Source organism: Eulemur rufifrons, chromosome 19 (genome assembly GCF_041146395.1).
Source record: "Eulemur rufifrons isolate Redbay chromosome 19, OSU_ERuf_1, whole genome shotgun sequence".
NCBI classification, from domain to species: Eukaryota; Metazoa; Chordata; class Mammalia; order Primates; family Lemuridae; genus Eulemur; species Eulemur rufifrons.
In genome coordinates, this window is record NC_091001.1 from 86655387 (window position 1) to 86799565 (window position 144179).

At 40.2% G+C, this 144179-nt stretch overlaps 1 protein-coding gene and 2 pseudogenes across 4 annotated transcripts; 1 reads left to right on the forward strand and 2 right to left on the reverse strand.

The window, feature by feature from the left end:
- The first annotated feature begins 34626 nt into the window (after positions 1 to 34626).
- Positions 34627 to 91863, forward strand: ATL2 (atlastin GTPase 2). 4 transcript variants are annotated; one of them, XM_069494096.1, is made up of 14 exons: positions 34627 to 34762; positions 60679 to 60929; positions 75671 to 75805; positions 76056 to 76160; positions 79327 to 79377; positions 79683 to 79739; positions 81150 to 81242; positions 83635 to 83773; positions 84536 to 84663; positions 85878 to 85934; positions 86915 to 86986; positions 87657 to 88088; positions 89522 to 89536; positions 89634 to 90102. In XM_069494096.1, the coding sequence occupies exons 1-14, from the start codon at positions 34657 to 34659 to the stop codon at positions 89739 to 89741; spliced, it is 1749 nt and encodes a 582-aa protein (XP_069350197.1). In that variant the 5' UTR covers positions 34627 to 34656; the 3' UTR covers positions 89742 to 90102. The 4 variants fall into 4 exon arrangements, with proteins under 4 accessions (XP_069350197.1, XP_069350195.1, XP_069350196.1 ...); XM_069494094.1 differs by lacking the exons at positions 89522 to 89536; positions 89634 to 90102 and adding an exon at positions 90120 to 91863; XM_069494095.1 differs by lacking the exon at positions 89522 to 89536.
- Positions 42230 to 42985, reverse strand: LOC138400072 (proteasome subunit beta type-6 pseudogene; annotated as a pseudogene).
- LOC138399936 (ubiquitin-ribosomal protein eS31 fusion protein-like) lies at positions 57729 to 58246 on the reverse strand (annotated as a pseudogene).
- Positions 91864 to 144179: the final 52316 nt, after the last annotated feature.

The window sequence follows — 144179 nt, forward strand, 5'->3', positions numbered from 1 at the left end:
CTTTTGCTTTCCAGGTCAGTAACCAGCTGGCTCCAGCAAAGCCACCGGGAGCCATCTAGTCGGAGGCCCACATGCTCCCACCATACAGACAGTGTGACTTTGGGTCCCAAATCATATTGCCCACTTGATGACCTGTTTTATTTACCAGACTTGACCTAAATGGTTAATGACATTCCTTGATAGTCAAGACAATAGAAGTAAGTAGGGGCTCCCCACTAAACAAAGCAAAGTGTGAATCCCTGTTCCAGATGCTGAGATATTCATCTCTGGTGCTACAAGAATGGTGAATTCTAGAGATTGGTAGATTGAGATGACTGCAGGAGAAAATTCTTATCTGCTTGCTAACCAGCAGACAAACTAGCATTAAAAACAGGAATGTCCTCAGTCTTCCTCTACCCCCAGGTCTTCTTGCACAGGCTCTTGGAGGAAGAAAAATATGCAGACCCTCTTCATGCCAAATTGGCTCTCTTCCTAAGTAGACCATCTCCCATCTCTGTTCTCATCTCTCTCGTGGCTTCCAGAGTGTTCAGTCCAAGCCTCTGAAACTACTTCTCACCAGCTGCCACTAGATTCCCAATCAGCGTCATTTGGCTTTGGGTGTCCCAGATTATTCCTCTATTCTCCAAGAACAATGCTTTGGAGTCAAGGGGCACTCCACCCTCATTCGGCCACTCGCAGTCCACTCCTACCTGGTGCAGCAGGGAAATAATCACGGCGCCACATATCTGCGAACTATTAGATGAATAACAAAAACAACTGCACTCTGTTTGGCTTACTATCTTTTTTTTTTTTTTGAGACAGTCTCACTCTGTTGCTGGGGCATTAGCCTAGCTCACAGCACCTCAAACTCCTAGGCTCAGGTGATCCTCCTGCCTCAGCCTCCTGAGTAGCTGGGACTACAGGCATGCACCAGCACGCCCAGCTAATTTTTTGTTTCTATTTTTAGTTGCCCAGCTAATTTTTTCTATTTTTAGTAGAGATGGGGTCTTGCTTTTGTTCAGGCTGGACTTGAACTCCTGAGCTCAATTGATCGTCCCACCTAGGCCTCCCAGAATGCTAGGATTACAGGTGTGAGCCACTGCACCCTGCCTGTTTGGCTTACTATCTTAATATTTGCTTTGTGCCTACTTGAGGATGACCCAGTGTATTAGTCAGGTTCTCCAGAGAACAGAACCAGTAGTGTGTATGTGTGTGTGTGTATAAAGAGATGTATTACAAGAAATTGGCTCACACAATTATGGAGGCTGGCAAATCCCAAGATCTGCAGGTGATTTAGCAAGGGGCCTAGAGACCCAGGAGAGCTGATGGTGTAGGTCCAGTTCAAGTCCAAAGGCCTGAGACCCAAGAAGAACTGATGTTTCAGTTTGAGTTTGAAGGCAGGAAAAGCTGATGCCCCATTTAAAGGCAGTCAGGCAGGAAGGATTCTCTCTTACTCCAGGGAGGGTCAAGGGTCAGCCTTTTGTTCTCTTTAGTCCTCCAACTGATTACCCACCTGCATCAGGTAGGAGAATCTGCTTTACTTAGCCTATGAATTCAAATGTTAATCTTATCCAAAAACACTTTCACAGAAACATCCAGAACAATGTTTGATCCAATATCTGGGCACCCTGTGGCCCAGTCAGGCTGACACATAAAATTAGCTGTCACACCCAGTATATCAACATTGTTTATATACTACAAAATTATCAATAATTTGTGCAGTATATACAAGATACATTTATTTCACAGGTACTCAGGGTTTTACAAACTTTATCATTTTTATGAGCTAAGATTTTTAAACAGGAAGTTTTTTTTCCAGAGGCAGCACACTGATTTATAATTTATAAATACATATGCAAATACAATTTTTATCTACCTTTTACTCCCTTCACTACTATTTTAATTATCTTTGATTTTTCCTTTGAAGGATAAAAATTTTAAAAGTACATGTTTCATATTTCCTTTGAGCCTTTTATCTTGTGGCTTTCTTATCTTTGCTGATATTTTTAAAACTGTCATTATCAGTACTAGGGGTTCCTAATAGGGAGGAGGGAGCTAGTTGCAACCAATGTTGAATTGGAGGTGGGAGGGAGATAGCTGGGGGGAATGGCTGCAGACCCCCTTCTCTCTAGGAGGGGGACCCGTGGCCCAAACCACTAAGCTAGGGCAGAGCTTAGTTTGATCCAAGTTGGTCTGGTCTGAGGGGCTTCTATTGGGCTGAGCAGGCAGAGCACAGAATGGGATGTCTAAAGGAGAGTTTGGGTGTCCTATTTGTATCCAATATGTTTATTAAAGGTCCATGTGTCCTGGGGAAGACACTAGAACAAACAGGGCCCCAGCCAATGGTACCAGGGTTCTTGGATGGTTCTAACAGAGAGCTGGAAAACTTATAGGAACCAGAAGTCATGGTAGAGGGCAGTAAGACAGGTGGGCCACATGTGGTGGCTTGTGATAGGGAGACTATAGCTCCAGGCTCCTATAGACACAGATTCATTCTTGCCAGGAACACCTGACAGTGGGTGTGGGACCCTCCCCAGCTCCCCCTCAATGGCAGGGAAGACTCCACATGCACTGCAGGCCCAACCTCGCATTGGCTCCAGGACCAGGCAGAATGAGCCTACAGATCTCGGAGTTCCTTTCTTCCTATTCTGGGTAGCTTTCCTCTCCACCCCCTTATCTTTCCACAGATACGACAGTCTTACATTTACATTTGTTACTTTACAGTTTACATAAGAGCAGTTTCATACTCATCGCCTCAGTCTGAATCTGACGCCAGCCTTGAATGACGAGTAAAGGAGGAATGGGGACATGGAGATCAAGCAACTTGACCAAGGCCACATACAGTTATTTTGCTCCCTTCTCAAGTTCAGGGCTTCCCGCATTCTGAGATAAGTTCCAAGCTGCTGAATCAGAAAATCAATGGTACTGGATGAAGAGACATCTGTGGCTCTGCTAAGGTCCACGTGGGGCATGGGGAGCCTTGCCTGGTGAGTTTCATGGGCCCCGGCTTCTTTGGCACCCCCATCTCTGAACCAGGCTCTTCCAACCTCCTGTAGCCTGGTTCTGGACGTGCCTGCCTCAGCTCATCAAGCCCACCTGCTCCTCCCTCCCTTGAATGACACCCCTGGATTGGACCTAGAGCCTCACAATTTGCAGACAAAGCCCACACCTGTCCCTTTTATGGAAGGAGATCGTGGACTAGTTACCTCCCTCTGTAAGCATCTGGGGGAGTAAAACTTGGGTAATGAAGATTCCTTTCTGCCTCACTTTTTATTCCCTTTCATGAAGAATTTCTTGTGTGTCTCTTTTGATGATTACAAATTACGTCTCTCTTAGGGATGGTGGGCTTGCCATCATGATGGTCCTTTTCGGAGCCTTTGCTCGTTGTGATTGTGGAAGTAGATTTCCACGCCACACAGGAGAGTGCTAAAAGGAAATGATTAATTCATTTACAGTCACAAACAAGTGAGAGGTGAGACAGAAACAGAGTCTAAATCTCTTTACTCCTAAACTCTGTCTCTCTCTGAAATGACAGGTGACATTGGAGAGCCTGGACCTCTCTTCTATTCAGCCAGGACAAAGAACTAGTTACAAATCTCCTATAGGTAGAAGGTGCCAAGAGAACCATCAAAAGACACAACGTGACTGTTTCTTCCTTTCTCACCTTTTGATGTTCTTCCCAACATCCAAAGTGAAAGACTCTGAGAAGACACTAGGGTGATTGGTCACAGTGTGGGGTTTTATGTAGCAATGGTCAGCATTCCCACTTTCGCCCTCCCAAAGGCACTTAGAATTTTTCATCTGAGGACTTTGTTTGGGGCCCAGGGTGGGTCTCAGACCAAGGTGATGGTCATGGGAGGAATAAGTATGCGCATCTCCACAGTAGCCTGCACATTGGCTACAGTGAGTCTTGGAGGCTCATGGCTTTTTGACTGTGCTTAAAAGTGACCCAGGCAGGCTTTGACGTGGGAAATAAATGGCACTCTTCTTATCACTCTGTGTCTTAGGGCGGGTGCCCTAGAAGCTGAGCCTCAGGTGAGGATTCAGGTGCATGGCCTGGTGGGGCAGTGCTGCAGGAGAAAAGGGGTGAGTGAAGTGGGATGAGAGGGGAGGGAGCTGAGCAAGAATGAGACCCCAGCTGGAGTCTAGCTTTGGTCTGATCCCTAAGGAGCATGAATTGCACCACAGAGCTGGTCCCACCTTCAGGCAGGGTGCAGCCTTTTGGACAAGGGCCTACTCCCCATTAATCAAGCATTGGGTGGCTGTCCTGGGTGGGGGAGGGGGTGTAAACTCCAGGATAAGGGGCTCCTGTGCAGCCGAGGGCAACTCTCCAGAGAAGGAGCCATGTTGTGAGCCCTTCGCAGCCGTCAAGGAGAGAGTCCACCTCCTGCTCGGGGATGCATAGTGATCAACACGGGCCACTGGGCAGAGCTGAGGTCATAGAGATGCCTGTCGCATTCTGGCTTCTGGAACTGAGTTGAGCAGGTATTATTAGGAAACTGATCTAGGTTTTGTGGGTCCCGAAGTTATAATTTGGGGGGCCCATTTTAAGGAAAAGGACATAAAACTGAATTCAAAGTTAGGTGTAGAGCCTGTGCAAGCAGCAAGCCTTGGAGCTGAAGCTTTGTCAGCTTCATCTCTCTCTGGGCGCTTTAGCTCCTTCCGGTAGAAGAGAAAATTGAGGTTCAGAGTTTAGATGAAATTGCCCAAGGACGTGAATTACAGAAGTGGCTGGAGATAGAGCCCTTTTACCTGGCTTATAGTCCAATACCTGCTCTGTGATAGCACCAGCCATGTCCACCGCAGAGGAGTGCTGGAAGGGTGAGGAGATAACAAATGAGAACAAGCCTTGTGAGCTCTCCCTGAAGTGCCACGTGGCTATAAGGCATTAGGATTAAACAGGCAATTGATCTGTGAGGTGGGGTGTTGCCAACTTGAATAATTTGCTCAAAGAGGATATATATTTTTTCCCCCTGAGTTTTCCACACTGGTTTGCTAGGTTTGCACAATGCTTTTGTTTCCCCCCACATTCCTGGTTAGATTCAAAGTTGCAAGCTTCCAAAATTGGCATGAGTAATAAATTAATAAATCTCCCAGGCTGGCAGCTACTTGCCTGAGCCTGAAAGCAGAAAAGGAAGCTTATCGTAGAAAACAAGAGCACTCCTCCTTATCACTCTACGGGATTGGTCGTTGATGAAAACGCAACCGCAACCGTTCTTAAGACACAAGGCTGAGGAGATAAGAGATGAAAGGGTGGTCTCCTGAATTTATGGTGCAAAGCAATGATAGAGTGGGTTCCTAAAAACATCTCTCTGTCCCCAAACTGTTGCCAGTTGGCACAGCTAACTCTAAGTCCTGGATGCTATAGTTTATACCCAATGAGTTTTCCCTCAGCCAAGTTTTTGTCAGCAATGGGTGGGGGGTGGGGTGCGTTTCCACTCATCTGCTAAAGGCAAGTGGATGTCATTTAGGTGGGATTATGTTGACCCCCTGTCTTTCCTGCAGACTGAACAGCTCTATTGAACTGTGACCAGTCGCACCCTGGAAGAATTGAATAACTTTGTTGAAAAAAACACTTCTTTCACAGAACTTTCATTCACTCTGTTGAAAAAGAGGTCCAAGATTCCAAAACTTCAGAATGTGAGCTGGCAGAGAGTGTTTAAGCAAACCTCCTGTCCTCGGCGGGGATCTCCTGTGGGATGTCTCTGGCAGTCGTCAGTCAGCCTCCAGTGGAACCCTCCCAAGAAGTGACAGGGACTCACTTCTTCAGGATGCCTGTCTCATTGCTGCGAGCTTAGGATAGCTTTTCTTCCACTGCCCTGAAATCTGCCTCCTTTTCACTTCTACCCATTGATATTTCTACCCGTTAAGACTCATTCTGTGTTACGCAGCCTCAGGGAACAAGACCCATGACTCCTTCTCTTTTATACCTCGCAGGTCATCGCATTGCGATGCTTTATTTTTGATCTGTCTTTCCTGCTGTGCTGTGCAGCCACATCTGACTGATTTCTTGCTGCTCTCCAACACCTCGCTCAGCGTCTGGCCCACGGTTGGTGTGTGAGAAATGTCTGTTGGATGAATGAATGAAATCCATTTCTTCTTCTATATTTCGGCTTTTCAGATATTGAAAGACAGTTATTGGGTTGTTTCTCCTATTCTCCATCTTGCCTTTTTTTTTTTTTTTTTAAACAGGCTGATTACTCTTCAAGAATTCCTTGCATTTTCAGACCCACTTGGCCTTGTCAGCTTCCCTTGCCTGTATTCCTATTAAATTGTGGTTTTTACAAGTGGCCACAACACCACAGAAAAGGTCTCATTAGTGTGAAGTAGGGTGGGATCATCTTGTAGACACCATGAGCCTTTTACTGAGAGAAGGCTCCATGAGTTCCTTCCAGTATTTTCATGGAGAAAGTGAGATACAAGAAGTTTCCATCCCCTGACTGATCCTACTCAGGCAAAGGCGTATGTCATATCATTGGATTTGGAGTCAGACACATCTGTTTGCATTTGGGTTCTACCACTTGCAACTGTACTCTTGGGTAAGTTACTTATCCTTTCTACATTTCATATTTGACAGCTATAAACTGAAGTTAATTCTATAAAGTTGTTGTGAAGATGAAATTAAATTATGTAGGTAAGTACTTTTCTGGGGAGCACGTTTATATTAAAAAAAAAAAGGAATTATGCATATAAAGTCCCTGACACCTTTCCTGACCTGTATAGTAGACACTAAATACATGGGAGCTATAATTATTTTTCATGATCACTGACTGGGGCTAATAACAAGGGAGTTAGTTAGATTAAAACCAGATTCACAATTATATACTTAAAGACACTTAAAGTATTCTAATAAATAGAAACTCTCAGAGCTTTGAATATGAAAAACATCAATACTTATTCTGCATTCAAAAAGCAATGTCAGTAGCAACTAGAAGATCACTTAAGTCAACATGATAATACTCTTTGAGATTTCCCAGAAGTTTTTATAATATAATCTACCTAGGTCAGGTAAACCTGGGTTTATCTACAGGAGATATAGGCAGGACAATATGCAAGGTGATACATACCTGGTATGTATGTATGTAGGTATTGCTGCTCCTGTGGGCTACAGATTAGGTTCTAGAACCATCTAATATAATTCCTAGTAGACTGGAAGTGCAGGATACGGCACAATGCTCACACCAACTTCAGAGCCACTGAAGAGCAGAAACGCTGTAAAATTGAAGAATACAGAGGCCTGTTTCCTGGGACTGGTTTTCTCTTCTTCCTTCACACTTGAACACTTGGGCTCAGAGAGCTCTGCAGGTGCTTGCAGAGGGTACCTAGAATTGTCTACGTGACCTTGGCCTTCCAGTACATTGGAGAATGAATTGCTCCAAGCTTCAGATTACCCCAAGAAAATGGATGTTTTTAGCTCCCAGGTCCTCTGCTCCAGGGTATCTGTGCTCAGCCCACTGAGAGAGGCCATCTCCTGGTTGGGCCTGTTTGATAACAGAGGACACATTATGCTCAGCTCATTTGTACTATCAGGTCTATGGAGAATAAAAGGATAAGGGATTGGGTATCACTCTTCTTCTATTTGTGTCACTGGTCTGACCATCTTGAATGAGTAGAAATTATAATTGGCATGCTATTTCTTCATTATCTCTGAGCCCATCTTGGTTTTCACAGAGTAAAGACCATTTCTTTGAAGGATCTCTCAACTCCTGGGGGGATGGGAGTGGGCTGGATCATGTAGGTATTTTTTCTCCCACTTTGTTTATGGAACTACTCTGTGTGGCCTTGAAGAAGATTCTTCAAGGTCAGGAGGGCGAGGATGGTGGGGAAATGGGTGTGGGCGTGGGCTAATGGTATGATGAAGCATACGAGTGAAGAGGCTGTGTTTTCAAAATCCTGAAATTTTAAGATGTTGCTGATTTATAATGGCTTTCATTGCCCATATTGTACATTTAAGATCAACCCCTTGAAACAAGTGGGCCATTCGCTGAAGCTGAAATGTGAACCCAAGGGGAATCGCATCTTTGGAACTTTCCCAACTTTCTTTTGTCCTTCCTTCTTTTTTTGTACGTCCCATAATTCTAGGTCCGTCATTTAGATGTTATACTTAATGAGGCTTCTGACCAGGGACTGTGGAGAATAACCCCAAAGCCAGTCGCAAGGAACTCCAAGATCAGAATGCGTGTTGTCTAGATCTTTGTCCATAGCAAGTGATACTGCTTGCTACTGCCAAAAAGGAACAAAGAAAAATATAGATTTCCTCCTTCCTTCAAAATAAATAATAGAAGAACATGGGATGTGAGTTACAAGGCCTGGAGTTTCTATCTGTGCTGACTCTGTGACACCGGCCAAGACAAACACCACATTCCTCAGTAAAATCACAGGACAAATGAGACTGACCTAACCTAATTAGGTAGTGCATGTGAGGATTGTGATGAGAAATTATTGAGAAGGAAGAGAAAAAAATAAAAGCAGCTTAGGTAATGTTTCTACTGGAAATGTTAGGACTTGGGGTGACATCTGTGGGCACGGCCTCTACAATAACTGAAGGCAACCCTCCTCCTCCCACACTCCAGTTTCTAACACTGATCAGATCCAAATAGGTCATGTGGTCAAAATGCCCATACCAAGAGCCCCTATCTCCTTGGATAAAAATAGTGAGAGCCAGTGTTTATTGAGCACATACTAGGAGCAGGCACTGTGTTAAGAGCTTTATCCATATTATCTCACTTATTTCTCACTATAACCTCTGTGGTACCGTCATTTTTTAGCTAAGGAAACTGAGACTCAGAGGTTGTCATTTGCCCAAGATCACACAGCTAACAGAACTATAATTCTTTCACTTTCTCTAAATGTCCTTCTTAATCACTCTGACTGACATTTGTATTGTTTTGGTCATTTTGGTCTTCTGGTCTTTTTCTGAAGTGTCCGCTTTAGCTGTTTGCTAATTTCATTAGCATATCTACAAATCCAAGTGCATCCAGCAGGGTAAATCCCACTAGATTGCAAACTCTGTGAAAATAAGAATATTTGCCTGTCATGTTCATGGCTACATCCCCTGACACAAAATAGGTACTTTGTATGTGTTTGTCGTATGAAAGATTTATTGTTGAATGAATGATATGTCCATGGAAATAGAGGTCCAGAGATTTGCTACTGGGCTGGGATCAGGCCTCACGGAGCTCTAGGGTCTGTGTGGGCTGTCCATGGGGGGTGCCCTCTGGGATTTGGGGGTCAAGACAGGAGTTACCTCAGGGCAGTCCCCTGATAGAACCACAGATGCAGGATTCATCCAGAATATGTAGCTGAAAACTGCTTGCAAGAATGCATAAAATCCCCCAAAGTAGCGTAATTGTTCAAGCAAAGTATGTCTAACCTTGGTATCAGGACCGGAATGAAATTCTCCTGAGGCTTCTCATAAAGATGGTCTTGCATAACGGATACACCATGTCTTCAACAACATCTGTAAGGAAACACTGTGGAGGTATTCTACAGTGCTTTCCCTTGGCTACACTCAATAAACGTGGATGGTGGTTTCCGGAAGCATAATCAGAAGTCACCAGGCTCAAGCCTTGGACGTCACTGAAGAGGAGGCTCCCTCTCTGTTTTAATCATCCCTTCTCCCTCATCTGTGTGTGGGTTTGCATTCTAAGAGCAGCTGGGCACCCTGGGGAGACTTCATTCTTGAATTGTTCTAAAAGCAACACTAGAAATTTAAACACATGCTCACACACACTCTGTGTTTTCTCTCTGGCCCATTACTTACCCCAAAAGATGCTAGATCTAAAAAAACCATTCCACTTGGAGGGAGCCCAAAGGAATGAAAAAGGTCTTCTTGTTTTCTAAATAAGATGATGGAAAAATGCACAACAACCCAGCAACAGCCACCCAGTTGGATGCTGGTGCTCTTTATTTCAATGCAAATTTAAGACAGTCATGGCCCAATAAAGAGAAATGGGGCTGAGCAGGACCTGGTCCCACAGAAATGCAAGCTTTCATTTTTTCTGGCATGCTTTGCCAGTGTGGCAGAGTTTTGGAAAAGCCAGTTATTCAAAATTAACACTTCTAAAATTCTCGAACCCGTGGAGAGTCTTACAATTTTCTCTGGATCTGCAAAAGAAATTTTAGACCTATCATTTTGTCACTTAAAGTCCCCAAATCTAGAGCCAGAATGATTAGGGATGCTGGCAGAGTTGCAGGGGAAAAAACCCTTTCTCGCACGTCTTTGTTCTGGTCCGGCGAGCCTGCCAGTTCTGCCTGTATGTCCAGCAAGAGATTGTGTAATCCCAACACTCCTGGGAGTTTACTAGTCCTGAAAGAACCTGCCTCCTACTTCAACCCGGCCCAGCAAGTCCCCCAAACAAAGAACCACTTCATTGTCTGTGGAACCAGCTTGGAACACATTCCGCTGGATTTAAAGCTATAATCCACCCATCTACCTGACACAGGTGGCTGAGAAGTAGCACTTTCCTCATCTTTATGTCAGAATTTCTGAGCTGTGTTTGGGTTTTATCTTTTTCTTCCCCTTCAAAAGAGAGGAAACAGAGGGTATGGCAAGTGTTGCACATCCCCAAGGAGGGTAGCACCAGAGGGTGTGACCTCAGACTACAGCATGGCAAACGTTGGTTACATTAAAGAATTCCCCTCCAGGACAGCTGACAGGCACCAGGAATGGGTTCTGCTACCTGATGGCAGGGGAGGGGACTGGGGCAGCTCTGATTTCCCCTTTGAGCTTCATGAAATTGACTGGACTGCCCCAAAGTTATGATCTAAAGGGGATCAGACAGGTCCTGTCTCCAAGTATTTACCTTTTAAGTATGCCTACTGTTAGGACTTTGTTTCTTATTGAAAGTCGTGGGTCTTAAAGAATACCCTACCAAAATGCAGTTACCTTGTAGAGGATTTTGCCTGAAACATGATCGGTTTTCCAGTAGTAACAATTACTAGCAGAGAGGAAGCAGCTCTGGGAGAAGGACCACCTGGTGGGTCAAGGTTGAGGTTGGAAGCCAGGAAGAAGAGGGAGTTGAAAGAGGAGGAAACATTTCATTTCCAGATTTCACTGCCTCTCAGATAAAGCAAGAAAAAACAATGCCTAGGGGTCTCTCTGTGCCACCAGGGGGTTGAGGACATAGAGGCAGGTTGGGGAAGGGAAACCGGGAGAAAGAAGAGAAGAGGCAAAGAAAAAGCAAAGAAAGAAACAGGAAGGCTTCGGGTAATGGGGGCTGGGTCTAGCCTCAGCGAGTCTGTTGCAGGGGCCATGCGCAGTTGGCCCCATGTTATGGGCTGCTGGCTGCTGGTCCGTGATGTGCCCGCAGGTGCAGGCAGAGTGGTGAGGTGGAAGTGACCTTCGCCCGGACCTTGGGGTTCTGTAGTATTGGCTGAATGACCTCTGGGGTTTCTTATCCATACAGGAGCTAAGGGGGTTGGCCCCATAGTCTCAAAGGTTGTTTCCAACTGGAACAGTTCTTGTATTGTGAAATGGTGAGGATTTGGAAAGCCTGGGTGACTTCACCACCAGCAGGAAGCCACGCCTCACCCAGAGGGTGTCCTGGTTAACCCAAAGTAATGATCAGCTCTGGAGGCCTCTGCTAGTTCCCAGCTGTGGAGTCTCCTTGTTGGTAGAAAGTTGAGAGGAAAAGTGCCTGGAAAGGGCTTCTGGTCTTAATTCCTTCTTTTAACCTTGAGATAAGAATGCCTTTGTTTGAGTCTCAAGCATGTCTCAAGTTATGTAACTCACTTGTATTGAAACTCTCCCTGTTTTATATTCAGCTTTCCAGCTGCCCTGGTTTACAGGGCTTTGATTGAATAGGTGGCCTTGTATTCATGCTAATTTTTTGGTCCTTTCTCTTTCAGATCTTGTCGGGGATAATCACACTGGCTTGTTTAGTAAACACTGAGACCGGGTCTACTATCCAGGGGCCTTTGACCAATGGCTTTGGGACTGACCCAGGAAAGCTTTGCTCCTGGTTAGGCCTTCGGGAAGGGTTGTTTTCCAAGGGAACTAGTCCCAACCAACCCAGATCTGCCTCCTGTCCAAACCCATAGCCCTTCGAGAGCAACCCCTGGGACAAGACTCATTCACCATTGACGACTCAGAGTAGTCCCTGAGGCCCCACCCCAAGTAACTCCCTTCCCTTTCCTTCGTTCTTTAAAAATTGTCTCCATGACACTTACTACTATTTGAAATTATCTTATTTAGTAATTTTTGTTTGTAATAACTGCCATGCCCCATCTCACACCGGTACGTGAGGTCCCTTCAAGAGCAGAGGAGCTGCCTGGCAGCGCCCACAGCCATGCCTCACATGGGGTCGGTACCCGATCGAGTAGTCAACAACCTTCTTTTGAGCACCCAATATGTGCTAGACGTTGGGCTTGCTGGGATGGATGCATCTGTAAAAAAATAAAATAAATGCATTACATGTTTGGAGTTATGTTGGCAAAATGAGAAGATTCTTCTAACCCTCCTGTTCTCTCCTGCTAAGTATTTGGGAGGTCACGGTCCGTTGTTTCACTACTTGACATTTTGCTGGGATAGAGGCAAGTGAACGCAGGTGATAAACAAGGCATGTTTTCAAGGAATTCCCGGTCTAGTGTGTGGCAGGCCACAAGGGGAGGACAGACATGTAAATGAAGAACTCTGAAATAAAGAGATTAGCGCCTTCACAGAGTGGTGCACACAGTGTTGTGGCAGCAGCAATCAGAGGGGGAGGAGAGACTTCAGCTTGATGGTGTGTGAGGATGCAGGGAGAGTTTGAGAGAAGAGGGGGAAGAGCATTCAAGGCATAAGGAACAGCATGTGCACAAATAGGGAGCCATGAGAGGATCCGTGTGTTGCCAGAATGGGGACAAGTTGGTGGAGCTGTGCACAGGTGCAGCGAAGAACGTGGAGGTGGAGGAGGGAGAAGGTGGGGAATGAGGGTGGGCAGCTTAGCTGGGGCCAGATTTGGGTTGTGGAAAGCCTAGCCCGGGGCCAATAGGGAAAAGAGAAGTGAGCAGGGCAGCCCATAGGAATGTCAACGTCAGGCTTCCTGGGCTGGATGGAAGGACTCTGAGCTTGCCAAAGGGAGGCAGGTTTGCAAAGTTCCAGGTCCTGACTTGTTGCAGAAGCTCTGATACCAGAAATTTGCAATGATATTTTGGATACATTCAAGGGTAGGGGCAGATTTGAGGGAAGTTCTTTTAAACAAAAAATGTAAAATTTCATTACAAGATTGCTGGGGTGCCTCCCAGGGCCTTGTCAGGGACTTGTACAAGTGAGGCCTTCTGCAGCTAATGCATCACTAGCTTAGCAGTGAAGCCACCTCTGAAACCACTGTGTGGCATTTGTCCAATATATTGCAAGTCTGAAGTAGAGCCTGGTTATATGATGGCACAGCTGTTTCTCTGGGAGAAAAGTCTTTTGCTGCCAGTTCTTCCTCTACTATAGACAGGTTTTAGTCCTCTGCCCTCTTTCCCATCTACACCCTCTCCCAGGGTGACCCAGCTCCCATGCATGGGCCGCTGTGTCCTGGGTGGTCTAGCCCCTGCCTGCCTTTCTCATCCCCTCTGGCCTCTCCCTGCTCCAGCTGAGAGGGTTTTCTGTCTGGTCCAACAGCCGAGCTCCCTCCCCTCCCAGCACCTTTACATCTGCTGCTCCTTTTGCCTGGAGCTCTCTTTCCTCAGAATTTCATTCTCATATCCAGGACCCAGCTCCAATGCCACCTTCTTAGATGTTCTCAGAGAGACCCTTCCTGGTCACCCAACCTAAAGAAACCTGCTCATTGCTCTCTGCTGCATGGCTTTGCGTTCTTTTCTTCACAGCCCTTTTTACTAACCAAAGTCGTCTTATTTTTTGTTTGCCTTTTTACTATCTGTCTTATACTATACAAGCTGCTTGAAAACAGGGACGTCCTTTTTTTACATATGTGTTTTTTCTTTTTAATTATGATAGTACATAATAGTAGTATATCTTTATAGGGTACATACAATGTGAATTAATCAAATCAGGGTAACTGGGGTATCCATCACTTCAGGCATTTAACATTTCTTTGTGTTAGGAACATTCCAATTCTACTCTCTTAGTTATTTTAAAGTATACACTAACTTATTGTTGATTGTAGTCACTTTGTTGTGCTATCAAATATTGTTCATTCTATCTAAATATATTTTTGTACCCTTTAACCATCCCCACTTTATCCCCCCACTACCCTTCCCAGCCTCTAGTAACTGTCATTCTACTCTCTGTCTCCATGAGTTCAGTTGTTTTTAATATTTAGCTCCCACATGCGAGTGAGAACAGGTGAGATTTGTCTTGCTGTGCTTGGCTTATTTCACTTAACATAATGGAGATAGGGACTTCCTGTTTGTCTTGTTCACTGTGCTATATCCTCAGCACCTGCAATGGTTCATATGGACACTCATTTTTTAAGGAACCCAACAGAATTCACTGATGGCATTATTACATAATTATAATATTTTGCATCTGGACTTTTCACTGTCTAGTTTTCAAAAAACTTTTACATATATTATCTCACTTCCACCACAGAACAACCCAACGAGGTAAGTAGGAGAGGGGTTGTTATGTCCCCATTTTTAAAGATGAGTAAATTGAGATTTGGAGAGGTGAGATGACTTGTCTAAAATTTTCCAGCTAACAAGTGCCGGCACCAGGTCTTCTTCCATCAAGACCGACTCTTTTCCCATTCTGTCTCATATTCCTAAGTCTTGTTATTTCTCCTGACTCGTCAGAACAAAAGAATCCACCCATGTAAGAAATGAGAAAGCACCGCTCTCCATTCCTCTGAGAGGGAAGGAAAAGAGCACTTGGCTTCCCCGTGGAGGTTTATAACAGAGAACCCAAACTTTGCTTGTGGGTTCACCAGAGAATCAGAGTAGTTATCATATAATGATGATGGTTAAGTTTGGACAGTCGTAACACATTCCTTCAGTGCAGTGGAATTTTGTTACCTATCATAAAAATGGTGAGGGACTGAAATCTTCATTTTGATTTAATGTCAAAAACATTCACTGCTGTACAATTTCACGTATTTTACCTTAAAAGCAAATCCATTTGATGGTGAATGAAGAATGAGAGCCAACCTGGCTATTTTTAAAAACAGAAGTAATAGAAATAGTGTTTTTCTAAAATTGCCAAGAGAATCAGTGGCAGAAGAGGGAGTTAAGATACCTGTATTCCTGGTCCTAGTCAAAGACTATTGGAAGTCAATTTCTACAACTCTTCTGGGCTTCAAGTCCCCATTAATAAAAAACTTTGGAAATGTTGATGCATTTGTAATACTTGAATGTGACCTTTCTATGGATTGTTTTAAATTGATAAGTAACGTACATAAAAAAATGTGGAAATCATACAAAGGTCAGTGAATTTTCACAAAGTGTACTCACTCATGTAATGAGCTCCCAGATCAAGAAATCAGTCATTACCAGCAGCCTAGAGTTCTCCTTTCGCCTCATCCCAATAATTACCATCCCCAAATAAAAGTAACCACTATACTACCTTCTGCCACATGGATTAGTTTTGCCTGCTTTTGAGCTTTACATAGATGGAATCATATAGTATGTAGTCATCTTTTTTGGTCTGGTTTCTTTTACTCCATTATGTCGGTAAGACTTATCCATATTGTTGCTTAGAGCTGTAGTTTTGTTTATTCTCACTACTCTCTAGGATCTTATTGCCTGAATATACTATATGTCCATTCTACTATTGATGGTCATTTGGGTTGTTTCCAGTTTGGGGCTATTATGAATAGTGCTGCTATGACCATTCTTGTGCATGTCTTTGGTGCAAAGATCTATGGATTTCAGTTGAATATAAATCGAGGGGTAGAGTTGCTGGATCACGGGATATACATATATTTGCAGATACTGCCAAACAGTTTTCCAAAGTGGTTTCACCAATTTGTTCTCCCATCACTGATGTATGAGAGGTCCAGTTGCTCCACATCCTTGTCAACAGTTGGCGTTATGTGTCTTCTCACTTTAGCTATGCTTGAATGTGACTCATGATGGATTTTCATATATTTAAATTATAACTAATTTAAATTTTGTTATAATTTAGTAAATATATTTGTGGAATGATATAGAAGGAAACTGAGATTAGATAGAGTTTAGACCAATTGTGATGCCTACTTATATCCTTGTGTTGTTCAACCCACTCAACAAGATGGGCTTCTCGAGGTCAAGGGCTTTATTGTAGGCTTCTTTCACAGTTGAGATAGTCCTTAGCACAGTGCCGGACACAGATTAGGTGCCCAGGAAATTCTGATTGGATTGGGCTGAACTAAATGACAGAGGCAAGCCCATCAAGGTCTCTGGAATATTTCTCTGTTCCCAGTTCTTGGCTTAATCACTCCATTTTCAGTTACTCCTTAGAGAGTGATGAAAAGATCAGGAGAGAAGAATTCTGGAAAATGTTCAATTTCTTTGTGTTCCTTCAGAGCCTACAATCCAAGTACTGAAAATCTTTAGGTAGAATGAGCCCTCCTCTTTTCAACGGGATTTCCTGAGGCGTGTACCTTAGGCTACCAGAAAATGGAACAGACAGAAGACTGCCTTACCCTGGGTTGTCAGGAGAGAGCATTGTTTGTGTCTTTCCATGCTTGAAGGGGTGCTTTGGACTCAAAATGTCTGATCTTATTACACTAGCCTGATTTCCCTATGGCCGAATCCAGTTGGATAGAAAGTTCTCCAAAGGCTACAATGATCTCTAGGATACTTAGTTTCCCTTTTTGCTGGTTTTAAAAAAATCTGTCCTAATTTTTAAGAACTATTCCTATCATCTCATAAGCAAAAGGATCTGTACTCAATTGCCCATTTCAACATGCTGCATTGTGTCATGCTGTGCTCATTTTTGTTCATATTGAATATTGGCTATTTCTGGATTGAAATCCTGAGATGTTAAACTAGGACAGTTTATAGATCTGATTTAATTTGGAATTAAGCATTTCCTGAAAATAATTGGTGGAAATATTCCTCCTGGCCTTTCTTTCAGTTTTGGGCCCTGACATGCATGCAGTAAGAAAGATGGGTTTTAATGGTTGTAATCATTAAACGTGGCTTTAAAAAAGAAGAAAATGGAGATGTTGAGAAACATGTATAGAGAGCTGATAAAACAGAGTCTACCTGAGGCAGTTTCCAAACTCCATGGGTTACCTGCCATCAGGCATATAGAACGTGTGTGTCTGTGTGTAGGAGATAGAAGAAATAAATTCCTGGAAAGAATATTATGGTAAGATCCTGAAAGCATATCAGATAGTAATTGTGTACTGTTACTAATAGGAACAGTCTTGTTCTGCAAGCTGAAATCATGATCAGTAGGTAATCAAATCTAGGGCTCTGGGGCTTTCCATGATCCAATGATTGTTGTAGACTAGACCAAGGCACAATGGGATGTTTTATTCTCTCTTCTTTCTCTCCTATCAGGCTTGGCCAGTTTCCCAAGATTTGTGGGGAGAGGGAGGAGGGCTGTGAGTTTTAGATGCTTTTCCTTTGGGAATTGGCCTCATGTCTCAGATCACCTGATAGTTCTCTCCTTTCATCAAGGTATTTGCTTTTCAGTCTGAGATTGAACTGGCTATGACTCTTGAGTTTGTTCAATTCAGGTCCCTTAGGCAACTGTATAGGTATTTTTGATTAGGTAGCCAGGGACCATGAGGTCAAACGCTTGGGGTGGGCCAGGCAGGTAGCATGCGTGTGAAATGGGGTCTGTGGCAAGCTGGTGAACCTATTTCTGACCAAAGGGAAATCTAACGAGTCAGCTTCAGACAATGGCCACTGTGTAGGTAGACCGGCTTAGGTGGTCAGGTCTTCTGATTTTTTCCAAAAAAGCCAGAAATCCAGATTTTTAAAAGCATGTATAATTTTCTGATTTTTAAATATTTGTAATTCATTTAAAATTTTAAACAACCACTTTGTAAGCCAACTATGCAAGTACCAAACAATACAAATCTGTGGGTCTCTCAACCCTTAGCCTCCTAGCTAAATGAATTTTCTGGAGGGAAAAGCTCAACACTTATTCAAGTCACTTCAAGTTATGAGAGACTATATTATAAGGATACATGTGACAATAAGATAAACAGGATTTTACTTAGTGATAATTGGAAGGTCCTTTATCTCTGTCAGTGGTGTAACTTATTCTTTTCAATTGGTGGCGTGTTCAACATAAGCCACCCATATAACTCACATTAATATCTCTGGTAATTGTAGAATTCTTGACTGGGTCTCAGGGCTTCTTGTTGTTAGAAAGACCTTTTTTACTTCAGTTATGCCCAAATGAAGGGGGCATTTTCCCTGTGACAAGTGGATTATAGGAGAAAAGGAGGAGATGGTAGGCCAGGGTGTGTTTGGAAATCATGCCCGGTGTTCTTTTTTTTTTTTTAGACAGAGTCTCACTCTCTTGCCTGAGCTAGAGTGCTGTAGCATCAGCCTAGCTCACAGCAACCTCAAACTCTTGGGCTCAAGGGAGCCTCCTGCCTCAGCCTTCCGGGTAGCTGGGACTACAGGCAGGCACTGCCATACCCGGGTAATTTTTTTTTTTTTTTTTCCTATTTTTAGTTGTTTGGCTAATTTCTTTCTATTTATAGTAGAGACGGGGTCTCGCTCTTGCTCAGGCTGGTCTTGAACTCCTGAGCTCAAGCAATCCTCCTGCCTATGCCTCCCAGAGTGCTAGGATTACAGGTGTGAGCCACCACGCCCGGCCCTGCCCATTGTTCTTATTGATGATAGACATTATGGGATCCCTCTCTATCAGCCATTCCTTCGTTCTTCATGCTAGCAATACCCCAATTTTGTCCAAGGCAACTTACATGCTCCAGGGAAAACTGGTTCCAGCCCACAGCAGAGTGGATCTTGATCACATCAAACCAATCATAATGAGTCCCTTTTCCTTGCCAGAAATTAGTTCAGGAATGGGCATGTACAGTAATTCTGTGTACATAATGAGACTGAGGGAAAGTCTAAGGGGACTTCTGGGAAATTTTCCTTCTGATGAGAAGAGATTCAAGGAAGGAAATAGACCCTGTTTTGTTCACAGTGTTGCATATTTACAGCACACTTAAAACTTTGGCAGCCAGTTCGCAACTATGCAGGATAAATATACAGACAAAAGTCAACCTACAGAAGAAGAAAAGAGCAGAAAATTGGAAAAAAAAAAAACCCAGGCGCCTGAATGATGTCATTGAGCAGTGAGTTACCGAACCCTAAAACCATCCTCCCTTTGAACCTACTGTTGTAGGAGATATTACATTCTCCTTGTTGATGACGTTTCTGGTTGGGGTTTCTGTTACTTTCATCCTAAAGCATCCTAACTGAAACATGTATTATCAATGATTATTCCACTTAGAATATTGAAAGAACCTAGCTTTCCCCTCGAGATTAGAAAGTGTCCACAAAGAGCAGCAGACTATGAGTTTTAATTTTGCTCTTTACGTTTAAATAAGCCTCCAAAGATTACAGCTGCCTGTTTGTAGAGGAACCTACTGAAGGCTTGAGTGTGAACGGAGGTCTCCCTGGCAGGACAGGAGAGCCCGGGGCATCCGTGGTAGATTGGGAGCTTGGGACCAACTCCCCATCCTCAGGTATACTGTGCGGGAATCGAGTGCAGTCTTTGATCTAAAGCACCCATGCTCATTGAAGTGCAAATGATCCGGACTCTCAAAGGACCTGTAACCCTACAAAGTTACCTTTTGGCTGTGATCGCTATTTGCAAGCCCCCTCCCTCAGTATGCCAGATCCCCTGCCCACCGTAGGAGCTGCACTCACCTCTGCCTTCACCCTGTGGCACCTCCTAAGTCTTTCCTCTATTAAAATGTTTGTTGCTATTGTCCTTTACATTTTCCTCCTGCCTTTGTTTTCTACATCCTTCTTCACTCCCTGCCCCTTAAGAGGGAATAAATAGCTGGCCAAATGGCTGCTTTCAGGAATTGCTTTAATGGATGTTGGAGAGGATAGATCAGAAACCAGGATCTTATTCTCCATTTCCTTGCTTGTGGGGCTTGGGGACATCATTATTTAGTGAGTGGATTCTGATTCCCCAGAATCATATTGGACTCGAATATGTCTCATTTCTTCTCCTTTTTTGGATCCTGAATTTTTGCTGCCTCATTTCTCTTTCCTCCCTCGTGAGCACAAGGGACATGTCTTTGCTTCAGTGAGACCTTCACAAATCTAATTTGCTCTCAGTCCCTCTTTCCCATCCTCGACTGCTCACAACCGGCTCCTTTATCCCATAGTATCCCTGTTCTTGTCTTTTCACTAGACGCCTGTTGATTTTCTCTTCTATCCTTCCCAGAGCATGTGTGTGTGCACCTGGAACACCTGGAACTGCAGGGGTTTGCTGGAGCTCTCCTGACTTAATTCTAGGAAACAGTCATGTACCAGTCTCCACACACAGTGCTTAATCTCCCCCGATTTCAGCTTCCCACAGAATGGCTACCAGCTCCCAGTTCTCATATGATCCTCATGAAAGGCATTAAAACCACTCAAGAATAGTTTTTTTCTGTCAAAGAATTAGACTGAAAGATTCTATGTTCTTTTATACAATTACAACTTTTTTTTTTTTTTGAGACAATGTCTTACTCTGTCACCTGGGCTAGAGTATAGTGATGTGATCATAGCTCACTGCAACCTCAAACTACTGTCCTCAAGAAATCCTCCTGCTTCGGCCTTCTGAGTAGCTGGGACTATAGGCATGCACCACCACACTGGGCTAATTTTTCTATTTTTTGTAGAGATGGGATCTTCCTGTGTTGCTCAGGCTGGTCTCCAACTTATGGCCCCAATCAATCCTCCTGTCTGAGCCTCCCAAAGTGTGGGGATTACAGGTGTGAGCCACTGCACCCAGCCACAATGGCAACTTTTATGAAGAGAAATAACCTGCCTATCTCGTAAAGAACAAGTACCCAACCTACAGACATGTGAACTTCCACTAGCTTTTCTTCATTGGTCTGAATGTGATAAATCCTCAGTCACTATCAATTAAGGAGGAAGGAAAAGAAAACATGAATGTATATGAGGAGAGAGCTCTGGCATACATGGGAGTGTTGGTCTTGACCTTCACTTTTAAATATACCTGTGAACTAAAATCTTAAAATGCTGGTTTTCAATATGGATCTGCACATTTTTGGTTCTACATACTTAAAGTAAGAAGAGGAGGAAAGTATTTAATCCATGCTGAAATGACTAAGTATGATTATTTTAACCATCTATCATAGGGCAATTTTGACCTACTGAGCTAGGGCCAAAATATAGCTAGTGAGGACGATATTTCTTTTTCAGTCCCTTTAGCTCCCTGCCTCCCTCCTCTTGTATCGATTTGCACCCATTGTCACTATACCTTGTTTTGTGCTGGGTTGGTCAAACATCCAATGCGAGCTAGGGGGCAGGACAGCTAGGATTGGTTGAGAGCAAGGCCTGAGAGGTGAATGGTGGAGGAAAGGCAGTATCTGGTTCCCTTCCTGCCCTCTTGGAAGGTGTTGGAGACCCCTGGTTAGAAATAGAGGAATTGGCTTCATGAGACTTTGAGGCATTCCCAGCAAGAGGTGAGATTAAGAAACTGCAAAACTATTCATGAGAGACTATGGGAATCCTTAGGCACAAGCAGAACTGCTTAGGAACAAAGTATGGCTCTGCACAGAATTCTTCTCAGCTGTGGTACCCAGTGGACCAGAGACTCTAGGAGCAGCAGCAGTCTGCGCACTTGGCACAGACCCTAGCTTTCTCCGTGGGCACTGTTAGCAACAGCAAGGATATCGCTCTGTCCCCGAGAGCGCAGAAGGAAGCAGATGCTGAAGGGAGCGGGTGTTGGAGGGGATGGCAAGGCTGGGCGCAGAAGTACATGAACGTCAACACTTGCTCAAGAAAAAACCAGCCAGCCAGCCTATGAATGATAGTGGTATGTTGCATCCCCTTCCAGTTTGGTGAAAATGACCTACATAAAGGTTAAATACATCTTTTGAGGGTTTTTACCACAAATTCAGAATTGGGATCTGGAGCCCTTTCTGCTCTAGTTTCTGGGTTATCTGTAGCAAGTGTGGTTATTTCTAAGGATGGTTTTTCATGGATTAAAATATGTAACACATGGTTGTGCTGGGAGTGAGCATGCCCTTGAGATGCTGCAGAGGTTTCTAGAATGGAGCAGAGAATGGGTACAAGTTGGAGGGCATGGGTTGCTGCTGCCAGCTCAGCCCCGGTATCGTATCCACAGGGCAGTGACGGCAGATGTGCAATGCTTCTACAGCAACAGGTGTCCCTCCTTGTAGCACTTCCAGCTCTGGATTTGAGAAGCAGACTACCCTGAATACACTGGAGCAGCACTCACTGTGTCTTCTGAGATCTGCCGTTAATGTCACATGGTGGTGGCAAAAAGCCCAGTGGAAATACTATAGGTATTCAACCATGACCTTTGACTTAACCATGGAGAGAGGACGACCCTTAACCCTTGGGTGGTTTGTTCATCCTGCAGGGTCCTAAACCCTAACTCAAGGAAGGGACTTGTGGTGGGAGATGGTCAGCCCAGCCCCAAGGTGCTATTGGTATCATACACCTGGAGTTCTTCAAGCTGCTACAGGCAATAGAGCTTAGCAGTTCAAGTGTGAACTCCAGAGTTCTGTCTGTGGGGTCAAAGCTCAGCTCTGCTATTTCGTAAGCTGGGTAATCTTGGGCAAATTATTTAATTTCTCTTGGTTTCAGTGTGAAGTGTAAAATATAGTAGTACCTCTGTTTTAGAGTTATTGAGAGGATTAATTGGAAAAAAAAGGTAATATATTATTATGGTAATATGAATTCCTGGCACATACAAGCACATACAATGTTAGATCTATTACAAGTATTAGTAGAGGACTGAGTCCAGGGAGTTTCCTCTGTGACTTGAGAACTTGACTCTGATATTGCAGGCTCTGTTGTTTCTACTCCCTCGTAGAACAATGGCTAAAGGACGGGGCTGCAGACTGAGTGGAAAACTTCCTTGTGTGACCACCTGGCAAGGAAGGGAGGCCTGGGCTGTGTGCCTGGATTCCAGTGCTCTTGTGTGGGGCCTTGGGGGGCTCTGCGGTGAGGTGGCTTGGCTTGTCCGATCCCTGGGCACCTGCACTCATGTCTGTGGAGCTGGAGCTGACCCACCTGTGCTTATTCTTTGGCTTGTCCAGGACCTGGTGCTCCTTTTTGCTGATTCAGGTCCCCTTGGTGGGACTTACCTGTCTGAATCTTACCTAAAACTGCCATCAGATTCCTGTACTGCCATGATGACCTCTGGTTCTTAAGTCACCTGCCTCCCTAGTCCTCCATGGTGCATGTGGTGACCCCTGGGCCCCAGCTGAGGGAAGCTCAGAGGGGATAACTGAGGTCCATGTCCACCTAAACACCATGCACCATCATTTTTTATCTGCAGAACTGTTTTGTAATGGAGTAAGGCCACCCTGTGGAGCAGTTTCTTCCATGAGCTCCACATGGGGGAGAGGGGCACAAACCCCCTCTGCTTTCTGTTTTCTCCTCTATTTAACATCAACTTTGGGGATGTAAGCCCTAAAGGGGCAAAGCAGAAAAATCCATATCCTTTGTATCTCTATCCCTGTGTTCTTGGACTCCAAGGTGATAGGAACAAGTGTAAGGTCAGAGGTTAAAAGTGTCCTACAACACCTAGCACTGGCAGAATGTATGCAGGGAGTGGAGGGAAAATAATATTTGAAATGTATGGAACCAGAAACTAGACTATGGAGAATTTGTGAAAAGAGGATTTTGTCCTAATTGATGATGATTAAAAATGGAATTTCTCTTCTGTCAAGAATATACTACAAAATAAAGCACATACCATTATAAGCGTCCCATGCATTTTCAATCGAAAGAGTAGTTGAGATGGTCACTGAAAACTTGATATGCCCTGAAATCTGAAGCTCCCACATGAAAGAGACCTGATAGAGGTTTTCTCAACTTTCACAATAATCCTAACCATTTTTATGGCATTAACAATAAAATGTTATGAAGCTAAAAGAGACTTTTCTAAGTAAGTGATAAACAAAAACTTTATTGACTATGGTGCTATAGGAAAAAACTAAATTGCCTTTCTATTCTCTCTTCAGAAAATGATATCCCCAAATTGGCATAATATAAAGAGCTAACCAAAGACTCTATAGTCAAAAAGTCTGGAAAAAAATGTTTTAGGAAGGTATGCCATGAAGTTAATCAATAAAACAATTATTATTTTTCTGTATGTTTGTGAAGCTTGTGGTATGGGTTAGCTTTATAAAATTTGTGATTTTGAGGGTATCTCTCTTCTCATTCTAAATACACATTTACTTTCATAGTTAGTTTTTTTAAACAAATTTCCCAAATTTGTAGATGCTTTAGGCCCCTGAAATACTAAATCTGTCCCTGATGGGAGCTACACAGTCTGTAGTCTAAATTACAATGGCCAGGGATGGATGGCCCACAGACACACCCACAGGAACATGTTCTACAGGTGAGTGCCATTTATCATTTACATTACTGTCAAACAAAACAAAACAAAAAAAAAATTAAGAACCACTGCTTTAGACAGCAGAAGCAAACAAGTAACTTTACCAAAGAGAGATTTTGGTGTTTATTATTGCTATATATTTGCTTATGTATATGTTTACTACACATATATGTTTATACATTGGTATTACACCATGTGCATGTGTTCTGGTTATCTATTGCTGTGTAACAAATTACCTCAATACATAATGTCTTCTGTAATCCTAGCACTCTGGGAGGTCAAAGAGGGAGGATTGCTTGAGCTCAGGAGTTTGAGACCAGCCTGAGCAAGAGCGAGACCGAGTCTCTACTAAAAATAGAAAAATTAGCTGAGCATGGTGGCACACACCTGTAGTCTCAGCTACTTGGGAGGCTGAGGCAGGAGAATCGCTTGAGCCCAGGAGTTTGAAGTTGCTGTGAGCTAGGCTAACATCATGGCACTCTAGCCGGGTGACAGAGTAAGACTTTGTCTCAAAAAAAAAAAAAAAAAAAAGAAAAGAAAAAATAATGTTTTAAAACAACCATCATTTCATTATGTCTTACTATATCTCACCTTCTTGGAAGGTGATCAGGATAAGCTTGAAAGATAAATATTTGCCAGGCAGACCAAGTGACAGTGGCATTATGTGCACTATTTCAGTTTGAGCCAAAAACTCTTGGGGAAATGGAAGGAAGGAACTCATATTCTCAGCATTTATACTTGAAGGCAGACACCAAGAGTACTGGAGGAGGAGAGAAATGGCATGAGACTGGGGGAAGTGTTAAGTGTTTGGGGTGAGGTGCAGATTTCACCGTCAAAGTATAACGATGAAACTACTTTAGTGGCAGTGAATCCAAGGATTAAGTAGGTTACAGTAAAAACAATGCATTCTAAGGACATTGTCAAGGTGGAGTGTTTCTGCCTCCCAAGCAGCCAGCTAGATTTTAGGAGTTTGGAATTAAGCTTGGGTGTGAGATGAAAAGAAGGATTTGGCTGCTTTCCAGTTATAAATAAAGTATGTCGATTGTAATAAGGCCAATGTAGACATTGTCTTAATCTTAAAAGACGCCAAGATATGCAGTTCCTTCTGTGAAGTCTGGGTTTCCCACTGACTTCAAAGACATTCCTGTGGGCAGACAAGTTATGGGGAACGCATTAGGCTGTCTGGGTGGATACCATTCACTGCCCTGTTCTCAGAGGAGACTACAGCACATGGCAGCGTTTGCTTCAGGCTGGAAGCACATTTTCTGTATCATGGTGGTTACGTTCATTCCCTCATTATTATTTTTGAAAAAGTGCTATAGGATATCCTGGAGAGTTCCAGCCAGTGTTATTTTGTATGATGATCCTCACTTAGATAGATTTCTCTATATACTTTTCAAAAATCCCCAAGCAAGTCCAGTTCTTGCTTTTGGATTTTTGTCATGCCCATTACTAAGTCATTTTAGCAACTACAAGAGACCTGTGCACTCTATAGAGTCAGTCGTTCAAGCAGATGCTCCCATTTCGTCCTAGAGAGGCTCATTGTGGTTCTCAAAGATGCCCTTATCCTGGGCCTTGTCCACTCCAGGTATTCAAAACAGTCTCCTGGACATCCAGAAGCTATGCTTCTAGCGACTTAGTGGTCTACATAAATGATTAGAGAGTTTTCAGTGCCTCGCCACAAGGCCGTTGTGTTGGGCTCTCAAGGCAGACAACTGGGTTGAAACCTCAGCTCCTTAATTTACTAGTCATGTGGCCTTGAACAAATTGTAGAACCTTTTTAAGCCTGAGTTTCTTCATCTGTATAGGGCAGAATCCAATAATCCTTGCCTCACAAAGATATTTTGCAGATTAAATGAAACTATGAATAGGTATTATTAATTATGTTCCTGCTCATCAATCCCATCTTAGACTACAAAGAGCTGCTTTATTGGAGCAATAATCATGATGGCTATCATGTACTGTCATGTGCCAGCCACTGGGCTAAGTACTTTATCTACATTATCTGTAACCATAATGCAAAATTCTAGGAAGAGACCTTTACAGCAGAGGAAACTGAGGGTCAGAGAGGCTAATTCTCTTTCTCAGGGTCATAAAACCAAGTGGCAGAGCTGGGGTATAAACTGCAAAGCTGGGATTCTCTTCTCTAAGCCATCCTGACGCTCATGTGTCCCAGTTCAAGTCACTGCCCCTGTGGGTGAATATGAGTGGGAAGGGTTATCATTTCCCTCTTGCGTTCATAAGGAACAGCTGTCCTTTGCTTTAGAGAAAATGGACACCTAATATTAAGCAATAAGCCCAGGTGGAAACCCATCCACCTACAGTGTCCACAGAGAGCAACTGCCTTTCAACATGCCCACAATTCTCAACATGACTGGCTGTGCCAGAGAGGCAGGCACTTATGTCCAGGCTCCTACAACAAGTATTAGCCCCAAGGAACCCTTGATGTTCTTGCTTGATTTGATCTCCCTTAGAAGGTGTAACCCAAAGACCCTGACTCACTAGCTTTGGATATAAATAAAATCTTCCTGTCAATCAGTAGCCCCAAATCCCTATTCTTGTCCATATATACTCCAGCAGGAACTCTGATTTCCCTCTGTCCCTGCAAAAAATTTCCTCTCTGGCCCTTCCCCCAAAACATTCAATCCCAAAGGAAGCCTGGCATGTGGTAAATCAGTTGATTAGCCATAGTCACTGTGCAGCTTCTGGGATTAATCAGTGGCCACTGATCAATAAAAGGAGCCTGCCGAGTCCATCACAAGAATGCCAGTGATCGCTGGGTCAAGCTCATTGTTTTTTTAGTGCCTTATGATGCTGCCGGCTCCCAAGGCCAATTCCCTAACCCTGTCCTGCTTTTTGTATTCCGGGCCCTGAAGCAATTCTGCCTGTGTCCAGAACTCCACATAGACTCAGGGAAACAGCTCATCTTCTGTCAGCCATTCTTGCACAAGAAAGCACACATCTTCAGGAGCAACAATTTGCAAGCAAGCTGTAGCTTAAACAGTAATTCCAGAGAATACATCACTGAAAAGATAACAAGGTCTACAAAGATGCAGTTTGCCCCAACATAGATAGCATTTTTCATTTTCAGAAAGAGCAATTTATCTTATTTCAGCCACAGTAATATTCAACATCTTTTCCATTGGGGTCACTGCTTTGTATTTGTCTAACCCTGACCTGTCCATCTGTTGTCTCCCAAATCGAGGGAATGGTTTTCACTAATAGATATCCAAGCTCTATGTCTTATAAGGAGGAACGTTCCTTCTCTCTTACACCACCTCCATGAAGATTAAAATGATTGTAGGGTGAGTTCTACTCAGTTCTCATGCTCTTGGTACCCTGTGTTTTTCTTCTCCCATAAAACACTCTTAAGAAAGAATGTCTCCCTGAATTGTATCAGTGGAAGATTTTCTTTAGGAATCACTGCCTTTTTTCTGGAAAGCCAACATTTTCTTTTCTTTTTTTTTTTCCTCCTCTTTTTTTAAAATAAGGGTTTGACTTATCTTGATCCAGGTGTAGTAACCACAGACAAGGAAGGGAAAGGGCTTGGGGGCCAAGATGGCAGAACACCAAAAAGAGAAAAGCATAGCAAAAGTGAAGAACAGAAAAGAAAAAAGAAAAACACAAAAACATATGGGGTGGTAGACTAGATTAATAGGTAGAGTTGGATTCCTTAAAATTGAAGGCACAGTGAGGGAAACCATAAGGTCTCTTATTACATGCAAGATGTTCTGCATCTTTCAAAAGAACGCCTGCGCTAAATAGCACAGGGTGATTTGACTTAGGTGAATGCTACAGGTCGGTAAGGATTTAGGTAGCTTTCTCTTTTGTTGACTGTATCAGCTTTAATTTAGCAAAAAACCTGTGCTGTCCTGTTTGTAAACAGTTTCTTTTTTGAATATGTCTCAGCAAATATTTTGAGTGAGTAAATGAGAGTGACTATATCTTTGTAGAATTACCCTTTAAAAGATTTTTTTCTTTTGTCTTCTTCTTCTTCTTTTTTTTAAAAAATACTATGTTCTTTCGGTCAACAATAAAACAGAAAACGTCCTGATAAGGGTGAGCTCACCAATTTGTGTGTTACAGACATAAGATAATTGTGGCTCTTTTAAAAAAATGTATTTTTAAAAATCTATTTTAAAATCTTGATAATTGTATATCAAGACAACTCATTATCATTTAACAAGTTGATAAGAGCCTGCCATTAGTATGAAGGAAGAGGTAAGGGTAGTTATTCTTTGGATTGTACTGGTGGTTCAGGTTCCAGAACTAGCAACTTAGTTACCCAAAGATCGTTGTCAAGGACGTGGACATGGTTATTCTCTTAGATGTGACAACTGGAATAAACTCCTGATTCTGTTGAAATATATTTGGATACAGTCTGTGTCTTTGGCTTTTCTATAAACCAACTTAATTCTTCCTTTCCGAATTTTCAGGGAAATCATGCAATTTCCAGAGCTCCTGGGAGGAGAAAGGAAAAGAGAGTGAGTAGTTATTAATATTAGGAAGAGTAAGGGACACAGGGAGGCGGGTTCTCCAATTCTCCTATATTAGATAGACATAAAGTACAGTGATGACATTTTCACAGCCAAACCTCTGAGGGCATGACTTAATATGCAATGGGAGAGTATGTCTGAAATCAGAATCATCTGGAAAATCTGGACTGCATGGCTGGAGAATATGTGAGGAGTTTCGATTCTAGAGATATAGAATAGGCTGTGAAGAATGTCCCAAGGTATTTTTAACTGTATTGTATGCAGAAGGAACAAATTTGTATATCAGAAATGGACTTTGCGGAACTCTGGATCATTAGTTGCCCTGTTTAAAAATTTTCCAGAGGGGTATCCCAACTGGTATTGCTTACTTGTGCAAATGTTTTCTAAGATTTTTTCTAGGTAAGAAGTCGTTTCTAATGTTTAACTTAGGTCCTTCCTCCTGAAATTGAGGCCTCTCATCACAGAAATTTTTTAAAAGTCCAAATATGCCACTTGTAAAGTAATTTAAGAAAATAGGCAATATGGCAGCACTAGAGAAAGTTTATAAAATAGAGAATAAGCATAACCCCATCTCATCCTGCCATTTTCCTTCATCTTTAACATATCTCTTTCCAGTTTTTTTCCATGGCCACACATGGTTTTATATGACTCAATGTACTGTTTTCCTACTTGATGTTATAAAACCTTTCCTCTATTGCTAAATGGTTAATGACAGTCATTTTTAACAATCGCACAATAATACATGGAGTGTAGGTTTTGAATGATCTTTGAACCAATCAAAGAGATATGATGTTCTGCCTTTTTAAAACAGTAGGTTTTTTTAAAATATGTTTTTAACATTTTAAAAAAAGAGCCCTCTTTTTTGAAAAAAGCTTCAAAATTACAAAAAAGTTTCCAGAATAAGACATAGAACACCTATATACTCTTTATCCAGATTCACATATTGTGAACATTTTGCCCCATTTGCATTATCATTTGCTTTCTCTCTCTTACCCTTTTTTCTTTGTTCCTCTCTCTCTACATAGTATTTTTATAAACTATTTAAAAGGAAGTTGCATACATCATAGTCCTTTATTCCAAATTGTCCCAAATTTGGCCATTGGGAACCCCTTCAAGTTGATTTCTGTGTCTTTGTGACATGCCCCATTAAATGTTTGAGTTCCTCCTTAAATTCTGCCACAGAAATGATACTCATGGCTCACCTTGTACCAAACCTGCCCCAGTGCTGGAATCAGCCATTTCTCCAAGGATTCCTGCTTCCGTTTGGTAGGGAATGGTATTAAACATCAAGACTGAGCACTAGGTGTGACCACTACTACGTGGGTGTCTTTGCTTATAGGCTCTTTTTGTGAGCAAGATTGGGAAATACACATACACACACGCAAATATACATTTATATGTATGCATATTCATATACATGAATATTTATACTTGCATGAACACACGTACACATGTACATATTTTAGAAATCTTGAGAAATCTTAAACCTCCAATTTAATCCATTCCATAGGGTTCATCTTGCCTTCCCTCTTTCATTACTTGTATATTCCTTCTTCCCCATTGAGAACTCTGGCTCTGAACAACATCACAGTCACTCATTTGCTCGATCTCTTAATACACCTAAAATAAGTGCAGAATTGCTTTCCCCGTACCTCTGCAAAAACAGGTCTACTAAAAGAGTTCTGGATTGGTTTGCTGTTCCACCCTAACCCCAACCAAGACTGAGAAATACTTATTGTCCAATACTATCTTTGTAAATTACTTGGATTAGCTGGCTGTCCTTTTTTTCTTTTTCAGGGTGGTTATGCTATTATTATAATTTCCGATACAGTTAAGATCATTTATTTAATTTGCTTTCAGTTTTTATTCCCCCTTCCCATTCTCTTGATTTAATTTTATTTTTCTGATCACATAGAACATGTTTTCAAAAGTCAACACTGTACAAAAAGTTACACTCAGAGAAGTGTTAACTCCATCCTGTATTCCTTCTGCCTCTGGAGGGAACTCACTTCATTGTTTTCTGTGTAATCTTTCTGGGTTTCTTTTTGGTCAGATAAGCAGATTTACATATATTTTTTTATTTCCTCCTTCTTACACAAAAGGCAGCATACTAAATATACGTTTTTGCATTTGTTCTTTTCACTTAAGAATGTCTCTTGGAAATTATCAGTTTGCAGTGATTTCTCTCTGTCTCTTTCTCTTTAATAGTTGCAATCATATCAGTTTGCAGTGATTTCTCTCTGTCTCTTTCTCTTTAATAGTTGCAAAACGCTCCATCATAAGTATTTATCACAGCTTATTTAATCAATCATCTATCCTTGAACAGTTAGATAGTTTCCAATATTTTGCAACTGCAAATAATGCTGCAGTGAAAAATCCTTGTGCAAATGTATTCTTTTGTATTGTTGGAGTTGTATCTTCAGGGTAAATGCCCACAGTGAGATTGGTAGGTCAAATATAAAAGCAAATGAGGTTTGTTGGATATTGCCATATTCCTTTCCATAGGGGTTATACCATTTTGCATTCTCACCAGCTATGTATGATATATATGTTTCCCTCAAATTCTTGCTGACAGATGCAATCATAAACTTTTGAATTTTTGCCACCCTAATGGGTGAGAAATTTTGTCTCAATGTGGTTTTAATCTGCACTTTTCTTATTATATGTGAAACTGAACATTTTTTCATATGTTTAAGGTCCATTTTTAGACCTTTCCTTTTTTGTGAATTATCTGTGGATGTCTTTTATCCATTTTTTCCCAATAGGATTAAAAAATTTTTAAGTTGTTATTTTTCTGATCACATAGAACATGTTTTCAAAAGTCAACACTGTACAAAAAGTTACATTCAGAGAAGTGTTAACTCCATCCTGTATTCCTTCTGCCTCTGGAGAAGTCACAACAGAGTCAAGTCACAATGGAGTCAAGATTCATTTGTTAAATGGAAGAAAGAAGGAATGAATGAGTAGTCAAAATGAGGCTCAATACATTGGCAGAGCCTAAATTATAAAAGGCCTTGTCAAGAATTTGGATTCATCCTGAGCAGAAAAATTGTGCCTTTGCTACAATTTCCATTAACTGAAGACAGAACACTAGAGTACCTGCTGTGGGAAAGCTATAGATTCTACCCTCCAGAAACTCATAGTCTATGAGCTGAACACTGTCACAGTGGGGATGAGCATAAACTCTGCTTTCAAATGCCAATTTTGCCACTTAGGCAGGTTATTTTACCTCTCAGTGCCTCTGTTTCTCCATCTCTAAGATGATAATGGAAATAGCACTTACCTCTTAGGATTGTGGTAAGTATTAAATGACTTGGCATATGTAAAGTGCTTTGAACAGTGCCTGGCACAGTAAACATTCCACAAATGGTAGCTATTTACAGTCAAGAAAATGCTCTCAATACATTTGATTTGATCCCATAAGAATCCTGTTACATTGTTATAAAAAAAATGAGGAATTGGAGGTTTGGAAACATTCAGTGAGTAGTGGTAGAATCAGAATTATAAGCCATCCATCCAACCATCCATTCATTCACTTGCTCATTTCTCAGGTATTTACTGAGGCTCTGCTATATACCGGGCCCTGGACTAGGTGCTGGAGATATACTCTGGGCAAGACAGATCTTTGAGCTCTTGGAGCCCACTTTCTTGTGGTGGACAAGTCTGTGTGGGGTGTAGAAAGAGACAAAACACAGGGAAACCCATTTTGTCTTGTTCATTACTTGTCTCTTCACAAGTCACAACAGAGTCAAGATTCATTTGTTAAATGGAAGATAGAAGGAATGAATAAGTAGTCAAAATGAGGCTCAATACATTGGCAGAGCCTAAATTATAAAAGGCCTTGTCAAGAATTTGTATTCATCCTGAGCAGAAAAATCAACAGGATCAGATTTGCATGTGAGAAAACTTAAGCCAGTGTCTGTGAGGAGGACCTACAGGAGAAGGGGGAACAGCAGGGAGGTTGTTACAATAGGTCTAGTGGGAGATGAGGAGGGCCTGAATGGAGGAGGCAGAGGGGATGAAGAGAGGTGAGCCGGAGAGAGATTTAGAAGTCAGAATTGACTTCACATGGGATTTTCTGGGTGTAGAGAAGAAGGAAGAGAAGTCTGAAGTAACAGCGAGGTTTCACTGTGATAAGAGATTGAAGAGGATTGCTAACTGGGGAAAATGGAGGAAGGCTTTTTAAACATATGGATTTGAGGTGACTGTGGGACCAATGTTCATTCTCTTGACTGTGCTTGCATTTGGTTTCTCTACAGTCCTGAGGTGAAGAGCTGTGTGCACCTGTTCAGGGCACTGTAGTAGGAGCATATGAGATAAACAGTGTCTAACAGTAGAAAGGACACCAGTTAGGAGGCCAGTTGGCTAGTGGTGCAACCATGGGAATCGCCTTAACTCTGGGGGGGGGGTGTCCCTGATGGGGGATGGTCAGTGCTAAGTTAACTGCTAATTCTAAATAGAAGTTTAGTCTTTGAGGGCAAAAATAACCATCTTTGCATGTTCTCTCATGCCCAAGATGATACTTTGCATAAAGCAGACTGTGGACAGTATTAAATAGATGTCACATAGGGAGATATGAAAGGAAATCCATTATCAAGCAAGTAGTTTGTTAGACTGCCCCAGGGACACTGAACCAAGATTCAGGGAGTTAGAAAGACCAGAAGGAGCTCCAAAGACAGAAAACAGGTGAGTAAGCAACCCCCAAATAGCCCAACAAAACCCCCTCTAAAATGATACTCAGTGAGCTTCAATGACACCAGTGCTTTTTGTAGAGATCATGCAGGATGAAAGGCTGTGAATTTTAGACTTGTAAGAAGACCTGGACAAAACAGCCATCTGGACACCTGGATATCCGTCTTTACTGGGGAAAAGGAATTTCTAATGCAGCGGATGACGTGATGAAAATCCAAGAGAATAGAGACCATGTTTCACAGACGCCTTCACAGCCTGACATGTTAAAAAGTGATCTGAACTTTCCTATAGGATGTCACTGGATACCCACAAGAAGGTCCATCACGGTTAGGAAAGGACCGAAGTCATTTTCTGATTAGACTGCTTTTTGGCTTGCTCCTGCAAGCTGCTAGGAGCAGGAGGACAAGGGCAAGCACCGTTAAGAACATAGGGGGAGGGTCTCGTAAGTAGGTGGGGAGCTGATGCAAACACACGGTGGCTGGGAAAGCAACAGTAGGGACTTGAGCGAGGGAAGAAAAGATCAAGAGGAAAAGCAGGGCACACGCAACAGCTTAGAGGGTGGGTTGGGAGAGAGGCGGGGAATAGCTGTGCAGGAGGCGGTGGGGATAAAAAGGAGGGAGGGGAAGGGGTGCGAAAGCAACCTCACGTGCAGGGCGCACGAATCAACAATCAGAGATGTAAAGAGAACTGGGTAGCTGAATTGGGAAGGAGGGACTTAGTCCTCTGGAGATCCCTTCTGCGTTTACACAGTCCAGCCCCGCGCTAAGGGGGTGTGGTAGTGAGAGCTGAGAGGTGGGGGTGTGAGACGGCAGCGGCGAGGGCGTCCCCCTCTCCCCCAGCTCCTCCCAGAAGTGTAGGGCCGGGGACACCGAGCGCCGGCAGGCAGGGCGGAGGCGGGGCGAGGGAGCCGATGGGCGGGGCCGGGCACGGAGGTGCAGCTTAAGGGCGGCGCTAGGACCCGCCGGCCGCCCCGCCGGCTCCCGGGAGGTTGATAAAGCGGCGGCGGCGTTTGACGTCAGTGGGGAGTTAATTTTAAATCGGTACAAGATGGCGGAGGGGGACGAGGCAGCGCGAAGGCAGCGGCTGCGGCGCCGGCGGCGGACCAGCGACCCAAGCGTCGGGGTTAACCACGTCTCGTCCACGACTTCCCTAGGTACTGGCCGGCGGGGCAGAGGCCGCAGGGTTCTGGTGGCGAGAGGGCGCTGGCTGCTCGGGCTCGCGGGCACTGGCCGCAGGCTGCAGGGTCGGAGTCCTCGGCTGGCTCAGGTCTCCTCCCGCCGCCGCGTCTGCCCGCCGGGCCTAGCCTCAGCCGCGCCCCGTGCTCGCGCCGCCGCCGGCGGCCTGAAAGGGCGGCCCGCGGGCTGCAGCTGTTGGGTGAACGGGCGGCGCGTGCGTCTGCGCCCTGCCCGGCCCCCTGCTCGCTTGCCCGCCGCGTGGCTGCCGCGGTGTCCGCCCCGACCTGAGGGGGCAGCCTTGAGCCGGGGCCGCAGGCCGGGGGCGCGGGGAGGTCGGCGAAGGCGCAGCTGGGGCTCCGCGAGCTCCTGACGCGGCTGGGCGACCCTTCTTCTGGCGGGCACTAGCTGCGCTCTGTCACTTGCGCGGTCAGGGAGGAAGGGGCGGCAGGGGCGTGATGGGCCTCGCGAAGGAGGAGGACGCGGAGGGAGCGGACACCTCGCTGCCAGGTTGGAAAGCTCTTCAGACACCCTTGCTGGAGGGAACCGCAGTCGGCAGGCCAGCGCGGGGCTCCGGGGCTCGTGTTCCGGGGCTCCTCGGCCCCCGATTCGCGAAGGTTGCGCGTGGCCAGGGTTGCAAGTCCCCAGATTTAGGTGTCAAACTGGGATTATGTGTCGCTTACTAGTCACTCGGACGGTAGTAAGGCCCGATCAGACTGAAAGTGTCCGTGAAGTCACCTGATCCTTCGCTCCTCGGTTTTGCTGAATGTGAGCTCCTACTGTACGTGTACAAGGAGCGCCCCTGCCCCCTCGAAGACACAGTTGTGTTGGCAGCACAGTGTTGTGTATCTCTCTCACTCATAACACCCCTATTTATAGGAGTTTAGCATTTGATCTTTCACCGTGGTGCGAATTGAACACATGAAATCCTGATTGAGAATTTTGATGATACTTAAAAAGGCATAAAGTTTTTTCAAAGGCTTATAAATAGTAAAAGCCTACGGTTAGGTAAGTACAGCCAAGATAAGTGTTTATTAAGTACATTAAATATGAGCTTGTGTTTTCAGATTTCTCTTTTCACAATCTGATAAGAGTTTTGCTGGATGAAATTTTAAACATATGATAAAATATTAACCACAAGGACTCACTTTTAATAGAGAAGTTTATTTGAAATCTACTTCATCAATTATGGTAGTCCTTGGCATATGTCAGAGGTGATGACAAACTAGAGTTTTGCTAAGGGAGAAAGGAAAGGAAATAAAGCTTACTTTATTGTCTGCCAATCAAAGCAATTGACAGAACTGTTTGCAGTGGTAGCACCTATAAAATGAAATACTACCAGAGAAGAGACGCTTTGCCTTAGGTCTCTGTTGGTTGGATTTCTCAGTAATTGGTTGTTTTGGAATGCGGATGGAATTTAGCTCTTTTGGACCCTAGGGGAGGAGGTGTGTGCTTTTTCTAAGTCAACGTTTAAGATGTAGTTTCAAGGTGTTTTATGTACTTGCCTTATTAGGAGAAGCATAAATTTGGAAGTCATTCATGGTTATGAAGATAGTTTTTATGCTGTGGAACATTGAGAAGAGATGAGGCTCTTGAGACTGTTGATAAATAGAGCCCACCATTAGTTAAATGCTCTTGTCTGCTACTCATAGGTTTTTGTCCTCTTTTGGGGGGTGGGGGGAGAAGACCTTCACTTGATATCCAATCCTAGCAAATGGCTGCTTAAAACAGGCCCTATACGTGCTAATTTGCTCTGAGTCACCTAATACTGTATTAAAAACCAAATAAACTTGGTAGGATTTGTGTTTAAAGTAAGAACAAACAGGCTGTGAATGAATAGGGACTCATCTATTTTTGACTGTGTAGAAACTCTTTGTCTCCCTCTGCTTTCTGGAGAAGTAAACTAGTAAAGCTGAGTTAGGGTGAGTCAGGTGTCACTCTACTAGTTTAGTTTGAGGAAGATTCTTTGTGTTTCTTTTAGGAGAAATATGTATTCTTTTTAAAAATGTAGGATCTTTATAAAATAGATAAGCACTCATTAACTTTGTAGGTTGATAGGCTTCTGTAGATGTGATTAAATCTATTCAGTAAAGTGTTTTGAAATTCTTTGTTTAGGGAGAAGGAGCTGCCTTACAGTAAAGAGATATTATAGGGAAAATAAACCGTGAGTGAAAATTAGATTCTGGACTTAAGTCTCATGCACATAGGTGTATTTTGGGATTCTTTTTTTTGCGACTGCATTGTAACTTTAGGGTAAAGTTTTAGAGTATTCATAAGTTAACTTTCTTGAAGTTGTTAGACCTTTTCCAAAATTGTGGTTTTCCCACAGATATTAGGCAGCTGCTAAGAGTACCTGGAAGGCTGATTGTCAACTAGTTTAATGATGCTGGAGTTCAAGATTTATTTTTAAAATTGTGGGACTTAGTAGCAAGATGCATTTTAAAAAATTGTTTATCTCAAGTAGAAGACCTGTTTGACATATACAATTGTAAGCAAAGCTGTTTGGCAGGGTCTTAAAGTTATGAGCCAGAAATGTAAGGGATAGGAGTGGAAGTTAAAAGTTTTCTTTGGGCCGGGCGCGGTGGCTCACGCCTGTAATCCTAGCACTCTGGGAGGCCGAGGTGGGCGGATCCTTTGAGCTCAGGAGTTCGAGACCAGCCTGAGCAAGAGCGAGACCCCATCTCTACTAAAAATAGAAAGAAATTATATGGACAGCTAAAAATATATATAGAAAAAATTAGCCGGGCATGGTGGTGCATGCCTGTAGTCCCAACTACTCGGGAGGCTGAGACAGGAGGATCCCTTGAGCTCAGGAGTTTGAGGTTGCTGTGAGCTGATGCCACGGCACTCACTCTAGCCTGGGCAACAAAGTGAGACTCTGTCTCAAAAAAAAAAAGTTTTCTTTGGTAATGGTGGTTTACAGCTTTATAGCACAAGGGTTTTCTCCAGGGTGGATTCAGGGAAACGGCTTTCTTCTTTTTCTTTTCTTTCTTTTTAAAAAAGTGTAATGGTGTTCTTATGTTGTAACCATTTTGAGTTTTCAAAGTCCAGGTGTATTATTTACTTTCCAGAAAATTGGGCATAATTTACCTTAAGGATGATAGATGTGAACATAGAATAACTGAATTTGATCCCACTATGAATTCATTACTCATGTTAGTTTCTTCCTATGCTTTACTCTTCTTCACCATCCATGGTACGGAAGAACAACTGAGGGTTTTCTCTATAGCTTTAAAAAAGGATTGCCGGAAGAAAACACCAACCTGAAAATATGATGACAATAAGATAATATTTGGTACTCAATAAAGAACTTTAAACATCTTGTTTTGATTTTATTTCCTAAAACCTTCCTGTGAGGGAATTAAGTTATTCCCGCTGGAGGGAGTGTCTTCTGTCCACAGTCACAGCAACTTCTGAGGCATTTTTACTGTTTCTCACCAGACTTGGAGGAGGGTAGGGGCCTGTCTTCATTGGAAATTATCACATTATTAGAGATGAATGGGTGAAACTTTGTTGACTAAATGAAGTTTGAAATCATATTGATGAGGGAAGGAGAAGATGGGGCAGTTGTAAAGATAAGGCAGGTCACTAAATGGAGTGGGAAATTTTCAAGTAGGAAAGGAATAGGTAGCTATTATAGAAAGAATAGGAACAGTTAGTGAAGGAAGTAAAACAATTCTGTTTGTTTTGGACATTGAGAAGCATGAAGTGTTTAGAAGTGGCAAACCAAAATAACTATTTTACAAATGATTTTTCAGGTTTTTGGTAAACATATCTCTATGTGCTTGGGTATCTGTACATATTGTTAAACTTGAATAATTGTGTCTATTTAAGTAGCCACCTTCATTACCTACTCTGGGACAAATGACTGTTGGTTTTGTGGTTAGATGATAGCTGCTAGAAACAACTTTTAAGGTCATGAAAGACAAATTTAACATCCTTTATTTTCCCAAGAAGATAATTTGCACTTTTGACTGACTTTGGATTTGGTCTTCTGGTCCAGTACAAGCAGAATCTAGGGGAGTCCCTTGCTAACTTACCAGTTTAATAAAAATTGTTATTAATAATACAGCTTGTATTTCTATGATTGGCACCAAAATAACCAGTTAGTGGCTAGCTGGTTATCCTGCTAGCCAGTAGCTCTAATAACTTGTTGGAGAAATATGTAACTGATGAAAGATGCTTAACTAGGATCTTTAGTACATTTCATCTTTTGTTGCAAAGTTCTCTGTTTATGTCGGCAATATTTCTTGAATCATAGAGAAGCAAGGCAGTGTAGTGGAAAAAGGAGAAATCAAAAGTTGAGTGACTTCACTTTAAGCTCTCTGAGCCTTGAGCTCTTATATACAGTAGTGATTATAATCCTAGAACAAGTCTGTTGTGGGACAACAAATGGGTGATAGGGTACAAGTGTTATGTAACATTTTAGAGTTTGTAAAGCTGTGTGTAAGACAGTAACAAATAGGTAAGAATGTGCCAATTTGATTACTTATGCTATTATATATAGTGTGTTTATTTGCGATCAAAAGTTATGATTTTTTTCCTACATTATGTATGGACAGAGATTTAGTTTGGGCAAGGATGGTGAGCAAATTTTGAACTTTATCTTTAAAATGCTGATAATATGTTCATGATAGGATTATTGTGAGTATAAAATGTGCTTTACTCAGTGCCAAATGTTCTATTGGAGGTAGTTATTACTATAATGCATGGTTATTTAAGATGAGACTTTGAACTAAAAATTAATTTTTTTTTTTTTTTTTGAGACAGAGTCTCACTCTGTTGCCCAGGCTAGAGTGAGTGCTGTGGCGTCAGCCTAGCTCACAGCAACCTCAAACTCCTGAGCTCGAGCGATCCTCCTGTCAGCCTCCCGAGTAGCTGGGACTACAGGCATGCACCACCATGCCCGGCTAATTTTTTCTCTATATATTTTTAGCTGTCCATATAATTTCTTTCTATTTTTAGTAGAGATGGGGTCTCGCTCTTGCTCAGGCTGGTCTCGAACTCCTGAGCTCAAAGGATCCGCCCACCTCGGCCTCCCAGAGTGCTAGGATTACAGGCGTGAGCCACCGCGCCTGGCCTAAAAATTAATTTTTAAAGCAGATGACTTGAAAGGCCTTTGTTCAGTTTTTAAAATAACATATAAATAAATATTCTTCTGAGCTTCATTTCAATAAATGTGCATTTTAGAGAATCATGTGGTGAAGTAGTTTTCTGGAATTATTTCAATTACAGGATTCAGTATGAATTAATTTCTTAGTTTAAGGTTATGGCAATTTCCAAGTACAGTTGTCCATCAGCTTCAATGGGAGATTGGTTTTAGGACCTCCCTCGGACACCAAAATCTGAGAATGCTCAAGTCCCTGATATAAAGTGTTGTAGTATTTGCATACATACAACCTTCTGTATACTTTAAATCATTTCTAGATTACTTATAATACCTAACACAATGTAAATGTTATGTAAGTAGTTGTTATACTGTATTGTTTAGGGAATAATGACAAGAAAAAAGTCTGTACATGTTCAGTACAGATGCAGTTTTCTTCTCTGAATATTTTGTGTCCTAGGTTGATTGAATCCGTGGGTGCGGAACCCATAGGTAGGGAGGACTGACCGCATTGGCTTTTCAAACAGTAAATCTGCAAAATCTAACTTGGGCGTGTTATGCATAGGAATGCCTAAAATGATTGACTGAAATCACACTAATAGTAAATCCTATAAAAAAGTTTTTTCCCCCTTCATTTAATCCTTTTTAGTAGAGTCATGAATAGTGATTAGAACTATATCCTTAAAATTTTAACTAAAGACTTTTTTTTTGAGACAGGGTCTTGCTGTGTTTCCTGGGATAGAATGTGCAGTGATATCAAGATAGCTCACTGCAACCTCACACTCCTGGGTTCAAGCAATCCTCCTGCCTCAGCCTCCGGAGTAGCTGGGACTACCGGTGCATGCCACACACCTGGCTAATTTTTCTATTTTTTGTAGTCATGGGGTCTCACTCTTGCTCAGGCTGGAACTAAAGACTATTGAGTTCTGTAAACTTCCTTCAGACCTTAGGAATAGATTTAAATGGGGACTTGGATTTTAGTACTAGGTCTGCAATGTTTATCTGTAACAGTTTTTTCCTTCTTGTTGGTTAATATCTACCCTAGCAAACTTACAGGTCTTTAAAAAAAATACTATTAAAGAGATAATATCTAAGGAGGCACTTTAGAAACTCTAAAGCCTTCTATAAAAGAACTCTTTAAAAGGGAGAATTGGCACACTAAATGAGCTGCTATTTGTTTGTTTGAATGAATGAATTTATGGGATGTCAAAAGTTGGATTCACTTTTATCAGAATTGGGGTGGGGAGGTTGACTTTTGAATGACAAATCCAAGAGGAGTTTTGACAGGAAAATCACCCTTCTTAGATTTTTTTTTTTGAAGACAGTTGTTGATTAAATCTTCTGAAATTGCTGTTTTCATCAGCAGTTCAGTTTTTAAATAAATATGATAATATGAACTGGCTGTGTGGAGTTTTTGTTTAGAGATTTTTTATTGCAGGAAAATGGCAGTGCACTCGGATGTTACAATAACTAAGTTCTGATGTAGCATAGTTCTTGGAAAGGTTGAGTGATGTAGCTGATGTCAAATGTCTTGTTACAACTGGATGTTAAGATAGAAATTTGCTGTCTTTAAATTACAGCTAAACTTTTTATCGAACAGGGTTATTGATCACAGCTCTAAAGCTAATATGTATACTATGGTAGTTAATACTTTGTTTTAAAAGTGTTTAATTATCTTTAGTTCAAAAGCTATAAATCTTGGTAGATACTTTGGAAAATACAAATAAAAAAGAAAATAAAAATACCAACTAGTGGTAACCACTGCTAACATTTTAGTGTATATCTTTTAGTCTATATCCTTTTTTAAATGCAAAATTTAATTTTTCCTAAATTGGGATCTTGTAATTTTTGTAATCTGCATTTTCATCTCATATTGTATTTTCCCATGTGATTAATCTCTACAATATGATTTTTTAAATGGTGTAGTACTTAACTAATCCCCCTTTGGATATGGGGTTATTTCCATAAATAATGTTGGCTAAACATCTTCGTAGATAAATCTTTATGATATGTTCTTAAAAGTAGCTTACTGGGTCAAATGGCATGTACATTTAAAGTTTGAAGCCACACTTGACCAGATCCATTCACAGAGGTTGTACCCATTTATTTTCTCTTTGTTAGATTTAGGTTTGTGCTTGTTTACAAATACCTTTCTTGACAGTGTGTGTTAATTAAGGATAAATGCCAACACATACGTAAAAATGAGCATTGTACTTTCTTAATTTGCATTTCTTTGATTATAGTTGATGTTGAAATGTTAATATGTAATTGAGAAATGTGAATTCTTTTTATTGCCTTTTTGCATTCTTTGACCATCTCTTAGTGTTTCTCTTATTGTATTTTAAAAGCCACCCCCCCTTTTGTTTTCTTTTTGACAAACTATTAAATCTTGTGTTGGTATGGGGTATCTCTTACTGCATTCTGCAATCCCAGGATTCAAGGGGGGTGGTATAGTGGCAATGGTGAATTTGAATATCTGGTCTCCCAAAAGTACCTGCCACTCTACCTCTGACTCTTCAATGGCTGCCAGGCGGATCAGCCCTCCATTGGAGCCATCCTGCTCTATGGCCAAAGCGAGAGCATTGACAGTGAATTGCAGACACTCTTCCTTGGTCATGCCTTCCCGGTAGGTAGCATCGACATAGCCATAGATATAGGAGCTGCTGGGGCCTCCAATGGCAAAGGACTGCCTTACCATCATACCCGCCATGGCCACTCAATACACCTGCCCTCCTTCTTGCCTGTCCCAGCCAGCAACAATAATTCCTGCCATCAGGTCTTCCCGGTATGGGTAACACATCTCTTTGAAGAGGCTGGCTGCAGTGTGCACCAGTGGAGGCTCATTCAGTTCAGTGCTGTGGAAACCAAACTTGTAAGTTACTGTGTCAGCTACTGTTTGGGTATCAGCTGCTGAGCCTGAGTGGCAGCAGAAAATTCGATCATGAATAGGAGTCAGCTTGTCAGTCACTCGATTGGTGATGTAAGACCCAGTGGTTGTTCTGGAGTCTGCCCCCAATACCACGCCCCCGTCAAATTGGAAGGCCATGATAGTGGTCCCTGTGGAGACTTAACGGTTTTCCCAGTCTGGAGTGATGGCCTCCGGCCTGGTGCCAGCCCCGCTCCCCAAGCAGCTACCAAGGTGGCTGCCATCTTCCTGTAAAAGCCTTTTTGCATGCAAGAAGTTATATTTCATATTTGCTTTTTAACTTTTTGGGGGGTGAGAATTATGTGTTTTTTAAATATTTAAGAGTGGTTTCTATCATATGAGTGTTTTCCTTAAATAAATTGGCAACTTTTGAACTTAGTAACTTAGTGCCAGTCTCTTCTTAGTCTTTAGGTGTGCTATTGAAGTACTTTTTTTCTTTTGTTTTAAATTCATCACAGTGTATCGATTGTTTATTCCTGTTTCTTTTTATTGCCAGAAATGTGAGCATCTGCTTCAGTGCCTAGTAGTGTGGAAGAAGAAAAAGCAAGCTTGGGAGTTGGGTTCAGATCTCTATAACTACCAGGCTTCAGTTTCCTTAACTGAAAAAATCTGCCTTAGTAGTTTAAGATTAAAAGATAATGTCTTTAAAACATTTGGCATGTACCGAATGTACAAAAAAGTTACCCATTCTCTTGAGGGTAAGGGAGAACATGAAGGGGCCAAGATTAGTTTTCTTTTGGGAGTAAAGAGGGCTAGTAGAGCAGGCAAATAGAGGACTATACTTAGACAAAGAACAGGCTTTTCCCCCTTGATATTATTAGTTGACGTACTGTGTACCTACCTTATAAAAGGGCTTTTCAGTTGCTTATAGTGAATACCCATGTAGAATTGTGCAGAGAGATCCCTGTTCTAAGCTTTCATGTAGATGGTAGATAAGAGAGACCTTATGCATATTTGTGAATTAAGTTTATCATTAAGCTTATAAGTTCAGAAATAAGAATTACTACGTGCTATTGTTGAAGAAAACTTCATGGAGGATGATGGGCTTTCTTAGGCTTTGAAGAATGGATGGGTCTTAGAAAGCAAACTGTACAATATACCCCCTGTTTGAAGATAAAAAGATAGACAGTAGGTGGGAGGATTGCTTTAGGTCAGGAGTTCAAGACCAGCCTGAGCAAAAGCGAGACCCCCATCTGTACCAAAAATAGGAAAAATTAGCCATGCTCACGTACCTGTAGTCCCAGCTACTTGGGGAACTGAGACAGGAGGATTGCTTGAGCCCAGGAGTTTGAGGTTGCAGTGAGCTATGATAATGCCACTGCACTCTACCCAGGGAGATGGAGGGAGACTCTCTCTCTCTCTCAAAAAAAAAAAAAAAGACTAATTTTGGTAACGATTTTACAAAATAAGCACTTGTCCCTGATTTCTAAGAATTTTCCATCTAAAAGAGGTACTTAAAAAGTATTTAAATACAATTAGAGGCAATTAAAAGATCAAATGGTGTTGGAGTATGTTTAATTTAAAAAAAAAAAGGAATATGGGCTGTTTTCCCATAGCCAAATAGAGTAAAGAATTGATTTAAATTACTAAATAATTTCTGTAAAAACTGAGTAGCCCAAAATGCAACTTGAAAACTGGAGATGTATTCTCCCTGTCCCCTGTTTTTGAGCATATGTATTTATTTACCACAAGGAATCCTGACATGTACTCCAAAATTGCCAAACTAGAGAAGAGATAAAAGGAGACTATAGTAAGAAGCTCAGACATTCTTATCCCTTTGTTTTTTTTTTTTTTCAAATTAGTCACATTTTATCTAGTTGAAAGGTTGTTTATTTGTCTGTTTTTGGCACTAATCCCTTTTCGCAGCTGCTTTCCATAGTGGGAATTTTGCTTGTATTGAGCCAAATCTGGAATTTGAGGGAATACTTCTCTTTATTTTTTTAAACTGCTGCTGTAACTGTCATCTGACGTAGAGAGATATGGCAAAATGGAACTTAGCGTCTAATTACCAGAGTCTCGGCACATAACTTTTTGAGATTTGTCAAGATAACCCTATTCTAAATTTTTAAGGTTGAGGGTATGTGTGTATGTGTGTACGACTCCCTTGCTAACTGGTTATCCCAAATTTCATAGGTCTTTTATAGGTTTGATATATTAAAACTTCAACAAAGTTAATTTGGGGGCCAAAAAGGGAATGATTAAACTGTTTGCCTGAGTCAAGGAAACCTCCTCTGGTTTTGATGGATTCCTGATCCCTGTGTTACAAAACCTTGGAGTCATTGTACCAAAAATACTTTTGGAAATGGGAATGTAGTACATTGTTGCCTTATAAGAAAAGAGAATGTCCCTTGTAAAAAATATGGAATAATTTAGTGTTATCTGTTGACCAGGCCGAAGAAGGATATTTAAGAAATTAGCTCTTGCATGTATCTCTTTCCATTTTTACTGTCACCTCTTGACTTTGGGCTTCTCACTTAACATCCAGGCTCTTGCAATGACCTTATATCTGATTTCTCTGTTTTTAGACTCTCATTATACTTCTTACGCACTCATCACTTTCAGTTTGTCTCTGTAACACAGCTTTCATCCTGTCACTCCTCTGCTCCAGAATTTCAGTGGCTCTCCTCAGCGGTAATGCCCAGCATGCCCAGCCTGCACTGTTAAGGTTAGCCTTAATCTGACCTTCAGGGCCCAGAGAGATGTAGCCATCTCCAGGATGTCTTCATTGATAACCTAGCTAAAATAATCCAGTGTAGCACTTCTTTTATTTTACTCAAATAGCATTTCCTTTATATTACAGTATCCTTTTATACTTGTTTATGTTAGAACCTTAAGAGTAAGGACTGTTATTATCGAATTGTGCTTCTCCATCTAGCATGGTGCCTTGCTCTGTAATTATTAGCTTGAAGTAGGTAGGGCAGGTGGCCTTCCTCGGTTATTCACGACACATTGGACAGGTGTACTGAGCACTTGGAGTCAATGAGTATGAAACAACGTGCTGCACATTTATATAGAAATGTAAATGCGTATCTTTCTGAAGATGGGCAAATATACTTTCATTGGGTCTTACATTTTTAAGGTCTGCAATTTAAAACTTGCCGTTCTAGAAAGCTTATGAAGAAAAAAGTGTTCTTTAAATATTGGGGGACTGTAAATAAATTTTGGCAAGGAAATTCTTAGAAAAATGGCTGTATGCCAAGCTTTGTTATCAAGGTGAAATAATCTTCTCCCTTTTGAAAATAAATATTTTTAGTAACTTGTTTCAGATTTCTAGAAATCATGACCATAAAAGAATTCAGATCTGAGTTTATTCAACAAATATGCTCATTTGATAATAAAGATGCTGTTTGGCATAGTTGGAACATGAAGGATCACAAAGACATGGCTGTGCATCCTGACTTGATTACTTACAAAATGTGTGTCCTTGCAGGTTGCTTAATCTGAGCCTCCTTAATCTGCGTCCTCCTTTTTGAAAACAAAGAAATTTATAGCTACCTCACAAAATGATTTTGAGGTTTAAAGAGGTAATATGTAGCATTAGCACATAATAGGCACTCTAAATAAAGTGTTTTCCCTCTTCCGTAGTAAAAGCTACAACACCTAAAATTATTTCCTATGGTAAATTATTTTCAGGGATGAGAAAGTTACTAATAATGTTTTCCCCTCTTCTCCCACATGTCCACTTCTTTTTCAAATGTCTCAAGTTTGAGTTCTTTGCTCAAATGTCTCCTTATTGAAGAAGCCGTCCCTGACTATTCTTTTATAAAATGGCAATTTCTGCTTCCATTTCCCTTAACCTGCTTACTTTTTCTCTGTAGCACTTAACACTAGCTGACATCATGTATGTGTTTTTACACCTTTGGGATATAAGGCTCCTAAGAACAGGGTTTTGTTTTGTTTTTTGGTTTATTTTGTTCACTACTGAATCTGCAGTTCCTAGAACCTTGTTGTATGTATTCTGTGACTGATTATTGAAGAAATAAAGATTTATGCACCTCCAATTCTAGACCTTTCACTCCCTGCATCAGAATTACCATAGTGGTGGTTAGTGGCCTGCTTGTTAAAAATGTAGATTCCTGTGCTCCATGCCTGATCAGCTGAATCAAACTCCGGACGTGGGATCCAAGAAATCTGTATTCTGAGCAAACCACCTAAATGGTTCTTAAGCTTTAGTGTGCATAGGACTCACTGTTTTATGGTGTGGCTATGGCTAATTAAATATTGACAGTGTAACTCAGTTGTAGACCCATTATAATTAAATTATAGATGGGCTGACTGTTTTGTAGCAAGCACTGTTTCTTTTTCCTGATCTGTTAAGGAAGGGTTGTATGTATCTGTAGTTGTGATTATTTTGTTTACTCTAGTTTTTGTCCAAAGATCCAGTTTAATCTGGAACTTTAGGCATCTAGAAATCTCAAATACCAGATGTTAGTCAATCCATTTCTCACAAACAAAAACCGTTTAAACCTACCCATGTTCTGTACTTGTCATTTTTTACTTATAAGAATAGATGAGCTAATGTTAGGGATCTATTTTACTTTATTTTATTTTTAAAAAATGTTCCAGAGAGGAACGGGTCGATCTCCATGAGTGGAGAAAGACTAGGGATTTATTTTAAATGATAAAAGTTAATTTGGGGGCCAAAAAGGGAATGATTAAACTATTTGCCTGAATCAAGGAAACTTCCTTTGGTTTTGATGGATTCCTGATCCCTGTGTTACAAAACCTTGGAGTCGCTGTACCAAAAATACTTTTGGAAATGGGAATGTAGTACATTGTCGCCTTATAAAGGCTTATAAGAAAAGAGAATGTCCCTTCAGGAGCAGGTCAGTCTCCATGAGTGGAGAAAGACTAGGGAATTTATTTTAAATGATAAGCATCATTCAAAACTGTGGACTGATTGAGTCTCCTTACCTTCTATGGCTATATCACCGGGAAGCAATGATTGATCTCTTTAAGAATTATCCGGTAATGTTGAAAGGCAGTTTAGTATAGTGGAAACAGGATGAGTTTAATATAAAGATAGAAATCTTGATGCAGGCAGTACGTTTTAGCTGTAGAATCTTGAATTTTTTTTTTTTTTTTTTTTTTTTGAGACAGAGTGTCGCTTTGTTGCCCTGGCTAGAGTGAGTGCCGTGGCATCAGCCTAGCTCACAGCAACCTCAAACTCCTGGGCTCAAGCGATCCTACTGCCTCAGCCTCCCGAGTAGCTGGGACTACAGGCATGCGTCACCATGCCCGGCTAATTTTTTCTGCATATATATTTTTAGCTGTCCATATAATTTCTTTCTATTTTTTTTAGTAGAGACGGGGTCTCGCTCTTGCTCAGGCTGGTCTTGAACTCCTGACCTCGAGCTATCCACCCGCCTCGGCCTCCCAGAGTGCTAGGATTACAGGCGTGAGCCACCGCGCCCGGCCGAATCTTGAATTTTTTTAAAACTTCTTTGAATGTTCACATTTCCTCTCTCTCAAATGGGGATAGTAACTATAATAAGTCACAGAATTGTTGAGAGGATCACTTTATTGAGTCATTCAATAAATATAAGTTCTCTTCCCTGTGGAAGTAATTCTGAGGTAACTCAAAACGTTTCATTAAAAACAATTGTAATGTATTTCAAACTTACAAAAGTGACAGACAAAGATATACTAGATCCCCAGGTACCTATTGCACTGATTTTAGTACATAATATTTGCCATATTGGTTTTGAATCCTTTTTAAAAGAGAAATAAAATGTTACTATAGAGTTGAACAGTTCTCCTAATACTTTCCTTTTCTCCTCTTCCTCCATAGATACATACCTGTACTGAAAGTGGTGTATATGTTTCCTTATTTTTTAATAGTTTTATAACATGTATTTCACAAAATAGTATCTTGCTGCTTACGCATATTAGTAAGTGGCTCTAACTGTATTGTTTTGTGTTTTGTTTTAGTTTTCCATTCCATGTTGGTTTTGAGACTTATCCATGTATAAATATTTAGATCTTATTCATTAATTTTAGTTCTCTGACTTGTCTGGTGTGTTATTTATCCATGGGAATTTAAGTTGTCCTCAAATTTATTGTTTTACAGTTACAATCAATACTTCAATAAACAAGGGACTATGTCCCTCTCTTCTTGTATATATGTGCAGGAATTCCTCTAGGATATAAGCAGCTTACTTAAGAATATTAATCTAAAAAAGTTTTAGTATTGTGTATTCTCATTCTTAAAAAATCTGGACCATAGAACAAAAGTATATTCCCCCTTCACAAACCCTCAAAGAAGTACCTAAGAGCAGATGCAAGACCCTTTTTATGTCTTGAGGTGAGATTTTCTGTAGACTTCCTTTAAAAAAAATGGAGAAGAACCTTAGTGTGGGGATTTGCAGAACCTAAACAGAATGTTTCTGAGTTTCTCTCTTGTTGCTTAAGGTCTCCTGAGCCATCATTTATTCTAGCATCTCTTAACTAGCTAACAAAGTTCACTTCATAAAATGCAACCTCAATTAAAATATCAATTTTAAATTAACTTCAGTTTTTTTTTCCTTAAAGTATACTTATATTCAAGTATATGCTTTAAGGACTGGTTAATATTTGATAACAAACTTTGGGGAAAATACTTTGAGTTATAATTTATATTTGCTTCATTTATTTAAATGTGTAAAATCATTTTTATGCCTCTGTTCTCTAAGTGGGAACAGCGAAAATTCTGTGACATCAGTGCTAGTTACTATGGAAACAGGGTAGATTTGAAGTGGAAAATAATATGTGAATCTTATAGGAAAAACAATTCTTTGTCTCCTGATTTGATAGTAATGAAGGATGGAGATGAACTACATTATATACTCTTTAAGGAGTTTTTTACAGCCTGAATGTTTTAGGATGGTCTTTTGTTGGTCAGAGGGGTAGGGCTAATGGGGGAAAGTATTAGATAACTGATATTGTTAATAGGTCCTTTTCTGGAGTCTTTAAAGATTTTATTTTTGCAATTTGCATTGTAGTTCCAATTTTGTATGAGAGAAACTTAATTTTATAAATTCTTAATACTTAATAACGTTATTTTATAGAAGCAAATTATATATATGTTAAAATCTTATATAATAGTATCTGTTTGGCTGATAGCTGCAGCTTTCCTTCAGAATAGTTTTCAGCCCTAGCTGTATATCCTGTTAACATTTTAAAACATTTCTCCATCTATTTTTTTTAACACTTTAAAAAAGTATTAAAAAGGGATTGTTTTATGGACCTTGACTTTTTTGAACTTTATATAGAATCCTCAGTAGCTAGGCTGGAGTGGTTACTTGTGCAGGATTAGAAGTCTCCCAGGAGGAATGTAGCATTAAAGTTGAGCTTGAAAACTTTTCTTGCCTTGTAAACTTTGCTTTAACATCATTAGAAACTACATGAAATAAAATTAAGTGAATGACATTTATATTCCAAACATCTGTGAAATATTGTGACCCTCGTTCCCTTTGTCCCTGGCATCTTGGAGGTAGAGGTGCAGTTTCAAGCTCCACCCCAGATTTACCGGATCAGAATATGCATTTTAACAGGATCTTCAGGTGATTTGTATTCATGTTAAGCTTGAGGAGCACTGCTGTAGAAGAAATTCACTAAATAAGAAGACCTGGCCCTGTTTTTCCCCCCAAATAGTGGTATAATTGGGCTACACAGTCTATTATATAAAGCTCCTATGAGTTATATATTAGGTTTCATTTTAAGTATTGAGGCGAATTTTTAAGTATATTTACTAGAATTTGAATGGCCTCATGTGTTTTGACATGTATGTATTCTAGGGAGTCTATGCCTATTCTATTGATGCTTAAAACACTTGTAGGACTTAGAAAATGCCTTTCCTCCCCAATATAAAAATCATCTCTAGAGTTCTTTAAGAAAATAAGTATTAGTAACTTCATAATAACTTTGTATTTGTTAACCAGAATATCTTGGCTTGATCAGGTACATTGATCCACAAAGGAAGGAGTTAAGTTGTCATCATTGGAGATACTCAAAATTATGCTGAAGACCCTAATATGCAGGTTATGAGAAAATATTTTAAATTGAATTTGAGCGATGTCAGAATTGGTGGGTAGCTCAATTTTTCATCATATTCGTATAACCTTCATGGGCAATTATCCTTGAAGGAGACAATACTAATTAAAATATTTTTGTTCTAGAAAATGATTAATAGATTGGTTTTAATGCTTCATTCATTTAGTAAATGAAAATGTTAAGGGGAATAGGCTGAATCTGATTTTTAAAAATCTGCCATGTTGAGATAATTTACATAAAATTTGCTGATTTTTGGAATACAGTTTAATGAGTTTTGACAAATGTATAGTATCTGACCACCACCATAATCATGATATACAACATTTTTGTTACCCCAAAAAGTTCCCTTGGTGGTCAATTCTCTTTCTTTACCCTCAGCTCCTGGCAACGACCGATGTGCTTTCTGTCACTGTAGTTTTGCTTTTTCTAGAATTTCATGTAAATGGAATCATACAGTACAATTTTGTGTGTTGCTTTTTTCACTTAGCATAGTAAATGTTAGATTTACCTGTGTTATACATTATCAGTAATTCATTTCTTTTCATTGCTGTATAGTAGTCAATTGTATGGATTTAAAACAATTTGTTCATTTTTTAGTAAATGGACATTTGAGTGAGTGGTTTCCAGTTTTTGGCTATTGTGAATAAAGCTGTTATGAACATTTGTGGTCAAGTCTTTGTTGTCATCTGTTGTAATTTCTCTTTTTAGTACCTAGGAGTATGATTACTGGTTGTTTGGTAAGTGTATGTTGATACTGCCAAAAAGTTTTTTGAAGGGGCTGTGTGACATTTTAACACTCTCACCAGCAATATATCTGAGGGCCAGTTACTCCCCATCAACTCTTTTGTTGTAAGTTTTAGTTATTCTGCTGCGTGGAGTGGTATCTCACTGTGGTTAATTTATATTTCCCTAACATCTACTTGTGCTGAGAATCTTTTCTTGTGCTTATTTACCATTCATATGTTGTCTTTGAATTGTCTGTTAAATCTGTTGCCCATTTAAAAGTGGAATAATTCTTACATAGTTGTAAGGGTTCATTATATTCTGAATACTAGATTTTGATTTAAGGATTTTGAAGTCTGTTTATGAGGGATGTTGGCCTGTAGTTTTGTTTCCTTGCAATGGCTTTGTCTGGTTTTGGTTATCAGTAATTATTCTGACTTCATAAAATGAATTGAGACTGTTCCTTTCTCTTTTTTTCTGGAAGAGTCTGTGTAGAATTGGTATCATTTCTTCCTTAAATGTTGGTAGAATTCATCCGTGAAGCCATCTGGACCTAGAGGGTTTCTTTTCTTTCTTTTTTTTATTTAGGGTGTTTAATGGATTTGATTTTAAAGTTGATTCTTTTTAGATTTCCCTGTGAAAGAATTGAGTATCTTCTTTTAGTCAACTGATAGTGAGTTTCTTAGGGTAGGGTTCTTCCACATTTTAAGAGGCAATAATTGGTGTGTGTTTAAACTGTATTTCTGGGGATTAGGTTAATGGGAATTGTGGGGTAGACACAGAATTTATATAAATTTATATTTATAATAGAATCACCTGGCCTTATACATTTTGAAAACATTTTTGATGCTCGACAGCATCCTCCTGTCCTTCCTAATCATTAAAATGCATGGAAGTAGAAAAAGGTTGAGAAGCAGAGTTCTAGAATATTTGAGAGACCTCTTACTTCTGATAGCACTGGCCTGTACCTCTGTCTTTTGTGTTTAGATGTGCTTAATTTCCTAATAAACTCTTAATTTGCATCAACTACTTTTATTTATTTAATTTTTAAAGAAACAGGGTCTCGCTCTGTAACCTCAAACTCCTAGGCCCAAGCAATCCTCCCCCCTCAGCCTCCTGAGTAGCTGGGACTACAGGTGCACACCATCGCATGGGCTCATTTTTCTTTTTTGGAGAGATGGGATCTCACTCTGTTGCCCAGGCTGGTTTTGTACTCCCACCCTCAAGCAATCCTACTGCCTCAGCATCCTGAAGTGCTGGGATTACTGGCCTGAGCCACCACGCCAGGCCTCATCAACCACTTTTTAAAACAAATACCAACATAATAGTCACTTTGTTTTATCTGTTCCCCCATAATCATCTTCCCCACCAGATTATTTTGAAGCAAATAGCAGATTGTATGAATGTTTTACTTGTGTCTTTGAAAGATTAAAAGACTTTAAAAAACATAGCCACGGTACCATTAATTATCACACTAGAAAAATAATATAAAAGTATCCAGAGTTCAAATTTTCCTAATTATTTTACATTTTTTAATAGTTGATTTGCTTGAACAAGGCCCAAACACTGCATTTTGTTGATAGGTCGTTGTCTGTCTTTTTTTTTTTTTTTGATACAGAGTCTCTCTCTGTTGCCTGAGCTAGAATGGCGTCCATCTAGCTCTCAGCAACCTGGGCTCAAGTGATCCTCCTGCCTCAGCTTCTGAGTAGCTGAGACTACAGGCACACTCCACCACGCCAGGATGTTTTTCTACTAGCAGAGATGGTGTCGCTCTTGCTCAGGCTGGTCAAGCATTCCTCCTGCCTCGGGCTCCCAGAGTACTAGGATTATAGGCGTGAGCCACCACACCCAGCCTGTTGATAGGTCTTTTAAGTCTCTTTTCTATAGGTTCTCCCTTTTCCCCCTCTGCTTTTGCAATTTATTTGTCCAGGTTTTTTTGTCCAGTGGAATTTCCTGTATTCTGGATTTTTGACTCCATCTCTGTGGTGATGTTTCTCTGCCTCCTGTATTTTCTTCCCTGTTGTTAGATCTAGAGGCTTGATCAGATTTAGAGTTCACACATTTTTTTCCCCACCAGTATGTCATAGGTGGTGTCCTATGCTTCCTGAGGCATCACATCAGGATCCACACAATGCCTGATCTCTGTCAGTGCCTCAGGGGAGTTAGGAGTTGATCTATCCATTATAATCTACCCCATCATTGTTTCACCTTGTAGTCTTAGTTAGTCACTGTGACTTGCTGCTTTTATGAAGTCCCACTTCTAGGGAATGAAGATTACCTGGGTTCTATTTATGGAAGACCTTAGACTTTACTGCTTGATTGGTTCCAGGGTAGCAGTCTTAAATCAGATTATTAGTTACTATAAATGCATAGTTTCTAGCTGGGATTCTTTTAGGAAATTAATTTTTATTTCATGTCATATTTGATCTAGAAATGAAAAGAAAATTGGAAATGTATTTTAGACATTTATTAACAAATATCAGATATTTATTATGTATTGCTACTTAATAATGACTGTGTTTACTGCAACTTTTTTTTTTTTTTTTGAGACAGAGTCTCACTCTGTTGCCCAGGCTAGAGTGAGTGCCGTGGCGTCAGCCTAGCTCACAGCAACCTCAAACTCCTGAGCTCAAGCGATCCTCCTGTCTCAGCCTCCCGAGTAGCTGGGACTACAGGCATGCACCACCATGCCTGGCTAATTTTTTCTATATATATTTTTAGCTGTCCATATAATTTCTTTCTATTTTTAGTAGAGATGGGGTCTCGCTCTTGCTCAGGCTGGTCTCGAACTCCTGAGCTCAAAGGATCCGCCCACCTCGGCCTCCCAGAGTGCTAGGATTACAGGCGTGAGCCACCGCGCCCGGCCTACTGCAACTTTTTAAGGAATTTTTTCTCTTCTAACTAGATTGGCTGAATTAATTGATTGAGACTTCTAAAGGCCTCTTCTAAAGCTCTTCTAAGAGCAAAATAAAGCTTGGTGATGAGGATACTACTTTTCCCCGGTAGACTTTGCTTTAGCAACCATTATTCCAAAGATCTTACAATTATCGTTATATTTCCAAAGTTGTTTTCATCTGGTTATTACTTTTCCTTGTTGATGCTGTGAAACTTTTTTTTTTAATTTTAATATATTTTTAGTTGTCCATATAATTTCTTTTTACTTTTTTAGTAGAGACGGGGTCTCGCTCTTGCTCAGGCTGGTCTCGAACTCCTGAGCTCAAATTATCCACCCGCCTCGGCCTACCAGAGTGCTAGGATTACAGGCGTGAGCTACCACACCCGGCCGATGCTGTGAAACTTTGAATGGTAAATGTTAAGAGAAGCTCTTTTTTTTTTTTTTTTTTTTTTTTTGAGACAGAGTCTCACTCTGTTGCCCAGGCTAGAGTGCCGTGGCGTCAGCTTAGCTCACAGCAACCTCAAACTCTTGGGCTCAAGCAATCCTACTGCCTCAGCCTCCCAAGTAGCTGGGACTACAGGCATGTGCCACCATGCCTGGCTAATTTTTTCTATATATATTTTTAGTTGTCCGGTTAATTTCTGTCTATTTTTTAGTAGAAACGGGGTCTTGCTCATGCTCAGGCTCTTCTCGAACTCCTAACCTTGAGCCATCCTCCCGCCTCGGCCTCCCAGAGTGCTAGGATTACAGGCGTGAGCCACTGCGCCTGGCCAAGAGAAGCATTTTTAAGTGCTTCCTTGCTTTTCCACTTTGAAAGTGCTTTATTACTAAGCTTTGAGTGAGATTCGAACAATTCAGTTAAGTTTGCTTTGAAATCTTATATTGCTTTTCCCTTCTTGGCATTGTAGCTAAACTAATGCATTCACTTTCTGAAAAATTGTTTTGTTGTTGGTGACCTCAAATAGTAATTCCTTCTTAACTTCCAAGTAACATTACTGGAAAATTCTTCAGTACATCTCTTAATGGCACTTAATACTTCCCACTGAATTTCAGTGCCAGTTTTCTTCCTAAACCCCTCACACCATCTTTTGAGCTAAAAACTTGTTTCTTTGGTAGCTTTCCTATCCAGTTTTTAAGCATTTTGTAGACTATACATAGTGCATCTAAGAAAATTGTCACTTTGGTTCAGTTTTGTGGATTTTCTGGATTTGCTGATACATCCATTCTATCAAGTTTCTCCACATCATTAGTCAACCTGTCACATTTAACAAAGATTGCTGGTAATTGCACTTACCCAGAGATCTGTGCTTCCTAAAGTTATGTTGCCTTGTTTTTTGCAACTGTGCTTTGTTGAATATGATAATTTGAACCTGGAAGATAACTCATACTCTTTTATTCCTTACTTCTATAGATTTAAAATGCCATTCCTTAGTTCTAGAGTGATAACTTTTTTACTTTTCATTTTTTTTTTTTTTTTTTTTTTTTTTTTTTTTTTGTTGAGACAGAGTCTCACTTTGTTGCCCAGGCTAGAGTGAGTGCCGTGGCGTCAGCTTAGCTCACAGCAACCTCAAACTCCTGGGCTTAAGTGATCCTACTGCCTCAGCCTCCCGAGTAGCTGGGACTACAGGCATGCGCCACTATGCCCGGCTAATTTTTTCTATATAGATTTTTAGGTGTCCATATAATGTCTTTCTATTTTTTTAGTAGAGACGGGGTCTCGCTCAGGCTGGTCTCGAACTCCTGACCTTGAGCAATCCACCCGCCTCGGCCTCCCAGAGTGCTAGGATTACAGGCGTGAGCCACCGCGCCCGGCCTACTTTTCATTTTGAGATCACAATAAAAGCAAAAAGTTTCCATTTAAAATCTTAGGGTAAAGCTGAATTTAAAAAGATTTCCAATTGTAGGTGATCACTAAATGCTAATACAGTATTTACAGGTATGCTGATGAAATTTACATACAGTTCTTTTTTATTGTCTGTATCAGTGTTTGATGAAGTACTTTATCAGTATTTAGTCCATATTTGATAGAGCGATGATCATGGGAAGTAAACATACTTGAATCACGCACGTCATTGTGCTCCATTATACGTTTGAAACATATTTGCCACCCTTCCCTTTAATGAAATGATGACAAATATTCTGAAGTGCCTATCTTTATCCTTGCCAATAAAGAAACCTGGCCACATGGTAACTATAGCCAACTAATTAATCTAGGTGAAATTTCAAGGTAACAAAAGTTTCCTGCTAAGTGTTTTATTTTTTTAAACCAACTAATGCTTTCTTTTCAATAAGAGCAAAACTATTTGTTGGTTTTAACAAAATTACCAGTCTGCAAAGTTGGTCATTGTGATGTTTTAGCACTTGTTAATTTTGAGTTCTTTTTTCATTAAAGTGTTTTACTTGGTAGAACTTCCTAATTTTTGTTGTACTTTTGTGTTAAATATACTTGCTATTCTTGAGTTGCCAGAGGTATTTCCCCAAACTAATTGATCACCAAATTTGCTCATAAAATAGATAAGGGCAAGTATGAGACTCCTGAGTAAAATGTTTAAATTTCATTCATTCAAGAAATATTTATTATATTAAGCACCTGCTAGGCTAGGTGTCAAGCACTGTTCTAGGTGTTGGGAGATAGAATGGTCAACAGGGTGGTTGGGATCCTAACTTTAGTGGCACACACATTTTGTGGTTGGGGAGATAGAAGAAGCACATATAAATATATGGAAAAAGGTTTAGATATTGAAAAGAATTGTGAAAAAGCCTGTCTTGTTAAAAAGATAGTGGTCAGGAAAGGTCATACTGAGAAAATAATAGTTGAGCTGAGATCTGGATGATGGGGATATAAGCCAGGTAGATTTAGGGGACAACCCAGGACAAAGATTCTAGGGTGGGAAAAAGGTTTAGCCTATTCAAGGAACAGCAAGAAGGCTGTATGAGCTAGAGCTTTGGGAATGAACAGGAATGTTCATTATAAGATGAAACTACAGGGGAGGCTGGGACCAGACCACATTGCACTGTGGAGGTCATGGTAAACAATTTAAGAGGTTTTTTTTTTTTTTTGTTTCTCTTTATTTTCTGTTTATGACAAGAAGGTAATTGAGGTTTTTAAGCAGGGGATTGGCAACCCAGAAGGGGAGACATTAATAAGTACTTATATAAATATTCAAATGATAGATTAAAATTAGGGACATATGGGAGGACTAAACTTGGTTAGCGCCTCAAGATTTTTCTTTTAGTTCATGTCTTTTATTAACTCATGTACAATTACTTGTCTTCTGGTTTATTGAAGCAGTAAGTTAGACAACGTTTTCCACAATAATGTCTATCAAAGTGGCTGGCCATAAAAACTCCAGCACATTCATCTGAAGGACGCTCCAAATGATGGCAACTAATTTTGCCATTCTCATCCACCTTATAGTATTTCAGGGCAGCCAGCTGACCCTTTCTCTTATGCTTATTCTTCTTGGGAGTGGTGTGAGACTTCTTCCTTTTCTTAGCACCACCACGAAGTCTCAACACAAGGTGAAGAGTGGACTCCTTTTGAATGTTCTAGTCAGACAAAGTACTTCCATATTCCAGTTGCTTGCCAGCAAAAATCAATCTTTGCTGAACAGGAGGAATTTTTTGCTCATCCTGGATCTTGACCTTTACATTTTCTATTGTATCTGAGGGTTCAACCTTGAGAATGGTGGTCTTCCCTGTAAGGGTTTTTATGAAAATCTGCATCTTGGTGGTGGTTCCACTGCACATGGCAGATCAGAAAGGGAGCCTCAAGATTCTTGTTCCTGGGAAATGACATTTAAGCTGAGACTTAAGGAATAGGTATGACTTGATTAGGGGAACAACATGGGAAAGAATATTCCAGGCAGAGGGATATCATTAAGTGAAGTCTGAGCCTAGAAAGAGCTTAATAGCATAAGGATCTGAAGAATGGCTAGTTGGCTATCTGTAGTTCAAAGAGGGGGGGAGAGTAGCACCAAATGAGGCAAGTTGGCAGTGAGTACAGGACCTCACAAGACATGTGTAGGATTTTAGTCATAAGTCCTCCATAACAATGATTTTAAGAAGGAGAGGAACTTGATCAAATTTATGTTTAACTTTGTTACTTGGTTGCTACTGTGTGGAGATTGGATTGGATTAGAGTGGAGGAGGGCAAGAAAATTGATGAAGGGATCAGTTAGGTACCACAGATACCTAAGATGATGGTGATGGGTGCAGGGATGTTATCAGTAGAGATTTTGAAATGAAGACAAATTTAAGGATGTGGTTATTGATTAGATTTAGGAATAAGGAAAAGGAGAGATGTATCAAGGACAGCCTTCAGGTTTGTGCCTGAGCAAATGAGTGGATGGTGATGGCAGTGCACAGCTACACCGGTCAGTTGAAAATCACTGTAGCGTTTTGACATTTCAAGGTATAAAATAAAAGCTCCTGTTGGGTTATTTTAAAAAGAGTTACCTTAAGAGACACCTATAGTGCTTAGTATGTACCACAGATGTTTCTTCTAATCCTGATGATAACCCTATGAGGTAGGTACTGTTATTATACCCAGTTTGCAGATGAGAAAACAGGCACAGAGAAGTTAAGCGACATACATATATGGAGTTTTGCTCCCTAGCTCATGGTCTTAACTACTAAGCATGGAAGCTTTTAATCACACATTGTATACTGTTTTATTATTTATTTGGACTTACCTAATGATATTATTTTGAGATTTAACTATTGTAACCTTTCCTGGAAAGTATACTTTTTGTGTGTTCAAATAGCATACCTGACTCTAGCTGTATGCTATTGAAACAGATAATGATAATATCCTCTTTAATTAAATATTAATTGCTTTTACTTCCAAAGATTCTCCTTTGAAGTTGCTTGCTCTTTATAATGTATTGTCACTGCTTGCAGCACATTTTGAAATAGTGTTGCTGACTTTGCTTTATACAGTTAAAGGTGCCTTGTGATGTCTAGGTAAGGGCTGTAATAGTCTTTGCAAATCAGGTAAGCTAGGTGCTTCTTTTTGTTAAAAGGTTAAAAATCCACTAATGTAGGTATATAATCTTTGCTCTGTGAATAGTGGTTATGTGGGTAAGATATTATACTGATTAATAATGTACTGCGCCTCAGTGAGGGAGCGTGTGTGGGCAGTAATTGCTGTGAACATGACGGATACTGTATGTCTCCTTAGAGTGGAAACTGGCCCTTAGTAGACAGGCTCAAGGGGAGGGTCTCTTAGAAATTTTGATATGGGAGAGGATAAGGTCCCAGGAATAACTTGTTGCTACAATGGATCATGCAGTTGACAGAGAAGAAAGCCAAACAAGGTACATGTCTTCTGAAGCTATTAGGTGGGTTTTACAAAAGAACAGAAACCTAAACTTTGGAAATTTTACATTTTCCTTAGTGATTTCTTCATCACTATTCAGTAAGATTCTTTCTGCAAAGGTTACCTTATTTTGGTGTGTTGTGGGGGAAAAAAGGAAAAGTTTTTGTGGCTGTTTTCAGGGGAACTATATAATTTTAAAGTGGTGGCTGTGATGTTTGAGACAGAGCCCCAGTGGAAGATAAGACAAGACTATAACTGCATCTCACTGACCATTTTCTTCTATTAAAACATTAATCCTGGGCTTTACTTTAGTAAGGAAGTCTATGTTAGTAGGTTACTCTTATTAAATTAGGGACTCGTTGTCATAAATATCATTTTTGGAAACTTGTTAGGACCCTAACTTTGCTCATTAAGTTCTAGAATGAAAAATAACATGCACAATTCATATATGTGTTTTAACCTTTGTAATGTGGAGTAATTTTCCAAGTGATGTCCAAGGAAAAATTGGAATCTGAAGGAGCAGGTGAAATTGATTTTTCCCTTCTATATCTGGTTTTTGTGCATGCAGTAGCAAAAGTTGTTTACAGAATGATACAATGCTCAAGAATAGCTGCTGCTCACATTTAGCTGTTAAGACCATAAGATAGGCCATACTTAGTATTGTTGCTTATCTGTATATATAGTAGGAAATTGTGCTGGCGTTCTTTGTCCTGATACAGAGGGAGTGAGAATTCCAAAGCTATTGAACATCACTTGTTGTAACTATTCTCAAATGATGTGTAATGAGGGAGGGGGCAGTTGTTTATTTGAAATTTTGCTTTAGTTGTGATCCTTAATGAAAAGTTTGCAATGCAGGGGTTAAGGTAACCTGCTTCTTTCTTTTTTAAATTCTAGGTGAGAATTATGAAGATGATGACCTTGACCTAGTAAACTCTGATGAGGTTATGAAGAAACCATGTCCAGTACAGATTGTTCTTGCTCATGAAGATGACCATAACTTTGAGCTTGATGAAGAAGCTTTGGAGCAGATACTGCTACAGGAGCACATTCGAGATCTTAACATAGTAGTGGTATCTGTGGCAGGAGCTTTTCGTAAAGGGAAATCATTTCTACTGGACTTCATGCTTAGATACATGTATAACAAGGTGAATAGTGTCTTTTAAATTGAACCCAGTTAACAACAAAAAACTACCAACCAACCCTGTTTTAAAAAATAGACAAAAACCAGTAATAACTGTATGTTTAATTTTACAGAAATATAGTTCTTTAAAGAACTTCTTGGTTAAGACAGTAAAGTAAGTTTGAACTTTTGACTTCTTTTCATTTCCATAACTCCTTTTTGCATAAAATATACATTGTTATATATGATTGAATATTTATGTTCCAGGCATTGTAGTTCTAACCTAAGATGTCTAAGTATACCCTGAAAGTCTCTGAAGTACTATTTATCTTCTCTCCCTTTTTGTTATTTCTTCACACTTTTCCCTTCTTGGCCACCTTTACAGTGAGTGAAGTAGATAGATAGAGACCTTTGGAAAAGTACACCTATGTTCCTTAAATAAGTCACTTTTAGTGACTTAACTTTTTTGAGATGAAGTTGAATTCCTCAGAGTGGCTTCCGTGGCCATCCATGATCTCAGCCTCTTTTGCCTCTGTATGCCAACTATATAGAGGCAGACAGTATATTATTATAACAGAGGATAATTATTCAGGATAATTATATTATATTATTAATATAACAGAGGATATTATTTCTCAAATTTTGCTGTATTCTTAGCTAATATTATCATAGGGGTCTTTCCTTACTTGTAATACATTACATCCTCTTGCTAACTCTCATGGTGCAATGTCGTATGTTTTATTGATACTACTTTAGTTGCTTATTTTTTCTGGCTAGTTTATGCTCTCTCAGGGGTGGGCCTTACTTTGCTAATCATGTCTCCAGAGCCTAGCACACTTGGGCCTTAGTAGGCACTTGTCTATTTTGATTGATGAATCTCCCTTGCACTACACATCTTCATTTTAGATGGTACAGACAATTGTTATTTTCCTCCCTCTCCCTGACTTTGACTTTCTCTCCTGAAAAAAAATTTTTTTTTTCACTTGAATCAGACTGTTTCTCTAATAGTTGAAATTTGGGTTGCAGGAATGGGAGTTTGATAGGGGTCAAGAAAAAGGAATTGGAAATTTTGGAGTGGAGCTGTTATTGGGAATGGCTATACAGGGACTTTTGACATTCAGAAGCTACACGAAGACATTAGAAATAATACGTTGACAGAATTATGTAATTGTCTAAACACTTGTCAGGATGTTCATCTTTATGAGTGCTGTATGAATCTGTAACTGGGTATGCATCTACCTTGAGATAAGAAATGAGGTAAGCATTCCCAGTTGGTTTTCCAGAAAGCCTTTTCAGTAAATTTTTTTCATAAGGATCTTTTCAGGTTATTCTCAAGTATTTCTGAGTATCAAGAATGTAGTTCATATTAAAGAATAATATTTTACATGTTTAGGAAATTGAGAAAGATACAGTTTTTCATTTAGAGGTGATTATTTCCTAGAATTTTACATCTGAAAAGAGAAATATTGTCTATAGCCATACCACCCTGAACACACCTGATCTTGTCTGAAATAGAGAACTGTATAAATACTGACACATTCTTTTAAAAAATGTCTGTACTTTTAAAGATGATAAAGAATTTCTGTATCTTAAGGCCCGCTAACTCCTTAAGTTAGCTTTGATGTATTGTATCTATGTGAATCTGAGCTGTTCACAGCAAATGTATTCGATTCCAAGTGAGTCACAGACAGTAGAGTGTTCGAAAGGGAAGGCAGCTTAGATCATTTGCCTAGGAATGACAGATAAGTTTCACCTCAGGTGCCATTTCTGAGTTCATCTCTGGTCGATTAGTAGTAGGTGTTCAGGCCGAGCATGATGGCCCACGCCTGTAATCCTAGCACTCTGGGAGGCCAAAGTTGGAGGATTGCTTGAGGTCAGGAGTTCAAGACCAGCCTGAGCAAGAGTGAGACCCTGTCTCTACTAAAAATAGAAAAAAGTAGCTGGGCAACTAAAAAATAAAAAAAAATGAGCTGGGTGTGGTGGCGCATGCCTGTAGTCCCAGCTACTCGGGAGGCTGAGGCAGGAGGATTGCTTAAGCCCAGAAGTTTGAGGTTGCTGTGAGCTAGGCTGACACCACGGAACTCTAGCCCAGGTGACAGAGCAAGACTCTGTCTCAAAAAAAAAAAAAAAAAAAAAAAAATTAGTAGTAGGTGTTCAGAAGGGGCGTAGCAGCCCCCCATTTGTCATGTATGTGCAGTCTCTGAACTAATAGAACTTCCTCTTTTGTGGGGGAGGTACTGAAGCCATAGAAAGGGTTATGATGGCCTGAGTGAGGCTACACACCTAGTTAGTGGCTTCTAAGTTGATGTTTCTTCATTAAGTTTCACTTATAAGGTTTCCATTTAGAATTCCTGATAGAAATCACCTTGTTCTGTTAATCAGAAATTGCATTTAAACAGTCTGATTTTTGGGATAACATGCCTCTACTTAACACTGATTTAGTGATGGATCATACTTTTCCTGTGAGGTGAAAGTAAAGAAGGAGAAATAACAGTGTGATCGTTTTGGATTTATTTTATTCACCTCTGTGCCCGCAAAGGTAGGATGCTAGCTGAAAGAAGTAGGAGTCTTCTGTGTTGGCCTGAGTCTAATCTATGGAAGTATATATTATAGTTTACTAAAGTAGTCAGTTATACAAGAGGAGATTAAAATCTGTGATCAGAGACTGAATTAGTATTGGTGGTATGAGGGAGGTTAACTTTCCCCTCCAAAATACATGTGCATACTCTTCACGTGTTCTGTGCTTCCCCCTTTCTAATTCTGATTTGGTGGTTCGGGAGTATAGTTCAGGTGAAATGTTCCTTTTTAAAATGTTTCTTTTTTTCTTAAAGTATAACTTACAGAAAGGTGCACAAATCTTAAGTGTACAGCTTGATGAAATTTTACATATATGTATACCCATATTAATACTACCCAGATGAAGATATAGAACACTCTCCTTTTATGCTCTCTCCCAGTTAATATCTATCCCCCAAAAGTAACTACTGTTCTGAACCTCTCACCAAAGGCTCATTTAATCTGTTTTTGAGCATACCGTGAATGAAATCATACCATATGCATTCTGTGTTTAGCTTATTTTGTTAATATTATAACTTTGAGATGTACCCATGTTTTTGCATTATTTTTGTTGCCTTAGTATTTCACTGTATGATTGTACCACATTTTATTTGTCCATTTAACTGTTGATGGATATTTGCTTTGATGTTATAGTTTTTAGTCAGTTGATTCTTTGTTAATTACACCCTTCCAAAGTGAAGTAGATTATTCCAGTGTCAATAGGAGTTGTTAGAAAAATGCTGTTCAAAATGTCATATCTGGCTACTGTAAAAGTAGTTTGAATTCCAGGAATCAGCTTACAAAGGTCAAAACTTAATTTAGTAGAATTAAATTATATAATACATGTAAAACTAAACATAATGCTTGGGATATTAATACTAGGTAATAGTGATAGCTGTTATTGAACTGTTCTATGTCAGGATTCTTAATTCAGTACAGAGTTACTTCTACTTTTATATTTATTTCCTGTTTTTTTAAAACTTTATTGTGAGAAATTTTAAATGCATGTAAAAGTAGACAATAGTATGAATGCCCATGTACTTAACAATTTTTAGTAGTTACAATTCCATCAATCTCATTTCATCTGTATTTCAATTCCACAGCTTATGTATTGTTTTGAAGTAAATCCCAGACATCATATCATTTTGTTTGTAAATATTTTAGTGTGTGTCTTTTAAATATAAGGGCTTTTTTGGACATTACAATAATACTGTATATAAAAATCAGTAATTCTTTAATATTGTGAAATGTTTTATAACTGTTTAATTTTCCAGTTGCCTCAAATGCTTTATTATTTTTTAATAGTTTGTTGGAATCCAACCAGAAGAGGTCTACATTATGATTATCTTTAAAGTATTTTTTACTCTTTTTAAGTTTCTCTACCTCTCTCTCTTTTTTTGGAGAATTTATTTGTTCAAGAGACTGATTTGGTGGTCTTTTAGAGTTTCCCACTCTGGATTCGCTGTTGTATCTCATTGGTGTGGTTTTACGTGTTTCTGTGCCCTGTGAATTTTCTATAAATTGTTAGTTGAATCTAGAGACCTGATCAAACTCAGGTTTGACACTTTTTTGGCAGTAGTACTTCGTAGATGATGATGTATTCTTCCATCAGGAGGCACATACTATCTTTTAATATAACAATTCTTCAATCTTTACTGAATTCTAGGTATTTTGATTACTAAGCATTTAATAGACATTATCTTACTCAGTATTCACAGTAACCCTGTGCAGTAATATTAGTATTTCAACTTAGTAGTTGAAGAAATAAGTCAAAGTAAGTGGCAAAGCTGAGATGTCTGAGCAGGCATTTTGATGCCAGAACCTTTATTCTAAAAACTATTATGTAAAATTATGTTTGGTCATTTTCCCATATAGCTGTAGTATGTAAAGTACAGGTACATTATAGGATATACCTACACTAAATTGTTCTTTTGTGAGTGTTCACCTTGCTTGCATTTCATTGTTTACTGCAGAGTTGAACTTGACTGACAGGAGGACACCTGGGAGTACAAAGGTGGTGACTTTTCTTGCTGCCCACTGGTATCTAAGCTTAATGGAGAGGGTCTTTGCTTTGTTTGCTATATAAAATTTTGACTTCATCTGTAACATATTTGCTAATGGCATTTTAAGAGAACTGTCCTTTATATAGGTTTTTATTCTTCACCATTTAAAGACCTGCTCTCAAAACTCTTGCCAGAGATCAGGAGTAAAAACTATCTTTTAAGAATCATATGTGCTGCTGCATATAACTTGCCCAAAGCACAGATATCTCAGAATCAGGCCTGTGGGATATTGAACTTGATTTCACCTTCCTCTTTAAGGCTAACAGTGTCTGAGATGTAAGACTCATGGGAAATGTGGGACTACATGATGAGAAACTTGATTTGTTTCCTTTTCTTTTCTAAGAAAGAAATGGATTTGGACGGAGAACAATATTTTAAAATGCATCTTCCTTGGATCATTTTACTATTTATTTAATCTGGTATAATTTACATGTAATAAAGTGTATAAACCTCAGTATAGCCAGTGGATTTTTATATGTGTATACTTTTGTAATCATTGCCTCTCAGATCAAGACAGAACATTTCCAGCATTCTTAGAAGGCTTTTCTCATTCCCTCTCCCATTAACTACTATCTCCAGCTCTCAAGGGCCACCCTGTTCTGACTTGTATCATTGTAGATTGGTTTTGCCTACTTGGAACTTCACATAAATGTAATCATAAAGTATGTACTCTTGTGTCTGATTTCTTTTACTCAACATTAAGCCTAAGAGGTTTATTCATGTTGTTATTATACATGTATAAAAAAATTGTTACTTTTTATTGCTGAGTGGTATTTCATTAAATGAATATATCACCGTTTATGTACCCCTTCTAATTGATAGACATATGGATTGTTTCTAGTTTTCATTTATTATGAATAAAGCTGCTATGAACATTTTTGTACAAGTCTTGCTGACGTAAGCACTTACTTCTGTTGGGTTTATACCCAGGAGTAGACATGTGGAGTAATAGGGTAAAATACTTATTTAACTTCAGTAGGGACTGCCAAAATTTTTTCCAAAGTGATTTCACCAATTTGCACTTCCATCAGAATTGTAAAGAGACTTACTGTTGCTATATGTCTGGTAAACAGTATTGTCAGTCTTTTTAATTTTAGCCATTCTGATAGGTGTGCATTTTTAAATTTCATGTCATCATTATACTTGATACAGGGTTCATTTGCTCATAAAATCATTTGCCAGATTTAATGTAGAAGTTTAGCTTATTCATTTATTATTTTAACTGAATTTACCTTTGAATATTTCACTCATTATAAGTGAAACATTTTATGTAACTTCTATGTAACAAGTTGCTGAAATTTTGAATTTTGTATTCTTTTTGCCAATATGAGAAGCAGGCAAAATTTGATCAGAATTTTAAGTCAATAAGGAAAATAAGGAAATAAAAATTGTGAGGCCCCCCCCGTGAATAATAGCTTAAGGAGACTGGGTATAGAGGTTATGTGGACTGTGGACCATCCATTAGCATATTGGGGTCCTCCCCTTGAGATTTTGATTTTGGAACTGGAACTAATTTTCTTAGCCAATTTTCTATTCTCCCATATACAGGTTTTAAATTAGTGTGAGTGATTTCAGATTTCAATTACAAAAACTTCACCAAGTGCTGCCGAAGCTAGAGGAATCAAAAATAGATGAGATGGAAGAGTCTGTGATCTATTGTTCAAAGTCTTTATTGCAGTATTCTAGGAGAGACTTTCTTGGTTACATTCCTGAACCTATTGCCTAAAAGTACCCTTCCAGCTTTAAGCCCCAGATGTACATATTGGATCTTTTGTGGTATCATCAAAATTATGGTACCTGTGTCATCACATTTTTCAATTTTGGATTTCAGAGAACATAAATTGTAGATATTTTTCCATTTTAAAGTCTTTGTTTCTGTAAGTTAGATTTACTATTTCTATAGAAATTGGTTCTATTTAAGTTATTTATTGAAGACTATCTCAAAGTATTACACATGAACACTGACTACTCAAACATCAGTTTTAGAATATTTAGGGAGTTAAACTGTCTTATGTAATTTAAATTCCTTTTATATTAATATTAGTTGGTTTTGGAGGAGAAACTTTTTTTAAAGATAATTAGCCCCCTGCCTCCTTCCCCCACTCCTCCAGGACAATTTTGTTGTTCAGCTCCTGAGTTTTAGTTCAGAATTTCTTTTTTCTCACTCTTGAAAATTTTTTCTTACACATTTCTTTAATAGGATACATTTTCTATAGATACTTTAGAGAATGTATACCTTAATCCTTTCATCAAGAAGCAAGTTCAGCAATAAGGTTTATGTTATATTGCACTAGTATATGGACAGTTAACAGAAACTGTAGTGAACCGTACCTTCTTCCCCTAAATTCCTATAGTATTAATGGGATGGATTTTGTATGACTTGGGAGTCTTCGTTAAACTTGTATGCTAAGGATATTTGATGCTCTGTTTTTCCTTGAACAGCTTTATTGAGATATAATTCACTTAACATATAATTCATTCACTTACAATACACAATTCAATGGCTTTTAGTATTTTCAAAGAGCTGTGCAGCCATCACTACAATTAATTTCAAAGCATTTTCATCATCTCAAAATGAATTCCCATATCTCTTAGCTGTCACCCCCCTACCTTTTCTCTAAACCCTCAGCCCTAAGGTGTGGTAGGATTTTTTGTAGATTTTTTTTCATCAAGTTGAGGAAGTTCATCTATTCCTAGTGTGTTAGGAGTTTGGTTTTTTTTTTTTTTTAATTATGAATGAGTGTTAGCTTTTGTCAAATGCTTTTTTGTATCTATTGATACTATGTGATTTTTCTTCTTTAGACCATTGGGTTGATGTGATGGGTTACATTTATTGACTTTCAATTGTTGAGCCAGTCTTGCATTCTGGAACAAATGCCACTTGATTGTGGTGTATAATTCTTTTTATATGGTGTCATATTTGATTTGCTAATATTTTGTTGAGGATTTTTGCATCTGTGGTTTGTTAGATATGCTGATCTGTAGTTTTCATTTAGTTGTCGTATCTTTACCTGGTTTTGGTACTAGGATAATACATAGGGCGAGTTAAGAAGTATTCCTTCTGCTTCTGCTTTCTGGAAGCACTTGTAGAGAACTGGTATCATATCTTCTTTAAGTGTTTGGCAGAACTCAGCACTGAAACTGTCTGGACTTAGTATGGTCTTTTTTGGAAGGTTATTAATTAATTAACTTTTTTTAAAAGTAGATATAGGCCTACTCAGATAGATGGTCTAGTTCTCCTTGTGTGAGTTCAGTACTTTGTTTCTCTCAAAGAATTGGTCCATTTCAACTGAGTTACTAAATTTGTGGGACAGAGTTCTTAGTATTCCTTTATTATCTTTTTAGTAGCCATAGAATTAGTAATGATGATTCCTCTTTGGTTTCTGATATTATTAATTTGTGATTATTGATAAAGTTGGATTAATAGCTGCCATGTTTGTAACTGTTTTCTATATTTTGCACATTTTTCTTTTTTTATCTTCCTGTGTTTTTCTGCCTTCTCTAGTTTTAATTGAACATTTTATGTGATCACATTTTATGTACTCTGTTGGTATATATCCATTATACTTCTTTAAAATTTTTATTTCGTAGTTGCCTGAAGTTTGCAATATACGTTCACAACTAATCTAAGCCGACTTTCAAATAATATTATACTGCTTCATTGGTAATATAGTTACCTTGCTTTGGTCTCCAACCCCTGGGCTGCGGACTGTCTACAGAGCTCAGCCCCACTTCCCCTTTTGTGGAAAAAAATGTCTTCCTTGAATCTGGTCCCTGGTGCCAAAAAGGTTGGGGACTGCTACCTAGAGTATTCCCAGTTCCTTCCTCCTGTCCTTGATAACATTGCTGTCATTCATTTCTCTTACCTATATACCATTATATAACCACCTAAAAGATTTTATTTTACCTTTTTGTCCTTCTCTGGCTCTTTCTCTTTGTAGATTTGGGTTTCTGATGTGTATCATTTCTCTTTTATGTTGAACAACTTCTTTTAACATTTTTTTGAAGGTGGTTATATTGGTGATAACCTCCCTCAGTTTTTGTTTTAGGAAAGTCTGTATTTCTCCTTGACTTTTGTAGAATAACTTCACTGGATAAAGAATTCTATGTTGATGACTTTTTTTTCAGCCCTGTAAATATTTCATCACACTCTCTTATTGTTTGCATGGTTTTTGATGAGAAATCCAATGTAATTCTTATCCTTATTCCTCTGTAGATAAAGTATTTTTTGTCTCTGGCGTCTTTCAGGATTTTCTCTTAGTCTGCGCTATTTTGCAACTACACTGATATACATCTAATGTAGATTTTTTGGTATTTATCCTGCTTGGTGTTCTCTGACCTTTCTGGATCTGTGTGTTTGGTGTCTGTCATTAAGTTTGGAAAATCTCAGCCATTATTAAGATGTTTCTTCTGTTCCTTCTTGTCTCTCTACTCCTTCTGGTATTTCCGTTACACCTATGTTATACCTGTTGTAATTGTCTCACAGTTCTTGAATAGTCTGTTCTGTTATTCTTACCCTTTTTTCTTCATGCATTTTGGTTGAGAAAGTTTCAATTGACATATCTTCAAACTCACTAATTCTTTCCTCAATCTATGGATAAGTGTATCAAAGACATTCTTTATTTCTATTACAGTGTTTTTAATTTCTAGCATTTTCTTTTGATTCATTTTTAGAATTTCCATCTCTCTGCTTACATTACTTGTTTTTACATGTTGTCTACTTTTTTTTGTTAGAGCCCTTAACATGCTAATGAGTTATTTTAAATTTCCTATCTTAAGATTCCAGAATATATGTTGTACATGAGTCTGGTTCTGATGCTTGCCTTGTCTTTTTCAGTCTGTTTGTTCATGCTTTTTGGCATGGCTTGTAATTTTATTATTTTTTTATTTTTTTATTTTTTTTTGCTGAAAGCAAGACATGAAGTATCAGATAATAGGAACTGAAAATTTAGGCTTTTAGTGTGAGGTTTTATGTTAATCTAGCTAGGAGATGGGCTATATTTAATGTTTTCTGTAGCTGTAGGTCCCAGAGGCTTTAGTTTCCTCCCTCTTCTCCCATTGTTTTTGGGTTTTCCCAAGAACTCCTACTTAAATAGAATCTGTGTCTTGCAGCTTTCTCAGTTGTAATCCACTGTCATTGTTTTAGAGCCCTGTTGATGTGGTGATATCTGGGAGAGGGAAAGCACTATATACCATTATACGGTTAAATCTTAGTTTTTGAGTGCACCTGAGCCCCTGGGCTATGACTTTAATTTTTTAAATTTTAATGGTAAGCTAGAAAGGAGGGGGCTGGAGTTGGCTGATTGCTCTTCCCCAGGGCCAGATACAGCTCCAGTAAGGTAGTTTTCCTAGGAAGGCACCTTTGTTATAGGGACTGCTCTGGGTACATGTAATTCAAAGTGGTTACTTTCCCCTGGGTCAATTTAAAAATGGTTACTTTTCCCCTCCCCCTGTCAGAGTCATGAGGGTAATTTTCCTTTATCTTTATATTGAGAACCTGTGGAGCTCCTTAAGGTAAAACTCAGAAAAGTGAGGGGTCTGCTAAGACTGACCCTGTAGAAGTTTTTAACTTTCAAGCTAGTCCACTCTTAGCTTCCATCAGTTCATCCAAATCATCATTTAAGTATTCTTACCAATTGCTGCAGCAACTAAGTTGGCCTCAGGTCATGATTGTTTGTATTCATTTGTCTTTCTAGATTTTGGGGTGGTGGTTGACATTGTGACCACAATTCTTTGATCTAAGAAAGGAAAGTCATTGATTTTCAGTTGGTTAGGCTTTTTGTAAGGATGGGTATGATGACTTGTAAGCTTTTTACATGTGAGAGCTAAAACTGGTAGTTCAGTGGTAGACTATAAAGTCAAATCTTCATTCAGACCTCAATTTAATTACTAGAGGTATCTCCTCTTTCTATTCTAGTATCCCTCAAGGACACCTTTTTTTAAATTATAAAATACACATGACATAATATTTACCACTTTTAAGCATAAAGTTCAGTGGCATTAAGTACATTCACATTGTTGTGCAACCATCACCACTGTCCTTCTGCAGAACTTTCTACTCTTCCCAAACTGAAGCTCTCTACCCATTAAATACTAACTCCATTCCCCCCATCCGTGGCCACCGCCTTTCTACTTTCTGTCTCTACAAATTTGAGCATCTCATATGAGTGGAATCATACAATATTTGTTCTCTTGTGTCTGGCTTATTTCACTTAGCATAGTGTCTTCAAGGTCAGAGATACCTTTTAAGTGGAACTTTTTTACAAAAGAAATTCCTCTTCAGTATGCACCTCAGTTGTTAGAGTTGGCCCTTTTCTGAGTTTGTGACTTGGGTCAGACGACGGTGTCATTGATTTGTCCAGCACCAGGAGGTGGGAGTGGACATGGGGTGGGGAGGGGAATGGATAAAAATATTAGACTATTTTAGAATCACATTAACTATTTTAACTAAATTAGATTATTTTAAATGTTTCATAATTTGTTCTAGGACTTGCAGAGTGTTCTCACATATTCAAATGTAAATACTAAATACAATTGATGGTCAGAATGTGTAGTATTCATTCTGTCCACCAGTTTGGGTGTTGAGTGTTCACGACTGTTCATGACCTATCTCCTGAAAAGGTACTGGTTTTATACAGGTTAGATTTTCATTTGTGGTGGTTTTTGTGCGGAATGCCTTGTCACTAGGGAGTATATCCCCTATTGTTGTTGCTGCTTGGATCTTAGTTTCATCCTTTCTGTCTCTTTTGCTGCTAGCTGTGATGAGTTATGGCTTCTGGATGGACTTTATTCCTCTAGCCTGTTCATTGTTAAAGGAGTCAGCTTACCTGCAAATAGAGAGCTGGTGTGCTCTGATACATGAAGGCCTGGCTGGACCACCAACTCTTTGTCTAAAGTTTACTCAGCTATTGTTTCACTTTGTTGCTAGGGAATATTACCTTTCCTTAGGTGAAATATGATTTTTTTTTTTTTTTTTTTTTTAAAGACAGGATCTTGCTCTGTCACTGAGGCTGTAGTGCAGTGGTACCATCATAGCTTACTGTAATCTCGAACTCCTGGGCTCAAGGATCCTCCTGCCTCAGCCTCCCAAGTAGCTGGGACTACAAAGTATGCACAACCATGCCCAGCTAATTAAAAAAAAAATTTTTTTTTTAGAGATAGGGTTTCCTTATGTTGCCCAGGCTGATCTCAAAGCAGTTTTCGCGACTTGGCCTCCCAGAGTGCTGGGATTACAGGCGTGAGCCACCATGCTCAGCCTGTGAAATATGAATTTGTTTCTTACTATTTGGAATAGTAGGGTTTCTTTATTGCTAATAATTATATTACATAGATCTATATTTATTCACTAATTGACTACATTTAAAGTTCAGGTGATTTCAGATTGCCTTTTGGAACAGATTTATTTTATAAAATCTCTTTTCCTATTTATTTTCCTGGAGGAATATGTTACTTTTGGATTTCTGAGTTTTGAAGCTTGTCTCTATAGTAATAAATGGTACCAGATTAGGTTTTTGAGTTCTTAAGTTTGCCTTTAGTAACTTATGACAGCAAGTAGGGTCTATGATCAGTGGGGCTGCCTTTAGCTCCTACTAGAATGATTCTTGAGGACAGAACTATTTCTTGTTATTCACTGGTGTAAACCTAGAACAGTGGCTGCCATAGGGTAGAGGTTCAATAAATATTTATTGAATGAATGAATACTACATTTTATGAAAGCTATTAGTGTTCAGTATGTTAGAGAAGTTACAGACTTCAAGTTTTGAAAAATCTAATTAGGTAGGTTCTCCCGTTTACCTCCCCCCCCCCTTTTATTAATTTATTTAACAAATATTTGAAGTGCCTACTGCAAGCCAGTAGGGAATACTTTGTGCTGGGAATACTTACGAGAATGAAACAAAACTTCTGCTTTCATGGAACTTACGTTTTTATAGAGAAGATAGAGAAACTAGATAAATGTAGAATAAAAGGAGAGTTCTCTAAGAGGATAGATTCTTTTCTTTGTGTAGGTTAGGCCTTTTAAAAACAATCAGTTCATTAAATACCAGATTTTTTTTTTCCATTTTTACATTGTGAGGGAATGAGATGCCACGTGTGAGAACCTATAACAGGGCAAGGCACTTTGATAGTAGCAGTTCGGTAAACAAGGATGATTGAGTTTACAGCCCTTGCTCTTAAGGGACTCACACAAGAACCACAATACAAAGCACATAAAGATAGCTACATGCAGTATCAATAATATGCTTTAAGAATTCAGAAAAGTTGGAATTTCTCCACTGCTGGCTGAGTTGAGGCAGAGAACAGGTGGAACAAAGGTAAAGATAAGCTTAACAACATACGCATTTGGGGCATGGTGACCTTTTTGCTAAAGTAGAAACAGGAAGGTGTGCGTTGGGATCTATGGGGAGTATCAGGAACAGAGATAGGAAAAGTGAATTAAAGATGGACAGATCTCCAGGTGGTCCTATAGTAGTGGGGAGCCACAGGTGAGTTTTTAGTAGGACCGTGGCTTGATTACATTTCTTGTGACAATTAAGTGACTACGGGAAGGATGGGTTAGAAGATAGAGCAAGGAGGTGCAAGAAAACCGATTTGGAAAATCTAAAACATAGTCCAAGGTAGGACCACTAGTTGTGTTTATCTAGAAGATTATCATTAATCTTCTAATCTCTGTGAAGGATGCTTCCTGCAGCACAAGGCCATTTGTCTATACTGTGAATGGAGTTGTGTCAGGGGCAGCCTTATAACCAGCAAAGATGACGTCCTTAATTTGAAGGTACCGAAAACTGAAGAAAAAGAAATGAATCCAAGAGAATTTTGTAATTGATAGGATTAGCAGTCTATTGGGGATGAATGTTTTGTGGAATAATATAATAATAGTTATAGATGTTTTGAAGTTTAAGGCTGTGTTAGGTGATGGTCTGGACAACACTATGTTTTTTGTTACCTTATATCTCCTTTTCATAAACCACTTCATCCACTTTATCCCCTTTTTTCGTGCCTCAAACATCTTGTCTCCAACCCTAGTTTGGGTTTTATCATCTGTTTTGTACTAGATATCCAAGCTAATTAGAAGTATTTCTGAAACCAAGGAATTTTTATATGGGGTACATTGAGTAAAGGATATGTGGATTTAAGTAAACTAAAGTATAGGGATCTTGATGTCTGTCAAAGGTACTCATTTATTATGTCTCAGATTTAATTTTCTAGATAATTTACCTTATATTTTAACTTTAGTATTATTTCATAATATTTAGTTCTGATAATGTAGCCTGGTGTTTCTAGTTAAAACATTTTATTATGGAAAAATTTAAACATACTCTAAAATAAAGAGAATAATATGATAAACCCCAGTGTGCCTATCAACATTTTCTGGTCTTATTTTAGCTGTTACTCTCTCTCTTTTTTTTTTTTCCTGGAATATTTTAAAGCAAATGCCAGATGTAACCTTTCATCACAAATACTTGATTATCTCACAGATCAGTACTCTATTATTTTTTGCTTAGCACAACCACAATACCATTATCATACCAAATGATCTTCTTTACCCTGGTTTAATACCATATAATGAGATACCCAGTCTGGGTTCAGATTTCCCTGTTGGTTTAAAAAAAAAAACTTTTAGAAAAATAGTTGGGTTGTTTGAATTAGGTTCCAAATAAGTCTTGGGGTTATTTTTAAAGCTGATTATTTTTTCAAGAGAAAATTAAGGCAGTGTGAAAATATTTTAGTATAAACTATTCCAAGAGGGCAATGTTGTTTTGACAGCCATTCTGTCTGGAACTTGGTTTTGCTTATCTGTACAAGAAGATGTTAAAATAGCTGATATCTTTTTTTTTTTTAATGATTTTTAAACATTTTAGGAAATCTTTCTAAGAAGGGGAAAGGTGTGACCCCACTTTTCCAGAAATCTAGAGAATAGAAGTGCGAGCTGATTTGGGAAGATTTAAGTTTGGAGGAGACCACTTCTCTATCAGACAAAGAACCCCACATGGGATTGGGATTGCTTTTTTAAGTACTTGTATGTTACACAGTATATTTTATCTGTCTGGATGTAGCTTTTTCATCTATAAAATAAGAAATGGGTGATTTCTTAGGTTTCTTTGAGTTTAATTGTACTTTATTTCACATTTTTCCTTGACTTTAACAGGATTTGCAAAGTTGGATTGGTGGAAACAACGAACCATTGACTGGCTTTACATGGCGAGGTGGTTGTGAAAGGGAAACAACAGGCATACAAGTTTGGAATGAAGTATTTGTGATTGACAGACCAAATGGAACAAAAGTAAAATTCTGTTTATACTCTTTTACTATTTTTTTCTCCCACATTGTTTCTTGGGCTATTTTCTGGTGTTAAAAATCAAAACAGCACAGAACTATGATAACTTTAACACATGGATTGTTATGTCAAAATGTATACAGTATGAATACTCTTCTTGATTTAATTATTGATTTTCAAGTTTATTTCATATTTGATTTGTATAGTCATTCTTGGTGAATATTTTACTAAATATTTTAAACTCTTAAATTCCTAGGTTGCTGTGCTGCTTATGGATACTCAGGGTGCCTTTGATAGCCAGTCCACTATTAAAGACTGTGCAACGGTGTTTGCTCTGAGCACTATGACTAGCTCTGTCCAGGTGAGACATGAGATTAAGTGGAATAATCAGTTCACATAATCCTTTGGCCCTTTCTCAGAATGCACCCCCTCCCCTGCTTTTTTTTGAGACAGGGTCTTGCTATGTTGCCCAGGCTGGAGTGTAGTGGCTATTCACAGGTGTGATTATGGCACACTACACCTTGAACTTCTGGGCTCAAGTGATCCTCTTATCAGCCTCCTGAGTAGCTGGGACTATGGGCACATGCCACTGTGCCCTGACAAAAGGCCTTTTGATTGAAGAGGAAAAAGGATTAAAATTAAAGAGAGCTATTTATGTTTCTTGTTGGTCATTTACATTTCCATGTTTGGTGTTCTGGTTGTGGCTCACAGTGTGAAATTTCATACTTTGGATAGTTACAAAGGAAGCAATAAACCAATAGCCAATCCCTTTTGTTTTTCATTATGGGGTCTATGCTTTATATTTAATTTTAATTTTGGGACAGGGCCTTGCTCTGTTACCTGGGCTACAGTGCAGTGAGTGGTGTCATCATAGTTCACTGCAGCCTCAAATTCCTGGGCTCAAGCAATCCTCCTGCCTCGGCCTCTGCTACCTTGGCCTTCCAAAGTGCTGGAATGTAGGCATGAGCCACCATGCCCAGCCTATGCTTTTTTTTTTTTTTTTTAAAGGAAAAGATATTGCATGTTATCTGTAATTGAAATCAGTCAGATCTCTGCCAGATATGGTAAGGAGTACAGTATATTTTTGGTTTTTGGCTAAACCAAACAAAAAAAACTGAAGTAATTAAACTTAGAAGTCTAGTTTTCTATTCGTTATCTTTGACAACTAGTATTTAATTATTTGAAGTAAAGGAGATAGAAGCATAAGAATTAATTAATACTTAATTTAGGAAACCTAAGTGATGCTTATATAATAAACTAAGGATTTTTAGCACTTGCCTCATTTAGAAAGGAGTAAAATCCCTTCTGTGTTTCACTTATACTCTGTGTTTGGTGTTCTATCAAGTTCTATTTTCTTCAAGACCATCTTTTTTCTGTATAATTTAGGTTGACTGGACTGAATTAAGCTACCACATGTCATTTTGTATTTCTTTTTTTTTCTTTTTTTTGGAGATCATCTGTGGTTGTGGCTGAAAAATGAATTATTAAAGTATAGTGTTTAGGTCCCGCTGGTCGATGGTGTATCAAGAAGTGTATTTGCAAGTATTTTTAAAAAATGGGGTGTATGCATTCCTCCCAAGAAATTTTTCTTACCGATGGTAGATTGTAGGTGATACTGTCACAGTGTGTTGTAATTTTTATTATGCTTTCCAGGAATGTCTGGAACATATGACCAGTTTCTCTTAGCTCCCATTTCCCCCCTTTCTCAATTTGAAGTACCTAGTCCTGAGAGTGGAAAGAAGGTTGGATATTAACATGAGCTAAAGTAAGAGCACTTTTCAGTCTGGCTTCTGTTTATTTGGGGCCAGGGCTGGGGATATTTGTCACTACCCACTAAGTGATGCTGTCAGGAACCCTCAAAGCCATCTTTTTTAAAATTTTGTTTTACCTTTTTTTCTCTAATCTTAGAAGATGGAACAATTGTGATTCCCTAGAGGCAAGGAGAAGCCATAACTTTGTGTTTATATTATCATATTATAGCCCCTCAGGTTAGCTGGCTCTAGAGCTTGGTTTAAATGATCATGAGGGAATTCTGTGTTTTAAAACTTGTTTCTTGGTCTTCTCTTATTTATTCAGCTTTTTGATAGTAGAAGACCTTGTTTTGGACAGCCACTTAAAGCCACTCAACCACTTTCTTATTTGTAAAATGAGAGCTTTACTTGCCTCATCTTGCTTATCTCACATGTGGTGGTTGTGTGCAGTTGAAAATGAGATCTAAATGAGATATAATGCATATATGAAAGTGCTTTGTAAACTATAAATAACCAAAAAGATTAAGATATTTATTCTCTTCCTAACCTTTGAGGGTGGTGTGCTTTCCTTACGTAAGATATCTGGCTGATAGAGCCAAGTTGATCCTCTTTGTTTCAATAAAAGTATATTGAGCACCTATGAAGACCAAGGCAACAAGCCAGGTACTAGTGATCTAAGTTAAACAAGGCTCTTCTCTTTGCTATTTGCAACCTGGCCCTGACGATGAAAGGATCTGGAGCTATTTTCAAAAAGTTAAAGGCTGCATGGATAGGAATAGGTTGGTCATGCTGTCAGATCTTAAGTTTAAATCTAAAGTTTAATCACCTCAGTCATTAATTGCTTTTTTACATACCCCTTTTGGAATCAGTCAGGAGCTGAGAATATCATTGTAGGTTTGCCAGCCATTATTGACTATTTATATTCTTGACGTCCAAGTGATTCAGCTAGATTATCACTTATTTGCTGTTAGAACAAATTGTTCTGTCTTTGGAGTAGCCCTATTTACTCAGATATAAGTTATTTCTTACAAGAGGTGATGTCTGTGGATGGCCAGTTTTCTCCTGTGGCAGCCTAGATTACCTTCTGAGGACTTGTTTTGTAATTACTGGAAGAAGAGCTCTCTCTTCTGAAGATATTTAGATCCTTCTCTATCAGCTCTGGTCTGTGTAACTTGGAAAGGCTCCTAAAAATTCTGGAAAGGGCAAGAGTGCCACCTACTGTTATTTTTATTAGCTTCCACAGGCTGGTAAATTATTAAGACTGGTTGAGTATAAGGAAAAAGAGGAACCACATTAGAGTCAGTGGTGGACGAGGCACTCACAGAATAACTGTATACTCTGATATACTCTGATTATACCAGGGAGGAATTTATCTTTGTAGAACTATTGCCACTCACATTCACTGACTTAGAAAAATGATGTGGAAACAATCTTCACTTTTTTTTTTAATGGTAATAAAGTTAAAGAACTTTGAGAAGGAGAAAATGAAGCTTACTACATAGTATACTTGTTTTTTTACGTCTACCACTTCAGACCATGAATATGCACGTGTTCATGATTTTTACATATTTTACCAACACTGCTTCCTCCTTAATGTTTTATCTTGACCGTTCGGAAAAAAGAGAAAATTCTTTTCATGTGCCACTGGTTGAGATAGTGACTAAGTGAGTCATTTGTGCTGAGGTACAAAGTAACCTTCATTTCCACAAGTAAAGTTATATATAAGCTGGGTATTCAAAATAAAACACTAATAAAAAACAAATTTTGTTTTAACAGGTATATAATCTATCTCAGAATATTCAAGAAGATGATCTTCAACACTTGCAAGTATGTATGTCTCAAAGAAAATATGCCAAAGTATTGAATATTTAATTCTCACTTTCTTGTGAATTCACACTTAGATGCCTATAATAACATTAAAAAAATTGAATATTTTATGATTTTAAACTGATGCACGATTTTTTTAATTGGAAGAAAATTTCAGTGTATGCCCAGTGCATTAGAAAATTGAATACTTAGCTTTTAAGTGATTTTAAAGGCTCTGATATATGGTGCTTTGATATAGAACAGTTTTATAAATGTCTTCTTCCAGTCTCTTTGGGGACATTATTTTAAATAACTTGATTTAACAGTTATTTACAGAATATGGAAGACTTGCAATGGAAGAAATCTATCAGAAACCATTTCAGGTAAATAAATATTTTAACATTTATAAAAATTTGCCTATGAGAAGCTGTCAAGTCACCTCAGCTTGTGACTTTGGAGACAGCAGAATATTACAACAAACTCATTTCTAGCAATAGATTCAGTGGAGTTGAAACCAACCTATGGTAGTGTCATTACCAACTTACTTAGTATAGGCTTAAACAGGATAGGAAATAGAACAAAGTAATCTAGATCGATTCTTAATACTTAGATTAAAGGGGGTAATGTTTCTCTTAGATGTTATTTAATTTCAAAAATTAAGGACAGTAGGGAATGTAAGATAGTCATGTTGAATTTTTTAATACATGATAAACAATTACAAAAATGTTCCAGGTTTCTTTTTTGTGGTATATTGCACTTTGAAGTTAGTCCTGTTATTCTTTATATTGGTTTCATATAAAAAAGTTTCAGATAGTTTGTTTTTTTAAAGCAAGTGTAATTTATAAGTTGTCAGTATTACTATTTAGTCAGCGGCAGTTATAGTAGGGAGGAATGACTCCACCATGTTTGCTTATCAGTGTGTGGGATCCTTCCCGTATGACAGCATTGCCACTGATTGTTACTGCTAATGGGTTTACATTGATTCTGCCTCACTCTTGTCTGGCTGGTCTGGCTGAAGTGATTACTTTTATGAAATAGTTGGACATGTTATGGCTTCGTTTTGTGGATATGGTTAAAATACACTCTGTTTGGCCTGTATCAGTTTTTCTGATCTGGGGTAATTTTGCCACCCAGGAGACATTTGCCAATGCCTGGAGACATTTTTGATTGTCCCAGTTTTGTGGGGGAGGTTAGTGCTACTGGCAGCAAGTGCATAAAGGCCAGAAATGCCTTCAACGTCCTACAGTGCCCAGGACAACCACACATGAGTAAGAATTATCTGGCCCCAAATGTCAGAAGTGCTGGAGTTGAGAAACCTAATCCTATATGAGTAAAACATTCTATGAAATGGCCTTATTGACACTACTAAATCTATAATCAGTTTATAGTTTGCCATCTAGAATTAGTTGGTCTTCTAGTTATTTAACCTTGATTTAAAATTATGAGTTGTATTCCCTGATAGGCTTTTTTTGTTCATTTTTAAATCCTGGAAATTATGATTGGTATGCCCTGATATGCCTTTTTTGTTCATTTAAATCCTGTATTATTGCTTGTGGTGACTCTGTTCTTATATACAGTGAAGTTCTCAAATGGTGGCGCTTGCTTGTTGTAGGGGCTGGGAATGTTGTTTTTTTAAGGGGACTCTTTGATATAACCATGAGCAGTACTGACCATTTGGTTACCATAACTTTTGATGAGGATTGTTTAGGAAAGTAAGGAAGGCTTCAATTGTTAAAGTTGTGATTTTTGATAAGATATTTTAAAAAAATGATTTATATTTTTTCTGTGTATAGACATTGATGTTTTTGATTCGAGATTGGAGTTATCCTTATGAACATTCATATGGTTTGGAAGGTGGAAAACAATTTCTCGAAAAGAGATTGCAGGTAAGTCCCCAGCTCCTAGAGGAGAGCATAAGCACCAAGCCAGGAGAAGGGATGGTCTGTCTAGACTCTTGCTTATACTACCACTCTCTCTGTGTCATTGGAATAAGGCATCCCAAGGTAGCCCAGGTGACTGTACATAAGTGGTGAAAAGTAAATTGGTTGTACTCCTGCCTGAGAAGACAATGCCCTTGAATCAATGTTAAGGAACAAGTATTTCTCTCCAGAGCCAACTGCCCCCTCTGTAAATAAGTACTCAAAGGATAAAAGTTTGAAGGAGACTAACTTGTTGATTTACTTAGATTGCTTATATGTCTCTTTCTGGGCCAACTGAGCTTCTGAACATTTGGGACAGGTCTGTGCATGCATTGAACACAGGTGGTTGAGACCCCCTCAGAGGAATGCTGTGTCTCAGAGTGACAACATGTAGAGCTAGAAAAGGGATCTTAAACATCATCTAGTTTGGCCTTTTTTTTTTTTTTTAACACACAATGAAACTGGAACACAGAAAAGTGACTTGCCTATGGTTTAACTAATCATTGATAACTGGGACTAGGACCCAAATATCCTGACTCCTATGCAGCATACCACATCAAGGCATTTCTGGAAAATAACCTCACCAGCATGATCCTTCGTACTCTCCCATGGAAATACTCAGGAAACCTGCAGGTCAGATACTTATAGATTACCCATCTACTCATATACACAAAGGACACATAAAGATCCCTTTATTCATAAGTAGGAGGGTACTATATTTTGGTTAATAAGATTTTGTCTGTCTATGGGATGATGCATTTGGTTTCTCAACCACATTCAGAGATTTGGAGTACAGTATAATTTTTTGATTCCTAAAGTGAGATTTAAACCAATTCCTCCTCCTTGGATTATTTGCAAGGCATTTGTCAGAAATAATTTCAGTCATCAGAGTTTCCTCTGGTTCCTTGAGAAGAAATTAATACAAAACACATGAGGCATGCAGTCTAAACTCAGATTTACGTACCTCAAAGATAAGAAGGTTTTCTTACTTCTTATTGATATGTGATACATGATTCAGAAAATTGCTGAAATCGTGTGTAGCTTGATGAATTTGTACAAAATGACCATAGATGTGTAACCAGCACCTATAAGCGCCCACTATCAGGCACCAAGCCCCAAAACTCTATACCAATATCCTGACTTCCAACAGTCTTTGCTATTGTACTTTATATGAATGGAATCACATACAGAATGTATTCTTTTGTGTCTAGCTTTTTTGCCTAATATTATGTTTCTGAGGTTAGTCCATATTGTTGCATATAGTTTGGTTCATTTATTCTCATTGCCATACAGCATTCCATTGAATGAATGGACAGCAGTTTTTTTTTATTTTACTGTTGGTGGAGATTTAGGTAGTTTCTAGGTTTAATTATGAATAGTGCGTGTTTTATTAGAATGGTTTTTGAGAATAGTCTTTAGGAGACTATGTGAGTTATGTTGGAATAAGTGAGTAATTATTCAGAATGTTTCTAAGTTTAAGATTTTCTTCCTGAAAATACACAGCAATCTCTCTTCTCAAATTCTGATAACTAGCACAAATTATAAATAGAGCTCTGAAATGCTAACAAATTTTCTAAGGTTCTTTGGATTGCACTAGAACTTTCTACCTTAGCTCTTACGTTGCTTGGGGGTTAATCTTTTTATTTATAGGCAAATTAGTATGTTGCTGTTTTGTTTTGTTGCCATTATAAGTACTTTAAAGGTAAATTCTTGGGCCGGGGCGCGGTGGCTCACGCCTGTAATCCTAGCACTCTGGGAGGCCGAGGCGGGCGGATCGCTGGAGCTCAGGAGTTCGAGACCAGCCTGAGCAAGAGCGAGACCCCATCTCTACTAAAAATAGAAAGAAATTATCTGGCCAACTAAAAATATATATAGAAAAAATTAGCTGGGCATGGTGGTGCATGCCTGTAGTCCCAGCTACTCGGGAGGCTGAGACAGAAGGATCGCTTGAGCCCAGGAGTTTGAGGTTGCTGTGAGCTAGGCTGATGCCACGGCACTCACTCTAGCCCGGGCAACAGAGTGAGACTCTGTCTCAAAAAAAAAAAAAAAAAAGGTAAATTCTTAATTTATTTACTGATGTGTAAGTCACAACCACAATTTGTTATTCAGATGTTAGATATAATGATTATTATATTTCTTTTTTTTTTTTTGCTATTCTAGGCAGCTTAGGAAAAAATCATCTTCACCTGAATTTAAGAAAGTTTAAGAAAATGTGGGGTCTTAATAAAGTGGTTAGAAATGGGCCTTTAGTAATTTTTTTGTATCATAAGCACCCCTGTGAGTATGTGTATGTATTTCCTTTTTTAAAATTTTTCTTTTCTCCTGTATACAAGGTCACCCTGTCTCCTTCTGCCCTTAGGTAAAACAAAATCAACATGAAGAGCTACAGAATGTAAGGAAGCACATTCACAATTGTTTCTCAAATCTTGGTTGCTTCCTTTTGCCACATCCGGGTCTTAAAGTTGCAACTAATCCTAGTTTTGATGGGAGATTGAAAGGTGGGAATTCCCATTCTTGCTAAAATCAGAACTTACTTTTTAGAAGCTGAAAGTCTTTTTTTAAATACAAGGCACCTTAAATTTCTTGTCTTACGCTGGGGTACATTTGGATGCATTGTTAATGTGATTGTAATGCTCTGTGTTGTCTCTCTGGCTTTCCATTGGTTTGTTTGCAGCATCTAGCATATTGATTAACCTATTTGATGAGGTGTTTTGTTGCTCATCACTGATGTCCTGAAAATTCTGAAGGCTGAAAACATTTCTTTACAGTATTTAAACTGATTGCAGTCTGCTGAAAGGCCTTACCATTTTATTGTGTTGATACAATCAGATTTTAGTCTCTGTTTCAGGGGTGTTGATATTTTTTTGTGTATATTTTAGGGTTATTTTGAGTGTGATAGCAGAAGGCTTGAGAATTGACAAAACTTTCACAGTATGGCTGGAAATACAAAATTTAGTAGTAAAATTTAATACAATTTCATGAATTATTTGTCTCTTTTGAAAAGGATATTTTAGTTAATACTTAATGTGGAATTTGTTTTGGTAGTCCACAAATTGTTTTATTTATTATTTGAGCTAAAAGAATGATTGGGGGATGGGAGAAAGGGGCCAGTAGAGTAGGAGGGATTATATTTTTCCTATGAGATACGGCATGTTTGGGTGATTTTTTTTTTAAATGAATCTACTTAATTAATTGATATGTGTATTCTTATTTCATAAAACAGAATTTTATGAACTCTTACCAGTATTTGTATCCACTAGATATTGATGAAGACTTTAAACGAGAGCTTCGAAATCTGGTTCCATTGCTGCTTGCCCCTGAAAATTTGGTAGAAAAAGAAATCAGTGGATCTAAAGTCACTTGTAGAGATCTTGTAGAATATTTTAAGGTAGGTGAATGCTTTAAAATTAAATAGCTTTGTCTAAGATACAAACATAGTTGACTTAAAACTCATCTGAATGTCTGTGTTTTAAAGCAAAAAAATATATAATTTATTTTCTAAATTGGATGTGTCAGTATTTAAGCATCTTTAAAAGATTGTAGCAGACTGCTTATATCTTCTAGACAGTGATTTTGTTTGTTTACAGAATTATCCTACTTTGGGGGCGGAGGAAGGGCAATATACGTAACCTAAACTTTTGTACCCTTATAATATGCTGAAATAAAAAAAAGAAAAAGAACTGTTAGTTTCATTTATAAAAGAAAAAAAAAAGAATTATCCTACTTTTTCTCCATCTCTGATATGGAGAGAAGAGCCCTTCATTATATTGTAATACCACTCTGTTATGTGTGGATGACAATAGCAATTGGGAGCATAATTCTGCATCCCGAGTTCTCATAGAAGCATTCTCTCAGAGTTCTGAGGATTTGATAAAAGCAGCTGAAAGTCTCTATACTGGTTTCCGAGAACAAGTAAATTATTCATAGTTTTTTTCTCTACTCTTCTGTAGTCTTTAAAGCTTGTCTGCCAGAACAAGACCATTGGAGAAGGTTGTTATTCATAGTAGGTAGTTATAGATAGATGGAAGTGAAGATACAGTTAACTAAAAGTATGTTTTTGTTTACTTACTGGGCACGGGCACTTCAAGGTCACTCTCATCTTTGTTATGAATTAATTTTCAGTCAGAAAGTTGAAAGACTCCTGTATCGACTTCTAAAAACTCCCATCCTTCTTACTCTTAAGCCAAAAAATTAGGTAATTTTTTTTCTTGAGCTGAAATATAATTTAAGCTGGTCAAAGTAAAATAATGGGTTCAAATGTTTTTTAACCTATGTATATTTGAAACACTGTGGGAGAATTATGGATTTCTTTGCATAAAGTGGATGGCATTTTATATATTTTATAACTTTAAATATGAGATATAACTTTTATGCAAGTTGGAATTATATTTAGAAACACTTCTCTAGGATATTATTTAGAAGCATGTATTTAATAACATTGAGAATAGGGTTAACTTTGTTGGAATGAGAGTATATGATTTTTAATCATATATTAGAATTCCCTTTTAATGGTGTGAATTATTTTTATATTTAATGATTTTTTTTTTCTTTAGGAATACAGAGCCAAATTGCATAACCTACCAATATAATCTCTCTTTTTAGGCTTACATTAAAATTTATCAAGGAGAGGAACTTCCACATCCAAAGTCCATGCTTCAGGTAGAGAAAGAGTGTATGATATGTGTTGTACATACGCTTTTTATGAATAAAAATCTTTGCTTTAGAGAGAAATGCTGGAAAAGGGTAGGGGGATGGTTTTTTACATGCAAATAAATTTTCTATATTTAAGGCAATACATGTCACGTGTCCTAAAGTTTTAGATGTTTTTTTTTTTTTTTCCCCCAGTAACTGCAGATTGTAGGCTTTGCAAATATATAGGCCACCAGAAATAAGAGTCCTTGGTACCGTTTCTTCAGATGCTTGATGTGTAGGAAAGTTTCTGTTGCAGAAGATGGCTTAATGTGGGTCTCTCCGAACTAAGCTGCTTCTGTTCACTGTGTTGTTGACACTGAACGTTATTTAAAATAGGCTTATTTTTATTTGGCATTAATGATTTAGAGCTGCCTCTAGTGAATATAGACTTTTTTCTTGTCTTTTTTTCCTTTTTTAAATGGTGTTCTTTTGGGACAGTGTTATTTTAAGCCATTCATGTTTTTAGAAATTTACTACTTTGGGCAGTTTCTCAATTTTATAGTAGATTAAATGGTATTTTCTAATAAAACTCATACAATAAGCAATTTTGTGGGTTTGAAAATGTCTTTTGTGTAATACTGATTAAGAGAGAGAACCATGTAGGTCAGTCATTCTTGATTCCTGACATCTGGAGACTCAGCATATTTTAGGGTTGTATCTATTTATCTCTGTCCATTTCCTGAGCATATGTGGTATTTTCAACAAACACATTTTTTAACATCAACCTAAGCAAAACAAAATTAGGTAGGCAGTCCTGTTAGAAGCATTTACTGTATCCTTTTTATACCAATGTTCTCTTCCATAGGAAGGGAAAACTGGAAGTTGGTATTTTCTCTGGTTCATTTTCAGACTTGTTCATTATACATAATTTATTGTGTTAATCAGAATTTATAGAGTCATAGAGTATTTTTTTACATAATAATGGTACCTTTAATTTTACTTTTTAGGCAACAGCTGAAGCTAATAATCTTGCTGCAGTAGCAGGAGCAAGAGATATCTATTGCAAAAGTATGGAACAGGTGTGTAACTAAAATTTAACTTTGATGCCAGAGTGGGATAGAAGATTTTTATATTTAAAATAATTGAGCTAATTTGTGTCACTTATATGTGGACATGTTATGTCATTCCCTAATTCTCCATTATGATCTCTGCCGGAAATAAACAGTAAGAAAATAATTCACATCATTAGAGTTTAGCATTGGGGTGGTAAGTTATTACATACATTCTACTGAAATTTTCTGACACATGGTTCAGAGTACTGTTATTAGTAGCCTTTGGTGGTAGTTAACATTAGCTTAAGGCCAATAGCAGTTTCTGCACTAAGCTTGCTCAAACATTAGAATACCTTTTTGGTGTGTTACCGTTTACCCACTCTCTTGCCCAGCAGTCTTTTGTACTATTATGGTGTATTTGTGGGTCAAGTGAAGGCAAGTACAGAGTGAAGCATAACTTTTTTTATCTTCAGTTTTATTGAGATTAGTCATATCTGGAAAATTATTTTGCTTGAGTCAGCTCAACATACAAAAAATTAATAGATTATGATTACTTGTGAGATATTACAAATAAGTTTAAAACTGAACCATGTAAATGGTTTGACTTTCTGAGACTAAAAACTATGAGCAGGGCACTTATTTCGGGTGTTAATTATTTCTAGCATGTAATCTGTCCTGTGTAATTCTGTCTGTACAGGTATGTGGTGGGGACAAACCTTACATTGCACCTTCCGATCTGGAGCGAAAACACCTGGATCTCAAGGAAGTGGCAATCAAACAGTTTCGTTCTGTGAAAAAAATGGGTGGAGATGAATTCTGCCGTCGTTATCAGGACCAGCTTGAAGCTGAAATTGAAGAAACCTATGCAAATTTTATAAAGCACAATGATGGCAAAAATATCTTCTATGCTGCTCGTACCCCTGCCACACTGTTTGCGGTCATGTTTGCTATGTACATAATCTCAGGACTGACTGGCTTCATTGGCCTAAACTCTATAGCCGTCTTGTGTAACCTTGTCATGGGGTTAGCACTGACATCTCTTTGTACTTGGGCATATGTTAAATACTCTGGGGAGTTCAGAGAAATTGGAACAATGATTGATCAGATTGCTGAAACACTATGGGAACAGGTTGGTATCTATCTTTTGGTTTCTCGGTGACTAATCTCATTTTCCTTGTGATCCCCTCCCATCCCCTCACAGTATCTTCACAGCTACTTTTCCTTTATGGAAGGACTGTCAAAAGGATGCTTTCTGTTTTGTTTGGATGTAGAATCTGTATAATTGAAGAGTTTTTTTTTTAAAAAGTCATAATTATAATGTGCTTTGGTTAGCTTAAATCTGTGATATCCTCTGGATAGATTCTTAGCTATAGGCTCATGGTTATACCAGATAAAAGGCAGGGCCAGAGTCTCTAACAATGTTTTTTCTTTTAGAAAAGAAAGTATAATCAGGGAATGATTTTAAAGGTAAGGAAAAGAAGTTTGGAAATGCAGTGCTTTTGGAAAGCAAAAGAAGTTTCCTATTAATATTGGCTAGAAGTAAAATAGGAGAAATATTGGATGTAGACAGATCTTCGTTGCCTTCCATGAAGATAGTGGTGATTTCCTGATGTCCTGCAAGAACAATTCTACACAGATTTCTTACCAAAGAAACTTCGACCTCTGTATCGTGGATAATACTAATGAACGAAGCAAAGCATCATGAGCAGAGGACCAACTTCCATCATGATCTTTTACCACAATCCAGAATTGAAAATCAAGCTGTGAACTCTTGCCCAGCAAGTATCTACTAAGGAAAGACATTTTATATGTCTGCCACCTGTGTAATGGAATTACCTACATGTCCACTTAAGGATGTCATTAAAATGATCATTGTGAAATACTTGAATATCATGTCAAGGACCAGAATGGAAGCTGCAGTTATTACTGATGAACGATGTAACAGGCATTTTCAGATGCCATTTCTGGGCTGATGAAGTACTGAGCTTACATGAAGATTTAGGATAGGCAGGTCCATGTTTATTTTGTCTTTAAAGACTAAAGAAGTAGACATTTTTTGAAGAAAGTTGATTGGATGTTGACTTCTCTTGTAATAATGTCATTATTTTATGAAGTGACCCAGTATATTAATTTGGATTTTGTATTTATTCTTTAGAGAAATGCTCTATTCAGATCTGAGCTGGAAGTTTGTGTTTGAATTATTTGTTAAATTTTTATCTCTTAAAAAAACCTCCTTCATGTTGCTTTGATATCATCTAATAGAAGATGGATTAACTTCACTTTTTTAAAAAAATGACTAAAATTTTGGACCATTATTTTCTGCAACATAATTTTCAATAATTGTATAATGTTTTCTTTTGGAAAATATTCATCTCCTGTACAGAATTGATTCTAGGATCTTAGAGGTACCATTATTACAAAACAATTAAATGGAAGAATCTAAAGTGTGTAAAATTATTTTCAGAATAGTTGAGGTAAGGTGATCACTAGTCAGAGAAGATCTGTGCTGTGTCAACAACCCTTGTCTAAATTTCTTTGCATTTCTCTTTTCTTTTGCTTCAGAGGAGTCCCAGGAAGGTGAGAAACCTACAAAGTCTCAAATTCTTGTAGTCTTAAACTCTTTAGCTTCAAGGCACTTTGAGTCATTCTCCTAACGAATCACTCCATGTTTTAGGTGTTTTCCAAACTGTTTGAAGTTACTAGACGTCGAATGGTTCATCGTGCTCTTTCATCAGCACAGCGACAGAGACTGTCATCCAACAATAACAAGAAGAAAAATTAGACAGTATTTTTAACTTTTTTCTCTATCTGAAGTGTTCACACTTATACATGTAGGACAATAAGCAGGACCGTCTGGGCCGGTCTGCATAAATGCTGTATACATACCAGATTTGATGCTGCATATAGGGTATGGAATTGCACATCCATCTCATAGGAATTGTAAATGGTTTGAATAAGAGGAAAGTAATTTTCGTTGCATTATAAAATGTCTAACTGCATTATTTGTAGCATCATAACTTTTTTGGGAGAAGCATCTTTTTATTTCCCGCATTCCTGGTTATTTTCATCATTGCTTTGAATTGAATTTTTATATCTATTTTTATATGTAACTTTTTTTACCTCACATTTTTGTTTGTTTTGCACATTTCTCATACCACAGGTATTGAAGCCCCTGGGTGATAATTTGATGGAGGAAAACATAAGGCAGTCTGTAACAAACTCTATCAAAGCAGGCCTGACTGACCAGGTGTCTCATCATGCCAGATTAAAGACAGACTGACAGTTCATCTCCTCACGGACTCCACTCTCTTTTCTTTTTCATGCTTGCTGTACAATGAGAACTCAAAATAAACCAAAGTTTACAATCAACTGTAGAAGTAGTTTAGTATAACTGGCTTCACAGATGGCTGCCACAGAGTGTGAAAATTGTTTGTTGGTTTTAAGCATTCTTTTAATGACTCCTTAAGACACGCAGATTGGCTGAGGAGCATTAGTTTATCATGCACATTTGTGCCCTGTTTAATTTCTTTTATTTCGTTTTACTTAATCTAATGTTAGTGAAATTTGTCTTATGTAAAAGGATATTTCAGGGAAATATTTTAATAAATCTATTTAGAATCTCTTTAACACAGTGTCCCATTGAGATTTTAATTTTTAGAGAAGTTATGAATCACTGTATCAAGAATCAGATTGGAATGACAATGAAGCCTTTATTGAGCCACTACATTAAAAGTATATATTGCTTTACTGCCTTCAATGCCAGTATTACATAAATGCATGTATCAGAAACTTCACAGAAATTACACAACTCTTGTAGCTAAGAAAGTAATTCTGAGGTGTACATTTGTCTTGCCTTTTTAAATTTATAAACCTGCCCTAAAAGGAGATGCATATCTGGGAAACTGAACTGTCTTTTTGCAGTTTAGCCTTCATGTAAATAAAATATGCCATTAATTTTATTGGGGGAGAAATTCCATCCAAAAATGTTGCCTACAGCTATGAGTTAAGAGTGTCTGTACAGTGTGCAGCTTTTATTTTCTAAAATCACAGATAGGGCATGTATATGAATTATAAATATATAAATACAATTTTGTATTAAAAGTTTTGTAGTTTATGGCAAAATCTGGTTCTGTGGTAGGCTAATAAGTACAGTCCCTGTGAAAGGAATGTTTGTGGCTCAGTGTGTGAATGCATAGACAATTTGAAGTTTTTGATATATTTGTGATATTTAATCTTCCTTGAGCACTGCAATCTCCCCCCCACCCCAAGGGAATTCAATGGGAATGTTTATTGTGACTTTGTCCTCTGTTGCATTTTAAAGTTATTTCCTGTAATTTATTTTCAGTACATAATTAAAAATTTGTTGTATATATAAAATAAAACTTGTGATTCTTTTTTAAGGAATTCTGTAAGTATGTATTCCACTATATAAACCATGTCTGTTTATACTGAAAAGAGCATGATCAGGAAACACCCAACTTGAGAGCTCTAAGGTATTGTACCTCAAAGCTAAGCTTGTAAAAAGTTATTTTTCTGTGTCTTTCTCTGTGAAGGCAAATTTGTGATTAGCCTAGGTGTAGCTGGGGATTTGTTAATTTCTTTTCTTTCTTTCTCACTCTTTTTTTTTTTTTTTTTTTCCTGTGGTATATGTATGGCTAACATTTTTTTAGTACTTTTGTAGTTTTCTTTATGAACACCTATTAAAGCACCTAGTTTGGCTTCTAAGCGAAGAAAATTCAGATGTTGAGTTGTTTGCATGAAAGCTCTAAATTTACTTTGGTTGGTATATCTTCCCTCCCACCCCATTCAGATCCTGTTTTTATCTGGATTGTATGTTTCCATCTGTATTAAATTGCTACCCACTCATCTGTTCTGAAACATAAAGAATCCACCTGAAAAGTATCCTTTTTGTTTCTTCTACCACCCTGTTTTATGAATGCTGTGGACTGTTTTTATGAATGAAAAAATAAAAAATTTGTTCTGTAATAGCAGTTTTTCTGAAATGAAAGACTTACATAGCTTACCTTAAAATTTGTTAAATCTAGACCATTGAATTTCTTAGTATTTCTTGTTGTAAAGAGTGTTTTCCCCAAAGAAAGCATAATTTTCTACAGGATTCCAAGAAAGCACTTTGGTGTTTCAGTTGGAAGACTCTGAACATTCTTAGCAAGAAGTAATAAAAGGTATTAAAGACATACTGAAAACTATTGACTGAAATAACTTTGGTGTTGGTATATTTTCTGGTGGTATAATTTTTAGTAACTAATCTATATTACAAGTTAGGTTTTTTAAGAGATGAAGATTTTCTCAGTGACAAATGTTTCATCTTCTAATTGAGACACCCGTAATTTACTTCTGTGCCATTTGTGACCCAGCTTTGAGTATGCCTTATATATGTCTCACGAAGATAGCTAGTCATCCTTGCTTCAGTGAAAATAGTCTATTTGTAGAATTGAATAGCATCATTTCACTTTGAAGGTTATGTTTTCAGAGAACTCTGAGCTGGGCTGGCTTGCTTTATTTTAGTTTTAGAGTTGAGCTAGGCAGACTAGAAACTTTATCCTTGCTATATATAGGCATGAGTGTTTCTAGTTTTAATTACATGTTTTATTATGGAATTGAAAAAAGGTTTTGGTTAAGAACTATTAAAATATCATAAATTTTCAGAACACATGGTGGCTCTTAGTGGTCTACTACATGTACATCCAAAATGGCTTTTCTGAAATCAATTTGTTTAGCCTTTTAACCAGGTAATATGTAGGCTTTTTGATTAGCTGCCTTATCTGCTAGTGTGGGTTGTTGCACACGTTTTTGGGGTTCAGCTTAAAAATTCACAGCCTAAATTTTCACCCTCTAACTTGACCAGAATTGATCTGCCTATCTTAGCATTTGTCCATTCATGTCATAGTTGTAGGGTGAGGGTAAAAATCGGCTTGAATTGCTGGTAGCTGTGCTTCTGGCAGCTGTCTTCTCACGTGGCCAGAGTTTACTCCCAAGTGACTATCTTACTTGGATTGTGTCTGGAGCCTCTTCCACAGAGAGAACTTGACTTTGGGGAATCCTCAAGTTGTTGGCTCCCTGTCAAACAAAGCTCAATTGGAGCGAATAGAATTGCTACCTTCTCTACTTAAGTCTTTTTTTTTTTTTTTTAATATTCATGATAAATTATTAAGTGAACAGTGCAAGTTAAAAACAATAGTTTCATTTTTTTTTTCCCCACCCCGCCTTTCCCGAGTCAGCACCTTCAAGTGTTACCACTCCCCAAACGGTGCGCAATGCACTCATTGTGTAGGCATACCCCCATCCCCTCCCCCACCCCCCACCTCAGTCTGATGTCCAATTGGTGTCGTTCCCAGATTTGTATTTAGGTGATGATCAGGGAAACCAATTTTCTGGTGAGTACATGTGATGCTTGTTTTTCCATTCTTGGGATACTTCACTTAATATAATGGGTTCCAACTCTCTCCAGGAGAACCATAGAGATGTCGTATCTTCATCATTCCTTATAGCTGAGTAATATTCCATGGTATACATATACCACAGTTTACTAATCCAATCATGTATTGATGGGCATTTGGGTTGTTTCCACATCTTCGCTATTGTGAATTGTGCTGCTATAAACATTTGGGTACATGTGCCTTTGTTACAGAATGACCTTTTTTCCTTTGGGTATATGCCCAGTAATGGGATTGCTGGGTCAAATGGCAGGTCTACTTGAATCTGTTTAAGATACCTCCATAATGCTTTCCACAGGGGTTGCACTAGTTTGCAGTCCCACCAGCAGTGTATTAGTGTTCCTGTCTCTCCACACCCACGCCAACATGTGTTGTTTTGGGTTTTTTTGATAAAGGCCATTCTCACTGGGGTTAAGTGATATCTCATTGTGGTTTTGATTTGCATTTCCCTGATGATTAGAGATGTTGAACACTTTTTCATATGTTTGTTAGCCATTTTTATATCTTCTTTTGAAAAATTTCTATTCATGTGCTTTGCCCACTTTTTGATAGGGTTGCTTGATTTTTTCTTGCTGATTTTCCTGAGTTCTAAATAGATTCTTGTTATCAGTCCTTTATCTGATGTGTAGTATGCAAAAATTTTTTCCCATTCTGTAGGTGGTCTGTTTATTCTCTGGACTGTTTCTTTGGCTGTGCAGAAGCTTTTTAATTTAATCATGTCCCATTCATTTATTTTTGTTGCTGCTGTGATTGCCTTGGGGGTCTTCTTCATAAATTCTTTGCCTAGGCCAATGTCTGTAAGAGTCTTTCCTACATTTTCTTCTAGGATTCTGATTGTATCACGCCTAAGGTTTAAGTCTGTTATCCACCGTGATTTGATTTTTGTGAGAGGTGAAAGCTGTGGGTCCTGTTTCAGTCTTCTACAAGTGGCTAACCAATTCTCCCAGCACCATTTGTTGAATAGGGATTCTTGTCCCCAGAGTATATTCTTTCCCGCTTTGTCAAAAATTAGGTGACTATATGAGGATGGTTCTATATTTGGATTTTCTGTTGTGTTCCACTGGTCTGTGTCCCTGTACTTGTGCCAGTACCAGGCTGTTTTAAGAACCACGGCCTTGTAGTATAGTTTGAGGTCTGGCAAATTAATACCTCCCATTTTGTTTTTGTTGCTTAAAATTGCTTTTGCTATACGGGGTCTTCTTTGATTCCATACAAAGTGTATAATTATTTTCTCTATGTCTGTAAAGAATGATGTTGGTAATTTAATAGGGATTGCATTGAATCTGTGGATCACTTTGGGTAGTATAGACATTTTAACAATGTTGATTCTTCCGATCCACGAGCATGGTATATTTTTCCATCTATTTGCATCTACTTAAGTCTTATATGAGGTCCTAGGAACTTCTCCCCTTCAGATTTGCATTTAGCTGGAATTTAGACCGAGGAATTGCGCTGCCCTTAACATACTTCAGTGAAATACAACTTTTATATCCTTTTAGGTTTGTGACATTTCGGGCTTTTCAGAGCTGAAGATACCAGCTGACCAGGTCAAAAGTGCCTAAAGATGCGTATACAAGGGATATGGGGAGAGGATCATAGCCTTTGCATAGCTCAGCAAAACACTTCCATATATATTAGTACTTTGTCGTGCTCATGACAGTCCTCAGATAATCTGGCATCTCAGGCTTGTCACCCTAGGACTCTACTACACACTTCCAGAGGTTTGAATCAGTTTGAAGCTTGAGACACAGACGAATGTTTCTAACTCAAGATCTCAGCTCTATCTTGGCTGCATTCTGAAAAGCACTAAAAAGTAGAGAAAACAAGATTTTGCTGATACTTAAGGTGAAAATTAACCATAATATTTCCACTTTAACAGATGAATCATATGAAGCAAGAAGTGAAAATTTCCCTGTTTTATTGTACACCTGAGAGGTAACCATTACTTTGGTGTGAATACTATTGAAATCTTTCCTGTGCTTATTGACACATCTGTATATGCATAAAACATACTCTTGGGTTCCCCCCCCCCCACAAAGAGTTGTCCTGCACATGATTTTTTTTTTTTTTTTTAAATAAAACAAGGGTATTTTCCTAGGTCATTAATTCCTTAATGCTCACATGGTTGCTTTGATTCTTCTGAAAGTAAATGGGGTTTTGAGGAGAGAACACTGGACCTTTTATCACTGTTTTCTTAGACAGTTTTCCTCTTTCCACGGGATTCTTGAGAGAATCAAATAAAATGTGGAGTGTGCTTGGGAGGCAGGTGCAAGAACAGAAAATTGTGCTCTCCAGTTTGCTTGTTTTCAGGCTCCATCTGCTGACTCTGTTCGGCCACCTGTGCTTCTTGAAGCTTGTCCATAACTTTTTTTCTCCCTGTCATTTGGGCTGTATTTAAGAATTTTAACAGAACTTTCTGACAAGTTTGTGTGGTAATTAGAAAATAACAGTTATTCTGGAGCTAAATGGGTCTGTAGCCACTGACAGTGAGAAAGAGAGGTCATCTAAAATGGCATCGCTCAGACATCCCAGCTACAAAACTAAGACTACCTAAAAACAGTGTAACCTAGAACTGGCAGAACTTAAATTTCAATTCTAGGAAAAGGGGATGGACTTTAGAGTTAAAACTGAGCTCTGTTTTCTAGCACCACCATCCAAACTTTGTGGACTTGGACAAAAACCTATGTAGCAGTTTAGTTTCAGCTTCTCCATCTATAAAATGGGAATAATATCTACCTCTTAGGGATGTTAGGAGGGTGTGATAAGAGTGTATATTAAAATCCTGGTAGACTTTTTTTTATGGGGATGATACACAAATTATACCTATTTTTAACTCCCTGTGCTTCCTGAAGAGAACAAACAAGATGGATTTTGGAGAGTATGGATTTTGGAGAGTGGTTGTCATCGCTATTTTGTCTATGGAAAAGCATTTAAAAGTAAGTTCTTTTCCTCAATTGGGTTGAGCTCCTTGGAAAGAAGAAACCATACTTTGTACATTGTTTAGGTTTTTACGTTATCAAGTATTTTTGTGCGTAGTAAATGCTCAGCATATTGTAACATGGGCTGGATTAGTCAACTTCACTCCCTCCACCTGCCTTCCGCACTTACACGTACACCCCATACTGTGGGTGAGCTACGTGGTTATTTGGCAACTGTAGTCTCCTAAATATTGGTGGTGGCTTTTTTCCCCTTGGTGTCAAAATACTAAGGAATGTGATCATTAACTAAAACAAAAACCTCTGGTAAAATAACTTGGGCAGGATGGCCAGGTTAGGCTACCCCATGAATTTGGATTATCTTTAGAACTTTAGTATACTGATTTGCTCTAGTGCAGTTTCCTAAGTATCTACTCGTAAGTTCTCTCGGTTGGGAGAACTCTTACAGGCATGTCCTGTGAGGAGATAGGAGTCTTACTATATTCATCGTGTTTGTCTAAGACAAATGTACCTGTTACTTAGGAGGAGGCAGTTCTTCCTGGGAAGATTGAAGATCTCATAGTAGGGGGCAGGGAGGGGGACAAACAAACATGTTTAGCATCTAAATGAAATGCTGCCAGTGCCCATGTCATAGCCCTGGGGTGGGTATTCTTATCTCTGATTTTATAGAGAAGTCCTCTGAGGCTCAGAGAGGTCACCCATGCTTACCAAAGGGAGCATGCTCTGGGGTTGGAAGCCAGGTCTACTGGCTTGAGAGTCTCTGCCCGCTCTGTCGTACTGCTGTGAAAAATAAATAGTCCCACACTGGCAGAGAAGAGGAAGGAGATGGAAAGTCAGCACGCAGGAGGAATGCAGCAATGGGCCAGCGTGGCTCCCACACGGAGTTGTTGAAGAGCAGAGATGCAGGTAGCAGCGGGGTGAAGTTATAAAGACCTGGGCCAGATTGTGAAGGGCCTTACGAACCACATACCTGGCGTTTAGGTATTACGGATACATAGATGATTCTTAGAAAAATAAAACAGTTCAGCAGAAATGCTAATACTCTAGGATAGTTTCTCAAAGTATGGGTTTTTATCTTACAATTTTTTTGAGACAGTCTGTCTGTCACTTGGGCGTCGGTGCAGTGGCGTGATCATAGCTCACAGCAACCTCAAAACTCTGGGCTCAAGCGATCCTCCTACCTCAGCCTCCTGAGTAGCCAGGACTACAGGCACGTGCCATGACTCCCAGCTAATGTTTCCATTTTTGGCAGAGACAGGGTCTTGCTATGTTGCTCAGGCTGGGTTTTTATTTTTAATTAGAGTAGCTGGAGTGCTTGTGTTAATCACATTCTTGGGCCCACCCACACTGTATGATAAATTTAAATCTGTGTTTCTCCTGCACCCCTCAGGTAATTCTGTTGCACACTGAAGCTTAAGATCCGGTACTAAGTGCTTCCTAATGGGTAGTAGGATTATGGGTTTCTCCTGCTGTTCTGATGCTTTTCTGACAGGCGATGCTATCTGTGTACACAGAGCTAAAGTTACATAGTATTATGTTGTTTTCCAGGGAGGGAAGTGGAGCCTATGTTGGGAAGGACAGATGTTGACAATAGATCGAAAGTGTGCTTTTCTTCCATATCATAGTGAATATTGTCTCTCCCAAATTAGACTCATTCTTAAGCTTAGGTACTGTTTCAGAACTGTGCCGCATTGCTTCATAAGCTTTGGACTAGTTCCCCCGCTTTAAGGTACTTTCATTAAAGAACAAACTAGGGCCAGGCATGGTGGCCCATGCCCGTAACCCCAGCCAGCACTTTGGGAGGCCGAGGGAGGATTGCTTGCAGGAGTTTGAGACCAGCTGAGCATCATACAAGACCCTGTCTCTATAAAAAATAGAAAAATTAGCTGGTTGTGGTGACACGTGCCCGTAGTCCCAGCTACGCTGGAGGCTGAGACGGGGGTTGCTTAAGTTGATGTTGCAGTGAGCCATGATGATGCCACTGCACTCTGCCCTGGGCAATAGAAAAACTAGTTTTAGGTACAGCTGAATCATTGCAATCTTCTTTCATTTCATTAGGGAAATATTTAAGAATGATATGAGACTTCATAATATTCCTTGTTCTTTCATCAGCTTTTGAGTACAGAGAGAAGAACCTCAGGGCTAAATTATATAAATTGGCAACAGAAATTATACCTCTTACCAAGGTATAATCTTCAAAATTACACATAACTGTCATACAAATATATTAATATAATGAATGCATCTCAAAATTTATTCAACTCCTTAATGAGCTAACCAATGAGATGGCAAACAGCTGGTTCAGAGCAGAATTAGAGGAACAGGAGTTATGTGGTCCACCAGGAGGGGCATTCTGGAGCCAGTACGCCGAGGACTCTAAGCCCTTAGTAGTAAATAACAAAGTCAAACATACCTAGATCAGTGAGTCTCGGACTTCTGGCCTCAGCACCTTTACACTCTTTAAACTTGAGGACCCCAAATGGTCTATCAATATTTATCATATTAGAAATTAAAAATGTTAAAATATTTAAAATAAATAATATTAACTTTTAAAGATTACATATATTTATGGTGTATAATATGCTGTTTTGATATATATACATAGTGAAGTGATTATTACAGTTAAACAAATTAATGTATTCATCTCATGGTTACCCTGTCTTTTTTGTGTGTGCGGGAAGACTACCTAAAATCTCCTCTCTGCTTTAGAAAATTTCCAGTGTACAATATTAACTGTAGTCATTGTGCTGCACATTAGATCTCTGGAATTATTCATCCTACATAACTGCAACTTTGTACCGTTGACCCTCACCTTCCCATTTCTCCCATCCCTAGTAACCACCGTTCTACTCTGTTTCTATGTATTCGATTTTTGTCCCTTTTCTTTTTCTTTCTTTTTTTAAAAAGATTCTACATATCAGTGAAATCATGCAGTATTTTTCTTTTTGTGCCTGGCTTATTTCACTTAGCATAATGTCCTCTAGCTTCACCCTTGTCACAAATGGCAGAATCTCCTTTTTAAAGGCTGAATCATATTTCAGTGTGTGTGCATGTGTATGTATGTACAATTACTCTATCCTTCCATCAATAGACACTTAAGTTGTTTCCGTATCTTGGCTATTGTGAATAGTGCTGCACTAAACATGGGAATGCATGTATCTTTATGAGGTAGTGGTTTCTTTTTCTTTGGGTTTATACTCAGAAGAGGGATTTCTGGATCACACAGTAGTTCTATTTTTAATTTCTTTAGGAACCTCCATACTGGTTTCCACAGTGGCAGCACCAATGTACATTCCCACCAACAGTGTGGAAGAGTTTCCTCCACGCCCTTGCCAACACCTCTTTTTTTATGAAAAGCCATCCTAACAGGTGTGAGGTACTAATCTCATTGTGGTTTTGATTTGCATTTCCTTGATGATTGGTGACGTCCAGCAGCTTTTCATATAACCGTTGGCTGCTTTTGTGCCGTCTTTGGAGGCATGTCTGTGCAGGCCCTTTGCCCATTTTTTAATTTTGCTATTCAGTTGTGTGAGCTCCTTATATATTTTGGATATTGACCCCTTATCAAGTATATGGTTTGCAAATATTTTCTCCTCATCTGTAGGCTGCCTTTTCATTACATGTTAACATTTTTTATGATAAATTTCAAATATTTTGAGAAAAAAATGGAATTGTTTTACACTTTTGCAAATAGAACATGTAATAAACTTATCAGAAGATAGCTGGATTCTCATGTCAGCATTCATATTTGTAATATGTTTTGGTTGAAGTATATGAAGAAAACCTGGCCTCACACAGACATATAGTTGGGAAGGGAGAACCTTTCCCAAGTATCTCGGGAAATCCCAGGGGTCCTTGGACTACACTTTGAGAACTCCTGCCCTAGATTAAGAAGTATCCTTGGCAGTGTGACTTTGAAAGGACATGCTGTACTGTCTTTTGCTTTATTTCCAAGTTTTGGGTAATTTTTCTTGATACTGCAAAGCCCATGTCATGCTCCTGTCTCCAGAAACGGATTGGGTCAGACAGACCAAACTTCACTTGCGAAGTATGGGAATTGGGCCTGTACTATGAACCCTTTTCTTTAAAATAAACAATCTCCCCAAACAAAACTTTTTTTCTCAACATAAAATGAGTGTAAGAAATTTTAAAAATACAAAAACATTCACTCTTAATACTTTGAACTCATCAGAGATAAACACTGATACTCTTTTTTCCCCTTCTAATCTGTTACCTGTCTCAAATAGACATTGGCCTTCTGTGGGTTCCACGTCCACGGAGAAAACCAACCACGGATTGAAAATATTCGAAGAAATGAATGGATGGTTGCATCTGTACTGAGCAAGTACAGACATTTTTCCCTTGCCATTACTCCCTAAACAATATAGTATGACAACTCTTTACATAGCATTTACATTGTAGTTAGATATTAGTAATTACAGATGATTTAAAGTGTGTGGGAGGATGTATATAGGTTATATGCAAACTCCATGGCATGTTATATAAGGGACTTGAGCATCGTGGATTTTGGTATCTGTGGAACTCCCGGAACCAATTCCCCACGGACACCGAGGGGCAACTCTATTTGAAAATTTGGTTACTATGCTGTACGTACCCTGGCCCTGCCCCTAGAGATTCTGATTCAGTTGATCTGGACCCAGGCATCAGTATTTTTAAAAGTTCCCCAAGTGCTTCTGTTGTGCAGCCAGGACTAAGAACCACAACCTAATCTAACCCAGTGCTCAACTCTTCCCTGTCCTCCCACACCCTTCCTCTGTGTTCTCTATAACTCAGTCTGTTATTTTCAGCAATTTTCCTAAATGCTTTTTCTATCTTCCCTGCTTTCTCTGTGTTTCTTGCCTTAACAGAAACCCGGTGTCTTCTTCCACCCCTCAGGAGGATGTCTGCCCTGCAGCCCTTTCACGGCGGCTTTCCCCCGACCCGGCTCCTGCGGGGCCTGAGGAGGGGTAGATGTTCCTGTGCCCCCTTGCTCCATTTCAAGTCTTTTTTCTATTAAACAACAAGCAAAACAGATTCTCTGACTTCTTTAGACTTTTCCAACTTACTATTAGCAACCTCCTGACCTCCCTACCATGCCCTGCTCATTCATGGATGATTCTAGCATCTGGCTCCCAACCTTTTTCTTGTTCCTTCTGTGCTCACTCTTGGAAACTTAAGTCCACGTAAACGACTCACCCCATGCCTTGATTTCTTCTGCCCCAAGGAATCTCCTTCCTCTCATTTGCACCCACTCATAAGTCATACCCTTCTACGTGACTGTACCTCCTCCCAAACCTCTTAGCTATGGCTTCCCTCATTCCAGTTCATTTGCTCCAGCGGTCCCTTTCAAGCAATTCTCTAATCCCACTGAAGCCCCGTCCTTTCACCCAGCTACTTTGTCATACGTATCACCCTCATCTCACTCGTCGTCTTACTCAGCTGAGAGGCAGCGGTCCAGCACTACAGCGAATCCTTAGCTACTCTGTGTCCCCACCTGACAAACTTCAACTCTGTTTATAAACCCAACTCTCTGACTACTGGTCCCCACACCCTAGCAGCTGAATATTGTTAGAGAAAACCCACCGAGTTCTGCTGATTAGAGTGTCTTGCCTTACCACAAATCTGAAATAGGTACTCAGCCCTGCCAAACAACCCTCCCACCCTTCTCTGATAAATCGAGGTGCTATTTGATACCTTCTTGCACATCAGATTGTTAAAATCCTTTCCCTGCTCTAATTCTGTCCTGATGACTTCACCTTATGTTTTATAGAGAAAAACACAGGCAATAAGGCAAGTATAAAGCTACCATTGATCTACCAGTGCAACTCCAAACGTGCCCACACGATTCTATATGTTCCTCTCAGCTACAATGGATGGTGTCCCTGTTCATATTCAAGGTCAGCTGGCCCATGTGTGCTCTGAAATCCATCTTTTTGAGGACTTTGATGCAGCAAATATCCTTTTTCCCTGCATCCTTCTGCATCATCAAATTCTCTTCTCCTGGATCCTTTCTTTTGGCTTACAAATATTCCTTAATGTCACCTAACTTACAACAAAAAACTTGCGCTTGGCCTGTCTGTTCTCTTCCAGCTGCAGTCCTATTTATTTGTTTCCCGTCACAGCAGAATTTTCTGAAAGTTTTATATACACACTGCCTTTTTATCATCTGACTCCAGTATGGCTTGTCCCCCCCACTTCACGGAAATGGTTTTTATGAGGGCCACGGGAGAGCAGCCTCTTCAAAGCTGACAGTCTAATGTCTCCCTGTGTCTCTCAGAGCATTTGGCATAGTTGTGCATACCCCCATTGAAACATTTTTACTGATTTTTCTCACATCTCCCAAGTCTCTCCTACTCAGTGTCCTTTGTTAGACAATAAACAGTCTTTCCACCGATGGCTGTTAAATGTACATCTCCCTCCCAGACCTCTATCTCTAACCACGCAATATTTCACACTTGTGCTGGAATAGAACTGATTTTTGCTCAACCCCAGCTCGCTCCACTCACAGTCTTTCTTTGCCTCAGTGAAAAATCTGGGCTTTATCTCTGATTTTTCTTGTTGTCTCCTATTCCACATTCACTCCGTCACTAAGCCAGAACACATCCGAGTCTGACTCCTCACTGGTCCCTGCCACAGCTCTGCCCGTGCTCTGTCGTCTCGCACAGGCCCGCCTGGCTGCTGACCTGCCTGCAGTGTGTCCTCCCCACAGTGGCCAGGATGCACTTTCCCCAGAGGGAGCATCGAATCAGACGCCCTTGCTGCTTCGCATTCCCCAGTGAGCTTCCCGTGCGGCCAGCATAGAGCTCAGCCTCCTCACCGCGCCAAGACGCTGCCCTGGAGCATGGCTTTGACCTCATCTTCCTTTTCTCCCAGTCACTGTGCTCCAGCCACACTGACCCCTCCCTTAAATGCGCTAAACCTACCCCAGGGCTCCTCTGCTCATTGTTAATGCCACCAGGAACATTCCTTCAGCAGGTCTTCCTTCTCCTCATTCAGATCTCAGCTCCAGTGTCGCCTCCTCAGAGACCCCTCCAACCCACCCTCGCTAAGACGCCCGCACCCTTACGCCGGTGTCTCGGTGGCATCGCCCTGTTTTAGCATCTCCTGAGAACCTCATCTGTTTGCTTACACATGACATGTCTTCCTGTGCTAGCGTGTTAGCTTCCAAAAGACAGGAATTCTCTTCGGTCACGGTCATATTTCTAGCTCTTAGCACAGTTCCTGGCACAGTCAGAACACAAAGAATATGATTAACTAGCTGAACTGTCTGAGCTGTGATATTACTTTAAAAACTGTTGAGGCTGCAGAGCGATTGGATGAAGTAACTGCATCTGTCTCTGCCACAGCAAATAGTCACGTAAACATCGTCATGCCACAAACCTGGAGGGGTCTTCAGAAGTCAATGAGTAAATTTAATTAGTGTGGAAAGAGACAGTCTTACATTGACTGTACTTAACTAAAAATATTTGGCAGGTACCGTCCAGTGCTTAAAAAGCTACTATCTGTACAGTAAGTGCAATGCTCCCCCAAATAGGCAGAGGCTGGAGAAGAGTAGGTGAAGTAGAGGCTTTGGGGAGGAGACAAAATTAAGGCGGCAGAACTCTGGTAAGTTCTACATTGTTTCGCTTCCAGGGGATTTTCCCAGGGAAGTTGACTGTCAAGTGTCTGCAAACAGTAGTAATGCTGGGTAAATGTCAGGATCCCGTCTCCGGTTGTTCATGCTGTCAATGTGTGTGTACCTACGGACTGTGGTTTTCCTAATCGAGGATGTGTGGGTAGCAGGTGTAGGAGATCAAATGAGAAGTTAATGAAAAATTCCATAAAGGGATGTTTAAACACATTAGTATGGAGATTTTCAAACATGAAGTAGAGAGAATAATATAGTGAACTTCCATGTACTCATCACTCAGCTTAAATGATTGCAAGCACATATCCAATCTGGTTTCATCTGTACGCTCCCATTCCCTGACCTCAGACTTGACTATTTTGAAGGAAATCTCAGATACTATATCATTTCTACTATAAACACTTCAGTATGTATCTCTAAAACAGGATCTCATTTTTAGCAACCACAATACCCGTATCAGTCCTAGAGAAATAAAACATTACTTAACATCAAGTATCCAGTCAGCATTCAGATTTCCTCAGTTGTCTCATAAATTTTGTCCAGCCAAAGCCCCTGTCTTTGTCAAGAGGCTGAACTTACTATTTATGGGCATTGCCCTGTTTTGTGGCACAAGCTCTGTGCATCACTGGCTTTCTCAAAATTTAAGGGGGATCCATTAACCTTACTTATGAATCCTTTTAGAATTTCACATCTAGAAGGAATCACTCTAGGTTTCATTGATCAGGACATATTTGAGGACCAACAAATGAAAAAACCCACTATCTTTCTTACACCTTCCCTTCCTCCAATACCAAAAACAAAATTGCATTTCAGAATTAAGAGCTTATTATTGAGATAGTTGTAGTTGTAGGAGCCTGAGTAAACATTACACTGTTGGCTCAGTGACTTCCGGCTCTGAATCTCACTTCCTGTCCAGGCAGTTTTCAAGGTGAATGCAGAGAATGACCTTGGAAGGGACAAGGAAGAGGGCTGCTCTAAATGGCAGCAGTAATGAAGCAGTTGTATGAGCATGATTCATTCATTGATTTGATCACTCAATTTATTTATTCCACAGTTACTTATTAGGCACCATATGTCATACGTCGATACCAAATATTTATATTTTATGTGGTGCCATAAGGAAGGGCCAAGGAAGAGGAATATTAAGGAGGAGGAGGAAGAAGAGGAGGAGTGTAGTGATTGTAGAAGGCATGGTTGTTCATTTGATCAATTCATTCATTCCACAAATATTTATTGGGTACAAGTTATAGGCATTAGGAATACGTCAATGAACAAAAGAGACAAAAATGTCAGCCTTTGTAGAAAAGTCAGACAATATCAAATGTAATAAAGTAAATGATATGGTTTGTTAGAATGTGATAAGTGCCATAGAAAAAGGTGGAACATGAAGAGTATGCTGGGGGTGGGGAGGTTTACTATTCCAAATAGGATGGTGACAGTAGGTGGCACTGAGAAGGTGACGTTTGAGCAAAGACTTGGAGGAGATGAAGGAATGAGTCACGCAGATATTTGGGGGAAGAGTATTCCAGAGAAACCCAACAGGCAGCCCTGAGGCCTGAAGAACCCGTATGAGTATTGTGTTACAGGATAGTGAGAAGGCAAATTCAACTGGGGTACAGTAGTAAGAGATGTGGTCAGTGAAGTGGCCGAGGGGATGGCCGTGCAGGTCTTGTAGGCTGCTGGAAGGAATTGTTAGTAGGAGGAAAACTGAGAACCATTAGGGTATTTTAAGCAGAGGAGTGATAGAAGCGAATTACATTTTGACTGGGTAATTTTGGCTATTGTGATGAGAATAGACTTGGTGGGGAAGGGTCAGGGTAGAAAAAGATCAGTTAGGAGGTAATGTATATAATCTAGGTGACAGTTAATGATGACCCTGGGTCAGATGGAAAGGAGTAGATTTTGGATAAATTTTGATTAAAGAAGAAGCCAGTTAGCAAAGGTCACTGATGAGCAGGATGATATATGCTAATCATCTGAAGAATACTCAGCTGTTATAGACCTATTAATTGGAGAATACAATGAAAGTTTCACTGACTTTGAGAATCGTGAGGTCACACTCAAATTAGCATTTCAACCTCACCTAGTTGATATCACCAAGGCACATAAAGAACTACAGATGGAATTGATTGAGCTCTCAGTAGATGACATTTTAAAGGCATTGTTTGATGCTAAGAAAGATCTAATTGAAATATGAAAAATGCAGAATACCCACGCCTTCAGCAACATGCTGGAAAAATGCTTTCTTGCTTTTCAACAACTTATTGCTGCGAATCTGCATTCTCCTACCTAACCCAAATCAACATGCCCTTAAGGTCACAAATGACTGATATCCATCTAGAGGATCAATTGAAACTGCTGACCTCCATGCTGCAACCAAATATTCAAATGCTTTCCAACAAAAAGCAGACACAACAAAGTCATGAAAACATTAGTTAACTTTAAAATTAACAAATAGTTTTCATTTTTTGAAAGTACTAAATAGTAATTAGATTTTTACAAAATAATGTACATTTTTTAAGTATACTTAATTGAAGTCTCTTGAATACAGCCTTATTTGATTACAGCTAAATTGATGCGGCCTTCCAACATGAAAAGATTCCCCCCACTGTGTTAGGGGCTAATGCAGTTGGTGACTTTAACAGCACATCTCTTTACAGCATGGTTTACCAAATATTTTAAGCCCCCTGTTGAGTCCTAGTGCTCAGAAAAAAGATTCCTTTCAAAATATTACTGCTCATTAACAAATGCACCTAGTCACCCAAAAGCTCTGATGGAGATGTACAAGGAGATTAATATTGTTTTCATTCTTGCTAACACAGCATCCATTCTGCAGCCCATGGATCAAGGAGTAATTTAGGCTTTCAAGTCTTATTATTTAAGAAATAAATTTTGTAAGGCTATAGCTGCCATAGATAGTGATCCTGGTGGGTCTGGGCAAAGCCAATCGATAACCTTCTGGAAAGGATTCACCATTCCAGATGCCATTAAGAACATTCACGATTCATGGGTGGAGGTCAAAATATCAACATTAATAGAAGTTGTGAAGATCTTGATTCCAGCCCTTATGGATGATTTTGAGGAGTTCAAGACTTCAGTGGAGGAAGTATTAATAACTGCAGGATGTGTTGGAAATAGCAAGACAACTAGAATTAGAAGTGGAGCCTGAAGATGTGATTGTATTGCTGCAGTCTCATGATGAAAGGTTAACAGATGAGAGTTACTTCTTAAGGATGAACAAAGAAAGTGGTTTCTTGAGATAGAATCTACTTCTGGTGAACTTGCTGTGAACACTGCTAAAATGACAACAAAGGATTTAGAATATTGTATAAACTTAGTTGTTAAAGTAGTGGCAGGGTTTGAGAGGATTGTCTCCAACTTTGAAAGAAGTTCTACCTTGGGTAAAATGCTATCAAATAGCATCACGTGCTACAGGGAAATCTTTCATGAAGGAAAGGAAGAGTAAATTGATGTAGCAAATTTCATTGTTGTCTTATTTTAAGAAATTGCCACAGTCACCTCAACCTTCAACAACCACCACCCTGATCAGTCAGCAGCCACCAACATGGAGGGAAGACCCTCCATCAGCAAAAAGATTATGACTCACTGAAGGCTCAGATGATCATTAGCATTTTTTTGGAATAAACTATTTTTTTTCTTTTTTCTGAGACAGGGTCTCAGTCTATTGCCTGGGCTAGAGTGCAGTGGCATCATCAAAGCTCACTGCAACCTCATACTCCTGGGCTCAAGTGGTCCTCTTGCTGTAGCCTCCCATATAGCTGGGACTATAGGGGCACCACTATGCCCAGCCAATTTTTCTATTTGTTGTAGAGGTGGGGTCTCACTCTTGCTCAGGCTGGTCGCGAACCCCTGGCCTCAAGCAATCCTCCCACCTCAGCCTTCCAAAGTACTAGGAATACAGGCATAGGCCATTGTGCCTGACCAAATAAAGTATTTTTAAATTAAGCTACATACATCAGTTTTTAGATATAATGTTACTTATAGTACACTTAATAGACTACAGTATAGTGTAAACATAACTTTTATATTCAGTGGGAAATAAAAAAATTCATGTGACTGGCTTTATTGCAATATTCACTTTTATTACAGAGGTCTGGAACCAAATCTGCAATATCTACGAGGTGTTCCTGTATATGAAATGTTTAAATCTTAGCCTTCACATGACTTCTTTGTATTCAATAAATGTACCCCAATTAAAGATGATGCCTATCTTGCCATCTTTGCCTTCACTAATCCTTGAGCGACATATGGATAATCACTGGAGGGCTGGCAGCTGCAGGGGTCGCCTGGGGTGAGGGGTGGCAGGTGACACAGGGAACTTTGCGTGATCTCTCAACAAATTCTGCCACTTTGTAGGCAATTCTCTGGTTTTTTTTTTTCCCCCCTCATGGCTTTTAGCTCCTAAGCTCTCAAAGAGTTATTTCTTAGCAGTCAAATTTAGAAAATCTACTCACATCCTTAAGTCTGAATATCCCAATTTAATTAGTTTGTTTAGCCTAGTGGAATTATGAGAGGATTTAGCAGGTTTGGACTGCTGACAATGCATGCCCAATTAGCACCAAGTTATTTTCAAACTCATACGAACAGAGCATTGCAAAACTCTTGCATTTTGTCCTCGGGCCTATAAATCTTGATATTATGCCTACTCAGAGTCTGTAAGCACACCTTCCTTAGCTGTATGTTCATTCATTCAATGCATTTATTGAGTGCCTACTGTATTCCTGGTTATGTGCTGCAAGGTAGGAACATGGTGGGGGACCACGTGCCCAGGCTTTTTGGCCATAACCCCTATATATGCTAGCTAGAATAATCTATCTCCTGATGCCCAACTGTAGAGTCCTGTCATTTACCTACAGTACAGCAGGGGGCAGATGCGGTCCATCTTTCAAAATCATTTCTGTTAGCCCAGCATTTCCGACCTAGCGGATTATAACTGTTACTTAGTTCAGCTTTCAAAGGAAACTAAAATCTGGTTTTGCGTTTATGCTCATTGCTTATCTCATTTTTGGTATCCCTAGTATTAAATGTGGGTAAAAAACAAACTTCAGGTACACTTCATCTTTCAGACTGAATATTTTTCGGGAATAGTTAATAAGGGAGCTTGCTAAATAAAAGAGTTCTACTCTGATTCTTTTAAAAAATAAAGACTGTTAAATGGATTTTATAATAACTTAATATTTTCCATAAATATGGATTTTCATATTTATGTAGGATTCATGTAGGTGTTTGCTTAAATTAGACTACGGCCACCTTTGTATTGTCACTTTCATTAGCTAATCCTGTCTCTATTTCAGCAATAGCAGCCCCAACCCTACATTCTCAGCTTTTGACAGTGAATAAGGAAATTTTCAGCAATGTAGAGAAAGCAAATGTGTGTGTGTTTTATATATTGTTATGGCCACGAGATGCTGTCACGTGTGATGTGTGAAGTGGCAGGAGAGAGGAAAGTCCCGGGCATGTGGGTCTTGGCATTTTGGGCAGAGACCTCAAAAGAATTTTCTAATTTTGGACCTTTAAAGGCTATGTAAGATTTGCTGGGTCCTTTTAAGCAGTCACTATTCATTTGAGGTATGAAGCTAGATATCTGAAATTTCCTTTGAAAAGGAAAATCTGAGCTAGAGAGAGAAGAGGTCACCTAAGCAGACACGTTTTGTCAGCCAGTGTCTTGCTGGGTCTCTTGTTAATGTAAAGTGTCTATGGTGGCCCTGGTGCTCTAGTACTGTCTTCAGGACAATCACAAGAAAGTTGCACCAGTGCTCTCTGGCTCTGGCTCCCCGGAGAGTGAGCGGGTGAGCGGATGTGGAAGGGGAGGGGAATAGCTCAGGTTCTAGTGAATCTGAGAGCCAGTCACATCTCATTAGGCTGTGGAATTATTTATCTTCCCCACTCGATTTTGAGTTCTGTGGGGACAGGGGCATGTTTATCCTGCTCACAGGTGGCTTTCCTCTGCCCACTGTGTTTTTCATACACCAAAGCTTTAGGAGCACCAATAGTAGTCCTCCCATTGACCTCATTAAAAAAGTCTAAAGAGATTAAGAAACGTGGATAATCCCAAGCATGATTTATTTGGTAATTGTGTTTGTGTAGTGTGTGTGTGTGTGTGTGTGAGAGAGAGAGAGAGAGAGAGAGGGAAGTTTCTAATCATCTGTCCCTGGTCCACCTGTGAATATGAAGAAATGAGGAGGTAATACGTAGGACTAGGTAAGGAATTCTTTGAAATGCCTTCATTCTTGACCATTTAACATTGTAGATTCTTTGAATTAGAAGGACCCTACCACCCATCAATTTCAGGAATTTTACAATATCCCTAAAGGGAAGTCACCCATATTTTCTTGGAACACTCACTAGATCTTGAGGCAACTATTCCATTATTGGACAGGATTTATTTCCTTTTCTTTTTGGGGGACAAAGGGGAAGATATTTCAAAAATATAGAAAAAGACAGACAATAATGTAGTGACATTCATATGCGCACTGCCTAAGAATTAACATTTGTATTTGAGTACTCAATGTTTTGTCTTTTTGCCTCAGCTTATACAGTGTTGGGAAATAGTTCTCCACGGGTCTCTCATCTTTTTGTGCATCTGTAAGTGAAATACTGACCGCCCCTTGTTCTGGGCTATCTTTTCAAGGATATTTGTATAGTAAACAACTTTGGAAGATAGAGATAGTGTTTCCCTTCGGAGGTGAGGGCAGGTTTGCTTACAACCTTGGAAAATAATAGTGTCTCCCTCTGGAGCAAAGAGCAAGTATGCTTCATGCCCATTATGAAACAATCACATTCCTAAACTCAGGGTTCCTCTCCTATAATCCAACCTACTCCATGTCCAGGTGTCAACTGACCCTCTTCAAGTTGCCCTGTGGGAGTGGGGGCTTAGGAGATTTGTACGAAAATGATGATGTCTGTCTACTGCTATTGCTGTGGGTAATAAACCATCTTTGTCTCTGATCTAAGAGTTTTGTACCAGCATCCAGGAAACTGTAGTAGGCTATTACTTAAATTATCTTAGGCCATAGAAAAAGGTGGAAATAGCTCCCAATTCATTTTATGGAGCTAGCATAACATTAATACTAAAACATGATAAAGATAGAAAAAAATGGAAACTAGATAATTGCATTTATAAATACAGAAGGCAAAACTCTAAGCAAAAATTAGTAAGACCAGTAGAAAATTATAAAAAGAATGCATAGAAATTAAGTCAGGTTTATCTTAGGTGTGTAAGGATAGTTTAAAATTGGGATATGTATCAACAAAATTTACTACGTTAATAGATTAAAAGAGAAAGAAACTATATTACTATAACAGTGGAAGATAAAAGGCATTTCATAAAATTTAGTAATAATTACTAATAAAAACTCCATGTAAAATAAGGGTAGAATAAAACTTTTTTGACATAACAACTATAGCAAATTATGAAATATTGAAGCCATTTTAAAATCAGGAACAAGACAAGATTGCCTGCTATTACCATTATTTAGTACTGTTTTGAAAGTTTTAAGTAATGCAACAGTACAATGTGTGAAATGTTGAAGAAAAACAAAATGTCTCTTTTTTTGCAGAAAATAGAAACATGTATTTAGAATTTAATGACTTAAATAACCTGCTAGAATGAATAGAACTTGATAAGGTGGCTGAATATTAGAAACATAAAAAAATCAACAGCTTTTTTCTAAATGAGCATATCCAGTTAGAAAGAAAAATAAATATAAATTCCATTCTTGATAGAAACAAAAACTAAAAAATTCTTATGAATTTGATGAGATGGGTAAAAGACACATGAATTCAAAAAAATATAAAATTGTGCTAAGGATTTAATTTTTAATGCCAACTCTTATTACTAATCCACATTGATAGGCAAATGTAATCAAATTTCATTGGAATCAAAATGATTATTGCAAATAGACAAAAAGATGTTAGAGTTGATATGGAAGAATAGATGTCTGAGAAGAGTTAAGAGTGGTGACTTGCTTCACCAGGTAGTAAAATTTACAACAAAGCTACAGGATTCAGACCGTAGGGAACTGGTGCGGGAATAGATCAATGGGAAGAACAAGGGAGCCTAGGAGCAGAGCAAATGAATATGGAAACATGATGAATGGCAAAGAAGACATTTTCAATTCAATGGGAAAAGGATGCTTTAAAAAATACATTGCACTAGCATACAGGGATATTCATTAGGATGACAATAAAACTAGATCCTTCATTTATACCTCATTCAAAAATAAAAATTCCAGGTGGGTTAAAAACGGGAATCTAAAAATAACATATGAGAAAAAATGATAATATTAATAAAAGGAGTTTCTATGTTTCCCCTGATTCCTGCCCCAAGACTGTCACGTAAGACTATAAGGTCAGGAGTAGGCACCCCGCACCAGCCAAAGTATTTTTCTTCACAGACTCTTTAGACACCTAAGGCCTTGGGGAAGCCAGTCGTAGACAGGCGGTTTGGTGGCACAGAGAAATCAGGGACTGGAGACAGACAGACGTGAATCCGAATCTCAGTTTGGCTCCATATTAGCTGTGGGACTTTGGGCAAGCTATTTAGTTTCTTTAAACTTCATTTTTCTCTTCAGTGAAATGGATATGATGATAACTTTTGGAGGTCTTGTGAGGATTAAATTCACTCCTGTCTTGTAAAAGAGCCTAGCTCACTGCCTGACACATGTTAGGTATTCAATAAATGCTCATTTCCTTTCATAATTTTCAGTTTCTGAGGATTTGAAGAATTAAATCTTGGATGTTTGTGAAAGCCATCATTACAGCAGTACCCACTCTTTGTGACTGGAAAGAAGACCAATATAGAGATGCCCATTTCCATTCTTTCAGCTCAAGCTTCTTCCAGAAACCTGAGAACTTTCAACACTGGCAAACCAAATTGATTCTGCCTCCTGCAGAAGAAAATCAATAAACATTAGCTCCTCCAAGGCAGACAAATTACAGGAACCACAAGTTCCACAGTGTTTCATAATCTTATGACGAACACCATCCGAGTTACTTACGGCTCTTGGATGAGGAACCTTTCCTAACAGCATTTCTATCAACCGTGCCCAAAGTTGGCTATGTCTCTCCTTTCCCCAGTTTTGTTGCTTCGCACATATGACTTGTTTGCATTTTGGCCTATTGTGAGCGTGGCTGTCTCCTGGGGTGGTAGGTTTCCCAGCCCTCCAGAGCCAGCCAGTCTCCACTGAGGGTCCTGGGAGGCCTCCTGCTGGCCCTCAGCTGCAGCAAGAACATGCCAAGCTGAAGCTTTATTTCTTTGGAACTTTTTCCGGCTTTCTGGCTCAACCTCCTCTGCTTGTCCAAGAGAAGTATCTTTGAATATCCTCAGAGTGACAACTCTCGTTATCAACTGTGGGATTCAGAGTTTGCCCCGGCCAGATGGGTACCTATGCCTCAACCTGTAGGGGTGTCTCTTCCTTCTCCCTGTAGGTAAGTCTGTACCTGTCAGTAAGAGACTGGATCCTGTTGGCCCAGTGTCTTAATGACAGATTATTTTGGTGTAAGGAACAGATAGTCCAGCTCCCACCCCACTCCCACCTTAAGCAAAGAAGGATTTCTTATACCATGTCGAGGGAAAATCTCTCAGATATCCAAAGACAAAACACTGAGTACAGCCAGACTGGAGATGTAACTGGAATGCTGGGAATGGAGATTGCCTGCTCCAGTTCTGAGGCCTAGATGATTCCTCCCTTTTCTCGCTGTCCCCTCTCTCTCTGGTGGCCTCCGGTGCTTGTAATGGACCGATTATGGCATGTCCCAATTTGCCATGACTCTACAGGATGCTTCAGTTCAATCGCCCACTGTCATCTCAGGATTATCTCTGTGCCAGTTCAAATACTGGAACAGTCTGATTGGCAGCTTGTCATCCAATAGACTGGCAGATTTGAGTCAGGTGTCAGCCTCAGGTCCAATCAGCTTTGGCCTGAGGGGAGGATCAGGTAACGGGTATTGGCTGGGGGCCAGGGCAGGCTCTCTGAGAAGGGGGCCGGTTGGATCAGGTCAGATACCCCGGAGCCAGCTAGGTTGCATCCCCAGCCCTTCACATTCAGGTAAAGCCTGATAGTTTACAAAGCACGTTTACATACACTATTTTATTTACATGCTGGCTGGATTCATTTGCTCATTCAACATTTTCTGACTGTGCTTTTACACCAAATACTGAACAAGTATCCCTGCACTAGGCCCGTGTGTAAGTATGTGCATGCCGTGGTCAAGGCAATCCCATTAAGAGTGGGAGTGCAGGTTTAACAAATAAACAGGGAATGTGATGTAAGTGCAGGGATAGAGGAAGTTGGGCTGCTACGGACAAATGAAGAAGGATATAACTCAGGCTTGGCAGTGAAGAGGACAAGTCAGGAAGCTTATTCTGTGGCTTGATCACCTTTACACATCACAGGAATCAGAAGGCAGGCAAAATTGTCCATATGTTTGATAGCTAACACAGGCTCAGAAGGGTTAGGCAATTTTCCTGGCACCACACAGCATTGGAACCAGGACTAGAGTCCAGATCCCCTGACTCCTGGTCCAGTGCTCACTCATTTCATCTGAGATTCAACCCTTCCCCTCCCCACCGTCTGCTCTTGTGCTGTATTGGGCAGGACTCCTCAAATGAATGTGGTGCTTGGAGACTAGGCTTGGTTGCCACCTTAACACCTTCTGGGGCCACATTCTGTGCCGGTCCTGAAGCTTTCAAGGCTACAGTGTTGGCGCAGGATGGGAAAGAGGAGGACGGTGGGAAGGAGAGAAGTTGGGGAATTTGCCACCGCTTAGAATTCTAGCTCATGTGACAAGGACATCTGATTCACAGACCGCAGGGGTGGGGGGTGGGTAGAGGGGCGATCAGAGCCTGAGTGTGCCTCTAACAGTCTTCTGAGGTGGGACTGTAGCGCTGAAAATCCCTGTCCCCAGGAGGCAGCTATGCAGACCTCACTGGATGGCTGTGTCCTGGTAGGTGACAGGGCTGTGCCTGGGTAGTGACATGAATTTGGCCTACGAAAGGGGCTGGAGGGGAAGTCAGGACAAGTGGAGGTTTCGTCACCCTTTCCCTTCATCCATCTTCTCTCCTGAGTGGCTTCCTTCTTGAGCCATGTCCCTCTTCTCTGTTGCCAAATAAGAGGTGAGACCACGTCATGTGGACAGTAGTCACAGAGGATCACATGCAGCTTTTGCAGTGTGCGTTCGCACCATTGCCTGTCGTTAGGAAAATGCAGTTTCCTTGGACTTCCCACATTTCTTGCACTAGCCTTATTTCTCTTGAAGCCTGGGACCATCTGGGTTGGTTTCTGTTCTGATGGAAACATGATGGAAATGTAGAAAATACCTCTTTACTATAAGAAAACCAACACCGTGGACATGATCGATGGCAGCTGATGCTGAGCCTCTGTGCTGGGGAGGCCACAGGACCGGGGGGACCCGGAGAGGACACTGCCCTGGGGAGGGCCACCTGCTTCTTGGTGTCCACCTCTGACTGCCCTGGACGCCTGGAGTCACTAGCTCGTTCTATTTTTAAAGAAAAGCTGGAGATCTGAATTGAAAAAAATTAGCATGAAATTGGCCCCAAAGTTCTTTAAAACATAGGAGGGAACACACTAAATGGGTTTGGTTTGAAGGCAAGTCAGTTCGTAACATCTGAGCTACCTGGTCACTAAAAACAGCCTTCCCAGACACTTCCCCTCTGGATTTTCTTTCTCAAAACCCATAACCCCAGCCTAACCAGGGGGCAGCATCAGGCAAACCCACACTGAGGAACAGTCTACAGAGCATCTGACTAGTCTCCTTCAAAATTGCGAAGGTCATGATAAATGAGGAAAGACTGAAACACTGTCACAGATTAGAGGAGATGAAGGGACGTGATGACTAAATGCGATGTGGGATGCTGGATGGCCTCCCGGAACATTAGTGGGAAAATTGGTGAAATCTGAGTAGTCTGGAGTTTAGCAGATGGTTCCACACCCGTGCTCATTTCCTAGGTCTGACAAATGCTACATGGCAATGAACGATGTTAACATTAGTGGAAACTGGGTGAGGGGTATAGGGGAACTCTCTGGACTGTATTTGCAACTTTTCTGTAAATTTCAGATTATTCCCAAACGAAAAGTTTATTAAGAAGAAAATGTCCCTTCCAAGCCTGAGATAACCTTTGGTTGTTATGGTTCTGAAAATGAAGCCAGGTTTAGAGTGTCAAAACAAATGCTGCCTTGTTGGTGTCTTTCTTCCAACCTGGGAAGCATCCATAGCAGTGTTGAGCCCTCTTGTCGTTTTATTTTGGACCAAATGGTACCAAAATCTCCTAAAATGGGCCCGTGGGTTAGCCCAGAAGCATGCAGGTGGTCGTGCATGTTTAGTATATAAAATGGTGTTTCCCTTTCTATTAGTGAAGATGGTTGATTTCTCGGCCTCACACACTACTGCCCTCCCACTCTGACCACCCTACAGCAGCTGGAGCGAGTTTAAAATTCACAGGCAGACTTTAGGTGCAGTCTGAGGACTGACATTTGCCTAAGGGTATGGCAGTCTGACCTGTTGGGCTGGGTGGCTGGATCATTTTCTAAGTGGCCCCAGGCTTTGTGTGGCAGGATCCAAGAAGACCACCTCCTCCTTCTTTCTAGGAAAACATTCCCAGTGTCAGGAAAATTGGTGAGGCAGAAAAGGCTGAAGTGAGCTGTCAGAGGAAAGGAAGGGGCCAGCCTGGGAGTGAGAAACCTTTGCATAGATTGCCATCTCCCCAGAGGAGTTAAGTTTCTCCACATTTGTGGTCCCTCCGATTCCACAGGAATTATATTCCTCTGCAGGGTTCCCAGGCAATTATTCCTCCTTGCAAAGTGGAGCCTCTCCTGTCAGGACCCAATCAAGCGACCACAAATCAAAGATAGCTTGGACTCCTTCCACTAATAGCATGGAAAGCCATTAGCCGAAGTCGTTTGAAAAGGGAAGTGGCTCAGATCTCTCTGGTCTCACAAGAAAAGCTTCTGTAATGTCAGATTATGGTTACCAAATGGCTCAGTGGAGTGAGGCATCACATTTCTCATAATGAGAGCTTATTTATTGCACCACTGAACCAACACACTCTCCCTTGCTCACTTGCACAAGATAAGACGAAGAGTCCTTTCAAGTTGAATCAAGTCTAAAAAGAAAAACAACGCATGCATTCCCAGCGAATGCTTGGTTTTTTCACTCTGGTCGTGTAGGGAAGGTAGATAGCTCCCTCTATGAGTGGTATGAGGGGCTCAGCAAGGCTGTCCTTGCTGCAGTCTCTAATGCCTGAAGTCGGACTCATGGGGGCAGGGTGAGGTGGGGGAGTAGGGGTGATTCCTTTTGGTTAAGGGACCATTTCCAGGAGAGTCTCTGTCAAAATGTTAAGAACTTGTGCCTCTCCCCATTAGCCTACCAGAAGCCCCTCTGTCTTCGGGGAACTACTTCTTCCCAGTCCCCTGCCTGGTGGTCCTGAGGGGCTGCCAATTCCAGAACCCTGCGCCCTTGGCCATGGCGTGAGCCTGCGTCCATCCCTCTGGCTACAGTGGTCAGGTCAGGGATGGGCCCATGACGGACTCTGGGCCATCAGAGGCCTTTCCCAGGACCGTGCTAAGAGGAGGCGGTGGTGAAGGCATCTTGACTCAGGGAGGTGGGAAGGATGGGAATCTAGGGCTGCCGGAGGCTAGAAAACCCCTCTCTACTGTCGAGAATGAGAGAGGGGAGACAGAGAAAGAGGGGTCCTCCTGGCATCGGGGCCCAATGCTAGGTACGGGGAGCCCAGATATGTGTGTGGACGCCCCAGTATCCTTCTAATAAAGCTTCATTGCAATGAAGCTAGTTTGTATTAGGCTTCTACCACTCCCAAGAGAGAATTTTCTCACTGCCCTACTCTCCAATGTGCCTGTCTTCTAGAGCTTTCCATAAACACCAGCCTTCGGTGGGCGAGAGAAGCCTGCCTGCCGGCCTGGCTTTGCCGGGCTTAGAGGTCCCGCTGTGTTCCTATTTGGGTTCAGAGACGTCACAGGCCTCTGTTTGCCAGGGATGGAAGGCGCCAAGGGAGAAGGTAAAACGAAAACATCTTGGCCGGATAGAAGGGGAACCCGAGGACGGAAGTGTGGACGGCTCTTCCTGGGTTTTTAGAGGTTTCGCTTGTTTGGCTTTCCAATGAGGCTCTTTTGAAGAAAGGGCTCCGCAGCTAAAAAAGTGTTATAGTCACCGGCTGAGGAGACCTTTCCTCGCCTTTCTAGGTCTAACGTTCTTTATTTTTCCACTTTCTCGGTCACCTGGCCTTTGCTGTGCTCATGGAGAAGACTTGCTCAGGCCAAGAATGTGGAGGGGGCGCGGAGGGGGGGCAGCCATGTGGGTTGAAAGTGGTACTAGGCTCACACCCAGGACTCACAGTGGCCTCCATGCCTTGTCCCCCACTTGTGCAGGCCCCTGCTGGGATAAGCCTGGGAAGAAGTCAGCCCTGTCCGAGTTTCCGCCTCAGCGGACCACCCGGTCTTCCCTCCCAGCCTTTGATGCTCCCTGGAAGTCGGAGGCCACGTGTGGGCGCGCAGGTGGTCCGCCGCCCCGGGGCTCAGGAAGGCGGCTGTTTGCCAAGCACAGGTGCTCCGAGGTCGTGGGGCTGGAGAGCCGGCTGTGAGCAGGGTCCCATGTCGGGTTGGCGGGGGAGGTGCGAAGAGCAGAGGAGAAGCATGAGGGATGGAGAGTAAACAACCCCTTCCTGGCTCTAAAGGCTCTGGGAGTCTGATTGCAGAGATAAATAATCCCAGGATTTGTTCAAAGCTCAACCACAGTCCCCGGTGCCCTCCAGCTGGGCAGAGCAGCCCATGGGACTTCTTAGATCTCGTGTGTGACAACCTCCCGATTCACAGCCGTTTGCAGTGACAGAGGACGGGCTCCAGGGACACAGCTGAAAGACATTTATCACACTGAAACCAGAGTCACAGCCGCACTTGTTTGCTGGGCTTTTGCGCAGGTGCAGTGGAGACTTCTCATCTGTGCCGCACGTGTTCGCTGGGCGCCGACTGTGTACCTACGTCCCAGTCCTGCACGGGCACTCTGGTGGAAGGCGAGGCGTGGATACACCAGTCCTTGTTTCCGAGTTACAGTTCAGTGGGGGAGACACACGCAAGCGTCAGCAGCTAGAACAGGGCGCTGCTCAAGTGCCGGGGAACAGGTCCCAGAGCAACGAGGATGACCGTGAGGGGTCACAGGTGAGCTGGTTCTTGGAAGAGCAGTAGGAGAACTGGGCAGGAGGACTGAATTCCGAGTCCCGGCGAGGAAGTGCGGGGAGCAAAGGAGGATCCAAAAGCCAGTATGTAGGAGCGTGGAAAGGAAGAATCCAGCCATAGCAGAGGCCTATTGGGGGCGCTGCGTGTGAGCGGGTGACCTGTGCAGGACCCACGGGTCGGGGGTGGCGCCTAAAGCTGCCCCACAGCAAGGAAGCCAGAGGGAAGGGCTTTTTTTTGGTAAATCTGCTGCTCCTGTTGGCCTGGGAAGACATTTCCTGAGCACACTTGGGCAGCCTGAGAGCTGGGCGAGGGTGTGTTGGTCCCTGGGGCAGGAGGCCATAGCCCCTGGTCAGCTTCACCACTCCACGGGTAGCAGTGGCCTGTGCCCAAAACGCTGTGATTGGAAAAGAAATACTTTTCAGGCAACATGAAAAAGCCCCAGAAAACATATAATTTGAAGAAAATGTCCAAGGATTTTAACGTAGGTGGAGGGAAGGCAGGGTGGAGTTCAAAATCATGTTTCAGTACATGGTGTCCTTTCAAAGCTGCGAACCTTGCTTTGCTGTGCTTTGGGAATGCCTTGGGCTGTAGGGGAAGAGAAGTGAAAATAAAGTATGTTTGTGTACATGTGTGTGTGTGGTGCTTGCTAGAATATCAGAGGACAGGATGTCTGACAAAAGACTCTTGTTTTATGTGTTATTGAATCCGTTGCCTTGGAAAGAAATTCTTAAAAATCATTCAAAATCAACACTTTCCAGTCTCCCAGCAAGGATTTTACCAGAGCAACAGGAAAAGACATTACATCTTTCCCAATTCAGTTAGAGCATTCTTTTTTTTTCCTTCCATATTGTCTTCATAGAAAGGGAAAAGTTGTCTAAGGGAGAAAGATCCAGGACATTTCATCAGGACTTTCTGTTCTCCCCTAACTCCCACCTCTAACAATTCTTTTCCAAACTTTTAAAGACTTTGTGGACATCTTAGAAACCAAATGTTCCTGAGAATAGAACACGTGTCCATTGAAAGTCCCCGTAGGCACCCAGGGCCGGTGGGACGCAGTCAGTGGAGTGGGATCTCGTTTGGCCGTTGAATGTGGGGAAGGATGCCCACTGGGCAGAACCCAGGGTGATGGGCATGGGGCCAAAATATGGAGCAGCTGCAGAGAATGCTGGGTACTTGACTCCGCTGCCCTCCAGTGCTGGAGACCAGGCTGGCACAGGGAACTCCACATGGCCATGGGAAGGGGTGGATATTAGAGAACTTGGGCAGGGACAGATCTGAGAGGTGCGGCTCCCTGTGGGCTTAGTGTCTGGCTGTGAAACCCCAGTTCACTCCTCATGGTCTAAAGATGGAGGAAGTTCTTCTAATCCTACCTTTCCCTTTTAATTTCTTAAGCAAGATGTTACTTCATCTCTCTTGGCCCATCTTCCTTGTCTGATGACAGGATTGAGCTAGATAATCTCTAAAGTCTTTTCAGCACTAACCTCCTATGCAAGGTTGGTTGCATAATTTATGGGGTCCAGTGCAAGATGAAAACGCAGGGCTCTTGTTCAAAACTCAGGAAAAATGCAATGAAAATTACTAAAATATTCATATAAAGCTCTTTCTTCTGTGCTCTCTTTCTTGACTTATTATGAAGTTTTATATTTGTTATTCAATCTTGTTCTAAGTAAAGAAAAACTAAAATTTAATATTATTAGCGTGAATTTTCACCATTTATCTTTATATTATACAATGCCAGTTTTTTTGTTTGTTTTTCGTTTTTTTTGAGACAGAGTCTTGCTCTGTTGCTCTGGGTAGAGTGTGCAGTGGCGTCATCATAGCTCACTGCAACCTCAAACCCCCGGGCTCAAGCCATCCTCCTGCTTTGGTCTCCCGAGTAGCTGGGACTGTAGGGGCGCCACCACGCACAGCCAATTTTTCTATTTTTTTGTATATTGAGACCATATAAACTTCTTCATCTCAAAATCCTTAATCACATTTGCAAAATCTCTTGCTATGTAGGGTCACATATTAACAGGTCTCCAGGATTAATTTGTGAACATATTTGGGGAGTTGTTATTCTGTGGCCCTATCAGGAAGGAGAACAAGAAGCAGTTCTATTCATATGGAGTAGGTAAGCATACATGTTTACTGTGTATTCATGGAGCAACAATATACATTTGCTCCATAGTTATGTTAATTTTCCTTCCCTTTGTCATGAGATAACTGGAACATCACATTGTTTCACTGTATCTATGACATCATATTAGTCATACCCTGTCTCACGGGAAGCTGGCAGCAAGCCCCGTAATTATCTGAGCAGGTCCCCAGCACCAGCTTTCCAACCAGGTGTTGCAGCAGCGCTGCCCTCTGCCCCAGGAAGTGAATTAAAAAAGCACCTCCGGGGAGGCACTCTGACAGGGGTCATCCCTGGGAGTGCCCCCAAGGATAGCATTTTGAGAGTTTCGGGGCTGATTTTACTTTCACAAAGATTGGAAGGGCTGCTGGCAATCATTAGGTGGGGGCACAGATGCTGGTCTTCCACACACCGCACCATCCTGCACACGAAAGCACATCCCATTTCCCACACGACTTTCTCACGTTCCACCGTAAATTCACGTGGGTAAAAAACCCCCTTGTAATTGCTTGAGCCTAGACGTGAGCTCCATTTTACATATAAACACAAATGATTTTTCATATGGTGGAACAGTATACTGTTTTCCAAGAATGTGAGTACCTTGTAAATCAACGGACTATTTTACCTTCAAGTACGAGTATCCTGACTTTTTGCTTATTGGATTCATGTGCTATTTGAGAACTACAAATTTTTGCTTTTCGTGTAAATTTTTCCTCCCTCAGAACAGATTCCTGAGGAATAAGTCTGGGTAGTATAAATACTTAATATATAACACATATTGAATAATACCTCAAGTATATGTTTATAAGGCAATATTTTTGAAAGACCACTTGTTAGTTAATAGACCATATGCCTCGTTGGTTGCTCATACCTGAATTTCTCAAACAGAAGAGCTACAGATTGATCCCAGATTCTCTAGAAAATGTTTAAATTTTGTGTTTCCGTTATGATGGCAATCTAAAAGAAATTAAACAAGCTGGTTCTAATTACCTAGATGATCATCTTCTTATGATTCCTGGCATACAATTTAGTGCCTGTGTTTGCAGTTTTGTTTTTGATCATCTTGGGAACAGTAGCAGTAATTTAATTGTTGTTCCAATGATAAAATAACAGAGGGGAACTTAACCTTCAGGTATCCGGAAAACTAACTTATCTGAAATACCCATCTGTTTAAAAAACACGTAGATGGGACAGACCTTACTCTGGTTCTTAGTCTAATTGCTTCTTGTGTTCTGACATGGAGATGGTGGATGTTACCTGGGTACCATTGGTTTAAACTTTGCCCACCTTAGAATAACTCTATCCCAGAATAACTGGGTACAGCACTTGATTGAAGCCCAAAGTCAAATAGTTTCTTGGTGGAATTGTGCTCAGACACACATATCCCTCACCTTTTCATGTATTTCCTTTTCCCTTTTTATGATTTTGAAAGCAAAGCTCTCTCAATAAAGTCAATACCACCCCGTGCTATGATGTCCTAGCAAACGTGCTTTCCTGACCCCAAGCTGTAGCTAACATAATTTGAAACTCAGTTAGTAGAAAGGCACACCATTAATGTGCTAATGTTCTTTAAGTGACAGTAGCTCACTGAGCAAACACAGATGCTTCAAACTGAAAGAAGATTCCCTGTTGCCTGCCAACTATTTTCCAAATAATACCATGGAATTCAAGGCCCTCTAAGGGTGGGCCCTATGTTAATTAGGGTGGAGATTGCAAATCTTTGTGATTCTGGAGTTTGTACAAGAAACCATGCTTAAATGAGATAAAAGTTTATTTCTTTCTCATGTGGCTACAGGTAAGTGTCCAGGTGTGGTGGGCAGCTTTGTCATACACTACCTGTGGATCCCATATCTGACTGAGTTCAAGGCAGCTGCTCTTATTGCCACCATTTCTATCCAGGAGCAAGGGGGAGAAGGGAAGTCCCAGGCAGGGGGTGAGGCTTTAGGACTTAAAGTCATTGCTTTAGTAGCACATCACTTCAGCTCCCGAACCATCACTCAAGCCCAGTCACATGATCATGGTTTGCTGCAAGAGAGGCTGGGAATTGTAGTCTCTAGCTGGGCAGTGGTGCCAACATAAAATCAGGGGTTTTCTTCCGAAAAGAAAGCAGGAACAATTGGATACGAGGGAACAGTTAGCAGTCCCTACTTTTCGCTGTGTCTCCCTTAACTTTTCCTATATTCCAGCCGCACAAAATACGTTACCCAATATGATTTGTTTCCTGGTTCTGGGCCTCTGTGCTCACTGCCCTTTGCTTGGGACACCTGTTTCCTCCTCCACTTGTCAAAATACTCCTCATCCTTCAAGCCCCAGGTAACAAGCCATTTTCTCTATGCCGTTTTTCCCAGTTCTGTCATCCCTCCCCCTCTCTCCCTCCGGCTCTGTTTACATCGGACTAATCAGTGACATTATCCATGGCACACCTTATATGATGTCGTATACTTGTAAATATGAGAATTTTATTTTTCTTCTGTGAATGTCTTATTTGTGGTTATGTTTTATTTTTCATGATAGCTTGGAAGTTTCTTGGAGCAAAGCTTAAGATTTCTGATATTTTGAGTCTGAATCCCAGCTCTGCCACTGAGAAGCTAAGTGACCTTGGGGAAGTGACTAAAATTTGCTAAACTTAGTTTTTTTCTTTTTCCTTTGGTTAAAAAATAGGGGAATAATATTATCTGCCTGAAGAGTAAATGAAATACTTCATATGAAGGCCTTTGTACAGTGCCTGGCATGTAGTGAGTGCTCAATAAACACAAACTACTGTTATAATATTATTGGTTTTTGCTTGCTGTCATTTTCTAGTGTTAAAAGAACTCTCATATTCTGTCTGCTGGTAAGTACTAAATATTATCCTGAAATAAGGTATTTTTGGTACATTTGCTATTAGTCTTAGGGCAAAAGTATAATACCTAAGGCATGTACAGCTTTTGGCAAAGTCATTTATGTGTCACCACATCTCATTAGGCGGGTATTACTGTTCCCATTTTCAGGTGGGATGAAAGGCAGGGAGGGCACATGGCTTGCCCAGGGGGCAGGGGATGTCTCAGGAAGGTCCGACGGGAGCACAGCTCTTTGGAATCCGTGCCTAGTGCTCTTTCCACTTTTCACCCTGATGTCTGGCACTTTTGAAAGATAAAACACTGCTGAGGCCGGGCGTGGTGGCTCACGCCTGTAATCCTAGCACTCTGGGAGGCCGAGGCGGGTGGATTGCTTGAGGTCAGGAGTTCGAGACCAGCCTGAGCAAGAGTGAGACCCCGTCTCTACTAAAAATAGAAAGAAATTATATGGACAACTAAAATATATATATACAAAAAAATTAGCCGGGCATGGTGGCGCATGCCTGTAGTCCCAGCCACTCGGGAGGCTGAGGCAGTAGGATCGCTTAAGCCCAGGAGTTTGAGGTTGCTGTGAGCTAGGCTGACGCCACGGCACTCACTCTAGCCCGGGCAACAGAGTGAGACTCTGTCTCAAAAAAAACACTGCTGAGCCTATGTTATTTTGTGAAATGTAAGGGAATTTTTCTGCAGAATTATGAATGAAACAGCTTAAAGGAGGAGTCGGCTGTTTTCCATTTTTTAAAAGGCAGATGCCCACAGGAGCTAAGGGGCCTGGGAGCAGGACAAAGCTCTGGACGGGCTTCTCCACCTGAGCCTCCCCCTCTCCACTCAGGCTGCCGGGTCTGCCAAGTGCGACTTTCCCACACGTACAGGTGCTCTACAAATGTCCGCGTGACACTTGCTGTGAGATCAGGTCTTAAAGGTGGCGCATCAGAAGGAACGGTGTGAAAAACCAGGCACAGAAGTTGAAGCCCATGTGTTCTGGGAATCAAAAACTTAATTTAACAAAATACACAAACATATACAAAGCCTATAAATTGGGCCTTACACACCCAAGCGAAACTGGCTTCAGAGCCGGAGAGCTTCTGCATCCTGAAGGCTCAGCAGAGGGGGCGTAAGTGGGAAGGGTGCGCTTGTCTGCAGAGGGGAGGGGACAGCAGCCGGCGGAGGCTGCACCCGCAGCTGCTGTGCCCCAGGGCAGGCACCTGTGAGCCTCAGCTGCGAAGGAACCATTTCCTCTCATCTGCCCGCAGCCCCTTCTGCAGTAGTGAGCAAGGCAGCCACAGCCAGGGCACAGTCACCAGCTGCAGCGGCCACCCCTGCTCTTGGCAGTACTGTCTTGTGGGGAACCGTGCCAAGGACTCCACTGCAGTGGGCAGTGCCCTCTCTACAGACCCCTGGGGAGGACCTGCACAAACCAGAAATTACAAACTCACATCCAGGACTCAGTGTAATCTGTGGAAGGTGGTGCTTCTTCACGTGACAGACGTGGTCTGTTTTGAGTGGACAAAGGGTGTGTCTTGGCAAACGTCATCGTTAGCTACCAGCTAGCGGGCATCTCACGCAGAAGGGAGGCAGCCCATCATCTTGCCCCACTGGCCTGTTGGCCCGAGTCACTCAGAATGGAACCCACCTGGAATACAGTTACTGAGAAATGTGTAGGAGTTGAGGAAGAGAACAAGCAACGTTATGGAGGGACATAAAAGAAGATTTGAGTGAAGGGAGAGATAGGTCACGTTCCTGGATGGGAAGACTTGAAAGGCTGCCAGCTCAGTGCACTCAGGAAAGCACTGAGGTGAAATCAGGGATCTTGGCTACTGTTAACCACAGGCACCTTGCGACCCTGGGCCCCAGCACCACGCGGGGAGGCCAGTTCCCAAGCTCTGCTGCCTGAGCCCCAGGTGCACGTTCTCCCAGACCGCGGCAGCAGGAAGAGGCTGCTGCAAAGTCCTCCTAAGCCAGAGCCCTGGCTCAGCCCCCTGGTGATAGTGAAGGTCTAGAAAAACCAAGGGAGGAAGAATAATGATACCCGAGGGCATTGCTAACCCCTGCAAGTTAGGGAATCCGGGAAACCTGAAGTTCAAGGAAGCTGCTAATGGAGTGAGATGGGGGCCAGGTGCCTCGCCAGGAACTTATTAACATAATGTGGGATCCACCAGCCTGCTTTGCAGGTATCACGGAAGAGAAAGTGTTTGTACTGCTCATTCCACAGCCAAACCACAGATCCTGGCCACTCCTCGCCCTGGAGGTAACAAAGACACATTCACAGGGCGGGCTCCTTTCCCCTGAATTCTACACCTTAAGCTAAAGAAGTCAGTCACGCGAGGCCGGCTTGCTGGGACCGGCTGGGAAACGCAGCCCCGGCCGCTGCAGGTATCTCTACCCGCCCTTCCCACAGATCTCCCCGCCACGTGCCCACACATAGGCATCTGGCAAAGCTCATTAATGACATGACTGGGAGTTTCTTCTGTCTTGCTTCCAGGGACCTTTTCTTGGTTGGAAGCCATGGAACGGGGAGAGAGAAATACTGTTTACCACGTTGGAGACATCTTGTGACCAATCCAATAAGAATTCCATAATATTGAGTAAACAGACATTTTGAGGGCCAATGAATTGTTAGGCCCTGTACCAGATCTTGGAGATACAAAGATATAGAAGACTGGAGTTGTCTCCTCCTCCTCCTCCTCTCCCTCCTCCTCCTCCTCCTTCTTTATTATCTACTAGACCGAAAGGCATGGCCTGGGGATGTGGTTTAAGGGAAGAAGTGTCAGAAGACCTGGGTTTGGTTCCTGGCTCTGCCAAGTGATCATGAACAGTCACCTATTATCTCGGAGCCTCAGTTTCCTCATCTACTTCATTCGTGGTGGGCCTGGATGACCTCGACCTCTAACGTTTTGTGTCGGTGAGTCTGTGAACACAAGCAGAATCATGAGTAACTAGAAGAATCTTGTTTCCGTGGTTCTCAGAAAATCCCGGGCACCTGTTTTTTTTCCCCCTTTTATTATTCTTACATAATAGTTGATATATGCAAAAGAATGTATCACACAGTTAAATGGAGACATAGAAACAGCAGCAGCACCTGTGAGTCCCCCTGGAAAGAAAGAACATGATCAATCCCATTGCTTTCGCTGGTGGGCTCCTTTCCTGTACCAGCCCCTGCAGACCCCTAGGGGTAAGCAGCATTCTGAATTTTATTTCTATAAACCCCTGGTTTTAAAAAATAATGTAGCAGCTATGCATATAACATCAAGAAATATTTAATTTTGCTCACTTGATCAAAATGGTATTATACTATATGTAGTCTTCACTTGCCTTTTTTTACTCAATACTTTGTCTCTAAGGTTCATCCATGTTGCACCTAGTTCATTATTTTCCTTAGTTCTGTAGCATTTTATTGTGTGAGTAGGTATAAGTGTTTATTCTTTCCCTGAACCCTTTGGATGCTAGGGTTGTTTCTGGTTGTTATTACAATGTTGCTATGAACATTCCTATACATAAATCCTGTGCAAAAGTTTCTCTAGGGTTTATACTTAGAAGTACAATCACATAAATCTTGTGCACATGTGTGAGAGTTTCTCTTGAGTAAACTGCTAGACTATAGAGTATGTGAATATTCATCTTATTTTTTTCCAAACTGGTTTTGACTTAGACTCCTACCGACAATGGATAAAAATTTCAGTTGACTCACATCCTTGCCAAGTCTTTGACAGTGTCAGACTTCTTAATTTTTGCCAATCCAGCGGGTAAAAAGTGTAATCTCACTGGTATCTTAGTGTCTCTCTGATTACTAATGAGGTTGAATATTCTTTTATATATTTATGGGCCATTCATATTTCCTGATCTGTAAACCACATATTTATTAACTTATGTATTAGACTTGGAAGAAATTTAAAAAATAAATCATATTTATGTAGGTTTTATTGGTTATATACATTGAAAATATTTTCTCCTGGTTTGTGCCTTTTCTGATTATTTCTTCATAGGGTCTATTGCTAAACAAAAATTCTCAATTTGAACGTAGCCAAGGTTACTATGTAGATGTTCAAAGATACTTTCCTATACTGTCTTCAAAAGTTTTAGAGTTTTGCCTTTTACATCTAAGTTTTAAATCCACCAGGAATTGATCTTTCTCTATGGTATGAATCAGGGTTTAGTCCCAGTTTTTTCCCATGTAACCACACCATTTATTGAAGAGTTTATTGTTTTCTTAGTGATCTGCAGTCTACTCTGCTGAGTGGCCACTCTACTCTCTTTCTGTCTCTGTCTGTGTTTCTGGGTTCTCTAGTCTGTTCCACTGGGCGATTTGTCTATCTCTGTACCAACACGGCACTGTCCTCATTATTTCAGCATGGCAATAAGTCTTGATATTCCTCCGCAGGAGTGCGCTGTTTATTATTAGCTCTTTGTTCCTCCATATAAATTTGAGAATTATTGGTCAAGTTCCTCAACAATTCTCTGTGGCTTTTTACTGGAATTGCGTCCAATCTTCAGATCAGTTTGGGGAAAAGCAACACATGTGCTGTATTTCCAAGAGATTGTATTACGGTCCTTGAGTGGCTGATGGTCTAGTGGGGGAGACAGACACAGACACATCATTGTAATACCACGTGGTAAATGTTACAGGCATGAAACACGGAGGGGGAGTTAGGGAAAGTGCTAGAGAAGGTACTGTGTGAAAATCCTCAATGAACAAAGATTCTGTATTCTGGCTCCAGGGGTAAAAGCCTGTCTGTCCCATTTTGTCAGACCCCTCAGTATTGGAAGTAACCACCAAGGCTACCCTCATTGAAGCCATGTGTTGGGCCAGAATTACTGTGGTGGCTCCACAGTTGTGTCAATTTGTCCTGGATCTATGATTCCAAACCAGTGTGCCATCCATTCTTTTTTCTGTATCCAAACTTGGACATAAGCACATGGCATCTCTTCTATTATTATTATTATTATTATTTTTGATCATGAGAGACTCTAGATCTAAACTTCTAGTATTATGTTCACCCTACATCCTGAGTGTTTTTGTTACCTAGTAGGTTTATCTTGCCTTTCTCAGATAGACCTGATTAGGGTTTCTTCCCTCTTTTATGAAGCCAATTTGTCCCAATTTTGCAAGCTCAACTTTCAAAAGCTTTGCCTCCAGGTTTTATTCAATTCTGGACCAATTATTTTTTGATCATACTTCAACAATCAATTAGTACATACCACTGAGCGCCTGTTATGGTGCTAGAGCCCCGGGGATGCAGAGTCAAGGGCTTGGAGTTAGGTGGGCCTGGGTTCAAGTCCTGGCTCTGCCTTATTAGCTGGGTGGCCCTGGGTTAACCATTTAGCCTTTCTGTTTATGTGGTTCTTCATGTATATATAGGATGAAAATTCTGGGTTGCAGATATTACATATAAAGGTTCTTGCACAAATACTCTTCCAACAACAAAAGTGTTAGTTCCAGAAACTGGAACAGAAGAAGGTAACTTGCTTCTGAGATGATTTTTTTTTTTTCCTGGAGGAGCATGTGACGTTCTAGGAGATAAGATGCTCACAGAGGACATGTGCTAGGAGAGAAACACATGCTAACAGAGTGAAAAGACTTACATTTACACTCTACTCTGCCCAGAAGCAACTTAAGATATCACATACAAATAGATCAATTAGAGCAAGGTGACAAAGTGGATGAAAAGGCAAAGTGAAATTAGGGCTAGGATGCACAGTGAAGCGGGGAGGGGAAGACGCACAAATGCCACCGGGGGGCTACTCCACACACTTGCTTTTCGAGGCACAAATTTGATGCTAAACTTTCAGTGGCCACCACCAAGCCAACTATAGATTACTGCAAGGAATGCCAACTGCGGGAGAATGATCAGTGTGGAGAGAGGCTGGGGACGGAAGGCTCCTTGAAAATGGTACGTTTGAGCCAGGTTTGGAAGGATGTAAAAGCTATGTAGCCCAGACTGAGGGAGCCACCCACGCAAAATATGTAGGGGGAGAGTCAGGAGGTGGTCCTGGCACACAGGGCTCCTTTGGGATAGTCTTGAGGTAGAGCAGATGACCGCAGTCTTTAGTACTAGACTTTAGGTCCCACAAAAGGGAGCCCCGACTCTCCCTGCGGAGAAAATGACCCGATGAAAGTGGTATTTAGTGGAAATTATCCTGGCACCACACAGCTGCAATTTCTCTTTCACAAATTATAATCCATCATGGACATTTAGCAAAACGCTGTCACGCATATCTCTCCTGATGTGGTCCCCATCTGGCTCTGCCATTGGCACATATGGAATACTTAGAAAATCTGTGTAGCATTAATGTCTAATAACCTTCTCTTTAAACATAGTGAAGCAGACCACAAACTGAGAAACAGCACACATCCCTCCGGAGTAATTTAGTCCAGGTTCCCTGTGGGACTTAAGAAATCCCTTGTTGCAGCTGCATCTGGTAGTCTGGACAATGGCGTGAGTGTTGAAACCTAGGGAGGCTGAAGTTAATCTTAGAAATAAGAGTGATGTTCACGTTGAGTTTGCTTTCCTTGGATGTATAAAGTTTTGAGACTTTAAAATGGCTCTGGACTTAAAAAGCATTCTGCCTAAAAAACTTACGGTACGATCAGCAGGGTTTTCTTTTTTAAAAGAAAGTTATATTTTTGTGGTATGTAGACATCATGATCAGTTCAAATATTTGTATTTCAAATTTAGGCTTGAATTTTGGCCTAATAGGTTTTTCGTTTGTTGTAGTTTGAGGGGCTAAAGAGCTCCTTCAGTCCCTAGAAAAATTAGGTTGACAGTACCTCAGTCGCTCAGTGACAGAAGCTGGCAGAAGGTAGGAACACCACGTACCACAGGGACTAAGCATTTGGGGGCAGGAAAATATTTGAGGGAACATGGACTTTCTCAGTCCAAGATGGACCCCTTTTTTACAAGACTGTAGACAATCTCTTCTTGACCCGAGTTGGTTGTAATCCATGTGCAATCCAAACTCTGGGGCAGCTGTTACCAGGCTATGTCCCTTTTTCCCCTTGGGGAAAGCATGTCCTTGGAAAACATTTGGTGGGGAAGGCAAGAGAGTGAGGCTTTATTGTGTTGACCGTCAAGCATTCACTTAATATTATCCAAGTGACTGTTTTCTTCAGAGGCCACTCCCAATTGACTCTTGTGGAGCAAGTTGAATTCCTTGATAGGTGTGTGTGTTGGGGGGCGGGGGGGGGGGGGGGGAAGTGTTTTACAGTCTTAAGATTAAATCTCAGTTTTTTAGTGGGTCTGAGTCTCTGGAATGTGACCTTCAGAAGTATTCCTTAGCCCTTTTCCTCCCCTTAGAGATAGGAAGCCTAGAGGGGGTTGGAGCTGGTTCATTTCCCTTCCCTTAGGTCAGATAAGGCTCTGATAAAGTGGTTCCCTTAGGGTACAAGCTTTTATTATGGAGAATGGGTGAGCATATTTTGCAATGGTTACTTTTCCTCTGGTATATTTTGAAATGGTTATTTTTCCCCTGACGTATTTCAAAACAGTTGTTTCCACTCCCCCTGCTGGAAATAGGGGGGGATTTTCCTCTAATCTTCACTGTGAGAACCCGGTGTGGATTCTTGAGGTCAAAACCACAAAAGCCTGCTCCCCTTTTCCCCACCCAAGGCTGGTCCCCCAAGGGTTTCTAAACTTCAAGTAATGCACACTCAGCCTCCATCAATTCTTCAAAATTACCGTTTAAGTGTTCCTAGTTGCTGGCTCCAGTGGCTTCTCTGACGGTTCCAAGAAAAGTTGCTGATTTTCAATTTGCTCAGCTTTTTTTCTCATTGTGAGGACAGGAGCAATAAATTCCAAGTTCTTTACATGTAAGAGCTTAAACTGGAAGTCCTCTGTGGATTTTTATATGATTCATTTAGTGGTCATTTATTGAGCACTCTCTGTTGCTAGACTGTTGTACTAGACCTCACGGAGGACACAGGCACAGCCAATTCAAGCCTCTATCCTCAGGGACCTCAGAGGTCATTTGCATAGTGTGTACTTTGCCTTTCCAACAGGGTCCAGGTTCTCCACTCCTGTGTTTGTCCATATTCTGGCTTCCTTAGGCAAGCTTTTCTCAAACAAGTCCATAGAGCCACATTCTCAAGATTTTGAGTTCTGTATGATAATTTAAAAATTGTATGTTTGTATTGTAATTATTATACAATAGTCTCCCCTTATCTGTGGTTTTGCTCTGTGTGGTTTTAGTTACCCATGTTTCAAAATTATTAAATGGAAAATTCCAAAAATAAACAATTCATAAGTTTTAAATTATACACAGTTCTGAGTGGTGTGATATCTTGAGCCATCCTGCTCCATCCTGCCCAGGATGGCTTTTTGCTGTCCCTTTGCCCGGTGTCCCTTTGCCTGGTGTATCCACAATGTATATGCTACCTGACTGCTAGTCACTTAGGAGCCGTCTTGGCTGTCGTGGTATCCCAGGGCTTGTGTTCAAGTAACCCTAATTTTGCTCACTAATGGCCCCAAAGTGCAAGACTGGTGATGCTGGCAATTCGCATATGCCAAAGAGAAGCTGTACTGTGATCCTTTAGGTGAAAAGGTGAGAATTCTCAATTTAATGAGGAAAGAAAAAATTGTATACTGAGGTTACTAAGATCTACAGTGAGAATGAATCTTCTATCTATGGAATTGTGAAGAAGGAAAAAGAAATTTGTGCTAGTTTTGCTGTTGCATCTCAAACTTTACCCTAGGTATGTATGTGTAGGAAAAAAAGTATATATACGGATCCCTGCTACCCATGGTTTCAGGCATCCACTGGGGGTCTTGGAATGTATCCCCTGTGAATAAGGAGAGACTGCTGTATAAAATTTAAGATACTTTAAGGGTATTCTAGACAGGGGTCAGCCAACTATGGCCCATGGACTAAATCTGACCCACCACCTGTTTATTTGTGAAACAAGTTTTATTGGAACGCAGTCATGCTCACGTGTTTACATAATGTCTATGGTGCTTTCATGCCACAAGAGCAGAGTTGAGTAGTTGTGACAGAAAACGTATGTCCCACAAAGCCTAAAATAGTTATTATCTGGCACTTTACAGAGAAAGTTTACTAGCCTTCTCTAGAGGATTTCTAGATATTATGATCATATGATTTCAGTGTCACAAACAGTGTTTGTTTATGATCATGAGGTCAAATGAAGATTTCAGATTTAGGTTTCTTGGGTGATTGCAAATGGAAAAGTGGAAATGAACTGGGTCATCATATGCGCAGTTCGAGAACAAGTCATGGGACAAACTTAAGAGCCTGCCCTGAAGTGGAGAGAACTGTACTGGTGTTGGGGGCCCGTACAGTGCGGGTGTCCCCCCTGTGCGTGTCCTGACTTGTCGCTGCTCGACGACAATAGCTGTATGCTGCAATAGAAAGTTTTTCTATTTGCGATTTCTGTTCTGGAAATAATGAAGTTAGATACCCATTTCATGCTGCTTCCCGTCATCTCACAATGCTGATCTTACCTTCAACTGAAGATAACCATCTTCCACAGAATTAACAGGTGACACCTTATTAAAATTGGCATTGGGGAATTGCCTCATGCTTAACTGAAGCTCTGCTGGCAACGCTCTGGAAATACAAATGGAAAGTCTATATTGATTCCATGGGCAAGTGCAAACATGGCTCCTTTGGTTAAATTCAGGCCTCTGGTCTTGCATTGGTGGGTAAGGCTAGTCTCCATGAAAGGAACGGCCAAGGCCAGGTCATGGTTCCCTCCTGGCGGTCATCTAGAAGGGCCGTCTGGAAAGAGGTGGACCTGAGAGGCCAGAGCTTGAGGAGGAGGCCTCCCCGGAACCCTTCCAGGGCCTCAGATAGTCCCAAATTCAGTGTGGAAAATAGCACTGGGGTCAAAAGCAGCGTCCTGGCTGCCACGACACAGACACTGGAACGTGAAAACTGAGGCATAAACACAGACATGGGAGTGGAGGCAGAGGCGACCTTGAGGCTGTAAGACAGGACTCTCAGAAGTCATGGGAATGGCTCTGGACTTGCTCAGGTCAGGACATTGACAGTTTGCACCAACTTTAAATCTCTGAGGGGACAGGGAGACTCCATGCTCTATTTGAATTATAGCATTTTAAAATTTATATGTATGTACATTTTATTTATTTAGCCATTCATTCATTTAATAAGTACTCTTTCAGCCTCTGCTGTGTAAGTGTGCTTTAGTAACTTTGGTTGGTTGCTAGTAATAGGAAGTCAAAATAAGAGTGGCTTGAATGAAAAGAAAAGATTCTCAGAGACAATCTGTCTTGTTTGCCCCAATATCCTTAACATGTGGCTTAGTTCCTGAAGGTCACCTCGTTGTTATAAGATGGCTGCTGTTGCTCCAGTCATCACATCCATGTTTCTGGTAGCAGAATGGAGGATGAGGCAAGGATTACCTCCCTTTTGAGTCAACTCCCTTTAAAAAATCTTCCCTAGAAGTCATATCCAACAGCATGTGCTTACGTTTCAATTAGGAAAGGAGGTTGGAAAATGTAGAATTTCAGATGGGCATATCGCCTCCCTGAATTGGGATTGTTTTACCGTAGAGGAAGGGGAAAATAGATATAGGTTGGCAATCCACAGTTTCTATCACAGAGACTCAATCTAGAGAAACTAGTTGAGTGAGGCGCCCTTCTTGCAGAAGCAGGCTGATAAGTGCTGCAGCAGAGGTTTGCATGGGAACCATCAAAGCACAGAGGAGGAAGCATCTGAACTGGATTGGGAGGTAGGTGCAGCTGTCTTGGAAAACAGCCTGGCAATTCCTCAAAAGGTTAAGCCTAGAGCTACCATACGACACAGCAGTTCTACTCCTAGGTATATACAAAAGAGAGATTAAAATCCATGTTTACAAAAACAAAAACAACACTAAAAACAAAACAAAAAAAAAAAACAGTAGAAAACACCCTTGTACATGAATGTTCATAGAAGCATTATTCATCATAGCCAAAAGATGGAAACACCCCCGGTGTCCCTCAACTGATGAATGGATAAATAAAGTGTGTTACATCCATACAATGGAATATTATTCTGGAATAAAAGGAAATGAAGTGGTGATAAACCTTGAAAACATTATGCTAAATTTAAAAAGCCAGTCACAAAGGGTTATATATTATATGATTTCCATTTATATAAAATGTCTAGAATAAGGAAATTGATGCAGACGGAAGGTAGATTGGTGGTTGCCCAGGGCTGGGCATGGAGTGGGGAGTAATGGGGAGTGTCAATGTGTACAGGGTTTCTTTTGGGCATGATGAAAATATTCTAATATTGATTGTGATGATTGTATAACTCTGTTAATATACTAAAATCATTGAATTGTACACTTTCAATGAATGGTGTGGTATGTGAATTATATCAATGAAGTTACTTTGAAAAAAACAATCATTGTGAGCAGTAACCCCACACAATGGGTGGGTACTGTGGGGTACCAGCACACTTTCCTCTATCCCTGAGGGCAGGTGGAATAAGGGAGTCGTGTTTACTAGTCGAGAAAGCCAGGCACAGTGAGACTGGAGCTTCCCCAAGCTCACGTAGCTTTGCAGAAGACCCGTTAGTCACCAACGTCTTCTGGCAACTAGTTCCAAACATATTTACAGACCTGATTTTCAAGCTATTCTCTACAGAGCTTCTTCAGAGGAGGCCCACGGGTAGGGGAAGTGGGGACGGGGTGGGCACGGACAAGTAGAGCTGCTAATCAGGCCAGGCTCTGGCCTCCTGCTTAGTTTGAATCAAAGCACTTCTGGATTTATATCAACATATTGAGCTCATGTATATGCTTTCTTTGGAAAAAGGGATTTCCCTGCCAAAATTCATTGCCCTTAGACCCACGATTCTCAGATTGTAAAGATATTCAACATAACACTTCCCTCGGCCTTAGCATCCAAAGTGCTGATGTATCTTTAGAACAAAATGTCCATATTTTAAACAAAAAAGTGATAACTTGGGCTTCCAAGATCTTGTTGCTTTTGTGTTGATTCTTTGCTGGGGAAGGCATTCATTAGGTATCTATTTCCAACACTAATTGCCAGTAAACAAGTGAGAAATATTGCTGTTGGCCAAAGTATATTCTGTTGCTAGAAAACAATATAGCTAAAGTGTTTATGAAATTATCAGAAAACACTATCACTTAATACTAATATTGTACAAGATGTCCCTGTCCCCTAGAAATGCTCCCATCTTCATCCAAGACTGCCTTTAGAAGCAAAAGTTATTCCACAAAATCTGCTTGTGTTCTCAATTTGTCTTAACAAGGAATGACATAAGTTTACCAGACGAAGGAGTCCATTTTTCGTTCCCTGTGTTTAATCTGTGTGGACAGAAAGCTGTAAATATCGTAAGTGGCTGTAGCCGGCTGGCCTTGAAGGGGCCGGTTCGTTAAGGACCATGGTTCGCTGGTTTCCTGTGTGTCTTCCAAGGGCCAAGAGGCTGTTTGCCCATCATCACTACGAGACCTGGGGAACAAAAGCCGGGGCCCAGGAGCCTGTGTTGAAGGATGACGTGACCTTTGACCGACACTAGAGAGGCCTGGAGGGAAAGAAGCTAAGTCAGGCTCCAGTAAGGTTTAATGACAGATCTTGTTAGGGTTAAAAAAACAGCTCTGGCATCCAGCTGGGACTTCATCCGGGGAGGTACACAAAGGGCCTTCAGTGACAGCCACCCAGGCACCATGCACAACTGCACCGGGTCTGCTGAGCTGTCATTCTGCGCCTGCTCCTGCTGGGGACCGCCACCCTGCATCAGTCTGAGCCAACAGGAAAACGCATTTATTTTTCCCTGTTGCCACGAGCATGTCTCACTCCTCCTGATGGTATGGAGACGTTCTGACAGTGGCAAGGCCCTGATCCTGGTGTTTCTTTTATTAAAAATAATCATTGAGAGAGATGCAGCGTGCCTTTGGGACCGGTAGGTTTAGCACCATGATTCACGCTAATCAGGAGCCTTCCTGAAAGCTTGGCAGTAACTTGGTGTTTTACTGAGGCACAATTTGAGCAGCCGGGACCTGGCGTCTGCTGCCTGAGATAGCACCCAGGCTCTCGATTTGCCTTTGCACATGGTGGGGGGGTGGGGAGCGAGGGGAAGGATGGAATTGTGGGAAATGAGCATCGAGGGAGGGGTGAAACCCAGCAAAAGTTGACAATGTGGTCAGGTGAAGTGAGGATGCCTGTGGGGTGGGGTGGGGGGGTGTGGTTGCACAGGGAGTGTGATGCGAGACAAAGCCTAGACCAACATGTCCATTTTCTGGCATTTGGAGATTCCTGAAGGTTTGGACATATTATTCTCAAATATCAAGGGTCTGCTCTAAAAAAGAATGTGATACTTAAAAAAAAACTTTTTATTTTGAGACTACTATAGATTCATATATACTTGTAAGAAATACAGAGAAATCCCCTGTGTCCTTTATCTAGTTTTTCACAATGGCAACATCTTAAAAATGATGATACAATCCTATAACCAGGATACTGACGTTGAAATACTCAAGGCACAGACATTTTTGTCACCACAAGGATCCCTCGTGTTGCTCGGTTATAGCCTCAGTCACTTCCCTCCTGTCCTCACCCTCTCCTCAATCCCTGGCAACCATTAATTTGTTCTCTATTTCAATAATTTTGTCATTGCAAGAATGGATCACACTGTGTGCAACTTTTGGAATTTCCTTTTCCCCCTCAGCATAATTTTCTGGAGCTTCATCCAGGTTGTTGTATGTATCAGTAGATCGTTCTTTTTTATTGCGGAGTAGTATTCCACGGGATGGAGACACCACCATTTGTTTAACCACCCGTGCACTGGATTGTTTTCAGTTTTTAGCTTTTATGAATGAAGCTGCTTAGGCCGGGCGTGGTGGCTCACGCCTGTAATCCTAGCACTCTGGGAGGCCGAGGTGGGCGGATCGTTTGAGCTCAGGAGTTCAAGACCAGCCTGAGCAAGAGCGAGACCCCATCTCTACTAAAAATAGAAAGAAATTATATGGACAGCTAAAAATATATATAGAAAAAATTAGCCGGGCATGGTGGCACATGCCTGTAGTCCCAGCTACTCGGGAGGCTGAGACAGGAGGATCGCTTGAGTTCAGGAGTTTGAGGTTGCTGTGAGCTAGGCTGACACCACGGCACTCACTCTAGCCTGGGCAACAGAGTGAGACTCTGTCTCAAAAAAAAAAAAAAAAAAAAAAAAAGAATGAAGCTGCTATAAACATTTCCGTACAAGCTTTTGTGGGACAAGAGTCTTCATTTCTCTGGGATAAATGCCCAGGAGTCCATGAGTGCAATTGCTGGGTTGTATGACAGTGGCATATTTAGTTATTTAAGAACTATCACTTTTTGATAGGGTTGTTCGATTTTTTCTTACTGATTTTCCTGAGTTCTAAATAGATTCTTGTTATCAGTCCTTTATCTGATGTGTAGTATGCGAAAATTTTTTCCCATTCTGTAGGTTGTCTGTTTACTCTTGTGACTGTTTCTTTGGCTGTGCAGAAGCTTTTTAATTTGATCAGGTCCCATTTATTTATTTTTGTTGTTGCTGTGATTGCCTTAGGGGTCTTCTTCATAAATTCTTTGCCCAGGCCAATGTCTGTAAGAGTCTTTCCTACATTTTCTTCTAGAATTCTAGTAGTTTCCAACCTAGTGGGCAAAGGACATGAATAGAAATTTTTCAAAAGAAGATATAAAAATGGCTAACAAACATATGAAAAAATGTTCAACATCTCTAATTATCAGGGAAATGCAAATCAAAACCACAATGAGATATCACTTAACTCCAGTGAGAATGGCCTTTATCAAAAAGTCCCAAAACAATACATGTTGGCGTGGATGCGAAGAGACAGGAACACTCATACACTGCTGGTGGGACTGTAAACTAGTGCAACCCCTGTGGAAAACAATATGGAGATACCTTAAACAGATTCAAATAGACCTACCATTTGATCCAGCAATCCCATTATTGGGCATCTACCCAGAAGAACAAAAGTCATTCTATAAAAAAGACGCCTGCACCCAAATGTTTATAGCAGCACAATTCACAATTGCAAAGATGTAGAAACAACCCAAATGCCCATCAATTCATGAATGGATTAGCAAAATGTGGTATATGTATACCATGGAATATTACTCAGCTATTAGAAATAATGGCGATATGGCATCTCTATGGTTCTCCTGGAGAGAGTTGGAACCCATTCTAGTAAGTGAAGTATCCCAAGAATGGAAAAATAAGCACCACATGTACTCACCAGCAAACTGGTTTCCCTGATCATCACCTAAGTGCACATTTGGGAATAACACCAATTGGGTATCAGACAGAGGTGGGGGCTGGGGGGAAGGGATGGGTGTATACCTACTTGATGAGTGCGATGCGCACTGCCTGGGGAATGAACACGATTGAAGTTCTGACTGGGGGGATGGGGGTGGGGGAGGGGAAGGGTGCATACCTATATGATGAGTGCGATGTGCACTGTCTAGGGAATGGACACGCTTGAAGCTCAGACTCGGGGGTATGGGGGGGCATGGGCAATATATATAACCTGAACTTTTGTACCCCTATAATGAGCTGAAATAAAAAAAAACAAAAAAACAAAAAAACAAAACGTTGCAAAAAAAAAAAAAGAACTATCAAACTGTTTTCCAGAATGGTTGTACCATTTCTCATTCCCACCAGCAATATCTGAGTGATCCAGACATTTGGCATCATCACTGTTTTTTATTTTAGTCATTCTAGTAGGTGTGTAGTGACATCTCATATGTGATTTACTTTCAACCTGCCTATATAATATTTGAAGTGAGTTTCTTGCAGACAGAGTCATGCTTTTTAATCTACTCTACCAATCTCTATTTTTTAATTGGTATATGTAGACCATTTACAATTCATGTAATTATTGATATCTTAGGTCTTAAGTCTGTTTGTTCTCTCTGTTTCTCATTTCTCTGTTTTCATTTTCCTAACTTTCTAAGAATTAAACATTTTAAAGAATTTCATGTTGATTTATCTACAATGCTTAAAAAGGTACCTCTTTGTACAACTTTTTTAGTGATTGCTCTAAACATTACATTATATGTACATATTTCATCACAGTCTACTGATATTGTCATTTTACCAGTTTGAGTGAAATATAGAAACCTTAATTCTATCTATGTCCCTTCCCCTTTGCCTGTTTATAATTGTCTTAAATATATTCTCTACATATACTTAGAACCTCATCAGACAGTGTTCTAATTTTTGCTTCAGATATTAAACATAATTTAGAAATTCAAGAGGAGAAGGAAAGCCTATTGTATTTACCCACATTATTGCTTGCTGAATTCTTTTTTCTTTCTTGATGTTCCAAATTCCTTATTTTTCATTTCTCTTCTGTTTAGCCTACTTCATTTAGCCCTTCATGTAGGGTAGGTCTGCTGGCAACAAATTCTCTTAGTTTTCCTTCATTTGAGAATATCTTAATTTCCCCTCCATTCCTGAGAGATGTTTTCACTGGGTGTAGGATTCTGAGTGGACAGTTCTGTTCTTTCAGCCCCTGAACAATATTGTGCCTCTTCCTTCTGGGCCCCATGGTTTCTGATGAGAACTCTGCTGTCATTCTAATTGTTTTCCCTTTAGGTAAGATGCTGTTTTTCTCTAACTGCTTTCAAGATTTTTTCTTTATCTTTAGTTTTCAGAAGTAGGTTTATGTTTTTTGCCAAATCTAGGAAGTTTGTAGCCATTGTTTCTTCAAGTTTCTTTCAGCCCTCTTTCTTTTCTCCTTATGAGACTCTGATGATGCACCTGCTAGATTTTTTGTTATTGTCCCCTCAGTCTTTGAGGCTATGTTCACTTTTTTTCCCATCTATTTACTGCGTAATTTCTATTGTTCTGTCTTCCAATTCATAGACTCTTTCTTCTGTCTCCTCCATTCTGCTGTTAAACCCATCCACTGAACTTTTTATTTCAGTTACTGTTATTTTAGTTCTAAAATTTCCATTTGGTTCTTTTCTATTCCTTTTACTTCTTTGCTGACATGTCTATTTCTTTTCTGGGGCTTTCTGGTTTTGTATTTGTTTCGAGTATGTTTGTAATTGCTTGTTGAAGCCTTTTTTAACATGGCTACTTTTAAAACTTTGTCAAAAAATTCCAACAGCTTTCTCATCTTGGTGTTGGCATCTCTTGATTGTCTTTTAAAATTTATTTAGAGATATTCCTAGTTTTTGGTAAGATGAATAATTTTTAAAATTAAAACCTGGACATTTAATGTTACCAGACACTGGATTTTATTTAAATCTTCTGCCTTAGCTGGCTTTCTCTGATAGCACTGGGGCAGGGGAAGGTGGAGGAGAGTGCTACCTTGTTGCTTCCAAGTAGAGAAGTCCAGATTCCCCTCCCAATGTTCATTAACCCTTGGTGGGGGTGGCTCCTCATTACTGCTGAGCACAGGAGGGAGTCCCAGCTGTCCATGGGTCTCCACTGACACTGTGGTGAGGGTGGCCTCCTTATTGCTGGGTGATGATTAACGTCTTGACTCTTCACCTGACTCTGATACCACCTGTGGGGGGCGAGAGGGGTTCCTCGATACTGCCAGGTGGGGTTGGAAGCCCAAGTTCCCCACAATCTTTCCACTGGTACCATGAGAGAGGGAGGGGATTTGTTCTTGGCCAGCAGGAAGGAAAGTCCATTTCCCTACGTGTTCTTCTCTAATACCATCCTGGCAGGGGTTTGGAGTGTCTCAATATAGCCTGGCAAGGGTGGAAATCTAGGCTCTCACTTGGCCTTTGCTTATGTAGGTGAGAATGGATCCACAGTTTTTTCTGTGACGTTTGGCTGGAGTAGAGTGGTTATTGTCTAAATTGTCTAAAAGTTTTTTTGTCTTTTTAAGCTGTCCTTTTCCTAGTCCTTTGGCTTGAGAAGAGCAGGCTTTTGTTGGAGTACATTTTGGTCTGTACTTGTTGATGTTTCTAGGCTGTCAGCTTTTTCACTTCTAAGTCTGGGCTATATGAGGTAAAAAGAAAACCCTGGCTTGGCTTCCCTCCACTTTTCAAAGTTTTCTTTATGTATAATGTCTAGGGCTTTTACTTGTGCTTGGCAAGAGGAATGGGAAAAGTGCTTCTGTTCCATTGTTCTGAGAGCAAAAGTCTTAACATATTTTTGATAAAAGAAAAAATTATCCACTCATAATCTCATCCTAGTATAACTTTTTGTTTTTATGTGTTTCTTTTGATTTCTTGTTAATACACATATAATATTTTACAGGGTAATAATTGGTGTATGTACATTTTTATATACTGTTTTTCATTTATTATATTTTAAAATATAGAAAACATTTCCCTATGCATTTATAGACTTTATAATTACCATTTCAATAGCCACTAATATTTATGCTGTTATCATCTCTATTTAAAAAAACATTTTTCTTATTGGTTGTTGCTTCTACTTTTTTTTTTTTTTTTTTGCAGTTAGAAATGACACTGCAAAATTATCTTTCCACATATGGCTTTCTGTTTAGCCTCTCTTGAACTTCTTCCTTAGGATAAATTTCTAGAAGTAAATTTTTTAAAATCAAAGGGTATCGTAAAAGAAGTTTTGTGACATATTGCTCTGTCACTTTCTTCAAGCAGTATAGACACTGGTGCTCAGTGTTCAGTCCAGTAATTTCTTTGCAGTGTCATCTCTTTGGGATTCTACGTTAGTTCTCTGTGGTCCAGTCTTGTCCTTACTTGAAACCCTGAAGGACTCAGCTTGCACAAAGTCATGGGGGTTACCCCACCTGTCCCAACTCCTGCCACAGCAAGATTTCTAAAGATACAAGTGACACTTTTCAGAGAAGGCCTCACATTTCTATGAACCAATCTGTGTTTTTGGCTTATTTGGATTCGTCTGTCAGCATATAGGATGAAGACGCTTATGCTTATTTTCATATTTTTCCTTTTCTATTGGCATTAAAACAAAAGCCTACTGAATGATGTAAAAAGCTCAACGACTCTAATAAATTTTAGTGAATCTATATTTATTGTAGAGGAAAGACATCTCTGATTGCTCACAGAGAACATAGAAGTACCAGAGAAATTCTGAGAATCTAGTTCAGAAGATGGATTTTTGAAGGAAGCAATGAAAGTGGCTGAGATGTCCTCGGGAATATTAGGAATGTCAGGACAAATATTAGGAAGGGCAATACTTCGTTACATCATAGACATTTCACCCAGTGGGCTGCCAATCAATGGCACCCTTGGAAAAGAAACTTTGGATGGAGCTGGTGAGTTGGCCTTCTGTGGACAATTGTCCAGGACTTTTTCTCTCTCTTTCCTGGGGTGGGTTTTTCCTGGAGAAACTTCTTAATCTTAGAAAAAGGAACTCACCCTTGGCATTGTTTCTACAAGATGGGCTTATATTGCATTTAAACTTCTCAGACAACTGAGAAAACCAACTTTCCTTTCTGGATCAGAGGCCTGGAGATCCCTGACTAATGGAGACCCTGGCCGACTTGTAGTCTCCACAAGTGAGTATTTGGAAACTAGAAAGGTTGACCATACTCTTGGTGTCATATTAGAAAGCTGGAGAATCCACTTGTGGCCTTCAGACATTGGTGGCTCATCTTTGGTTTCCTCCTTTTGCACATACTTTCCCACCATACTTTGTAGCCTGGCCTCTAATGACTATATCCAGTGGCCTTTCTCATACTCCTCATCCTCCTGGAGCTCTTTATGTCATGTGCCAGCCACTATTCAAATGAATGAACCTTGTAAGGTAGTGTCCATTAGTAGCCCCATTTTACAGATGAGAAAATAGAGGATTTGAATCCAGAAACTCTGTCTCCAAAGCCCATGCCCTTAACCACTGTGTTGCTTTTGCCATTGCTAATTAGCTGCCTCTCTGTCTTCTTTGCAGCATTCTCCTGCCTTGGCATCTATGTGAATGCATTTCTTGGTCTTTTTTACCTCTTTGTTTTCTTCTTCTAATACCTATAAGTAAAAACTCCCCAAGATTCCTTCTTTAGCTTTCTCCTTCCTTTATCATTATCTATGATTGTTGTAGTGACCAACACATAAATGTTTATCTCCAGTAATATCCTGTCGACTACTAGTGTACACCCAC

Coding starts and splice junctions, on each gene's coding strand:
- ATL2 (XM_069494096.1), top strand. CDS start 34,657: ATGGCGGAGGGGGACGAGGCAGCGCGAAGGCAGCGGCTGCGGCGCCGG. Junction 81,243..83,634: donor TTCTCGAAAAGAGATTGCAG/GTAAGTCCCCAG, acceptor TTCTGCCCTTAG/GTAAAACAAAATCAACATGA. Junction 83,774..84,535: donor TTTTGATGGGAGATTGAAAG/GTGGGAATTCCC, acceptor TGTATCCACTAG/ATATTGATGAAGACTTTAAA.